Here is a 141,846-nt window from a genome sequence, read left to right as displayed (position 1 = left end):
CACATTGTTGGTTTAATTTTGTTTTCCATCTATGCTTTCCTGCCGATGTTGGAAATTGTCTTCTTGATAATTCAAAGAATGTGGGCATTTTTATATAGAAAATGTGCCATACTGTTTTGTTATTATATATTTTCCTTTCATAGTTTTTTTCCCCCTCATTATTTAGATGGAACATTTTAAAGATGTCGAAATCGCAAAGGTGAGGATGGAAGAAAAATCGACTTTTAATAAAGAATTTGAAAAGCTGAAGCAGGAACTGGAAAAAACATATGAAATGAAAGCAAGGGCTTTAATGGAGCGTGAGAAGAATGCCATAGAACGATTACAAAAGCAACAAGAGGTAAGTTTTCTTGTTATAGTTTACTCTGTGTACATATGTACCCACACAGAGAGTTTCACATGTTCCCTTCTCTTGCTGCCATAGATCAAACCCTTTTCTATTGTCTGCAATATGTCTTATCCTGTCCTCAGCATTTGGGCGTATTTTTCTCCTGTAAACATTGTTTAAGTGACTGCTATTCATCTTCTTAAACAGTTTTCTGTGACTGATTGTCACTTTACACATTTTGAGCCTGTGACGCTCCTCTTCCGCCCGTCAGTGATCTAAGCTCAGCATATTGATTGGCTGACGCTGTGGCCAGTGCACATTGGCAGTAATTGTGCTTCAGATACAACTGATCCAGTTTCCACCAATTGATTTTGAGTGTCATGCGCTGTTCTCTTTAAAGCATAGAGTTTACCGGCAGAACGATGCTGAGAAATCCCCACAGCCCCCAGTGGAACATTTTAACTTCTTATTCATTTACACAGTGCGACTGATCAAGCGCCGTTCATCTGTGCACCTAGGAAACCGCCATTTTTAGATAGACAGTTACTGTACGGTAACTAGTCACCAAAGCCCAACTGTCATTTCGACAATGCTTTAGTCAAAGGATGCAAATAAACACAATCTGATATTTTCCACAGATAAATTAAAATAATCTCAGTTTAGAGATTTTCTAAATCAGACATTTTGCTTTGATTTACTGAAAAATACAGTCAACAATTATAATGTGATTAATATATTATTTTGCATGTATGATGTTATTTTATTATAAATGCCATATTGTTTTGACACATAAAAGTTACATTTTTGAGAACTTAAGAACTCGGTAAACAATATAGTTTTTTACAATGTGTTCTCCCCCCCCCCCCTTTTATCTTCAGATTGAGGAAAAGAACATCTACACTCAGAGACAATCCGTGCTGAAAGAAATTGAAACACTTCGTAACAGAGAAACTGAGTTGAGGATGAGAACGGAGGCGTTTGAAAAGTGAGAGCTTGCACACTCGTGCTACGACGGCGATGCTCCGTGGTTGAGGCCACTGTTCATTACTAATGTGTTTGCACCATGCTAGAACCTGTCAAATCCATGAGGACAAGGTCAAGACGACAGAGGAGCTGCTGAGAAGGAGAGAAGTGTCTGTGAGGACGATGGAGGACACTCACGACCAAAAGCTCCAAAATGAACTTTCCAGGTATTTTTATGTCAGAAAACAAGTATTTTCTTCATCCGGCTATTTTCTTTCTTCTCATCATTTTCAACAAAAAAAGACATTGTTCATTTTATATATAAGTAATTTAGTTTTTCACTCCCTTTGCCTCTTAAGTCTCTAATGTTTATCTTTTAAAGGATATTCTTGCGTGGCCAGAGGATGTCAGTGTTGTGTAAAAATCACCATGGGTAAATCAAGATCTTCAATACTAAAATCAATATAGATAGTAAATTTCAAATAAAAATTAGGGGGAAAAAACAAAAACATCTTGACAAATATTTGAACCATTTTATGAAAATTCCTGCATTCCAATACCAGAGTATGATGTGATCTACACCAAAGTCACAAGTCAAAGGAAGTTTGACCAGGGTTAATTTACCTTTGGCATCAGGGATTATTGTATTTGTTCTACAAAGACACAAAATATTCTACTTGTGGTTCAGCTCTTTGTCTATATTTGTATCTTAGATGTAGATCAGATCACATTTTCTGACCTGTTAATGCACAAAACTAGGAAAACTCCAAAGAGGTGAAATACTTTCACCTGCCACTTGACGATTAAGAGATAAGGTCAATGTCTTTTTAATTAAAATTAGTATTATTTGTTGCCCATGAAAACTCGTGTTGATCTTTATCACATTTAGAATATGGAAAGCGACTTTCACTTGATCAAACTGCTTTTACTCATCTTTAGTTGACAACAGTCATAAATTAAAAACCTTGAGGAAGTAGTTCTTCAATTTTCATTTGTTGAAATGCGTCCGTATGTTTTCTAAAATCAGATACCAGCTTGAACTGAAGGAAGACTTCATCAAGAGAACAGAGAAACTTACAGAAAGTGAGGCCCGAAACAAAGGTGAGCGTTCTAATCTAATGAAAGTTGAATCTTTTGTTTGCTGTTGCCGTGTTTTTAATTGCTCACTCTCGACATTATATCAGTGGAAACTGCACGCATCCAAAAGGAGGCGGCTGAAATCGATGCTAAACTGGAAGACCACAGCAGAGTTTCTTCCGAGCTGAAGCGGCTGCAGGTGAACATCACAGCCTCACTCAACTAGCGTTGATCACATGATCAGTCATTATTGACAACTTCTTTTGCTGTGACTGATTATTTTTTCATTTTGTTTTTAAAATTGTCTTTTTTTTTTTTTTTTCCTGTTTTTTTTTTCCAGGCTGAGCTGGACACAGCACAGCAGCAGATTTCTCTGCTGACTCAGCAGAAGGAGCTGTTAAAGGAGCGACTGGAGACGATGAGCGACTACTCTAACCTGAAAGTCGAGCGAGCGGAGCTGCAGGGGCAGCTGCAGCTGCTGAGGAAACAGCTGGAGGAAGCCCAGGAGGAGAACCGGTTTTTCCGTGCAGGTGAAGAGTGGCCGCAGTTCTGGAGTACCTCCCAGGAGGATTGGCCAGATGTGTTTTCACTTACTTTGCAGTTGATGCAGCGAAACAAACTCAGGATTTGTTTGTTCCACTCTGTGATCATGGGGAGCCGTTTATGACGTGGCTTTGAAATGAGCTGCTTGAGTTTTTTACTTGTAAACAGTCGGCTTAGTGCAGAATCAGTGTGTCAGAATATTTGTAGATTTCTTTCTGGTTTTTTTCATAGCGGAGATGAATCCAGTTCCTGTGATTTATTCAGAGTGCATCAGTCTGGGCTCTTTGTGAGCCGTTTGAGGTGCAGTGTACTGTGAAGCTTTCAAGCCTGTCTGTCCTGCTCCCTCTGGCTGAGCGGAGGCTTTTTGAATGCATCTTGTCTGCCAACGTGGGGCCTCTGTGCTGTGTTTGGGACTTTGTGGAGAACCAGTGAGGGAACAGGAATGAGAAATGGAGCGGGCAGAGACACGGGGCTCCTTTTGCACATGGCCAACACAATTTCAGGACCTTTACTGAAGGATGCAGTAATTTGTCCATTTGAGGAGGAGCGGTGAGCCAATCTGTCTTACTTATCACAAGACAGAAGCATGATAATAATCTCCATATGCTATAATCTTATGTTTGCCAGATGCTCACAGTAAAAACACTCATAACTCCTCCTTAAGTTAGAATTACCTCTGTATGCTGGCGTGGAAGTTGTCCAGCAAAAAGGGTGCTGATTGGAAGCACAAGCTGTATCTTAAGTTTTATTTTTTAACTCTCATAATCCCTCTCTTAGATTTGACCAAGCCGTCCAAAGAACAACTGGCCTTGCAGATGGAGGTCCGGAGGCTGCAGAGCGCTCGCAAACTGGAGGAGGAAGAGTTTGACAACCAGAAACAGGTGCTGCAGGCGCAGCTCCAGAGTGAGGTCAGCCACATCACTGCCCCTTACCGACTGTGGGAAACTATGTGATCCGGATTTTTGTTGTTAGTTTTTTTTCTTAATACAGTTTTACCTTGGGACTTTGTGTAGCATTCTCTTGGTTTCCCGCCAAACACACATTACTTATTTCATGCAAACTGTACACATCGGGGCCAGATATGAAATCCTCTTCTTGTTTTGAGCAGGTGGAGCGGAGTGCTCAGCTCAGAGCTCAGCTGATGGAGTGTGAAGAGAAGTCACAATGGATGACGAACCATGTTGAGGACATTAAAATGCAGCTCCAACAAACTCAGAAAGGTGCGACGAAACACGCATGTTCATTATGTGTTAGTGTGGCTCGTAGCTTTGTGTTACATCGGTTTTCTATTTCACGCCTTGTAATTCATTCTACTTTTCGTCAACGGGCTTTCTTTCTTTCATAAGTCAAGAAAACATTTTTTGATGTTCAAATATAATCTTTGTTTTTGATCAATATAATCAAAAATGTTTGTAAATGCAAGAAGAAAAGAAAGAAAGAAAGTTCCATTCGAAAAGTAGCAGTTGGTTTGTACGTATCAGCATGGAGATCTACCTCAGAATAGTTTGTTCAGTTCATCTTTGTTAGATCTTTTTTGGTGGTTGGTTTTTCTGTATTAGTGCTCAACGTCCCTCTTTGTGTGCCTTTCCCTCTTTCCTTTGTTTTGCATGATTCATGCATTGATGGCAGCTCTTGAAAACGAAGTGCTGTGCTACCCCAAGCCATTTCTTGTTGACCGCTCAGCACTGGAGCTCAGCGCCGACAAGCTGGTTCCTCCCGACGTCTATGTGGACCGAACTCTGCTGAGCGCCGGGGTGGGTCATGTTGATGTTTGTCAAGCAGGTGTGCGCTTCCAAGGACGCAAGTCACCCCGGACCGACTCTCCGGACTCCAGCATGAAGCTGGTCGCTGAAGCCAAGACGCGGCTAGAAGAGCTGCAAAAGGAGGCCGAGATCTTAGAGGAGGCCTATAGGAACTACCAGCAGAGGGCAGTGCACTCTACCATCTCACACCTGCTTCCCCAAAGGCCTCTTTCCTCGCAACAAGCACGTGTCTCACATTGCCCTGACTCTTTTCTGTGGAATCAAGACCCTCACCAGTTCTACCCCCATGCAACTGACCAGCCAAAGATCTCACATAGACCACTTTCACCTCGCACTATCCGATCTCCCTCCCTGGCTCCCCGCGGCACCAGGAACACCTTGCCACCTGGACAGACAAGAGTCACCTCCTCAGAAGAAAATCACCAGCTAGAAGGAACAGTGTTCAGAGAACATGGCCTCCACCCAGTCACTGCTCCGTTGTTTCTAAGAGAAGAACCTCCAGAACATGGACCCTCCACACTGCTCTCTTCTTCTCAGAATATATTTCACAAAGAGACTTTAGAAGGTACTTCCATACATTTTTTTGGCTCTATTTCTTTATTACTGCATAAAACAAATACGTCACAAATAAATGTTGATACAGTTTCTTTTCCTAAATATAACTGTGAACTTTTCATATATTTTTGATTTGGATATAAATACACTCAAATTTCAACCATTATATTAAGCGCCATAATTTTAGCTCACGTCATACAAATTAAAAACACAATATCTAAATATATTATAAGATCTCAGGATGAGACGTTTATCAAATTGTTTTAAACCACAATTATTTTGAAAGATGCTTGAAAGTTTTACTTTATAGGTTATATGTGTAGAAATAACTGACAGTTACTAACTTTTCAATGCTATTAACCTGTACATGTATTACCGCTTGCATGTTCACCATGTGGCTCTTTCTAATCAGAGGTTTTTCCTCCATTCAGAAGCAGTTCTGTCTCCGGTTACATTCCCCCGGTTGTCACCTATCAGACAGCTCGCTCCTGCCCCCCGCTGTGAGGTGCTGACCTCGGGTGACCTCTCGCCCGAGCTCAGTCCACCTCGCAGTCCTCAGCTTAGGAGCACAGCACGAGACCAGTCCAGGTACCATCTGGCACGCCCTTGGCAAGGACAGTGTGATGTGTGTATACATTTTGCACTAAGGTGAATATTAATGCCCTCGCATTTCCCTCCTCGAAACTTTCAGTCCGCCGGAGCTGCAGGCTTCCTTCTCCAGCTCAGAGTCTTCACCACAGCCTGAAAAGATCAGCCTGGGAGATCTCACAGGGCTTTTGTCAGGTACAACCTATATTTGCTTCTTTTTTTTTTGTCTGCGTCTATCTGGAAAACACCAGCATATCCCAATATAAGACTATTCTGTCACTATTTGTATTGTACTGCACTGACACAAAAGCCCCATTTAACTTCCTCTACAGTCGGTTTGATCGCTTCATTGCTTTTGACGCTGCGCTGCTCTGGACCAGAGTTGTGATCAAAGGGGAACCTTTAATCTGTTGGCACGAAAAAGTACTTTTACAGTTCTGTTTCATGCTGTTTGACTGCCTGTAAGAAATGAGCACAGATGGCGAGTCCGCTGGGTTGTTGTTTTGGAAGCAACAACTTCCATGACAATTAGTGTGCTGAGATTTCTCCCCCATTTTTTATTCCTGACTCTGAAAAGCTTTCACTGTTTTTCATGTGATGAACATTCTTATGTTTTGGTTTCACTTCATGTATTGATGCGACACATTTCAAACACAATTGCAGGTTACTTCTTACCTTACTGTTACTATTAATTTGAGCTCATTTCCAGTGACCAAGCGAAAGTGCGTCTTGAATGATCTGGATTTTGGAGCGGCTGTTTTTTAATGAGTGTGTGACTAGCCTCCAAAGTGTCCTTTCAGCAGCTCTGCACAATGGTGAAGATGAAGGACGGCTGATTATGTATTCTGTGTCGGTCCTCTGGCCCTGTTGCATTATGGTGGAGCATAAAAGATCTCTTTGTGCATGTCTCCCTCCAGAGCCCGGCCACATTCCAGAGCTTCTCCTGGACACTGCTGTCCCTCTCTCTGAGGAGGCCCCTGGCGGACCCGCTGCCCCCCACCCACAGGACCTCCCAGAAGACCCGGTACATTTGCAGGGCCAAACGGGTGAGCCGTTAGCCCTCCTATTAATGACCCATAATCCCGGCTGACCCAAAGTTGGAGGAATGACCGCTTCATTCATTTTGTCGTCATTTTTAACAGGCAGATTTCCTCATATTTGGCTTGAATTGGATCGTCTCTGGACTAAGTGTCTAATTCGTATCAATCTACACGTTTTCTAGAAGTCCCACAGATCTCAGATGAACCTGTTAGGGCAGAAGAGGTCGAGATTGATGAGCGAAGATGGGAAAAAGAGCGAAAAGAAAGAGAAGAACGGAGACAAAGGGAGCAAGAAGAAGCCAGAGACCGAGAACTGCAAGAACTTGAACGACTGGAGAAAGAGACGGTGAATACAATTTCACTCCATATTCCAATTAAAGTCTTTCCTCTGAGTTTTTATTTTTATATCAAGTGAGAAAAAAGCAGCCCATAAGTAAACTGGTAATCCTATCCCGCCAGCTTTTGCAAGAGGTGGAGCAACCAGCAGGGGAGGAAGAGGAAGAAACACTGGTTGAGAAAAGAGGCGATGAAGAGCAAACGAAAGAGACGGTGATCGAAAAGGAGGAATCAAAAAGTGAAAATCCACTTGAAAAATACATGAAGATGGTCCTGGAAGCAAGAGAGAAGCAGCATGTGCAGGTGAGTTGCACTCCTGAGGCTCCTGTCAAAGGTTTTTCTTTTTCTTTCTTTTTTTTTTTAATCAAACCCATTGCAGAAGCCCCTCTTCAATGTCTTATTTTATTTTTCTGTTTTGCTTCAGAACCCAGTGAGAGAAGGTGCCGAACACACGAGCCCCGAGGCCAGGAGTTCGTCTGAGGGGAAAGACGACAGGTAGCCAGACATTGTTGACTACAACAGACACAAGAATGATGAATAGTTTTCTGATAATGCTATTCTGTGATTCTAATGAGGTTTAAAACATCTATAACCTTCTCCCATTTTATTGCTTTTTAATGTTTCTCAACTCCTGGTCACTTAAATGTGATTTATCCTGGAATTCAAATGTTTTGTGTGTGTGTGTGTGTGTGTGTGTGTGTCCCCCTCTGTGCACTAATCAGTTAATCTGGTTTAATTTTCCCAGCATTGCAGCATATTCACAGAAGGATGAAGATGAAGATGATTTCTGGTGACGAGACTGTTCCTGAGCACAATCGTAAACTGAACCCAATGTCTTTTTTTGTGTGTGTGAGTTTTTGTTTTTTGGGTTTTTTTTGACAGACAAATAAATCTTTCATGGACAATCAGAAAGGATGCTCGATTCATACAAAAACACAACAAACAGAAGTTGTTTTTATTTTTTAATTCACTTTTAATTTTCTTGAAACCAGTCAACAGGCCAGTTGAGTCGTGACATTAAAAGGTGCCTAATCAGACAGGATGCTTGTTGATTGATTGTTGTCCTCCTGGTGATTGACAGCCCTTATTTTCCTTTTACTTTTTGGTTCGTTCAACAGGAAACAACACATGTGGATGGAACGGGATGTACATTTGCTTTATATACATTAGCCAGTCTCACAAAGAACACTGGAGTGTTTATACTGTTTAATATGCAGGACACCAAGCCACAGTGGCAATTATACTTTGGCTAAACTTACCATTCATGTCTTTACCGTTTTTTTTTTTTTTTTTTTTTCCCAAATGACTGGTGCTTTAACTTACTTGAGAGGTGAATTAAAATCGAGTTATAAGGAAGCCCTTGACATTCATAGAAAATACAGGTATGCTATCGGGCAAAAAAATAATACTCATATACTTCTCAATTTAATGAAAGAACCTAAAAATATCTAAAACAAAAAAAAACTAAAAAGCTATATGAAATGGGTTAATTTGTATTCGGTTAGAATAAAAAGGAAACAGGCAAACACTGCCTACTACTCACGTCAGTATACATGACCGGACATTACACGTCACTGCAGAAACAGCTTCTTTTTTTTTTTTCATGCAACAAAGAAACATCAAGTTATCCCTGTAACTTAACTAATACAAATAAAAGATTACATGAGTAATTATGTCATTTATGACAATTGCACATCAAAAACAGATGCATTTATAGAAAATTAAGAAAGAATTAAGACTTTTTTTTTCCTCGAAAAAAAGAAAGACTACCAAAAAAACAAAAACAAATCTGGACTGTTCACACTTCAAGTTATCTGGCTCTTTTCAATTAGTGATGATGCACATGGGAGTGTAATTGTGCATGTTTCATAGGGTTTTTAAAACAGTTTTAACTGTATACATTTGCCTATATGAATACACAGGAGAGATTTAAGATGTTGAATACACCAGGTAACATTAACTTATTGGCAGCATCCACATTAATTAAGCAAGTCATTGTTATGGCATTACCCTGAACAAGTGATTTCTCTAATACTGTGAAATATGAGCGCTCCCCAAGTATACGTTTGTTACAATTAAAACAGGATTCTAAGACTGTGCTTTAAAATAAAAGGGAGAAACGTCTGTTAAATTGTCCGTAGGCTCTGGTGCACACCTGAGGTAGTGTTAATGTAGGCCATTAATGTTCTGAATGTCTTGGGTACCTGGGCGAGGGAAATGGAAACTCTAAACCTAACCAACAACACTCGGTGTATCATGAACTTTTGATGTAGATGATCCTCGCTTTATAGAAAAAAACTCATGTTGTGGAAAACAACATCTGGAGCCCATTTACTGTTTGACCTCTTTCTTTATTTGTAAAAATCAAAAGTAGAACCTCTTGGTAATGTGAGCACACTGTGACACACCAGCTCAGGTCGGATGTAAGGCCTTACATGTTGTGTGAAACTCTGCATTTGCATTCTAGATTATAAAAAGACAGCAGAAACAAAATGTTCCTCCCGAGTTGAGGACTGGCCACAGAAGGACAGGCCGAGCGAGACTACCAAACAAACTCTCATTGTTATGCGTTGTATACAAATAGTGCAATGTCTTGAGCTTTACCAGCAAACGCTGGCTTATTAAAAAAAGGCTACAGAGAATCGACAGCTACATGAACATCAGGCCTCAACTGTGGTTTTCTACATGAAATGAGACATAAACGTCAGCAATACTGAAACTTTAAAAGCAGTCCTGAAAAACACCTGAAGTTAGTGCAGAAAGCAACACTGATGCATTAGTTTGTTAGGAGCCTGGTTAGTGCTGCACAGTGTCGGGGGCAGTCGGCAGGTTATGTTAGTGTCGCCTTGGTCCGAAAAAGGGCCACAGTGACTGGCCTCGGTGTCTGCGTGTGTCTGTTTGAGTGTGTTGCGAGTGTTTATGATCCTTATGTGTAGGAATTGAGGCATTCCTTTGAGCGTGAAGAGATGTCCTGCAGCTCCCGCTCTTCCTTCATTTTGATGTCTTGGTAGGCATGCATTTGACTGGCATCCTTAAGGTAGGCCCAATTTGCTGAGAGAATCATGAGGAAGTGGATCTGGAAGAGAAGGGTGAGGTGGATGGCCGGTGAGCATGTCAAAGAAGCAAAGCAAGCTACAGGAGTCAAAGCTACCCTACGTACGTCACGGACACAGATTAACGTAAAGTTAAGATATGAAAACAACCGAACACACAATGTGACAGAAGACTTCATTAAAAAAAAAAAAAAGACATAACTTTAGGTTATTGTAACATCTCTGTTACAATCATGACAAAACTTCAAGTTACTACCGTTCTATGTTGAATACTACAGAAATGGCACTTTAAAGCCAAGACAAGAAGTTGAGTGAGGCAGGCAAGCCAGGGGTTGTGCATGCAAGCTGTGAAAGGTGAAGGTTAGTGCAAAGCACACAATTCAGCTTTTTTCTTTTTTTTTAACTTTGACCCTGCTCCGTACCTTCTTACCCAGATTGCTGCAAGGTTTATAAGAAATAGACCAGGGGGGGGATACTTTTGTAAACAAAGATTGTTTATTTTATATAGAAAGTAAAAGCTACAGTTGAAAAACATAGGAGAAATTAAATATATGAAATATGAAGTATAAGTAACTATAAACAAAGAATCCGAAAATTGTAAGCATGCAGGCTCAGTGTTAAGGTAAAAACGAATGGCTCTTTAATGGCACTTGTGAAAGAATAAAGAGGAAATGTATGAAATAAACTGTCAACTTTAAAGCCGAGGCTATACCAGCGTCAGCGCTCATTGGAAAAAAAACAACATTTACTCTGTCTTTCTCAGTTTCAAAACAATGCATGAAATTAAAGTGAGGTTTACGACCTCATGCAGAAGTGTAACCCTGGAACTGGCCTAACTCTCCATTTGTCCTATGCTATGTATGTGCAGTTACTTTGAAATCTACAATACTCAAATGGTCGCCACAATATTCATCAGCATGATACAGTGGATAAAAGGTTTTTAGTCCAGTTTAGAATCTAAATTGCGACCAAAATAATAATACTGAAGGTTTTCTATCTTTTGTAGGTTGGCACAAGACTTCTAAGGCTAAACGGTTAAAACAAAAAGGACAAGGCACAAGTCCTCGCACAAATTCATCCTCGTCAAGACGGCTAATCTTACAATCAAATATGATAATCCTGAGAACACCTTCAATACTTGTCATCAGACGTCCACAGGAACTAACTGTCGAGCTTCTTGCTGTACAGCCACATGAGCTCGGCGCAGTGTACGTCCTGCTCAGACCTCACAGCCAATTCAGATAGCTTTTTAGAAAAGTATGTTACAACCTGCTCATGTGCCTCAGGAGTTTGTGCACAAATTTGCATCTGAGCTCTGACGCTCGTAAGCTTCTGCAAAGTTAACTACTGCATGCAAATTGCTGTGTCTTTATGTCTCTTAATTGAAATTACTGCCGTCGATGCCTTCGTGCAGGCCACGTCAAGCTCGTAACAAATATAAATAAGACTATAGTGGATTTCTAGATGTGCGCATCTCTAAAAATCTGATGGTGACAAATTTCTAAGTAAGTGCCAAGGAAAGCAGAACAAACCCGTCAACTAAAGGCCACCCCACCACTCTGAAGACAACTCCGATTAGGTGTCCTCTGACAAGCAAACCCCTCCACCCCCCACCCCGGATACCACATGCTAGAAGAAGCATAGAATCAGCTATTTACAGGTCGTGTGATTACTAGTGAAGAGATGTTGATTTTTCTACATTTTTTTTTTTTAGTTTATTTTGTTGTCAATGGTAACTGTCTCTACTCAGCACAGCTTTAGAAGGTACGCTGTGCTTTCAACAGTTTAAAACTTAGTGCAGCAATCTTCTCGACTCTTAAACTTCAAAACAGCAAAGTTATAAGTGGTAGCCATCATGTAGATCAGCTGGTGGAAGAGAACAGAGAAGGTGGTAAGAGCACATGCCGGTGACATCCTCGTCACGAATGTTCTGACAAGTTGATAAATTCAATTGACCAATCGGATTTCAGTAATAAAATAGTAACACGGTAAGAACCAGCGGTCATTATTACTGCCTATGAAATCTCTCCAGAAGATTTTAGGGTTTAAAAGACAAAGTTACCTTTTTAAAAAAATGCAGTGACGATACAAAAAAAATAAAAAGTGCGCCTCAGTGCATAGGCTGATCCATCATGAAATAACAACAGCGCCAATTGCATTTAAGCAGACGGTGAACAGCAAATGAATAGAGCTGAGCAGACGTCTGTATGTAAATTAACCTCGGTGTGGTTACATAAAACTCATGACAATGAGAAGACGAGTGCCCCACGCATGATCCGCTCATACAAAACCATGCAAAGATGGACTACGGATGGCTAGAGGGAGAGACTGAGGGGAAGCTTACCAGAGCGATCACAGTGGCTCCCGCCCCAGCACACGCCACGATGTACAGGTGATAAGACAGGTAGAACTGAAAAGAGCCAACAAACGCTGATCATTTTTCCAATATCGCAGGTCTGTGTGCCTTGGCCGTGATGGACAAGTGCTGTATGAATGTGTGTGGACAGAGGACACCGTCTCACCTCACTGGTGTTGCAGATGTCACCTAGCGTAGATCCGCAGGCCTTTCCTGGTGTGGCGTTCCAGGGAATGATTCCTGTAAGTATTAGATTGAAGGTTTTCAACTGTTTTTTTCCATTGTACGAATCAGGATGAGAATTATAAATGAACACTTCAGTGTACTGACACAATACAAAGAGCAAAATGATAACGACCTTTAAGAAAAGGCAGCAGCCGATGAAAAGAGAGCTGTATGATGTCACTTTTGGCTGCAAAGGACTATATTTTCTGTGTAAATAATGCTGACAGATTCATCACTGTTACTATAAGATGGGATTGGAGATTTCAAGTAGAAAAACAAGGTTATGAAAATAGGAGCTATTCACAAGTGGGGGAGGTTCAATGAAAAGGTTTTTTCAAGATCCATTGTGGGAAATGTAGGATTTCATGCACTGTTCTTTGTGATCAGATAATTTGGCATCTAATCGGCTAAAGGAAAGATAAAGAACCTCTGAATGAACTTTGAGAACGATATTTAGCTCTACTTCATAGAAAAAAAAGAAATGTATATTGAATTCTACATTTGTTTCCCCCCACATTGCCTTTCATGTGTGAATTATTTGTTAAATTTAGTTTTTGGAGACAGTCAAAACTACTTTGATAAGAAAATCTGAAATGTTGCGCAAGATGACAATGAGTATGTTCACATAGACTTTAGTGTTGCGTGTTCTTATCTTGTGTACAAACAAAGCACTCATATCTGAGATACAATGAAATCTGGGAGGGGGGTTACATCAAAACTTTCTCCACAAGCATATGCCTTTGCTGCCGTCATTATTTGTGTTTTCTGGCACAGCTATTCACAGGTAACTACCACCTGTCAAAAAATTTAATGCTTTTAACCAAGATAAACGCTTGTGTGGGTTAATAAACTCTCAATACAATGTTTACACGCAGGCCCATCCTCCAGTGTCCTCCCGCAGTGCAAAGGCATGCGCGTTAGATTAATTAGTAAGTCTAAATTGATTGTCTGTCTCTCCGTGTGCCTTCCAGCCGGTTCAACTCCCCTGCAACCCTAAGCCGAGTGTATATAGAAAATGGATGTTTAAATGAACAACAACAACAATGGGATACTGAAGTCAAGCTAAAAACACTCATCGCATTATTTTAGGAAGTAATGAAAACCAACAACCCTCTCGTTCAGAAGATTGTTGGCCCCTATGGCTCTATTTGTATTTGTTAAATCTGAGCTGAGCACTTCTTACCATACTGGCGAACATCCACGCAGATGGAATCGAGGTCAGTGATGTTGGCCGTGGGAGACTTCATGGCAGCACAGGTGGACCACATGTTGTAGAAGAGGAAGACGGGCACAGCGGAGAATCCAAACACGCCGAGCCAGGCCACGCCCAGGATGTATGTGAGGAACACAAACTGACACAAAGACGAGACGTGAGTGTCCACAGATAATCATGATGCCGAGTGAGCTGTAATGGAACTAAAAAATTTGTCATCCTCTAGTTCTTGACAGACTTATTTACTAAAATGAACACCATCATCTTGTATAATTTAATCACGTGCCACAGAACATTTTTCAGTCAGTGTGGTTATGTCGACATACCATTCCACTGATGCAGCGTCCACAGATTGTGGTCTTGAACTCGCTGTGCAGTTCCTTGACTGCACTGGTGGTGTAGAAGCCCTCGGCGAGCAGAATGATCCCATACAGGAAGAAAAACGACGCGATGCCATAGATGACATACTGCATCAGCTGTATTCTGTTAAAGAGCGATGCCATGCACAGGTTAAGTTGCGCCGGTAAAGCTGGAACAGGTTATAAATAACAAGGCAGAAGATCAGATACCGACGTGTGTTTTGCTGCCAGAGCAACACCTGCGGAGATGCACTAAAAATGTCAAGACGTCAGTTAGAGTGAGAGCAAGACGTATCACTGTCTGGTGTGGGAAAAGAGTATTTATTTATTTTTTCCTATGTAATCTCTGAAACACGACTAACATCAGTGGTAATCATAAACAGATGCTTGTGCTGAGATCAAATCAAAGCTTCTTGACATGAAGAAAAAAAGAAAGAAAAAAAAACTAAGGCCAAATGTGGAGACAACAGGTGATGCATGTCTCTGGAAATTCTCCACCTACAGACAGATTGTCTCAGTGGACATCTTAAATTAAACAGTGCGCTCCAACATAAAACACATGTGCGGCCCTGCCTCGTATCATTGCCCTTTTATTGTCTAGACTAATGGATGCATCGTTTTAAAACACGGCCCATATTAGGACTGATACAGTGAACATGGGAGACATAGCCAGCTAAAAATAGGCGACATAAAGTCAACCACATTAAAGGAGTTGTTTAGTCTGATGGTTAGGTGAGGACACGTTTTCCGGTAAGCACATTGTGTGACATTAAAGGGGCAAAGTTTTTAATTAATTACTATGTTTAGCAGGATGTTTTACATGTGAGCTTTATGCTTTTCAGACTCCTGGGAAACACAAGGGGCTGCCTTGTATTGTAAACATGGTGAAGGAGGTCACTTACACATCAGTCAGCATGGCATGATCAGTGGTGACCTTGGAGAAGTGGGTTTCCAGGATGGTGACTGTGCCGGTCAGAGCCACGTGTCCACATCCACAGAATAGGGCGACGCCAGAGAAGCAGAGGATCGTAGCCACCAGCGACGCGTAGGGCACGCCGCCTAAACACTTGATGCAGCACTCAAAGCAACCTGTGCAACAAAGAGACAGAGATTGGATTAAAGATTAGACGAGACAATTTAGTGTATCCACAAAGACTAACCCAGATAGCTACATGTTGGGCAAGAGGCAGGGGACACCCTGGCCACCGCACCAGTCTGCCACAGCCATGTTCCAACTGATTACAGCTTAACTTATCAAAAGTATAATGTCGTCTTATGCGACCAGCGGAAACAATGCAGACACATCTACGCAAAACGGCTCTCTGAAGATTTGTCTGCGGCTGGGCTCGACAGCGGGTGCTACCTTTCAAAATGTAGCACTATAAAACAGCACCGCAAGCTGTGTGCCACTGAGGTTTTTCCCAATCTACATGGCCTTCATGTTTCATTTGACAATTCATCACCACACTTAAAAGGGCACTAATGGCCATCTAGCAGGTCAGAGCAGTGGGTGTCTGCTGCCAAGCTGCAATGGAAATCAATGGCGGCTAACCAGGAGGGAAATGAAGTGACCCAGATGGGTCTGTCTCGTTCAGCGTGTCCTCGTCCCTTGTGAAAAAGAGCCAGTCGCCACAATGTGCTGTCTGTGGACACATGCAATGAGCCGATGTGCTTCGAATCAGAACCACGTGTGTCTGAGAGGATGCCGCAGAATCACAGGACAACCAGGTCAATGTCTGTTTTGCTGCTTTAAATGCCACACATACGTCTGATGCCACACTTAAGCTCAGTAACAGTAGTTAAAGCTGATGTAATCAATATTTTTGAAATCAACGACAGATTAAGAGGCCCCTCAGCTTCACAGGAGATTTTATCCTCTTTAGCCTGATTCTTCTGGAATTCTTGCTCTCAGAGTCGCTGCTTTGTTCAACTCTCACGATCATCATTGAAAGCCTTCTAAAAATCAGTATCCAACTACTTGAAGCAAAAGTAACTCTTTTTGCTTGCCATCGATTAGGAACAAAACCAAAAGATAAACACAGCAAACAACTGTGCAGCTGACAAGCAACATTCCAATCGCAATTGTGTCGAGGAAAAACAGAGAAACTGTGAGTAATGGACACTTATGCAGACTACAAAGGACAGATACAGCTTCACATCAATGTTCACTTATTTCTGTGTATCTGATGTTAATCTAAGAAAGGCCTAAACCCTCATCTGTCTGGTCTGCGATAAATTACTAATGGAGATTTGTTTGATTTTCCAAAATAGCTTGAAACATTCACACGGGTCCACAGTTTTCTCTCACGAGTCACAAATATGCTTCCTGCATTTTGAACATGTTCAAAGACTTCGTACAAGTTTTTAGAGAAAATAGCTGCTTGGTCATTGTGGGTGTCTCAAACCAGCCTCAACTTGAGGAATGAGTCCTCGGCAAGTCAGTCTTCTCTTCATCTACGTTGGAGTCCCCATCCAGCAGTTTCTGCACTTCGTCCAGGATTTTACTTGACCCCTGATAACAAAGTGATTGCTGGACTGTGGAGATATCCCGTAGTTATCTGGTCACAGATTCTCAATTGTCTCGCATAGCATTTGCGCAACTGTTGCACGACGAATGTGCTTCTGTTGTCGGACAGTCGCAAATGCAAAAAAAAAAAAATATTGAAATTTTATCGGGCAAATGACAAGCAAAGGGTTAATTGTTCATTTTTCCTGGAGGTTGCGACATTCGTGCTGCATCCGTGCAACTTGTGATAAGTACCAAGTTAGTGTGATTCCACATGAAAAATATTGACGATATTTCCTCAAGTACTATCAATAGTGATTGCATGTTGCTCAGCAGCCGAATTACTGTAGGTTTTTAAGATATCCTGATTTTAAGTGGATTTCAACCAAAGTATGCAAGAGTAACAGAAAGTGAATACAACCAAAGTTTCAGTATAAACCTGATAGCTTTTGACTAACAGCAGAGATTATATTAGTTCAACATAAGTTTGTATATTTCTTGCAGAAACGAAGGCAAAATCCAGTTACTCTTGTGAGATCACAAAGTTCATCTGTGTTTGTGCTCTTTGCCACAACAAAGGAAATTAAAACAGCTACGTAGCTGCTGGGCCAATATTGTTGGAGTGGGATGCTTCATCCTGACTGTTTGTGTAGTACCGGGAGATAAAGACCATTTCTGCCTCACAGTGTATGAATAGGCGTTACCATGGCAGCATGTTAACCACAACTCACTGACTGTGCCCACAGCAGAGTCGCTAACTTCTACCGCAGCCCACATTTCTCTGAAGAACATGTCGGGGAGGGAGGATGGGTTGCTGGGAGTCAGATCATACAGCTCCACAGGATATTGAGCCCAGCTGCAAAGTAAATACAGTCCACTGAAAAATAAGAGCCGTTCATGCTTGAGATGGGACAGTCAGGGTAGCTTCGATCCATTGAGCGATTTTAGCACAAACTTTGGCGCAGTTCACACACTTTCTTGGCAAAAAAGTTCATTCCCCAGAAAGGGCAAAAACGTTTCCACAGCCAACACAGTCACACAGTTCTTCTGAAATCATTTGATCCACTTTGGGAAAAAAAATGCAACTGCGTCATCTGTGTCGTTTGAAGCTCTGCCTTGAAATGTGTCAATAAAATTAGGCATTTAAAAGCTGAACAGAAATGAATATGGGGCCACACAGTGGTGAAGTGTTTAGCACTCGCGCTTCACAATGAGCTTATACAACGTTTGATGTTCTCGCTGTCTGTGTGGAGGATTTCTTTGGTTTCCTCTCACCGACCAGAGACCTATGTAATACGTGCAAAATGCCTGCAGCTGAAAAATAATGTGTGTGATTGTGCGTCTGTGTATTTTTCTTAGTGTAAAGAACTGACAGCATGTTTGTACAATGTTTTTTGCCAAGTCTCACATTGGATTGCCTTCATCCTTCAATGGATGGATGGATGGATGGATGGATGGATGGATGGGATAGAATAGAATAGAATAGAATAGAATAGAATGGAATAGGGCTCCCGGCTGGCTCAGTTGGTAGAGCATGAGACACAATCTCAAGGTAGTGGGTTCGTGTCCCACGCCGGGTGCCACCTTCCTATGGGCTCACCACCAGCAGGAAAGGTTCTTAATCGGTGCAATGTGATCTGGGTGACAGTGCTCAGACTGCGACCCAGAAACGGATAACTGGGAGAAAATGAATGGATGGATGGATAGAGAATAGAATAGATTTATTATCAATGTATGTTTGACACACAGCACAATTAAAGTGCAACTTGTTGTGCTACAATAGAAACATGTACCCACACACGATTTGGTCCATCCATCCATCCAGGTAGTTAGAACATACTTAAGTATAGAGTTGAATATGTGAATTTAAAGGGCATCATTTCTTTGCTGGTTCGTTGCACTTAAAGAGAGAAATTGTACATTTAATTTGACAGTTTGGTCAATAAACCATCTGCTTGATGAGTCTTTCCAGAAGTGAAGTGCTTCTGAAGTATCTAATCTAAGAGACTGAAATCCAGACCGAGAACACTGATCTCTCTCTCTCTCTCTCTCTCTCTCTCTCTCTCTCTCTCTCTCTCTCTCTCTCTCTCTCTCCTCTCTCTCTCTCTCTCTCTCTCTCTCTCTCTCTCTCTCTCTCTCTCTCTCTCTCTCTCTCTCTCTCTCTCTCTCTCTCTCTCTCTCTCTCTCTCTCTCTCTCTCTCTCTCTCTCTCTCTCTCTCTCTCTCTCTCTCTCTCCTCTCTCTCTCTCTCTCTCTCTCTCTCTCTCTCTCTCTTCTCTCTCTCTCTCTCTCTCTCTCTCTCTCTCTAAGTAGAAACCCTGAGTGATTTAGTGGTTGTTATGCTTAATAAACACAATAAATCCATGCTGCTATTTTCACAGCTGGAACAGTCATGTTGTCAGGTTACTATTACGCTGTTCGGATTTAACCCCAGCACTGGCAGCAGAACAGACCCACTAACATGGTTCAGCTATTAGCAACATGAGGAATACGACTCTGTTCACAAAGGACCTCTGTCAAATGTTCAGCTCTTCTATTAAACACCAGGAAGAAGGTAACGGTATCTACGCCCAGCACCACTCTCTGAGAAGTCCTGGATAGTGTATTATTGATATTGGAGTCAGGTCCAAAATAATAAAAACCAGTTCAGCAGATTGATTCAAAGCAAATTTGAGATTTTTAAGTGGCTCTAAATCCTTATCATCAGCCTGCTTCAAAAGTGCCATTTGCCACACTAGATTTGTTTGAAGGAACAAATCTGCAAAATTGACTGCAAAATTGATTTAAATCATTAGGAGCACAGACAATATTTACATTTTCATAACCCTTTCACTGGCTGTATTCTTCGCCATTTGGATTTAAAGCAATGATGTTGCTCCTGGTCTCAATGGGTTCAGTGAATCATTTGAAGCAAAAATTCCTACCATGTCTGGAGACCATCGTCAAGCATCACAAATACCTAAAATAAGGCTTTCTCTAGAAGCAGCTAACTTTGAGGTAACAAATGAACTTGTTTTGTATTGTTCATTTAGTCATTAAAAAATTAAAAATAAAAACTTTGTGGGTCAATAGGGAAACTACTGGGATGTTTCTTAACAGGACACATTGTTTTCTGCCCCAACAACAACAAGACTTCACTTTGACAGATACAAATTTTTTTTAGAAAATCTGATTTTCTAAAAGTTTTAAGAATAAAGGGCTTTTCCCCACAGATTATATTATTATTTGCTCCAAGGGAGTGGTTATTGTTGGACTCTGCACTTTGGGTTTTTACAACCAGTTTTCTGAGAGTACTGTGTGGTACTTCATAATATACAGGATATTGCGGCACATGCTTTAGGTCAAGCCATCCTCCTCCACAAAGGATAACAGTGGGAGCTGGTGACTCTGTAAACAACAAGCTTGTAGTAGGTGAATCCTTCTGGCTTTCAACTCAGTAGAGCAGCATAAATGAAAATCACATTGGATCCTTTTCCTGTGATGACTTTCACATGCTCCCTGCCGGTCCCAGACTAATAGTCTTGGTTAGCCCTCCAACCACTTCAAGACACTCCATCCGCCATGTTTTTCAGGACTTGCTTGAATAAAAAAGGAACAACAGAGTGAGAAGAGAAAAAACCAGACAAGTTAGTGACTGTTTGTAACGACAATGTATGACCTTGGCCAGTGGCTAGATTTGTCGCATCAGGATCACGAGAAGTGGTTGAAAAAAGGCTCCCATGTGAGAAAAAGTGTGTGACATTGTGTTATGTTAGAGAGAGGGAGAGAGAGAGAGAGAGAGAGAGAGAGAGAGCGAGAGAGAGAAACGCGCGAGAGAGAGAGAGTCTAAGCAGCCCTTATACAAAGGGCTAGTGTGTGAAGCCCGAGACTGTCCATCACACTGGACTCTCAGGGGCCATTCAGAACAGCAGTGAACCACGGCCCCGCTCTTCCGGCCCACAGGCTGGAAGCCCAGGACAAGCCCACCACTGAGCTCCATCCTGTGTGCCCCTCCAGCACTGCACACAGCTTGGTCACAATGGGCCAGAACAGCCTCTTCACACTCCAGGAGGATCCTGTTTGTCAAAGCGTCTGAAATCCGTCAGCGTGTGAATGAGATGGTTCATTAAGACCAACGTGAGGAGCAGACAAGCTGGCAAACAAGCCAGAGACGCCATGAAAATGAGAGTGAAATAGAAAGCAGCCAAAATCGGCAACCACACCTAAGTTGACCAAGTGTCACTTTGGTTTGACTATTTTTAGCTTTATTTCAGCGCCTTTCTCAGTAACTGACAGAGAGTACGGGCAGGAAATTAAGGAAGACATGAAGTAGGCATCAATGCAAGGAGTGGAGAGGGGAGAGTGCAATCTGATAAAGTTGTCGTCTTTGAATAACACCTCCATCTTTAGACAGACAGAAGTACATGGTCAATAATTTACATTTGCACTACTTTGCATACTCCATAACATCTACCAAAAATCTAAATTGCACCACTGTCATATTGAACAGTAGTTATTCTACTGTAGAGATAGAAATAGTCATAACAAGATCCTAGTCTGCTCACATCTAGTCATAGACAACTATGCAAATGTGCATTATTTATAATATTAACAAATAACTGTTGTTTAATTATTGCTTAAACAGTTGGTTGGAGGCAATCTGCATTGACTTGGTTTGTTAATGTCATATGTGCAATCATAAAAGTGTTGAATCTAATCTAATTACTAATTTGCTGCAGCTTTACTCTTCGTGTGTATGTCCTCTACTGCTGATGTAACAGTTTTAGAAGGGGGACAAATATATGCATGTAATATATTTGCCAAATATTTATAATGTAGTATGCGAAAAAACTACTGAAAACCAGAACAGAACATTTTGTAATGTTCTGCTGCCATACCTGCCAAAGTCAGCAAGTTAACCCGTTAGCCCAAATCTGTTTCGTCTTGCATTACATGTTTCCAGATTCAGTTCCAATATACCAGTTGGTGTACTGAGCCTGAGGTAAGAGGCAGCCAGGAAAACTACCCAGTGTGTCGTCTACCCTATTTGATAGAGTACTTTTTAATTTGTTTTAACTGCATTTGTTATATTTGTAATATCAGTATTTTATTTATCTATTTTATGTAAATGTGTAAGCTGTGCACTTTTACATTTTACTTATTCTTTTCATACAGCACTTTGGTCCACTGTGGTGTTTTAATATATGATAATATAATATATGCTCGATACATATCGATAAAATTTCCCCAATAGTTGACAGTTTTCACACCGTTTCAAGTTTTTCTTGATGAACAGACTTTTGGAAGAACTTCAGACTCAAGCCTCAATGTGCTCATGAGGGCATCTTTCCCTCAATCTGGGCTCTTCCACTGCAACTACCAACAACAAAGTTACCAAAACTCAGAAAGCCAGTGGATGGACATAAAACAAAAAATATCGTGTGATTTTTTTCCGCTATAATTTACAATAAGAATAAGAAAGTTTTAGTTGCTATATGGGAGGTAATGTCATGATGAACGTTCTCTAAGTATATATGTAAAACCATGAATAATTTACAATATCAATACAGCTCACATCTTCTGTGCAGTGTACAGGAAACATCAGGGGCTCAGAGGGAAACGGGCCGTCTCTATACAGGCTCCTCCTGCTGTGCACCACCGGTTTGTTGACCTCAAGAGTCATAGCTGACCTCTGCAGCTGGTCATCTTCATCACCACTGTCCATCTCTCAACACCATCCCTGGTATAAACACTGCCTGTCACTAACATGGCTGAAATCTTCAAACAGCTGCTGTGCTCAGTGAGAAGTGAAGAAGAATGTCTAGATTATCTTTAAAAGGACGTATAGAGAAAGATTAACATGTGATTAGATAAGCAGCTGATCTTCTGAAAAGGGCCTGTAAAGCCACCGACATAAACAATCACGTGCAACGCAAACCATACAAATCCCACTTAATGATATGAGCATGAAAACGTCTGTATGTGCCATACAAACAAACTCCAACAAACACTCCGACGCACACGATTTGTGGTAAAGACATTGCAACTCTTCCATTTCCTTGCTGAGTCCTCAACAACAAGCGGACTTCCATCTCCATTTAAAACACACCGTCCAGTTCCTCTCTCAGGTCTGCACTCATTGCTAACAGATGTGTCTGTTTACAGCTCACGCTCAGTATTGTTGTTTTCTGCGCCATCAGGGCAAGCTGCCAGAACAGCATTTATGAGAAAGAGCCTAATTTTCCACACTCTCCTCTAAGAGGAGTCATACTTAAGAATGCCATAATGGCTTTAATGGCAGTTCTCGAGGGATGGAGGAGATCTGAGCCGGCAAATCCGTCAAAAGTGGTCTCACTGTTTACTTATCTAACAAACAGCGTATAACTGTGTCAGCTAATAGCTGCTGACTGCAGCTCACCCGCAGCTGCGTATGAAGTTAGATGAGCTGAGGGAGTCATGGATGTGTTCAATGACAATAAATGGCTATTATTTCTGTAATGCTCACAATGCTTTATATATATCTGGGGACTAGAGAATTAAAGAGACATTTTTGACTTGTGTGGTATTAGCCACACGATGGAAATAACATGTCAAATGTAGTTAAAGGCCAGTATCATAAACAGTGGAAGCTTTACGGGTTCAATTCTGAATTGAAGCTGTGATCATTGTTATTTTCAACGTTTTCCAACTTTCATTTGTTTAATTTCTACAATAGTCTCCTCGTAAAAAGAAAAGAGAAGTCAAATAAAAGTAGGCCATGGCAATGATCAACAATAAAAAGCCCTGGGAGAGGTTGGTTGGTCGGTTGGTGGTGTAATAGGAGCGGCAGTTGAGAAATTGGCTTTTACAATAAACAAACAAAATGTCTATTTTAATATGTGCAGTATTTTCTAGATACTTTACTTTGTCCTTCTGAGCTATTGTGAAGAAGCTCCGAATCAATTTAAACCACAACTTTTTCTTTACACATTAAGTTAGCTCCAGGATTTCTGTCTTTCATAAGTGTAATGATACTATAATTATTCCCTATGGAACTGGACCACTGCAATTCTCCAATATCAGGATGTACCAACAACTCTCTGAAAGTCCTCCGGTTGGCCTAAAATGAAACAGAGAACGTGCAGAAGAGATTATGATTCTCCATTTTTTTTTTTTTGTTTCATGATTTGTTTTAATTTAAGTTTTATTTTTTGTAGAAAAACTTAAGCCAACTGAGCCATTCAAATGGATCAATTCTCTCCTGATTCTTGGGATTGGTGATTCTGGGGTTCAATAGGAAGCATAGATGCTTTATTAATGAGAATTATAGCTTCTCAGAATGTAAGGATCTGCCAACTACTTGTTGGTTTGATCAGAATCTGATATTATTGAGCAACTTGGGATAAGAGGGAGTCACTTTGCATAGAAATATATCTGAACTTGTCTGTACAATCTTGCTTGTGCAATCAATCCATGAGCGGGTTAATCCCCCTTTCTCTCTGTGTATGCCCTCCTAATGGCCGTCTGTTTGTGACACTGACTCATTTATCTTTGTCCTTGTCATCCCCTTCGTCCACTTCATTAATTTTCAGTCCCCTGTGAAAGAAAAACTGAAATGCACCCTGGGGTTTGATAGATAGTTAGTTGCATCTGCGATCGTTCTTAGAGGTGACACTGACATGATGATGGCCAGCGGCGACACGGCGTCCCTCCTGTCTACCGAAAGCATCACACAGGCTTGAGCTGCTAAGATCGTAAAACAAGCATAAACTCTTAAACAACAGACAGAACCTAGCTGGAGCAGTGACAAATATGTTGCAGAGGTAGCGATGTTTGATTTGTATACAAACACTGTGCGTATGATGCTCTTCTGATATTAAAAATTCCAAACTGACCAGAATCTGCCCAACTATTGCACTGAATGAAACCAAGCAGGCTGGAGAAGGTTAAAGCCCCAGTAAACACAGCACAGAAAAGAACTGAACTGGCTCTTTGTAAGTGCTCATTGGTACCTCTTTTGTCCTGCCTCTGGTCTTGGTTTTCTTCTGATTGAGTTTCCATGGCTGGCTTTCTTCTGTCCAGCAAAAATGCTTTCTTTCAGCAAATTCTCTCTTCCTTTCTCCCCGTTGATCTCCTCTCTCTTGCTCACTCTCCTTCCCGCACGTCTCGACACTCCACTCGTCTCTTGCTCTCGCCTCAGCGACCATTCATTTAATCCCAACCTGCCTCACAAAGTCACCGCTCGGCTGTAAATCACAGCCCCTTTCCAAGGCAGAGGTATTTTGTCAGTCAGGATTTTTGCCCTGACCAGAAAGTTAATTTATTTGGTCTGCAGGGACTATTTTGGGATTGAGTTTTCAGGTGGTCAAGTCGAACTCTCCTTTCAATGACATACAAAATCTTTGACCTGCTCAGCCACCCCCGTCTCAGAAACTCGAGTAGTGCCATGAATAGCAATCCTGGGGAAAGCTGTCTGTGGTGAGAACAGGAACGTTGGATTGTGGGTGAAAACCGCTCTGTGCTCCGTGCACTGCAGCAAAACGCCTGCAGGCACACAATCACCTTTGTCTACTTCCCATCTGACCACTGGCCAAATGGGGGGGGGGTGGGGGGTGTTGTGGGGTGGTGGTGGCGGTGGTGGTGTTGTGAGGGTGAACCCTTCATCTCTTGATTTGCACCATATGCCCTCTTACTCCTGCAGCATACATTAACAACCTCTGACCGCGGTCTCCTCTCCATCTGGTGGTTTGTATGTCCCAAGGAGGGCACGTGAAAGAACGTCAGATCTACATTTCCTTGAACAGGAAGTAAAGTGTCCTCTGGCCTTTTGCAGAAAATACAGGAAACAGCATGTAAAACAAAAATAGGATAAACAGAGAGTGTAGAGAATAAACCAAATCAGTGATAGCTTTGAGCCAAAAGATGCTGATACAACAAAAAACTATTTGTGCAACATAAAGCCACAGGGAAAGATGGATGAGCAGAGATGAGCAGAGAAACAGACAGTAAAAGGGAGATGGGGAAGAAGATTTTGGCCATGTTTGTTTGGCAACAGCGGGCTGGGGAGCCCCAGGGGCATGCTAATGAGAGAAAAGGCCTTTCAGCAGAGGAGATGGGAGGGGGGGGGGGGGGGGGTTGCTGAAGTAGAGTTGGAGTGAGGTCTTCTCACGGATACCAGACCTCGGAGAGAAGGGGGGATCAGCAGGGAGGGGAGCCTCAGGGGTCAGGGAAGTGAACTTAGCGGGGATCCCACAACAACAAATGCCGCACTAATCTTCAAGCCAGTTTACACTCAGCCCTGTAACATCCAGGAGAAACCAACAACTTCTCTGAACTTTGTATTTGTGTGCTGATTCATTTATCTGCTCTTATGATTCTCATGTGAAATGCACTCGGAGCGCAAGAAAAGCATCACATGAAGGAGATTATGCACAGGACTGAAACATTTCACCTTAAAATCACCCAAGGCATCTCATGTTAATTAAGGCACTGAAGTCAAACCCAATACAGTGATTCATCGGCAAACCTTGAAAAAAAACAACTGAATTGTCAACAAAATGTTTTTTGCACTCGTGTGAAGACAAATTCAAAACATGTGATCAGGTTCGATCAAAATGTGTTTTTGTTTCATTTTAAAAACTACAGATGTACTCTCTGATGGTTGTTTAATCAAGATGGAGCTGGTATGAAAATATTATTATTGCTTTCCTCATCCTGTTCTCGATGCAAATAAACACAGAAGTCTCAAATATATTACCCCCAAGCACATGTCCATTAAATACTTCAATTGGAAACTTTCTGGGAAAAGCGATTAATTATATGGATGAAAAACTGCCGCAACAATTTTCAGAAACTCAACACAAATGGTGTTTATTGGTAAATAGTTTGCAGAATTGTGGTCAAAACGAAAAATGCTTGTTGGCTCATATGGTGTTCTTCCATTAGCGACGCTAAAACCAGCTCAAACTAGCTCATTTACACAAACAGAACATCAAAACATATTATGAGGCCAATATATACCAATATAAAACGGTGTATATAATTTAAAATATAAATATATTTCAAAAGAATTATCAAGGCATGTATTGGATAAACTATGTGCATTTAAAGTTCAGATGATACGGGGAGATAACTATTTTTCATAATAATTTGGTCTGCTTTTATACTTATGATCATTCAGTAAGTCTCGGTTCTCATTTGTCCGGGAGGGAGGAATGTAGACATTAAAAACTATGATGCTGATAAACTTCTGGAAACTGTAGGGAGGGACCAGGAGGTATAATGACGATGGGGGAGAGAGAATTACATAAACTTTGTTCCTACAGTTAGGAATGAAATCATCTCTTAACTATGCTGTTTAAGTAAATGTTAATCAATGGAGCATTAATAGCAGTTTAAGTGCAACTAATTACGTAGTGAATGAAGCACACCAAATGAATATAGAACAGGAGACGTGATTGGACTGAGATTTACTGAAGTCCTGACAGGCCGAGTGGGTGTGGGAATAAACATGTGAATGTCGGACACAACGCCCGAGTGCTGCATGCTCGGATTCAATGTTGAGACAGCGCCACTCCCCTACTCCACGACACAAACTGAATGATGATGAAGCTCACACAAATGAGGGAGGTTTCATTGTGGGTCAACCTTTCAAGCTGTGAAACTGGGGGCCCTCAATGCCCCTCAGTGCTCAGTCACCCGTGAAGACCTGGACCCTGCCTGGCTCAGACTGAAGAGGCAGTTCTCAGAGAACAGATCTGTGCCCATGCAGGCCCAAGCACCACTTACACCCACAGCGAACAGCCTCAGAAAGCAGCCTCACACCAGAACGTAGAGAGGCGAGGCAAGGCAAGCAAAATGGGCCACATGAGCTAGTTGTTAAGGTCTGCATCTGTTCATGGGGCGGAAAGTGGCCAAAACCAGAAATCAAACCCGATTGGTTAAACATCCCAGAAAACTTTGTGGCACACAAGAGGAAAACTCCAATATTCTGTTTTGGAGCTTGAGTTTCTTGTAAACATTGCTTGGACAATTGGCAGAGAGCGTCATGGCGGTTTCCTTCTAATGCATTCCAGTGACATTACTGACCTAGTTTCAAAATGCCAACTACCACCCATATACGTCAGTCTGATCATTCATGTTTGGGATGAATCCAGGTTATTGATTGGTTTACAGGAGCACCACACAACAAACCCATTATTCAGATCTATTTCTTTGCTGACCTATTTTTCTCTGTAGGGCTTTTAAAGAGCAAATGCTTTACAAATTGTTTTGGAACTTTGCATAACCGAATTAGCATATTATCTGTTGGAAAATGCAACTATCAACATTACATGAAGTAATATGCCCCTAACCCACCACAGAGGTATGACTGCTGCTGCTATATAATGAATAAACAACCCAATTCCATCTAAATTCAACTCAAAGCTGCATTATAATGAAAAGCCATGCATCTTTCTATGGAAAAAATGAACATTATTGGAAGAAATGTGTAGAGTGAGAGGGGAAACCACAGTGTACTGACTTATAATGAGCCTTCCTTTTGGCCCTGTCAAAGAGCTCTAAACTAAGAAAAATGTCTTTACTTTCTCTGACGTCTTTGTGTACAGAGCAGAGTAAAACAAATACACCCAGAAGAGGTTAAAAGGCATTTAATTACTTTATAGTGTCAGGCGAGAGTGTTTTATTTTCATTGCAGTCTGTAAAGATAGCAGCTCCAAAGATAACACAGAGCTGCAGCAAACAATGGCTTCTTTCCCAATTCAACCTCTGACCATTTGACCAATCCCAGAGTCTTTGAGTCAAAAAAAAGGTGGATTAGGTTGAATTGTCTGACCACCACTTTTGGATGTGTGGAAATTAAATATACCCTGGCCTAAAATTATCCTTCTAAATACTGAGTGGGAGCTTAAAAGGACGTGTAGCAATGTTTAAAAATGATCCCAGTCCCAGATGTTACTAAACGTGAGCTTTGATTCTCTGTGACAGACGTTAACCTATAAAAACGGTAACAGCAGAAATTGATTCCTCCATTTATTCGTGGTGCAAACTGTCATCACATTGACCAACACATTCCTCATCTAACGAAGAAATTCCTCCTACCACAGGAGATGAAGAGGCAACACAAATACACATCATGTTTGCAGCATGGTAACAAAAACCCCTCTTCTCCTATTAGATTTCAGCCTCCTTTAACAGAGGCAGACCATATTTTGTGGTGTTTCTGCATCTGATCAGGTTCCAGGTTTATTTTACTCTGGTCTTAGTACCAGTATTAAACCAAACAATATCTAAAGTATCTGATTCAGCACTTCTCTGATTGTATGTTTGTGTTACTATCGTGTTCATTCTGGAAACGGAGCAACAGTCACTCGGAGATGCCCGACAGCCATGTTTTTCCTCTGAAAATGACTGCACGGGCCTGACTATCTGGCACTTCCACAGCCACTGTGGTTTTGGCCCGATAGTGTTGGAGGCACAGAGAGAGGCACAGATGCTTTGTATTATCCAGGATTTCAAACTTACACAACCTTGGACACTGACCCTTTGACTTGGCCGGACAGAAAACCAACGTCATATTTCGAGCTGAAGGCACGACCTCAAGAATTGTACAGTTTCAGTAAAATGAGTGCAAGGAAACAGGAACAAAAAGATAGAAATTCAGAGAAAGAGGGGGGTATGTGTTTACAGCAGTTGAACTTCATGACGCCACGTGCTGGCCACAAACTTATAGTCCAAATAAAAGTAAAGGTCTTTTCATAATGGCTTGTTATTCTTTCAGTGTGTTATGAATATTTTAATGACACGTCTGGTCAAGAACAGACTTTGCCATATCTGTGGTCTGCCACAGTTTGATTACAAAGCCAATCAACCCAGCAAGACGAACTGTAAGGAAACACTTCTCTATTATCCACTTACACTAATGCTACATATCCTCTTGTCTGTTCAATCAATACTCTCACAATACAGCCTGACGCTGTACAAAGTAATGACTATATCCAACCTTTGCTGAAATATTTCTTTCCAAAAAATTACAGGTTCTAATTGTACATTTCTTCAGTTGATGGGACGGCAGCACTATTAAAGCATTTGTAGTGTTATGGCTAAACTACATCCCTCTTCAGAGGGCTTGAGAAAAAATAGAAAAGAAGCAGTTACATGAAACACTGACAAGCAGAGTGGAAAACACATTAGTAAAAAACAAAATGGTGTTCATCGTGACACCGACTTTTGCAGATTAGCACTGTGGAAGTTCAAATCATCAACACAAGGGACATTTAGAATGAAAAGTGAGGAAAGTGGCTGATGATGGGCCTGTCTGTGTTAGCCTTGTCGGGAAATAGCAATCTGTACAAGTGGGAACCTGCATTTCACTCAATGTCCGTCACATACATAATGATTTCAAACTGGAGCCACCCACCAGACACTTTTACACCCTGCTTCTCCTGACGCCTTTTTAAATGTACGATGGTCCATTAAACTGGACTCAGATTATAAATAAGTCCCACAGGACCTTACTTAGAGGTGTTAATCCCTTAAATACAATACCTATCACTCTAAGCGTTTTTATATTTAGCCTCTCATGAGCACAGTTGAGATGCCTTTACGGTTACTTGAGTGGCTTGACAACAATTTTAGCAGTGTAAAAATTTAGTGGGTTGATACAATGAACTTGTCAACACGATTCATATCAACTGATAGAGCAGGCACCTGCAGCTTCCTGAGAATAATATACAACCTGACACTCATGCATCTTTAATGAGCGTCACATAGACCCGTGAACAAAGTGATGGCAGTGATCACATCATCTAAAACAGCATGTGGGACGACACAGAAGTAGTGTGAAAATAACAGCTTTTCCATTTTTATGCATCGCACACCATATGTCCATCTCGTGTGGATCTCAGACAGCTCAAACTTTCTCACACTCCAGCTGCTCACATGTCAAACAACACTGCAGCCGAAGACTTTCATTTCCCTACTTGTTGCGCAGTGCAAGCATGTGAACACACACACAATGGAGACATAATGAAGCACTGAGACACGAAGACAGCACACGAGATTCTCCAGCTAATCTCGGGGCTGCTTCCCATGAAAAGTCCCCACCCTCCCCTGTGTCTCCCCCAGCTGTTGGCATATCTCTCCCTGCGTCACTCCCGCCAATCCCATTGTCCTCTGCCTCATGCTGCCAACCTCTCACCCTTGACCTGAGACTTTACCTCCTTTCAAACCCGCCATTGCTGTGTGTTCCCCCAATCCCTCATTAGGAGGGGCCTCCTCCTTTCAGCCAGTCAGACCCTCTCCGTCAGGATTCAACGTCAGCACTATGACAACGGAGCGATCGCTTTAATTCCATTGTTGCACGAACACTCCTCCCGTGTCTCAAAGCCGAGCATCCCGGGGCTGGATCCTGGAAGGATGTGAGAGTTGATCATAGCCTGAACCTGACACTTCCACCCACGTGGACATGCTCTTTCCCCTCTGACTCACAATGGGGCTAAGTGCTACAAAACAAGTGGGAAACAAAGTACACCGCGGGAAAAAGATGGAAGCTCATCGCTCGTGATTGGCATCTAGCCTGGTTGACCTCTATGAGTTGGGTCAGTCCATTACTTTACTGCTTTTAGCACTGATATGTAGCTCTCCAACTAAACACACTGTAATATCCTGTCCATCACACTAGACATGTCCACAGTGCCAAGTGGGACCCATTTATGGCCCCTTCTGATGTGAAGCAGTCCCTCCATCATTATGAGTGTCTAAACATTGACGCGGCCATGGATGGATTCTGCGCACGCTCCACGCTTCAAATGTTGCAAAAATATGCCTGCTTTACTAATCCATCACGAATCACTCTGTTCTTCCTTTTCTTACTATTCTGTGCTTACAAGGCAAGAGCACTTTGGCCACTGGAATGAATTTGAAAATCATGTGCACGATTTTAGGGGTTTGGCAAAACTGAATTTCTTACAGTTTTTCATCAGATATGGAAGCTTCTGTGCACCAGCTGGAATCCAGACAAGGCTTCTCGGACACCATGTATCACATTGAAATGACTTTGAATACAATGGAAAAAGTGTCGGCATCAGATATATTCACATCCTCCGACATGATCCAATTTGGAGAATGATGTGTTGGGAAATAAATGGTAGAATGTGAAGAAGGAAAAAAAAGCTTCAACTAAATAAACCTGCTCAGCATTATTTATTTTATTTAATTAAATACTGACTTTTTATTATTGGGAAATTTTAAGGCAATGCTTTTGTGATATGTTGTAGAACCTCAATCAAAATATCAGTACTTAACCTTGAATTCTGAATTTTTTTGGGTCAAACTTTAAATGTTTTACTTGTGACAACAAACATAAAGTCAGTCCAGGGGACGTGAGGGTAACGTTCCATATCATGTAGCAACTTCTGATTAAAAAGACAAACTTTGCACAGATCACATCCTTCACACATTTTTTCTCATACAGATTCCGGAGTATTAAGTCTCAGGAAGCTTGCTCGGTGCATTCTGAATGCTTTCCTCCTTCATCACATTACTTCTCTATTTTCAGCTGCAGCCACTGAATTGTTGCAGCATTGTTTTCCCATACGGTGGAGGCCAGAAGCCAAAATGACTTACAAGACCTCTCAGTGGTGCGGCTCTAACATTCATACTGCTAACTGAGCTCTCCTCGGGTCTGCGTGTGGTTGTGAGGTCAAGCTGTTTTTCAGACAGAAACATCTGGGATTTCCTCTCCCCTGAAGCTGCAGTGAGCTGGTATTTTTCTCTTTCCCCTCTTGTAGTAAACCTGCAGTGAGTGACACAAACACTTCAAAAGGCCATGAAATGTGCAAATGGAAAACACATTGCTGAACCATTCAGTTGTGAACTCCACAGTGAATATATCGATCCCGATTCCCCCCCCCCCCACAAATCCAGCATTCAGCTCTTTAGTTAAATTGAAATTCATCCTTCTCAAACCCCCAAACAGTCTGTGCCGGTGAAACTAACAGCCTCCCCAAAAATTCTCCCCGAGCTATTGAGTTTCCTGCAGCTGTCGCTTTCTAAAAGCTCGGCAATTGCAGATTTTCATCTGCTTGGCAAAAGTGCCTCTTCCTGCCTATCAAGCTTTTCTCTTGAGGATAATAAGCAGACAATGCAAAAACTCTCACTTGGAAAGGTTTTTTTTTTTTGGGTTTTTTTTTTTGCTCGGTCAGGAAAATGATTCCTGGCAGCAGGGAATGACTCCACTAACTTGCATGTGGCTCCACGTCACGACAACATGAGCAGAGAGAGGAGTCATGTGCCTTCATGCGTCTTAGATGAGCAACACAACAAGCTTTGATTTAAAGGCTTCACAAGATTGCTTTTTTTTTTCGTGACAGTATCGTCACAAAAACTTTAAACATCCTAAATAGGATTTTACACATGATTCTGAATGCAGACGAAAATAGTCAGTGATAAGGGGTTACAAGGGTATTCATTTAAATTCCTGTTTAATTCACTTGAGCAAAGCGTTTGGCTGCTTCCCAGTGGTCCCAGGCAGTCTGGCAGAGCTCTTCATATGGGGAACATTTCTCATTGGTGCGCCGGGGTACCCCAGATGCCTTTGTCTTACGGTTGTTTAGCAGCTGCGTAAAAGCGCTGAGGACAAAGACCTATCTGTGGAGGGTTGAATACACTCAGTGGGCACGAAGCCAACTGCTCAATCCTATAGGCTCCCACAGCTGAAAGGCAGACGAATTCATTCCGCTCTCACTTCTGACAGATGATCTTACAGGAAAATTAGCTGGAGCCCCTTTTTTTATTTTTCCTCATTTCACCTAAGTAGTTTTACGTCTGACCTGCTGTCACATCCAGCTCCTAAATAACTGCATATAATTTTATCTTTTTGTTTTCTAACCTGGAATTAATACTTACACTGGTGTCTTTTTTATATATCAGGAGAAATATGTTCGAAAACCCCTCACCTCTGATAATAAAGCTAAGAAGAAATATAAAATGGGACCATCTGTGAAAACTCCCATGTGACTCCAACAGGAAATACTTGTGTGCATCTTTTTTTTTCCACCTCGTGTGTCTAAACTTTTCAGACTCAAAAAGATTGGAGGAACTTTAAGGGAAGGAAGGGAAAGCCAGTACTATTCAGTTGAGACACCTGTTGATCAGCCGATTGATAGAAATACAGCTTATTTGTTCTTAGGATTGGCTGTGTTGTGAAAGGACCTGGAATCAAGTTGAAACCATAGTTTAGAGAACTTGGCAACCCTGCAGGAATCCTTATGGCTGGGATCCTCCGAACAAACTTGTGTGCTATGTCATCGGCCTGCAGTCTAAAAGCAAATAGTTTGTCGCCGCTCCAAATGGCCGGGTCTTGATTGTGGAGTGAAAAGAAATACATCATGGCTTGACAAGTGTTTGGTTTGATGTCAAAACGCACTTTAAATCCTAATTCAGACCAAAAATAGCTCTGTGTTTACAGGATACCAGAAACTGCACTCAATGTTTCAGTACTGATGGGGGAAAAGTTCCTTTGAGTTTTTTCAGAATGTTTATTTATTTATTTATTTTTATTTTACATGTGCACTATCAGTGGTCAATCACTCAACATATCCTCAAGGGTGTGTTTAGTTATACACTTCAAATGAGATGATCTAATCTCTAATCAGCCAATCAGCCAATCAGCATCCAGCGATGCCTCAACACTTCCCAAGACAACATTGAAGTGTTTTAGAGCACTAAAAATGTAGTACAAAGTGATGCTCCAGAGGTTTTTCCATCTCATAGAAACACTCACCAGAATGCTAAAGGTCTTCTATGGTAAAGTTGCCAGGACAGCAAGCTGGTAAATGTCCCACAATTCAGTGTTCAGTGATCAAAATGAGATAACTGGTATAAGCACTCAATAATAATCATATGAAGGAATATTTTTAGCATTATAATTACAAAAATGTGATTAATCTTGATCTGAATGTGACTATACTGCATGGCTTTCAATGTAAAAGTGGGGTACATATTTAAATGTGGATATGTTTGAAATCTTTAGTGCACACGTTGACAACGGTGCAAAAACGATTGCAATATCTTCAAGAAATAGATGATGGCTCGGCATGAAAGTGACTTCAGAGTAAAATTTTCAAAACTATTTTCACAAATTCAATATGTGACGAATCTGACGTCTCTCCTCTCACTAGTTAACTCTGAGTCACAAAGTGGTGGGACTGCTGGTTTCTGTGTTAGAGGCATAATTTTGCGTACAACAATTACACTGATCATTCAGCTTTCAGCACAGTTTGTATTGTATTTGCTCACCCAGGACCGACATAGAAAACCTGGAATCAGGTCATTGGGGTGAAACAGTATTGACTATTACATCAATGTCCCTCGCTCATGTGATGAGAGAAAACTATCAAAGCATGCAGTGTTGGTTTTTTTTTTGTTTCATCCTTTCTGTTGCTGTGGGGAAACCATGGTGATCCAATGTGATGTGGTGTGGTTTACTGTAGATAGCATAAAATACTGTATTTGCCAAATGCCTGTTGGATCAACATGTAAATATCAATCAGCTCCAGTGTCTGCTTTCCCCAACTGACTATAGCCCATAGGGCTTCTAGAACAGTCATCTGACTGTGAACAAAACAATGATAGATTGCTGTCCCTCTAGTAATAATCATGCCATGCAAGCTGTAAACATGAAAGCGAAAAAGAAACTTTTAGTATGTGTGCATTTTCTAATTTCAGTTTTTTAGTGCTTTAGATTGTATTTTCATAGTTTATCCAACATTGGGCTTTAGCTGCTTGTACGTATCTAAATGCATGACGACATACAAAGAGTGAACATGCATCTCTCCACACAAGAAAGATCTTGCATACAGACATGTACACGCATAACTGCATGCATTATTTCTATTTGAGGGTGAATAGGCTTTTAGTAAAAGTAATACTCAAACAAGAATCCCCACTCATGGACTTCTATTCCTATCATTTCATGTCACAATACTCAATAGCCGTCTTTGTAGCCACAGGATTTATGAGCTCAACAAATTAACATGACCGCTCTGGCAGACCTGCATATGAGACAATTTGCAAAGGCGGAAAAGTGCAATTAAGATTTTAAAAAAGAGTAGAGAGCCAGAGAGAAATAGAGCTGGGACGACCAGGAGATGAATAAAGTCTTGACTGAACTGAAGGGGTTTCTTTTTAGAGCTGCACAGTCGCACAAGGGATTCTATGGGCCTCGTCTGCTGTAGAGTTACTAAAGATGCTCGGTCATATGCAACGCCAAATGGAAAGGAGCCCAGAAATCATGTAACGATGACAGCAACTTCCTCATTATGGAGGATTCACTATAATTAATCTTTGTAGACCCAAGAAGAAAAGCGATTTAGGAATTATTGATGGCGACATCAAAATGTGGGATAGGTCGTAAAGGATTTCAGACTCAGGGAGTCTTCTCTTGGAGCTAACAAGGCTTTGATTTACACAAACAAAAGTTTTGTTTCCAGTACCCACAGTGACTCATTCCTGCAGCCCCATGCTCTTCACTCATGTCTTGTGAGGAGAAGCATTGACCCAACAGTTTACGTCAGAGCAGGAGAACCATGAGTCAACGAAAAAAAGAGGGGGGGGGGGGGTTATCAGCATTTCTGTTCTGGCTCTATCGTTGATGACAAGTTGTTGATTCCAACAGTTCAAAAAACACTTCTCCTGGCACGGCATTAGCGAGACCCGGGTCTTTTCCTCCCCTCAGCCTCAGGATGCAGGGTCACAGCACCTAGAGTTCACGCTGCAGCCTGTGACAGTGATCAGTGCTGACGTGTAATTGGACACTTTCCAGACATCCTTCTCCAGATGCACAATAGTAAAGCGCAGCAGACACATGTCAAAGACACATCCCCGGTGTGTTATCGCTCATCAAAACATGGACCTGAGCTCACTGTATCGCAAATGTTTGCTTTATTCACACACAAGTCAGCACGAGCTGAGCCAGAGAATGACAGCAATGCGTTTGATTAAGAGCTTATTCAGAACTGTGCAGTTTTCTATGCTTACGTTTCTTGACTTACCCATAAACTGTGATGTAACACTGGATTCTGGATCCAACACTGATAGCCTTTTCCACAAGGCCACGGTGAATGAAAAACACTTCAATGAGAAGGTTCCTCAAGGAAAAACAGTTCTTAAATGTAGACAATCAAGGCCTGGATGCACATCCTACATTCTCTGCATTGGAATGGTTGGCTCACCTGCTAGATTAAACACTTAATAAAAACATTTTCTCGAGGAGAACAAAAATGAAAAATGACAGTTTGTTTCCCAACACGAAGATTTTCTCATAATGCTGTATTCACTGCCAAACGTTCATGGAAATATGCTCTTTGCTCATATTTTTGTGTAAATATGTAAAAAAAACTAACAAAGATTTCCGTAATTTCTCTGTTCTTGTGAATACAAGAAAGAAAAACCACCTCTTTACAAACAGCACTTTCTCTTCAGACGTTTGGCTCTGGTGAATTATGGGACCTCAGCTATACAGGCTGGTTAGCTATCAAGCCGGCTGTGCCAACTATGCGGTGGCCTTGGGGGTAGTTGTTTCAGAACACCGAGAACTTAACAAGACATTTGTGGAAAATGACTTGTCTCTGTCTGAATTGAGAATTCACGAGAGTGAAGCCAAGTACCCTCCCACAGCCTTCACACAGGCCGATGCGCTGCGAAATCATGTGGGGCAAGGACAGAGAAGTGAAAAACACTCGGTCCCTCAGCGAGGTGAAGGTCACCGTGAAATCAAACCAGACATAAGTTACACAAACTCTGAGTGACATCTTCCTTCAGAGCTTCACACACAATAAGCCTCAAGATGTTTTGTTCTTTTTGGGCTGATGCACACACAATATGATTTGCTTTTAAAGATACTGCACATGCAAACACAAAAGTCCTCACAGTACAGCACAAAGTAGTTTGTTTGTTTTTTCTGATAAGAGACTTTTACAACAGCAAACAAGTCGATAAATCATTCTCCTCTTGTACACAACAGACTCTTCCATTTTTTTTTTTTTTCTAAAAACAGCCAGAGAGAATATGTGAATATAAAATGGGAGCTTTAGGAAGTGGACAAAGCACAAGGGCTGATTGCCATGCCGAGTTATATCCTCTATGAGACAGAGAATAAGGGTCTGTGGGGAATTAGTTCACAGGGCATCCGCTATGAAACTTGCAATTCAGTGAACTTCTCTCTCTACATTAAGAGCCGCTGAAGTCACACAAAGAAGCGGCTCCAAATTAGGAGCACAAAGATGCTTCTGTGAGAGCTTCAGAGCGAATTAATGAGCATTGATACACATTCTCACACAGTGTTCTTCCCCGGCCTCAGCTGCACCGTGACAAACAACACAAGCTATTAAACGCTGCCCGAACCCAATTTGGTTGCTCAAAATCGAAGAATTACAGTTATTAACATGACTAATGTCGTTTCACTGTCTGATATCTCACCATGTAAGTGATTGTAATAATAATGGCGTGTTAAAAGTGAGTGGATCTGGTGCAGAGTTTATCAGTTTTTAGGGTTTTTTTCCAAGTCATGAGAGAAGTTCCTAAACATCCACAACACCACCAACTCCTTCTTGCCAGGAATCCACCACCCCCAGGTAGGAAGCACAGATGGCCAACACTTGGGACTGATTTAGAGATGGGACAGTCTCAGCTCAGCACTTCAGACTTTGCAATTACATGACACATGCAGCATGCCTCAGCCATGAAGCATCTGGCAAAAGCAATATGTTGCTCCCAGCGCCTCATTCGACGCATGCAAAGCAGTTTCACTTAAAAAAATAAAATAAAATACAATCAATACAATGAAGCCCTGAAACAACAAGAATAATCAATCAGCTCTGATCAGTAAAGCCCATTGCAAGTTTATAAAATGGGGGGGTAGTAAATGTGAAAATGTTTCAAATGAAATGTCTGAAAGTTGTAGGAGAGGCTGAAGGCAGCATGTTGATCCGGGTTTAACACCTCCGCAGAGCCGCGCAGAGTTGACTGCAGGATCCCTGATAGACTTAATCTCACTAATCGCTTTCCTCAACTTGCTTCAGCAGGCTGCTCTAATGCCGATTCTCATGAAACCGGGTCAGGCGCACAGCCTGGATCCGTCGAGGACAGTACAACCAGTAAAATAAAAGTTAATTTCTTTGTATTAAATCAATAGGCGCGCCCCGAAAGTTGGAGCCAAGCAGGACTGTGTTGTTGTTCCACACGCACACAAAAGCAACAATCGTGCGCCTCTTCCGGCTAAAAACTCATAATGTTGCTTGGGAAACTCACCCATTTTTTCCCCCTCAAAAGAGTGTTAAGTTGTCGCTGTCAGCTGGAAGTTGAGCCCCTGCTCCTCTTGATGCTGCGTCCTGGGATGCGCACTGTCCGCCTCGCTGCTGCAGCTCTGCGCGAGGCGCTGCGTGCGTCCGGAGAGCCTGAGTGACGTCACCACAGGGGGATTACTAACCCACCCCACCACCTCCATCTCCCCGGTCCTCATCAACAAGTCGCGCCGGGTGCAGGGGCGTTTCAAGAACGTCCCAGGCAAGAGGAACCTATATGGAAACTTAACGTCGCCCCTGTCAGCAGACATTGATTTGTGCACGTGACTGTCTTTCATCAGTCCAAGTCCCGCGAGCCCCTCTTGGTACAGGTTTGACCACAAATAGGTTTTTATCATCACCTTTTAAACCAAAAAGCTCCTCAGTCAAAGGAAGCGTAAAGAGGAGATGTCTTACTGTGCATTTAAATAACTTTTGCACTGTAAATTATAATAACTTTATTTCTAAAGCACATTCCATACCGACAATGCAGCTCAAAGTGTTTCACAATTTAAAAAAGAGGGATAAAAAAAATACATTGTAGAAATAGGGGAAACGGAATAGAAAAACATACAGAGGAAAATAGTTCACAATACAAGATCATGAGTTTAAAATAAATCAATAAAAATATGTCATTTGAGCAGGTAGCGTTGTGGTCAGGAAAAGTATGGGACAACATGACAGAACTACTGAATGAAGACGATCTCTCTCTAAAATTCTCCCTGCTTGTTCTTTCCAACTTTTTCCCCTCCATTATATTCATTATTTTTTATTTGCTTGTTTCGTTTGTTTGCTTGTTTCCGTGCTTGCCCTCATGGATCGGTGGGCTTCATGTTTCAACATGGTTCACAGAATCCACATCAGGCAGCAAGCAGCGAGAAGGAACCCCATGAGGCAGATTCCCAACTCACGGTCTCAGATGGTTTCAGGTTGCATCATTGAGATCGATGATTTAGATTAAAAGTCTCTTGGAGCCCTCCTTCTACCCACAACACTTTGACAAGTAGGGGGGGGGGTCCTGACAATGATGCAGACAGCCTCTAACACGAGGCTTTCCATCGTATTGTCATTGATGTGGACCAATTGCTCCCTGTTGTTGCTGTTTTCCAGCTCCAGGATATTGCGTACCTTGCCTAAACTGTTTCAAAGCCACTCACTGGGTCATTATCTGCAGGCCTCAATGCGATCTATGGAACAAAGTCCTCCATGAAGAAAGCACAAGATATGCGTCATATTGACGTGCAAGTTGATTAAATAAACTGACTTCAGTCACGATTATCACCTTCAACATAAGTAGAGGCTTTCTGTGCTTGGCTCTTTGACAAAACACGTCAACAACAGGGCCGATAAAGCAACATGAAAGGTCAGAGGCCAACAAGAACCGCACACTCAGCAATAATCGTATAGTCCAACGAATCTGCTCCCTCAAAAGTGTTTTAAAAGTCCCTAAAAGGCTCTGAAACACACAATCTCCTCGGGAAGACAAATTAACTTCTGCACAACAAATATCTATATACGTCTGCCGAATAGGCCGTATTCATCCGGTTTATAATGTCTTCTATCACTTATCTTGTCACTGAGAGTGGGCAGAAAGGACGAGATTAAGAACGGGTACATTAAAAAGGACATCTCGTGTTGAACTGTTTGGTGGGAGTGTGAGAGATAAGAGGCTGACATGGTTTATAGAAGAGACGATCGCTATGCAAGGAAAAGGGTGCTGAGGATGGAGCCGCCAGGCAAGTGGAGAGGCTAATGGAAGGAAACGATCTGCTGTTGAAAGCTCTGAAATGGAAACAAAAAAAAAAAAAGTGTGCCATAGGTGAAATATAAGGACTGTTTTTTTTCCAACCTATAACATTTTCACTTGTTCCTTTGTAAGTTGTTGCAGTTTGTGCAAAACGCCTTTTAATGATGAAGAATATTTACCTACAAGCAAATGAAATGTTTATTTTTCTTCTCAATTAGAGAATGAAAACTTTATATACTTTAATAAAAAAATGCTCTCTGCAATTACATCACAAAAGAAATGAACAGGAAAAATGTTTGGGCAGATTTTTATTGTGGAATCATTGGAAATGTGTCTAAAATAATAAAAGAGATCAGTCCCAATGACACAAACTCCATTCCATTAAACTTTTCACCTCCTCTACTGGAAAAAGTAAGAGTTAATTCATGTGCAAATTTGAAAATAATTGGATCACTATGATGTGATTAAAGTCATCACCATGTTATTGATCTGTGAACGTGGATAAATGGCACGAGAGGCCTTGAATCAAAGCTTTCCAATCGCTATCAATCGAGTCGTCTGGTGTCCAGTATCCAAGGAGGACTGAGTACCCTTTAATCCAATCAAGTCTTTTTCCTGGGACCCAAGTGGGCAAATCTCAATGGTTTGTTCCAGGGCGTCTTCTGAACATGGCAAACAAATAAGTCACTGAAAGGCAAATATTAAATTGGTCAACATCAGACCTCAATGTCACTCGTCCCTCGCCTCAATTATCCTTTTTGTATGTGCACTGTAAAGATCATTTTATCATCATTATTATTTAGACTTTTGTTGTTGTTTTTTTTTCCTGTCATGAGGTTATTTTTTCTTTTTAAACATTTGTGTTCCCTTTAAATGGTAATATTCTTGAATGGAGGTTCAGACCCACAAATATTCTGCACGCACATTCAGGGTTAATAAGACAACCACAATATAGAATATTTTTACTTTCAATATATCATTGTTGCTATTAGGACCTGGCACAGTGATGCCATTTTCTACAGGTACTCCAGATTCCTCCTGCTGTGTGAAGACATGCAGCCTCCGTTTCAGGTTCCTGTGTGTTAACCACCGTCCTGTACAGACACAGGACGTATCTTGTCTATTTGCCTCATATTAAGGGTGAAATGGTCAAGTCCTGTGACTTTATGTAAAGTAACGTGAAAAGGAAGAAGAAATGACTTCTTCCTTTATCTGCAGTGTGCTGTCATGGTTTAGAGGCCGCGCATTTATCTGATAAAACATGTGCTTTTCAGAATGTCGTTTTTCTTTATCAAAAAGGCATTCTTCCATCAATGAAGCGCAACAGTGGCTCTGTGTTTGCTTTCGTCCTGTGCTGTGTGCATGAGCCGCATGTCACTGTGTGAGGATGAATAGAGGATCTGCATGGGAACGTTCCAGCACTGCGCTGGTTGTTACAGCCGGCGCAGCAGCTGGCAGACAGCCGGCATCAAGTGTTATTAGGGTGGACTATTGAACAACAAAACACGTCACACAAAAGTGTTTCATTATAGAATACACACAGCCATCACTTACAGTCAGAGACTTACAACCAGGACGCCATAACTCGCTGGAAAACCAGATTCAGCTATGAGCTTTAATTCAGACGTCTTTTGTTTGGTTTGAATTGTGATTCAGATTTTCTATAACGAACAAACAAACAAACAAACAAGCAAACAAAGATTTGTTCTATAAGTACCTTGTATAATTACTACTTTTAATTATCTCCACTAATTAGAATGTCATAACAGTGTGCACCTAGTTGTACTACTTTGACAAATGATCTGAGCTGTCAGCGCTGTGCAGCTCTGATTCAATGAAAGTCTTATGATCAGATGCATGTTTAGCTGCACGAACAAGTTACATCAGAAAGTTGGAAGTGAAACCACGAGGCACAAACTTTATTGTAGTCTGCTTGAGTCAACAATTATGATCATCAAATAATAATTGTATTACAATTATAATGATAATTCATTTATTTATTTCTATTTATTGATTCATTTTCAGCTGCAAGTAATCCACTGCAGCATCACATGGGGGGGTGGGGGGTGGGGGGTGGGGGTGGAATAATGCAGAAATTAGTGTAACATCTGTTCTTAAGATATACTACTACTACTACTACTACTACTACTACTACTAATAATAATAATAATAATAATAATAATAATAATAATAATAATCATAATAAAAACACATCAAACATATATAGCACTTTTTTATACACTCAAAGACGCTTAGCATAAAAATTTAATAATAAATAACAATGAAAATGAAGAGTTTACGGACAAGCAAGTCTGAACAGGTGGGTTTTGAGGAGTGTTTTAAAGTTCTGTAATGAGTAGTTGCATAACGTGGTACTTTATAAAGTGATTTTCCACTTCTCTCAACTACTGGGTTTGTTTGTGAGATAGGACTTCAGTTCATCATTCCAGATAAACATTGTCAGCAGCAGTAATTCTGAAGTTAAGAAACATCTTTCTGCACTGCAATTTTTTTTCTACATTGGTTAAAGGCTCAATAAAATCATTTGAACTACATGTTGGCCAAGGACTGAAAATGAGATTGAATTTTGTTTGTTGTTCCACACTGAAACAGGTCACCCAGCAAACTTGTTTGAATCCACATGCCCACAGACTCTTTGAATATTTTTGCATATAGATCATATAACACCCCAGTGTGTTTTTGTTGTTTGTCTATTCGGGCATGATGCGATATTACAGTTGAAAACCAAGCATCTCTTGAAACAATTTTCACTGTACTAATCTATGTTTTGTTCCAAATTAAAAGTGAGCACACTGTTGATTGCAGGCAGTAAAGGCAAACTGAGGCATTCCTGCAGCGTCTAATTGCAAATAAAGGAAAGCTGCTACCAAACACAACAACCACCATGGTTACCAACCATAGAGAAAATGGCAGACACTGCCAATGGCCTCAAAATTAGAAACATTTTTAAGTGCGGCGAGGGCGAGGTTGGCAACAGACCAAGTCTTACATGGCTTGGTTAGACATTTCTGGCCAGCAAGGCGTTTCCTAATGTGTCCGATTTTTTGGGCTGCAAAACAGAACTCCAATGACAAAAGTCCCCTGCTCACAGTGGCCATGACAGAAAAGGACTTCCTCTTTCGTGAAAGCGCCAATCTTGGGAAATAGAAAAGTCCAGTGCTAAATGTTTGCTTTTCAGTCTTTCCAAATACCTTTCCTAGAGTAAACTGTTAAGAAAGAGGGTTACAAACATCCAGTTCCAGCACATATAAGGAAAAAGCACAAGTCGGTCAGTTAAACAAAAAAAGAAAGAAAAAAAAAAAATCTTGTTCCACCTCAGATACTTTGTGGCCTAATCTGCGGCCTCCCATTATATCTGCACATGGCAGACTGTTTTCCCAGAAACCTCATGATTTGGCACACAGAATTTTACAGTTCCATGGCTCCACATACAGATAATATTCTTTAAGCATATCCAGTTCCTAAAGGAAAAATACATACAAGACTGTGTTGCCAAGTCTGAGATTAAGTTTCAGGTGGCTAACATCAGTATTGAAACACCAATGCGGGAGAAACTGACACTCTGGTATACGGTGACTTTATTCCACAGGTTTAATAGTAATCGAGTAAATGCACCACAGACAGTTGTTTGCTGATGCAGAGAGAAAATAAATAGTGTGTGTTTCCTGCTTACAGAACTCAGTCAGATACTGTGTTGAGAGTGTGGCGGTCAATGAATGATGAAGACTGAAGTCACTGAACATCATAACGGTGAAGTTTGTCCAATCGCAACTGAAAACAACAAAAAAAAAGTACGATTCTCTGATGTTGCGTTTTGCAAAGTTTCTCAATGTGTGTTAATGATGTGCACATAGTTGTGCTATTCTTGTGTTGCTCACGCACATCTGTCTCATATTCATGATTAGGCTGAAATTACGTCAGTCATCTGGAAAAAGACGGGTCATATTGTGGATGTTAATACACGATGACAATAAGAGGCGGCATGAAAACAGCTGAGATGAATCACCAACATGCAGACAGCTCCGAATAAGGTGAGCCAACATTCATTTAAACTCACTGAGACTTCTGAGGCAGTGGCTCCCAACCTTTGTCTTGAGGTAACTTTTACGTTTGTTGAAATAAATGATGAATGAGGTCAATAATTCTGACTCATCGACAATTAAAGCATAAAAGGAATGATATGCCTTAAAACAGAGAAGGCTTTGCGGCCCTCCGTGAGTCTCGGACGCTCTCTTGAGGGAGTCACTGATCGAAGGTATTGTTGAACGAGTCTACAAAGTAAACTGAGTTAGTTCTGGGTCAAGGACGGGCTTCTCCTCCTTTGAACAGGACTTTTGAAAAAAAAACAACAACCACCAAGACAAATGATTAAGCGTTGGATCAGTGAGCAGGACCGAGAGAAGCAGCAGTCCAACAAAATCCAGGGAAACCTCCGTTATTGCATCCCGGCTACTAATTCTATTATAGCTATCGATTATTAACTTGTTGTTGCCAAATGTTTATTTTCTACATTTGAGGTGTCGCTTCACGTCGTGTCATTTAGACGAGGCTCTGAGGGTTTTTGAAGTTTGCAGGTTTGAATCCACAAATTGTCAAATCCCGTTTCCCTAAAGGATGACTCTGAGCCCTTGAGCAAGGCTCCTAAACCCTAAATGCTCTCTCTGATTTATTGCAGAGGACAAATTGAACTGTACTGCTACGCCTCATACGATAATTAAAGGATTTTGTTTTTCTTCATGTGTATCAGTGTGAAACACAGGAACACCCTAATCTTGGGTAACGTCTTATCAATTCCTGTAATTTCCTCACACTTAACTTCATTCAAAATGAAACTTAAGAACAAAACTGTCGAAGCTGCTGAAACACTTGGTTCTTTGTTGTCTCGGAGACAGTGTTTCAGCTCATTGCGCCAACTAAAACAGCCGGCAAGGAAATCACTTCAGGACTCGCTTTGTGAAAGCTCGGACCTCTCTATAATTATGGCGATGAAACTGTGTATGTTGAAAAATCAATACTAATAGTTGACAATCATGTCAAGAATATGGCCTGAGATTTGCGAGGACTGAGAAGAGATGAGTGAGAACTACAAAGTATCTGTATATATAAATCAGAGCTGTTTCCCGAGACTTTCCTGACTTCACAGAAGAAATATAGGGTAGAGTGAGGAGTCAACATCTGGTTTAGTATTTGAGAAGAAGTGGAAAATAATGCTTCGTTGCCATCTGAGGGAAACTGCAGAGGAAGTATGTTGTTTACTTCAGCTCACAAAAAGGCCATCAAAAGAGTTTAATGTATTCAGCTTGCCCATAAAACTAAACCCTGCTTACAAGTTGCAAACATATGTCAATTACAGACAAAAGCATGCTGAGGTTGTTGATGAATCACGTCGTTGTTTTTAAAAAAAAATTTAAACTAATTCGGCAAACTCGACTGGATTTATCGGATCACATCTCTGGCAGAGTTCAACCTAATAAATGTTTTGGACAGGTATGTCAGCCTCTGCAAACACGAAGCATCGCTGATGAGTCAGGACAGACAGTGGAAACCAAGTGCCTGGTGTCTGACTCAAGCAGGTCGAGGGGAATGGTGAACATGTAAGCAGCTCTGAGCTCATGTAATTCATTGCCCCTTGAGGCCCCGGGACAGGCGGGAGGGTATAGTCACAAAACAGCCCCACTCTGAGCTGGGAGCTGCGGGGGAAGTGAGATCCAGGCTAGTTATCTCCTCAAAGCCCTCGTGTGAGAAGAGAGAGCTTATAAAACAAAGCTTTGTTAACATTGGATTGCAGCAGATAGACAGAGTCAAGCTTGGGCAGTGGGAAAGCAGATTCTCTACAGATTGTGTTGCATCTGCTCCTCTTGACTTTTGCTGGATTTCACAGTGGAGGATGATGGGGAGTGGCCAGGTTTTTTAACAACACTCAAGACTTAAGTTTGGGAATGGAAAAAGAGAAAGCAAACTATGTCCACCCTCGTGACTGTGCTGACAATTGGGTCACAGTGTCTCTGTTACGCTCCACAGTACACAGGATGCACCATGAAGAAGCCATCAGCGGTGTTTCTGGATGTTCACATATAAATCACTTCAGTCCAGCTTATCTACACCAGCGGATGAGACAAGTTTAACAGAAAAAAAAAAAAAATGCAAACGGAAACTTCACATGACTAAGCTACTCTCACAAAAAAATACTGGCCCAATACAAATGTAAATTATTGCTAAATTCTTCCTCTACTCCGCCCATCTTTTGCTGGCTGGCAGTAATGACCTTTGGCCCGGACAGCAATATGAGTAAATATTTCATTCCAGCAGCTCAAAGTTGAGCGGAATCTAATTCTTTGATGAATGTGGTGAATGAATTATTACTTGTTGGAAAACAACATCTTGAATTTATTGTTATGGGAGCTAATGGCAACATGGACAAGTCAATAATATGCTGCCATCTAGTGGACTCTTTTAGGTACAAAAATGAGTATGCTGTTTTATCAAATATAAGAAAGAATAAAACATGGTTTGAAAAAACGAAAACGTTCTCACACTACAGTCTCCTACTTGGACATGGAGATCGACTCTTGCCTCACATTATGAAAAACCCTGGTTTGAATCTGCTTTGGGGGAGGGGATGTCTGGAGTAACTTTTCCTTATGTATGTGTGGTTTCCTGCAATATTGAACAAAAACTCAAATAAAACATGTGTTTGAGGTTAATTGGAGACTCCAAAGTTGCCTTCAGGTGTGAATGTCAGTGTCTGTGATCATCTGTCTCTCTGTGTTTGTCCTGCGATGGACTGGTCACAGAAATGACAAAGGCAATACATCGTATTGGCGTTTGTATTTGGAAAAGTAGTGAGAACCTTCTTCAGCGTACATGGCTTCTCCCATATGCCTCAAGAAAGGCTGACTGCCCTGAGCTGGAGAAGAGTGGGTTGGAAGAAGGGTGAATAGTGCACACATGCTTATATATTGCAGTATGTAGTTTTTGTGCTTATACATGTAATTATCACATCATTCATAAAGAAAACAGAAGTAAAATGATTTAGATAGGTCTGATATATGAAATTAAATTAAATGTAATAAAGTCCATAAAGACAGAATCAATGTTCTTTATTGCATGACAGGTGCAAAACAATGATCACACATATTTTGTCAAAATGTAGTTATTGTTGCAAATCTTGCAAAGTGAAAAAAAAAAAACCCAACAAAACACGCACATTGGTTGTTTTTTTTTAATTTCTTGATATTTGTAAACTCTCGTTCACTTCTAAGTGATTGTTTCCAGTCAGAAAATGAGTTAACAGGACTGAACATGTCAAATTTGTAGTTCAACCAAAACATTTAGTCCTGTTCCATTCCTGATGCCTCATATCAACAACAGCATGTGGGAATGAGACAGCATCTAATGACACTTATTGGTAAATGAAGAGACGATTCCAATTAACAAATGACATTCCAATGATTTTTTTTCTCTTTGTCCATCACGAAATGTTGAAAGCCCGATTCCTACAGAGGACTCCTGTTATGTTACTTGACAGATTAAGCAGTGCGCTCGGGAGTACCTGAGGGAAATTATCAACTCATTGGATAACAGGCGACTTATGTCACTTGAATGGTATCACCTCCAAGCAGCTGCTCTCCTGTTGCCTCTACCGAGTGTGGTTTGAACGCACAGAGCTCTGTGTTTGCAGGCAAGTGTGCCCTTTACATCTTATTCCTGTTTGAATATATATATATGTTTTTATATACTGTATATATTTTTTCTTTCCTACAAATATATCTAAATAAAAAGTTACATTTCAGCTAAAAAAAATAAAATAAAATTAAAGCGCAGCGGACATCTTAAAATATAAAGTAAAAGAAAATCTGACAAAATATATGACTATACAAATATATTATAGGGAGCAAGTCAAGTGTGGATGAACAAATATGCAACAATGTGTTATACATTTCTGGAAACATTCAATATTATCTGAAATATTTGAAAAGACATGGAAACTTGATTAAACAAACTAATAAATGAAAGAATCCAAATACAAAAATAGTTTGTACAATATTCAGATACCTGGAACAGCGAATCGGCTGATGAATTAGTTGGAGTCAGATCTGCTGCCAAAAAAAAGTTTAATGTTTTACTCATTCATTCATTTTGTTTCCATTTCTATTGCTGCTGTGCACTTTTTTTTTTTGCATGTATGTAATGTGAAGCAGTGAGCGTATTCATCAGATTTTGTTTTTAAAAAGGAACAAATCAGGCAGATTCTATGTACAGGCGCATTTGAGCAGTACAGTATCACCTGATCTGTGTAACTGCAAACCTTCAATAATTGTTCTGAAGTTATTTGTAATGTCTGAAATGATTACATTCCTCTAAGGCAACTGTAAAAACGATAAGTAGCACCTTTTAGGTTTCATATTAATGCATCGATTCACCCGATTAGTCTCCATCATATGTCTACTCTAAACATAATGTCTCTACCATTCAGAAATAAACTCACCGTCTTCTATTTCATTTTTTCTCATGGATGGCGACCTCCAAATGTTTGTGTTTTCTTACTCCAGCAAAAAGGATTCTTACAGAAGCCATTAGTATTCTATCTCTCATATTAGAGGCACTGTGAGCTCCTTGTGTGATTACATCTTTGTAAAATGGATTTTATCTTTGAGCTCTCGCTCTCTGATGGGATCCCAGCTCTTGTTATTTACTTGGAAAGAGCAAATGAGGTGAAAGATACAGTGGGAGCTGCCAGTGTTCTCCACATTTGTGTCTGACAAACCCATTAAATTATAAAGCAAATCGTCCTCTTCTTCTTCTTCTTCACTGTCACAGGAAATCGATTTGTTGGTATGTGCCTTTACGTGATTTACATGTTCTGCAATATGCTGTTTATGTTGATGGTGCTGTTCATGCATTCTTGTTGCAAGCTCCTTAGCATCATGTGGAATTGGGCTGTTATGTGTTGAACATAATGGTAGATTGTGTTTTGATGGCCTGGTAGTGGCTGCGATTCATTACCATTTCCAATTACTGTACCAATAGCTCACTGGAGCTTGTGAGCGCTATACGATTTCAGTGTTTCACATATTGGCACATTTCAGCCTGAATTTCTTTGCTGTGGATATTAAATAATGATCAGAACGCTTGGAAAATTGTCCCTGTGTACCTCTCACACCTACCTGGACCTGTGTATCATTAAACATAATATCATGACTCATAGCATATGAAAGGAAACGTGGCTGTCTGCTACTGGCAGAGGCCAGTGGAGTGTCATTATTTCCCCCAGAAGACGCTGTTTCATTAGAAAACAGACCCATCAGACTGCCGGTGGGGAACGAGTTCATCACTGAGCCTCACTCACATTGATCCACATCCAATACCCCGACGGAATGAGAAATGTACATTTCTAAAATGTGTCAGCACGGCTCAGACAAAGTGTTAAGGAAGTAATAACATAGTTCATCAATTTACTTTCATTTCACTACCTAATTTTACCTACTATTATATATGTTTATGTTGTGGAAATTCACCATCTGCTCCACCAGTGGTCACTTAAAACTCCCTCCTGTTGTTGAAACTGTGTGTGTTCTCGTAGCTTTGTGGAGGAAAAAAACTCTGTTTTTAGGTCAGCGCTCTTGTACTTTCTGTGCAGCCCTTTCAGGACCACAAAAGCAACTGAGGGGAGAGATGTGCTGCTGTCAGGCAAAGCAACTCTCACGACACCATCAGAGTGTGTGTGTGTGTGTGTGTGTGTGTGTGTGTGTGTGTGTGTGTGTGTGTGTGTGTGTGTGTGTGTGTGTGTGTGTGTGTGTGTGTGTGTGTGTGTGTGTGTGTGTGTGTGTGTGTGTGTGTGTGTGTGTGTGTGTGTGTGTGTGTGATCCCTACAGCTGAGTCTCAGCACATCACCTGGAAAGACTTGGGCCGCATAGTTTGCCTCCTCGTCAAAAATGCAAACACTGAATATTCATTTCTTACACTTAAAAATAGAATTTTGTGTCTGATGATACCTGAAATCTGTCTTTGCTGGCTCTACAAAGAATGGCTCGCAAAGTTTGAACTGAATCGGGATCACTCTAAAGAGGCAGGGCGAGCCGCCCATCCACAGGGAGAACATGGGAACCCAATACTGAAGGCGCCCAGACAGGACGCAGACGGAGTCATCTCAGTGCCACAATAGAGTGCGGACCAATGAACAACCTTGCAAAAACAAATCCTGAAGCTCCTATATATACAATACTTTTCAGAAAGCAGGTCGGGCAATTACCTCTGGAACAGAAGAAGTTTATTTGTTGGATCATCAATTTGCATTAAAACGATCAAAAAGTGTGAGAACATTTTTTAAGTAGTGGCGCTAAAGATTAACTAAGATTCTGTTTCTCATTATTTGTAATGTTATTTGAATTAAAAAAAACAACCCACAAAGATATTTATATTCTAAAACATGTCTGACCTTCTGTTTTCTCCAGCTTCTTAGGACTATTGACTGATGCCAGGTTAAGCCGGACCTGATTGTTTCTCTCCAGGTTGATGAGACGAGATGCATCAGATCAATATATCAATTTGCCCACGGTGAATCTAATTGGGAATTGTTGCTTATTTGCAGCAGCGCTGAGACACAGAAGCAAACCCACCGGCTGTGGCTGGTTGACTGGTGAGGCGGGCAGAGCCAGAGGAAGCTTTTGGTGAAACCAGATAAGAGTGGTTTGTTATCGTCGTCATAATGAGAAATCAAACAGATTCCTCTGCTTATGTGGATCCCCCCCTCAAATATATGGGCTGTGTTTAATTGTGTTCGCCAGCTGAAACCCTCTCAGCTTCTAGAGGTTTCATTCGTCATCAGAGAAATACAGCTGCTCCAATCCGCTTATCAATGTGTGTCTCGGTGACGTTTCCATGGAAACTGTGTTTACTGCCCCACAGTGTTCTAAAAATGGTTCCAAAGTGATAACGGTGCCAGAGAAGTGAAAGCAGTGCAAAGATGTGATGAACGATGACAATGATTGACACTGTGAATTTCAATTTGTACATGCAAAGCCTTGCATATTCTCAACACTGGTTTACTGTAACCCCCTTTGTCAGGAACGAGACATTAATCTCTATTTTTGAAACCTCCAGCTACATAAAAATGCAGCAGCTTGGCTTCTCACTCATTCTAACTTACTGTGCAACATAATAGTGTTTCCTCACTGGCACACACTTTACAATTGATTTCTGGATTGTTCTGATCATTTTCAAAGCAATCCGGGGTTTAACTCTCTCACATACCTTTCTGAATTAGCAACCCCTCCATGAGGCTGTAGGTACCGGATCCTCAGGTGGGAAAGTTTAAGACTGAAAGCCGAAGGTGACATCAGAGCCTCTCAGCTTAGGAATGAACCTAAAACACCAGTTAAGATACACTTCAAAAGACTTAATAATTTAATTTAATTTAATTTAATTTAATTTAATTTAATTTAACTTAACTTAATTTAATTTAATTTAATTTAATTTAATTTAATTTAATTTAATTTAATTTAATTTAATTTAATTTAATTTAATTTAACCGCTATCATACAGTTTTTCTTATCCTTTTAATTTGACCATTATTTCTTTCTTTTGCCCTTTATGTTTTTGCTTGTCTGACTGTGGTTGCAATTCTTTGGTCAAAGCACTTGCTACCATGTTCTATAAATAAAGATGTTGATATCATAGTTACTGTTTATACACTGTTCAAAGATGCTGATGGTCCAAAATAACTTTACATTCAAAGAATATAAACTCGCCAACTTTCCCTGATTTTCCGATCATTAAATATCTGTGAAAAAAGTAGTTTAAAAATATCCCTCCTCTGTCTGTCTCTCCCTTCATCCCTCTTTCCTGCTTCTTCTCATGAACCTAATGTGCAGCTTTGTTGAGGTGCTATATCTAAACTAAGAAACACAACTCACAAATACAAATGAGGAAAGCCTATTGAAGTTGACCTTGCAGCAGTCACTTCTCAGTGTGAAGCCCAAATAGTGGAATTAAAAAAGGCTAACTGATGTCATTATTTCTCTTTCTTCTTTAAATAATGTGGCTTATTGTTGGCACACAGCCCAAACCTAGAGATATTGCCCTTTTATGCGAAATGATTAGTTTTCAGTGAGTCTGATTATCTGTCAGTTTCCAAATTGTGACTGCACGCTCCTCATTAAACTGCTGAAAAACAGCATTATTTCTGCGGTGGTTTGAAGCCGGTCTATGCCAGTGGCTCATTATTTAAACAAGCCATCAGACCGTCATAAACTGGCACAGAGCGCCATAAACCAGAAAAAGTCAATGATGCTGTTTTTTAATGATTTTCATCGAAAATAATTATTCTAAATAATATATATATACGATAATTTCACACATTGTCACATTTCTTTTAATGGAGGTGAAAGTCATGAAGGAAACAGGTGCAACAGTGTTATGACACCGAGCTTGGTCTAGTTTAAAGTAGCAGTAGTGAAGTTGATATCATATAAAGTTCTGATGTGATTATTATTCAGGCTTCATATTGTAATGGAACTTTTTGGACAAGATTTCCCAATTTCGGTTTGTTTTCTCTTATCTCACGTTATCCTGACTGCAGGTATCTCTTTTGCTTCAATAAATAAATCTCAGTAGCTGGGATTCGATTTTTTCCTCGGGAACAATCTTTTTCGACTGAAAAATGTTTAATTGGCCACAATCTGAAAGTGAATTCATGTTTTTAATTTTCATTCTTGAGCCATCTATGTTTAATAATGGCCCTAATTTCAGGTGATTCGTGGTTGTTGGGGTATGAAGTCCAGACAGCTGAACTTTCATCCGAATTTTGACTTAACGATGGTGGAACCTGCTTCAAATACATGTAAAAGACATGGAAGCTGTCAGGTATGTGCTCCGGCTGTTTCACTTGACTGGATAAACCGACCGCTCCTCACTCTGTCCATCACTCAACTGGAGTCTGGCTGATACTCCAAACCAAGACCTGAACCATTTCACTTTTTTTTCTATTGAGTAAAAAGCTTCTAAAATGAAAATTGTTTGAGGAGATTTATGCCAGTCGCTCTTGTCTGACTTGGTTTCGACACAGAACCAAGCCAATGTACATCGTCTGCTTATTTTTGCTGATTTTAATGCAATAAACTACATAAATTGGAGTCAGATTATCTTTATTGCGTCACTCATAAACTGCCATCCTGGAGCTCTTAACAAGGAATCACTGATAAATGGAAGGATAAATTATTATTAAATTTTTTAAATATATATACATCCTGCATTTTAATGCTCCAAAACTCACAATCATGTTGATGGTTCAATACAACACACACACATAGCATTGGAATGAACTTCGGTTTCAGTGTTTTATCCAAGGACACTTTGACACACGGACGAGGGAAGGTGAGGATCAAACCACCAACCTTGGGATTAGAAGACGACCCTCTCCACCAGCTGAGCCACAGCTGCCTCAAAAAAAACCAAAAAAACTCCATTCCAAAATAGATCAGACATTTTGGTCATATATTGCTTGCTGATTCTAAGATTTTTTTTAACAGTTGTTATATTATAATTATAATATTTTCTCAATATGTGGAAGTGGGACCACAGCAGTTTTAACACTTTGCTCTGGACATTAACTACTGACAGCAGCTATAGGTTTTATATTTTACCTTACAAAAGTTGGATATGATGGTGATAATAAATGAATGGTGCAATGACATCAATGCAAAGATGTTTTCATTACCGTGCTTCGCCATTGTTATGTTAGAACAGTTCTTTCCCTGAATGTGTTGTACAGACATAAATCCCTGCAGATTTGTATGGCGTGTTAACAATTTAAATACTTGAAAAAGATATATTGTCCTTTGGAGAGGCAGCTGCAGCATTAGCATTACTTTTAAGAGCGCGGTTGAGCTTCTCGTGTATTTTTAATTTGCAATTCAGTATTCAAGCCTATGGCTACAATATGAATACTAATGTCATCGAAAGAAGTGAATGCAATTAATTAAATCCATGTTAAATTCTAAATTGACACGGCGAAATGCATTCCTTTTATTTCTTCATACATTTCTTTTCAGTCATGACAACTGCTTTTGCGAAATAATGGAAAATCGATAAAAGGCGAAAGAAAACAAACTATTTGGGCTATACTTGTGGAAGTTTGTAGGGTTTATCAGTAATCTGTGGATATCCCAAAGCTTTGTGGCAGTTTGATGAGGGACGGAGGTATTCAGTTGGAGAGAAGACGTGGCAGAGGATCCAGTCCAGAAGACCCTGATGTTGGATAGTAAGGAGCAACATTTCTATGGGCTGTCGGAGGTTCTCACCTCTGAAGCGCACCCAGCAACTCATCTCGCAAGCTGAGAAAACCTTTTCAGGTATGTAGTGTTTTGGTTTTAAAGCACCACCGGGACAGAAAACTTTAAAGAAAAAACAAAAAAGAAAAAAATCCCTTTATCAATATAACACTGCTCACTTCAAGAGCACTGAATTCAGTTTGAGTGTGACAGTTCCTCATCTTTAATGGGCTCTTCCATGTGACGGGCTGTGTGCTGATCACTTTTATGAAGAAATGTTTTTGCAAGCACATCATGTCTTCATGATCCTTCAACGGTATACCTGCACATATTCCAACATGCAACATCAGGTATTCCTTGTTTATTATGTTGAATTTGACAGTTTTCTTTACCATGGTTTTTCAAGGTGGTAATGTGACGGCAAAAATGTCACAGCATTCATTAAAATTCAATGTAGCACTCTGCATTTAAGAGATTAGTTTTCTCATAAATATAAGAGAAAGAAGGGGGAAAAAAATCCAGGGGAAAGACAGTGCTGCTGCTCTGACAGTGTCCCTCTCGCAGAGTAATTGGTCCCATAACATACATCTAAGCTCCGCTGAAAGGAAAAGCTGATGGAAACCAGTTAAGCAATTGAAACTGCATTCAATCTTCAATCTATTCTTGCATCACTTTGACAGCTGCACAGCCCCAGTGACAACGCTCAGCGAGACAAGCCTGCGAGCTAGAAATAGACGAATTGTGAGCCAGTGTCAACACGGAGCAGACATCGGCCAGGAGAGAGAGAACGAAAAAAACAGTATCTTTGCGAGTGTGCTGTTTAGGGTTTGGGTGAGTGCACACAAGCCGGAGCTCAGGGGAGACATCCTGACATGCCGATCTGAGAGAAGACATGATGGACTCACTGTTGCCGGAAGAGTAATTGCCTAACAAACAGAAAACATTTGTTAGTGTTCAATATGATGTACGCATCCTGTTAAAGTGTTGTAGGTTTTCTTTTAGAGGCTATGTGAATGTGTAGGGGGGGGGGGGGGGGGGGGGGGGGGGGGGGCAGCAGAGGATGTATGGAGGTCTAGACCGGGGATCAGTGGGTTTTCAGTGCCCAGTGATGGAGAAAGGCTCTGTGGCTGTCAGTGTGCTCCTGCTGATGAAGGAGAGCGGTGATTGACAGATCAGTCTTACAGAAGACCACAGCAGTTCTCCTCACTTTGCCTGAGGGAGAACGCAACCTATGAGGAGCATCATCCTCGTGTACATTCATCCTATTCCTTTACCCCCTGCCTCACCTACCCATGTGGATCCTATGCTACATTTTCAAAGCGTATGTCTTAAACACAGTGCGGCTGCCAGTATGTGTGCTGTGTGATTTATAGAAGTTTATCATTCTCTCGTGTGCCACATACTGGGAGCCTCAAAATAGCTTCATTTTGCCATGACAGAGAGCTTATGATAATTGTGTTGGCAGTTTTTGCACTAGAGGATTCTCAAATCCTTCCTTCTCTTCAAGAATCCTCTCATTAAATCCTTTGCATTTCTCCTCTGGCATGTTACGTTGCCTCATCAAAATAGCTCCCAATACAGGTTACTTCTCTGTATCCCCGCTAGGCCTGAGATGAGCTCCATGAGTTGAATTATAGGGCGAAAAAGTCATTAAGTAGGATAAAGATACAAAGAATCGATGGGGCAATGGATACTCTGCAGCTCTCAATTGTCTCCAGTCCAGTGCACATGAACATTGGGGTGATAAAGCCTGCTTGTTGTTTCCAGGTGAGATCTCCAGCTAGTCCACAACTCCTGGGCGAGTGGGGGCGATCATTGACAACCACCACCCCAGAATGTGTGTGTGTGTGTGTGTGTGTGTGTGTGTGTGTGTGTGTGTGTGTGTGTGTGTGTGTGTGTGTGTGTGTGTGTGTGTGTGTGTGTGTGTGTGTGTGTGTGTGTGTGTGTGCCATTTTCTGCTTCAGCGATGCTATATCTTTACAAATAATTCTGTGTACACAACTGGATTTTAAAAAAATATACATGAAATTACAGTATAATAGCAGAATGATTAAGACAGAAATATCAGTTTAATTGACTTCAAAATATGAAAATTGTGCTGCAAATGCTTTTGGACAACACAACAAACAAGATCATTGAAAGGGTTAGGGTTAGATTTATTTATTTATGTGTGTGGGCAGCTTCAAAAGATAGTATGTTTGTTCATCTTAAGACAGTTAAATAACTGTGTGGATAAATGAGACAGGCATATTTTCTAAAAAATACTCTCTCTCTCTCTCTCTCTCTCTCTCTGTCTCTCCTTCATGACACAGAGATTTGACTTGTTCTCCTTTAATTACGTGACCGACCCGACCCAAAGTCTTTCCTTATAGAAACTAATGGCCAATTGAAGCTCTGAATGCTTGTCTTCACACAGACATGCCAACTGCAGCTGTCTCGGGGATGAGAAATAAATGACCTCAGTGCAAAGAGGATTTTGCTCTTACTAGTACGAAAGGCATTCCTTAAAGAAAGACACTATTTTATTGTTCATGATGCAGTGACACTTGTCATCTGCATAGATGTAGAAGATATGTTGCTTACAAAGTACCTGCAATGCAATGACAAATGTATTTGTTAACTATAAACATTACATGAACACACTATACATGTGCAATTTGCTGAATAATTTACATGGACATTTAGTATTTATGGTGGAGAACACAATGTAGTGCAGTGCATGCACACCACCTCTGATGACACAAAACTGTTAAATCCCTAAACCGGAGCAAGCCATACAATCGCAAGCATGAGATACAATGTGACACTTCTAATTTGGAGTGCAGCTTTAACGGAGGAGGGGAGCAGGGCGAGACCACCTCAGGCTGAGACGGGCCAAGATGATCTGTTAACTGGTCAGTAACCAAGTGTCAGAATAAAGTGCAACATGGCCCCAAGCATGTCACAGCGCTCGAGCATGTGATGTGCTGAGAGTAGTCTTACAATGCATTGCCTGTAGTTGGCTTCATGTGAATGAATTTTCGTTCTTTTTTTTTTTTCTCACTAAGTTTCGCTGCTCCCTCCACAGCACATGTCTGTGTGTTCATGTGCAATGAGTCATTCATGCCTGTGGTCCACGAAGCTTTACAGCCCACTCATATCCTGAGCTGCCAGGGTCCTATCTTGTCTGTATCAATACCCAGAGCTAGGATGTATTTATAATGAGCAATGATACTATATTAGACAGGAGGTCTTCTACACCTCAGTCCCTCCTCCCCAGGGCTTTGGCCACACTGTAGTATGTCTTGGTCTCAGCCTGTGTCTGTCAGTCAGCTCTTTTCGGTCTCGCTCTGGGAGGCCAACCTTTCAGCATCTCCAACGATGTGCCTCGGAAATCTGTTTCCAGGGCAACCGGGGTACCAAATACTCTCCCATGCAGCGGCTTCTCACTGGTGCGTCCTTTGTTTACACTTTTCATATCTGTGAAGATGTAGGTTGTTCGAAACAGAGCAAAAATAGCACATTGCTTAGAAATACTGCCAGGGATTGTTTCAGATGAACCCAGTCAATCTTGATACAGACTGTGAGTGTAAAATTCATGTAATTCTTTTTTGAGAGAGGAGCTACAAAGAAAAGAAAATCCTCAACTGAACTGCTTTTTTTTGGGGGGGGGGGGTCCTCCCATGGACTGCTGGAGACTTAATCGATATAGTTTCATTCATAGTTCAACCCATAGAGTTGTGTGGCTTTACAAATGCATTACTTTGTGTATTGGAAAAAACGCTTTATTAAAACTTGTATAGGTAATTCATATGACACAGCATATTGGTGTTGACAATTAAATGTATTTCCAAATGAAAGCGGACTGTGTGAGAGGTGGTAAACGTCGTTTCCCCCTCTGTGATTTCTGCCTGTTCTCAAGGTATAAATAATCATTCTAAAAGAAGCCCTTGCAAATGAAGGCTTCATTTTTTTTATTTGCTGTCTTTGTTCATATATACTTTTGCACAATACATCCTCACTCTACTAACGTCATTTTTCTTTGTACTTATACGCCTCTGGAAAATACCCAAATTCCTAAAGCCGGTTAATCCTGGTGCGCAGCAGTGCGCATTGGGAGTTTCCCCGCCACGCTGATTCTATGAGACAAACTGTCATTCAAAACTGACAAATATCGTCATGAAACACACACCGAGGACAGTTTTTGAATCCCCTCGCAGTGATTACCTCCCTTGTTTACTGGACTTATTGAAAACCCACACACGTCCACCACTTTTTAAGTCTTGCGCTTGCGCGTAACGGAGCCGGGAGCTGTCCAAGTGCTGAAACGAGACAAGGCGTTTTCTCTCCCATTCCTTGACGGCCCCCCACCTGAGAAAGACTCTACTTCATAAGTCACAACACAGGCCAACGGGTTGCTCTCTACACAGCGAGCTTTCACATTGATCAGTCGGCGCCAGAGCAGAGTGTCCAGCCGACGCGTCTTGGAGTTTCATCCTCTCGACGTCTGTTCGCCGAACTGATGTTTCTTCACACCTTCGCTGCGCGATATCGGCTTCTGGGAGTGAGAGTTTCATGAAACTAAACTATGATCCGTGGCTACGTTGAGGAATGTCTCCTGTATTTTTGTGTGACAAAAGAACACCCAAACGCCCACGACTTGGTCAGGAAGAAAGCGGCACTCCTATTTGGATTATGTTTTTGACTAATGTAAACATATGGGTGAAATAGAAACGTGAGCACATGGGGAAACCACCAGGAATGAATCGCTCATTTATCAAGGTTTTGGCAGCTTTATTCACGTACTTCACGGAGACAAACAACTTCAGGTGAGGCAGTATATTTTCTAAGCATTTCTAAAGTTTTCAAAATGGAAGTATATTTTTGGTGAAAAAAATGTGCCACTGTTTTCTGCACTGTTAGTAGTTAAATGACATGTGATCTAATTATAACTTAGCAAAGTTCGTGGCCATTTCTTCATTTATGTTTAACATATCAACTTTCTATGAGTACTGCTTGGCTGCCGAAATGTGTGGATACATTTAATTCTTACCACGAAGACTTTATGGAGACATTTTACGCGCGCTATGGTGTTTCTTTAACGCTGCGATATAGAAACAATATTCTTATGCTGCCAATAAAATAGACAGCGGCATATTGTGACATTGTGTAAGCAGCCCTGCTTTATAAAGTGGATTGTCGCTTTTGTCCACGACGTCCAAATCACATCCGATACGTGTGTGCGCATTGACGCGTTTCCCCTGTGCGTGTCCATCACTCGCTGGAAGCTGCGAGGCGGCAGATAAGCTGTAACTCCTGCTTCTGAGCGCTGACTCCTGTCTGATCAAGTGCTGATTTTTTCTCTCTTCCCATCACCATGTGTGCGCTCCAGAGCTGTGGATGCCAAGGAGCATGATTCCAGATCCTCCTCCAACCTGTCTCCCTCAGATTTTCTGGACTCATTAATGGGTCGTACCTCCGGGTATGATGCACGAATTAGACCCAATTTCAAAGGTTTGTTTATCATTTCTTATCTCATTGAAATCCGTGCACATATCACTTCCAGCCCAAAAGTAGTGTAGATAGACATAAGACTGTCACAGCAACACAAAGTTTGATATTTCAGTTATGAAGAGATCCACTGACTCACATCTGTTGCCAAGATACTGTGGAGCTGGCCTTTTGGTAATAACAGTAAATCACCTTGCTTAACAATAATAAGGCTGTCCTGCTGGAAATGAATCATGAAGTAACTCCTCTTCACCATCCACACAGCATGCTTGTTTTCACTTTGAGCAATTGTGCCTGATAGAGACCTCATCTCCGTTAAATAATGCTTTAAAAATAAGGGGTGGAAAGAGGGGGCGCTTGGAAATATTACAAACAGATTGGTTCTTGTGGCAGACAGGGATGCCACCATGACAGGCCAAATGATGGATGGTGCCCCTGTGGCATGGCTGCAGGCTACTGCCTTCCTCTGTTGTTGTTGCTGTGATGCTGAGGACAGACACAGCATCTGTCACTGGAATGGAGCTGCGTGAGAAGAGGCTGGCCCGCTGGGGCTCAGGCCCACTCCAGGCTCCACTCAGGTGGGCTGGGATTTGATGGGGTTGGGGGCATCCAGTCGTCCAAGCAGCCAAGACAGCACAGCACAGGGACTGATCAGCAGGACTCAGAAACACATGGCTGAGATATTTCCTCCCCTTTTGGGTGAAAGAAAACATGTCAATAAGCTTGCTGAGATGGACTTTAAGATGAGAGACGGGTGGCCTGTTTAACACGCGCTGGCAATTTCAAAGGAAAATATATGCTGTTTATAGCCAATAAAAACGGGATTATCAAAGCCATGAAGGCTAATTTGATTGATGCTGGTTAAATATGACTTTTTTATTTTAAGATAAAAATGTAAAGGCTCCAGATATCAAAATTACACACACATACCCTCACAATGCACAGCTAGAAAACAAACACTTCTGCATGAACCTACTGTGACGTAAACAGATGATTTTTGGTTGTGAACCTGCCAGATGTACTTTGAAGTGAATTGAACTGTATTTCTGAAGGATGACCTAGATTTCCTTGCTGAGTTTGTGGGGAGGTACTGCCTTTTTCTTTTCCACTTCTGCCTCCGCTGTTAAATGTGTAGCTCCCAGACGACAAACTGAGGCAAATATTAATACCTGGTGTCATGAAATATTGATGGGGAAAACATAAGGGAAAGGCCCTGCGAAGTGCTTATTACTTAACATATCAGATAGCAACAAGAAAAACATGTGCTGCTACCCATCATATCTCACAGTCATTTCAGTTCAGACCACTCCGTTAAGTGTAAAATGCCATTTGAGCATACTGGGGACTTTCTATTCAAATTGTTTGAGATAAATTGTTTAACAGTGATACACAGTCCAATATATTGTAGAGCTAAATCATTTTTTACTCTCGAAAACATCTCAGAGTTTATGTTTTAATGAATTATGTATGATACATGCGTTATAGAAAACTGTTTCCAGGCAGCTTTAAAATGCTGGAAAGATTATTCAATGGCTCAATTTGTTTGTTTCTTAATGATTACCTCAAAGACCTGAGGACGTTTAATTTAATATCACAGAGAATTTGAGCAAGCATTCACATTTCAGAGGTTGGTACCTGTGATGTAATGACCACTCTGCAGAATAGCCATCATTTAACCTTCCGGAGATTTCTGCTGTTTAAGGAAATTGATTCTGCTGCTCACCAGCGGTCGTCTCTCAATCGGGAAGGTTGCAGGTTCGATCCCCATCTCTGCCTGCCTACATGCTGAAGTGTCCTTGGGCAAGACACTGAACACAGAACTGCCTGTGTGTATGCAGTGTGGGAGTGAGTGGTTGGTGGTAGTCGGAATGGCCGATGGTGCAGATTGGCAGTCTCGCTTCCGTCAGTCTGCCCCAGTGGCAACATACGTAGTTTTCCACCATCCAGCATGGGGTGAATGAATATTGTAATGTAAAGTGTCTTTAAGTGTCAAGACGAGCACTATAAGAAACCTGTGCATTATTATTATTATTATTATTATTATTATTATTATTATTATTATTATTATTATTGCAGCTCCAGATTGCTGCCAGTGTGTGTGTGTGTGTGTGTGTGTGTGTGTGTGTGTGTGTGTGTGTGTGTGTGTGTGTGTGTGTGTGTTTTACTTCTATGTGCTTTTTCATGTGTGCCACTTAAATTAATGAAGGCGAAAATACACCATATCACCATCATCAGAACACAAGATGTCGCTACCCAATGAAACCAACAAGATGTTATCACCAGTTATTGTTTTCATTCATTTATTTATTTGATTTTAATCACACTATTACAACATTTGGAGAAATCTACCAATCATTATTTGGGTCTCCAAATGTGTGTCCTCTTATGTTCTATGTGATCTTATTTTTTCCAGTTCACTAAAGCATGTAACATTGTCACCATTCCTCCCATGAAAAATGCTGCTTCTTGTATAATGCATGTTTATATACAAAGAGAAACAGCAGACCCAATATTTCCTGATTAAACACGTCCCGCACTTCAAACGGCTGCTGTCCTTGATGATACCTATGGTGTACGGCTTCCTCCTTTCATATCATTGTCATTGCATTTCACAGGTCCCCCTGTAAATGTTACATGCAATATTTTTATCAACAGTTTCGGCTCTGTCACAGAGACAACTATGGTGAGTTCTTCTGGTATTTCGGTTGATTTCTGCCATGTACAATGTGTCAATGTGTTATCTATCCCCTCAACCTGCAGGTCCACCAGTTAATGTTACCTGCAACATATTTATCAACAGCTTTGGTTCTATAGCAGAAACTACAATGGTGAGTTGAGTGTTGTGCTTGGACATGTTTTAAAGCCCTGACCTCTCCTCCGGAGTTAAAAGTGACTCATCCAGCCTTTTTCCCCCCCAGATTTTTCCCTTCGCTTGCTTTTTATTTTTGTGCCTTGTTTGCATTTACCTCCATAAGAATATTTTCTTTTCCATCACGGAGTTTATTGGCGGGCTATCCAGTTATCTATCCCTTGATGCCCTTCTCACATGTGTTAACTCAGGTTTAATAATACAACCAGTCCCACCTTTGAAGTTGCTTTAGCAGCAGGCAGTAATCAATAGTGGGGAGCTGGCGCTTTCAAACAAGCTTATGTTTAATATGTGGAGACATCCATCTGTGAAGAAGTAAAAATATCAAACCTGCAAGGCTGCATTGAAACTAATCAGGATCAAAGATTTCATAATGAGCGATAATAACTACTTAGATTCTGAATGGAAAATGTGATTTGTGCAGGAAATGGAATGTGTAAGAATGCCAGGGAATTACACAGTCTCAGACAGGCATGCAAAGATTTGGAACCGCCAATATGCTGATGAAATGTCAAACAACATAAGGGCGTCTCATCATCATGACATATCAATTACTCTGAGCAACTGAGCTTTGTGACACTCAGTGTACCACTAACTGCACTGTCAGAGTTTCCCTCATCAGGCACTACATCTTTTAAATGCTTCATTTAGCTCGCATGACGGCTCTTACATAATTCTGATCAACAAGAAACATTATTATAAGGTCAGTGTTTTGCAACAGAGGCTTGCAAGAATATCTAATCATCAGAAAGGTAGTGTGAACATGTGTTTGATTCTCAAGATTGAATTGCCACCTCGATGGTGATAATGATGCTCGATGATGTAAATTTTGCCTAGTGTGCAATTAGTATCATTTCATGGATCATCCATTTGTTTATTTCTCATGTAGTGTAAATGATTATACAGCCCTTATTTGCTAAACGTTTTGCATCATTACAGATAAAAACTCAGGTATAATCTTTAAGTGAAAATACTCATACTACTAAATGTTAAATGCCTTTAACATGTTCAGCTATGGACAACATTACTTAAATGTGGCAGTTAACCAAACTATGAACTACCTTTTATTGTGTTACTGTCACAATTTGAGGAAGATTATTATTTTGTATCTATGTAACTACATAAATCCGTCATGTAAAAGTAACATGTATTTGTTTGTTTTTTGCTGTAGTATAGTGTATCGTATCGTGATGTAGATATGCTTGAGTGTAAATACATCAATGGTTCCTTCTTGTAGGGATTCTGATGCAAAATCCTTTATTACCTAAAAACAACAAGGATTTTATTAACATTGATATCTGTATTTGTTGCTGCATCACTATCTTGTGTTCCACCACAAAAATCACTGCATTATAAAATATGCATCACCACTCATCGTCTCTGCAGGACTACAGAGTGAACATCTTCCTACGGCAAAAGTGGAACGACCCTCGGCTGGCATACAGCAAATACCCCGACTCCTCGCTCGACCTGGACCCCTCCATGCTGGACTCCATATGGAAACCCGATCTCTTCTTCGCCAACGAAAAGGGAGCCAACTTCCACGATGTCACCACGGACAACAAGTTGCTGCGGATCTTCAAGGACGGGACGGTCCTCTACAGCATCAGGTGAACGACTGGACATGTCATAGATGGACGTTGCATATGCAAATATGTCAATATAATTAGATAGAGATGAATGCAAAATAAACAGAGAAAGACGGAGTCACTAAGTAAGCTCAAACAAACTGTTTTTGAATTGTATGTGGAAACCAAAGTACAGAACATGCAAACTCCACACAGAACGGCCCAAAAGTTCAAACTGAAAATCGGTTCCCTCTCACTTGAAATTTAACCAGTAATCCATCATGCAGCGGAGGTTGAAACCAAATGAACTAGTTGCTATTCATTTAATCTGTCAACAGAAAATTCATTGGGTATGTTTTGAAAGTCAATTAACCAACAAAGCTGAATATGTTAACTCAGACATGCAACGGCAGCCCACAGGCTGAATGCAACCCCATACACATACTGCATTTTATTTTTAGAAATGGTGATGAGGGGAATAAAGTCATTTGAACACAAGACAGGATATGAAATGTGAAATATTTTAATGTGAAAATATCAAATTCTTACTAATATATGTAATTTACAGGGCTGTTAGTTCTTCGCCTTGAAATTAGCAGCAATAATTCTCATGTAACCTTGTGGTGGAAATGCTGAAAAATGTAGCCCTTGACATGTCCGTCCCTGCGCAAAGTGACCTTCTCTTGGTAATTCGTCATGACCGCTGATCTCCAGACCAGGTGATTGATTGCGAAAATAAATGCGAGATTAGTGCGTGTTGAATAATTATTGTGAGCTGCAGCTAAAGTTAACTTCAGTCGATGTTGTGGTGGTGCGGCTGAGGTGGGAAGCTGCTGTGCTGAGCGAAAGATGATACTGCAGAGAATCAAAAGCTCTGATGCACAGTTTGCCCGAGGACATGCTCACTTATTGCTTTTCTTACATTTCCTCTGAAACATCAAAGACTGTCAATCTAAAGCATACACATTTAAATTGATTTTTATCTCATTATGATCACTCCTTTGAAATGGTAAAATTTACTGAACGTCTGTACATCCCTGTGTGCAATGTAGATTTTTAATAAGGAGACACAGACTGCGAGAGGGCAGGCTTATCTCAGGGGGCATTGTTGAGAATCAAAAGCAAATGCAGAACCAAAAGCAAAGCGAGGAGAAAAAAAAAAAAAAAGAGAAAAGTGCCATGCGAGTCTATGAATACTTTCAGCTCCTTAAAAACAATGCAGGAGTCTTTGAAACATGAACATCTGCTTAACATACAGGTACAAGATGTGAAAATATGACTTCAGTCACAAACAGTATTCAATTTTCACAGCGATGATGGGATATGAAGCGGATCAATTTTGAGTCCATTTAGAGAGCAGCTCCGAGCTGAGCGGTGCTCAGGTGTGGAGGGAGAGTGGGTCAACGGGAGAGATGGAAGGTGGTTAGTGGTTTTCTCCATTCATGGGGGAAAAAAAAAAAAAAGGGAACGACAGAGTGGGCAGACCAAGGACCAGAGCGCATCGCAGAGACAATAAGTTACAGTAATGAAAGTGTGATAGGAACCTGCTGGAGGGAATCTTACATGGTATGTTCGAGGTTATCACACAGGAGCAGGGGGAAAAAAATTAAATAAAAAATCCAGCCGTAATTTTATTTTACAAGCTTCAACTTGTGTGTCACGCCAAAGTGTGATAGATACATTTCTCTGTGAATATCATATGAGATTGAGCTCACTGCATTTGACTGATTGACTCTGTCTCTCCTTTCAGGTTGACTCTCATTCTGTCATGTCCAATGGATCTGAAGAACTTTCCCATGGACGTCCAAACCTGCACAATGCAACTGGAAAGTTGTACGTATTGACCTTATCAGATCTCTTTCTTACTTTCTTTCACAGGGGAGACTGCCTAAACCATTTTTACCCCTCTGTTTACAGTCGGTTACACCATGAATGACTTGGTGTTCGAGTGGATGGAGACAGGCGCGGTGCAGGTTTCCGACGGACTCACCTTGCCTCAGTTCATCATGAGGGAGGAGAAGGAGCTGGGATACTGCACCAAACACTACAACACTGGTCAGATGAGCACATCCACGCTGGTTATGTCTCATACGCCCATTCCCATAGAAATGGACTCATTTATGGTTTCTTAACAGGTAAATTCACCTGCATCGAGGTTAAATTCCACCTGGAGCGCCAGATGGGCTACTACCTGATCCAGATGTACATCCCCTCTCTCCTCATTGTCATCCTCTCCTGGGTGTCGTTCTGGATCAACATGGACGCTGCTCCTGCTCGAGTGGCGCTGGGGATCACCACTGTACTTACCATGACCACCCAAAGCTCAGGATCCAGAGCTTCACTTCCAAAGGTAAAACCCGACTGTTTCTTTTAGCCCCATAATGTCATGTCCCATATAGCACACAGCCTAAAAGCCCATTGTTCACAGCGAACCTTTACGGCACAGCTGGATGCATCTGGAACAAAGTGTCACTTGTTTCCTCAGAAGTTTGGTTTTGAAGGAGAAATCTTTGTCAGACTATTAAAGTATCAGAGCCTTGATGATGAGTGGCCATTCAAATAGAAATGTGCTTTGTAGTGAGAATCTAAAAACAAAGCAGATTCATAATTGGTCTGAATATAATCCTGTTCTGACTGGGACTCTTGGCTTCATACTAAATTTGTGGCTGTAGAATTATGGAGAAATGTGCAGTGAATAAGAGTGTCTGCCACCTTCGAACAAGAAAACACCAGCTTTCAAGATCTAAATATCACAGAGTGAATTTTTGATGGCACTGAGAAGATGATTGTTACACGTGTGACATGCTGATGAATCTTGTCTGTGACCGGATGGTTGAACTGTGGACGTCTCGGGCATTACCACGATGATTACTATATGGGTACAAACCTGTTTTTCTCTGCCTCACGTTTTTGTTTGGTTGTTTCATATAGATATATTATGAACAGGGATGCCCAACTGAGGGTTTATTCCTGCAGATCAGGATGACCCGAAACAGATTTATTATTGTATTAGTATCATTATCCTCCAAATGCAACTGCTGTTTGTAATTCAATCGCTCTGGGTTCACACTGTTTCAGTGTGGGCAGGGGTCACAATAACACTGACATCTGCAGCCTGAGCCCAGATATATCGCTCATATTAATACTGTGAGCGAAGCTGCATTAGCATCAAAGGCTGTGAAGGTGAATTTGTGAAAAATATCCAGGCTGAAAGCTGCAGATTTGTAATCATATTTTTCTTTACAACTTTCAACTTGTTGAGGTTTTGTTAAAAGATATTTGATCAAATGTTGATTTTTCTTTTTTAATGACATACTCATACCTGTTAGCACTAAAACATTTGGAATGTTGCTATGAGTTTGACACACGTGGTCTAGGCATTATATGTACGATAAGAATGAATGTAAAATCTTGTCAGTGTCCAAAAGTTTGGAATATAAACGTTAGAAGAATGAGTATCTGTTCTCACATATATGTGAATGCCACTTATCACTTAACATAAAACTTTAGCTAGAAAAGATAAACTTCCTTGAAAAGCTGTCATGTCTTTCCTCGAGTGCACAATGTATACATTACAATTTTTTGTTTGCTCGAGCACAAAAGACATATTTGCATTTTATCAACCTGTACATTTCTCTTAATCTCATGAGACAAAATAGACTTTAAAACGGCGTGTGTAAATGAGGTATTTGCATAATTTCTTTGTAAGGATTTGTTCGCATGCATCCTTGGTCTACTTAAAAGTCTCTAATATATGCAGCTATAAGGATGCCAAGTCCCAGATGAGCAACCATTTAGGGTTGCCTCATAATGTAAAACTCAAGCAGCAGCGTTATAAAGACAAACTTACTACTCAGAAATAAGCAAAAAAAACTTCCTCCAAACGGATAAAGACAAAGCTGAAAAATCTGCACGGTGTACTGCTTGAAGTTCATCTGCTGTGTTATAGTTACTATAATACATCAGAGGATTAAAACAAAAACAGCCTTAAGCTAACAATAAATGTATAACTGCACAGACCCTTTGACGAGGTCTCTACGGCATATAATACTTGTCGGAATAGGGAAGCTGCAATCGTCTAAAGTATGAGTAATCTGCGGGACTGGTGGTCCGTCGGAGTGTATTTACAATCAGGGGAAATTGGCATGCACACATTGTGAAGGGCGCCGCGAGAGCCTTGATGATTAATCAATAATCACCAGCCTTCACATGCAGCGAAAGCCTCGGCCACGTCAAGAGCCTCACACATGAAAGACACGTATACTGATAAATATTTAAAGGGAAGGCTTTCAGAGCCACGTAAACAATATCTCAGTGTGCCTTATAAACCCTCAATAAGCTGTCTTGTTTTCTCCAGATGGTAATCAGCTGTCATGAGGAGATGAGGTGATGCTGATGAGCAGTAAAAATAAATAAGCAAAGAGGCGGCTCATGGCTGGTGCTAAAAGTACAAACTAATACAAGAAGTGTCCTACTGTTGGTGATTAAGGCACTGATTATTTCCTGCTGTCTATTTCAATATAGCCACTATACAATACATCATATTTCTGTCAGTTCTCACACTCTGCTATCAATCAGTTAGACTTACAAGTCACTGTTACTTGACATAATGACAAAAAAAGCAAGGAGGAAAACAAAAACAAACAAACCAAAAAATAGCTGTAGGTCAACAGGTTGATTGTCCAGTGATAATGGAAAAAGCAATATTGAAAGTCAAGGAACAAATTCATGCTGTTTTTGAATTGTTGGCTTACAATGTGACCTTGAAGAAATTGACAAAAGAAAATGTGTTTTCTCCCCCAGGTCTCTTACGTGAAAGCCATTGATATCTGGATGGCTGTGTGTCTGCTCTTTGTGTTTGCTGCACTGCTAGAATATGCCGGGGTTAATTTTGTCTCCAGGCAACAGAAAGAGTTCCTCCGCCTGAGGCGAAGACAAAGGAGGAATCACAAGGTAAGCTCTCAAAGTCTTTGCATGAAGGCTGCTTGGGTGTCAAACTTTACTGCTTCAACAGCAGAGCAGGACGGGTCGGTCAGTGTCACCACTTCAGCTCAGAATGTGAAAACTTCACAAAATAATTGGCGACATTTTCTGCCCAAGTTTCCACCTGTTCAGGATTTGGATAAGACGTTGTTTAGGATTGTTGACAACGTGTGTCAGAGTTGTGATTTCCTAAAGAAAAAGTATCAGTGTCTGTTAGCTGCAGGGTGTTTCATTTGTGACAAAAAAGTTGTTTCCAACAGAGAGGGAGCATAGTTACTCTTTCCTTCCTACTCATTTTCAACAAAGAAATTAATATGGCAGCTGAAATGTGCAAAAATGAATATTTGAAGAAAAAACATTGAAATAAATCTAATTGGAACATAATAAAATAAACAATAAAACCATAGATGAACCAGGTGTGACCGTCGCAGGCTGTATATCAATACTTGAATCAGCTAATACTAACTGCTATCAGCCATAAACAACATCTTTTAATCTTTAATGCACTGGGAAAACCAGCGTTTGACAGAAAATTAAGATTTGGCCCAAGGATGTGATTTTGAAGGACATAAAATGTTAATGTTTTCTCCGATCTGCTGGTGAAGAAGCATCGATCACTTCAAGGGGGAGATGGATTTTATGATAAACAAATCAACTCCAACCAATCTTCATCAAAGAAATAGTGACGTGAGACATCCATGAATACCTTATGCACAGGACGCAAATTCTAGTGAGTTTGACGAGAGCCAAATTGTGACGGCTGAACAACTGTGTCAGAGCTTCTCCAAGCTCTTGTGGGGTGCTTCCGGTCTGCAGTGATCAGCTTAAAAAAAAAAGAAAAGAAAAACTCTTCCAAGGAAAGGAAAAGGCAGGGAACCAGCAAATAAAACAACATATTCTGTGAGTTTACTGGGACATCCATCAGCTATAACTTGCTGAGGTGGTTGTGGACAGACACTGAGCTGTGTGATCATTATTGTTGCCTGAAGCAGTCGTGGTGTTCCATCATAGCGCATTAGGTTATCATGGCAATTTGTTTGGATTGATTGAATAATGTGTGTAATATATTGTGATTGATGTTCATTTAAGCTACATACACACAAGCCAGTGGCCATTAGCAGTTTGTGTCGCTTTATTCTGAAAGGATCAAATTAATCCATATGTGCTTGTGTTTTTTTTTTTTTTTTTTAGGACGATGATATGCATGAAGGCCGCTTTAATTTTGCTGGCTACAATATGAGTCAATGTCTGCCAACAAAGGATGGCTCAGCTGTAAAGAATGCTGCTCCAGCTCCAAACCCTCAGCCCACAGTCCCCAAGGACACGGACACAATGAAGAAAAAGTTTGTGGACAGAGCAAAGAGGATAGACACAATCTCCAGAGCTGCCTTCCCCCTGGCTTTCCTCATCTTCAACGTCTTCTACTGGGTCACCTACAAGATCATCCGGCACGAGGATATCCACAAAAAGTAAAGACTTCTACCTTCGACATATGACACAATATTTTTCCATTTCTCGGATTGAGAAATGCCCGGAAAGCACACAGAAATGTGATGGGAAAACTGTGCATTGAGAGGCACCGCGGCTGCGAACGTGGGTGTTTTTTCAGGGATATTGTACAGTGTTGATACAGTGACGCTCATGTTCTGATGATGTGAACAGCTCTGGAGACACGGATGCTTTGTTTGTTTTTGTACTGCTGCATAGCATTCTCTGATGGATCTAGAGCATGGGGTTTTCAAAGAGTGGGAGGATGAATCCCTCCATATTGCGCCCCCCCCATAACCCTGACAGCACAGGCTGAGTGGCAGCCATGCTGAAAGTTTTGGTTAAATGCCGGGCTTCTGATCAGAGGTCCAGAGGCAACTCTATCTGGTAAGTCCTTAAATATAGTCTGCAACTGTCTTGCCTGTTACAGTTAATTTATCTGTATTTCTCTTATAATAAATTCAGGTTATTCCTAAAATTATAAAGACATTAGACTTTTTTTTATTGATAGTGAAACCTTTTTTCCGCTGTTGCCCCCCCCCCCCCCCCCCCCCTCATCCAGGGAAGACCCGCCCTACCCTTTGAAACCCTCTAATCTAGAGTGAATCACTGTCAACTCAAGACGTAATTACATGCTGGAGAAGATGGACCAAAATCTTTGTGAATCAATTTTTTTCCTGCCTTGGCGTTTGTAACAATGTAACATTCCACTGATTCGTATCTTAGAGTAACTTGGTGGCACCTACAAAGACCTTTTGTGATTGCAAAACTTCCTATCAAGGATTCTCGGGACTGTTTTATAGTGCACTGTGGTCATGGCACCTCCTCTGTCTTTATACCACATCCAGAGGAAACCTCCAAACTACACAGGTTGCGTACACACCGAAGCGTCTCTCAAACATGGAGTAGCGGCGCACACGTCTCAGGCACGAGTGAGAACAGAGTAGATGAGAATCGGAAATTGGATCCTGCATTTTGATGAAATCCCTGAGGCCTTAGATATCAAAGATTTAGAGAGGTGAAGTGTCGCGCTTGTCCATTCTTTCTTTTCCAAGCATCTCCTCTTGTGATCTGCCACAGCCAAATGCATCCTCTGATCCTTTCTAGCTGTGGCCACACAATCAAAGTTTCTTCTCTATGATAAATTCTAAATAGTATTCATGGACTTTTTATGTCAAATAAAAATATTGTACTTTTTTTTTTTTTATATATATATATAGGTATTCTAAATTTAGCTTTCATGCTGAGGTAATTTATGGAATAAACTGGTTCATGCAAGTATGATGGCTAAATCTGAGCAGGTGTATGTGTAAGCCCACAGACTGTGAACATGCACTACATTATTCAGTGCTCTCAAAAGCCCAAAATCCACACAAACTCATTCATATTCAAGGTAAATACTCCAGGTATCTTAGGAATGATCTTAGACTTGGAGGCTGTTTTTGTAGATTTAGTCTGATGAAATATTTATTGTACAGGGGATTCTCTTATGTTTATAAAGTACTATCTTTCTGTAAACGTTTTCAACCTCTGCCGTGGACTGTTTCCCGTCACTCGATGTGTTTGTTGCTGGATGGTGACATTTGCTTGTAGTTAGACTCAACAGTGAGGGACAGTTCTTCATAACATCCATGGCACTGAGCACTGGATGGCTCTTGCACTCCCAATATACTGTGGTGAAGAACTCTTTTCTTGAATGCTATTTATGGGGAAAAAAAAAAAGAAATGTTATTTACTGGCCTGTACATCAATAAAATTGACTGTGCGCATATTTACTCTATTTCTATCTGTCATCTCTTATAAAGTAGTGACTAATGTCTGTATTGTTTAATAATGTAAACATCTGTTTTGCTTTCTTCTCATGTAATAAAAAAAAAAAAAAGAAAAAAGATAAGACGACATTTTTCAAGAAAATGATGAAAGAAGGAACAAAGGCATTAAAATGCTTTTTGCAAGCGGCTGCAGATCAGATCGACAAACGCAGTCTCTTCTCCTCCCGGAGCCGATAAGTCAGGGTGGTGACATGTGCCACGGATCACTTGGTGGCCTGGGGTGACACAGATATGATGTGACAGTGGGTTTCCATTAATGCATGATAATGGACTTCACACTGTAGTACATTGATTCCATCAGTTGGCGCTTGCCTACCAGCTGAGTAAAAAAAAAAAAAATTGATTCAAAGTCACAGGAGGACAATTGTATAAGAAACATAAACAGACCAATAAACAGGTTTCCACCTGTTGTTGCTGCATGTGAGCTCAATCAAATACTCAGAGAAACATAAATATATCAGCAGTAAAAAGACGGTGACCACAACAGCTTTCAATACACATGATGATATCCTATTACTGCATTATCTGACAATAATGCCTGTTATTGCCATAGTGTGAGTAATGCAAGGATCCGTCAGCTGTTATTTGTTCAGATATGAATATATGGACTGTGGCAGGTTTACCGAGGAGGTTACATTAATTACCCCCACTGCTTTTTTTTTTTTAATGTGCAAAACAAAAAGGATTATAAACTAATCAGTCATACTAATCCTCGCATGGAAAACACCATCCATTTCACTACCAGTGGCCAACAGTAATATCACTGTTTAAAATATGCAAGAATGCAATAGCCTCCATGCAATCAACGGCGACGTAATGATTTACGAAAAGAAAAATTATTTGCAGCTTATAATTCACTTTAGGAGGAAAATAACTTTCCATCATACATGAGGTTTATTGAGGCTGGATTGCGAGGTCTGAGAGAGGCGAGAAATGAGGGTTGCCATAGCAACTGCACAGCGAGTTGATAGGGCCAGTATGAGAGAAAAGCAGGAAACTAATGAAGTTAAGAACACTTGGTTTTGCCTATGTTGTCCTTTATGCGTGAGCATAAATGCTGCATCAAACTAAAGCAAAAATGCCTCCGATTTTATGGTAATAAAGATGCCAGCAGCATATTCTGTGAGTGAGAGTGTAAGGGTTTTATTATACCATGAAAACAGTCAGACTACAGCAAAGGCAAAGTGTGTGAAAAAAGAAACACTATATTATTGACATCTAGAAGGATCAAAGAGACTATTTCAAAAATTATCTACATTTTGATTCAAAAAAAGAAAGGACTTTTTTTTGTGGTCTTTTTTCATTGTAGACCCTGCATGTTGAAGAATTGTTGTTCATTCCATGTGTACATCTTGATGTGTACACCATAGGACCTAAAAAGCCACATTATCTTGTTATTCACATCTGTCTGATACCCCTGACTGCATTTGCACTTACTGAAGAAATGCTGTAAAAGTAGAGCGTCCAGCCAGCCATCTATTCATTTATCACCTCTTCTATTGCGAAACTAAGATTCACAAGGTGCTGATCCCAGCTGACTGTGGATGAAGGCAGGATACACTCTGGACAGGTCGGCAGATCCTCACAACATCAAATCTAAAGGTTGCAAATACATGAGGATTGTTACTCTTTTGAGCCGGAGCGTTGTCTCACATGGGAGCTGTCTGTATACAGACTCGTGGACGCTGCTGAACGTGGGCTGTGCTCCACACTTTATGTTGCAGATAAAATCAATGTCCACCCACTGGGTTTGGTTGACCCAGTAAGATTCAGAGTCTAACAAAGAGGAATTCCTGGTGAAATCTGGATCGATACCCGCCGACTGCAGTGGTGCCCCATGCGTTCTTCACAACCGGGATACTATCAACTGCACATGAATGTGTTTGGAATATAAAAAGAAAATCCATTCAAGCAAAAACCAACCAAACGGGGGGATTTGTATCGAGCTTCCAAAGACATATAATGCAGAGTCTCAATGTGTGACTTAAAATGTTTGATTGATTAAAAGAGGCTGCACAGTGATGTAGTTGTATGCACATTTGCCTCATGGTGAGTTAGCAAATGGCGACTCTAAAATGTGCGCGCGGGTGTCCTGTGATGGACTGGACACTTTCATACATTTTGCCGATAGTCAGCCCCACGGCATGAAAAGCAGGTTGCACCCGAGATGGGTGAGTCTTCCTATTTACAATTGTCAACAATATTTCAGGTAAAGCTAAATTAATTTAACCGTTCACATTATAACTTGTATTTTTAACTAACAAGAAATAAAAAGGTTCCCGACAATTACTGCAAAAATCGTAAATTTTTTAACAGCTTATGGTTTTCTGCCGGTAGTGCACAGGTTAGGTCTTTACCTTGAGTGCCGGAGGGGCTTGGGTTTGAATCCCGGTTGCAGCGGGAAAGATATCTAGCATACAAATCATCTAACTCTATGGTGCCAGTTACATTGACTTGCTGTGGGGACCCCAGTAATAAAATGGAGTAGCTCAATAAATGCTTCTTGAAATTTTTGTGAAAGAAAAATAGCAGATGGTTTCATTATTAATTTACCACTAAGTCGCAGCAGTAATTAAATACGGCGTATTTTTAGTTTTTCTACGTCTGAGATGTTTCCAAAGAGCAGAAACATTACGAGACATTATTCATTTCCATCTCAAGGTGAGGGTAAGAAACCCTGCAGTGTTCTTTCACCACTCAAAATGAATACAACTTAACAGGCAATAATGGGATGACAAACCATATATTTTATTTGGATAGCAGCTGGAACTCTGAGGGAACACAAATACAATCGAATTTTGCTTTCCATGTGTGATCCATTCCCTCCTGGCCATTTGCTGGTGTTATTTACTGTAGAGGATTCAGAATTCTTCTTCATGGCTCGAAGTGACAGAGGTGTTTGTGTCACAGCCAAAAGGGCTGCGGGTGTTTTCTCTATGTGAGGGATTAAAGGAGCAAAAGAAAGTGCTCATGTGTGTGATCAGCTTGCATAGTCGCTGAAGCCGAGTTAGCTCCATACCGGAGCTCTTATTTATACTGTGACACGACAAAAATAGATTTCCTCTGTAAAATTGCATGAGTAACACAGTAGGAATCACTCAGAAAAAAACATGTGCGAAATTATTTTCTGGTCTCGAAATAAGCGCTGTGGCAGTGAGTTCAGGAAAAATAGAGCATGTACTGAAGTAGATGTATTAAAAAAAAAAAGGACAATTTATTCCTCTTTAACTGAGAAGTACGAACAGATGGAGTAAACCCCCCCTCCCACAAAAAACTAAATGTGGCTCCCACTGAGGGGAAAAACACTTCAGTTGTCGTCCCTTTTAGCCATCACTACTGGTCAAGCCGACACAGACCTTATGAATCCCGCAAAGCTGCGGTCGTTTCAAGTATGATCTGATGCTTATTTGGCTGAATGGCATTATAACCGCAGCACCGACGAGCTCGGTGGCATCACGGCGGACTGCAAGCATCAAAGTTCTTCTCTTTACATAATTTTACAGCAAAGTAACTGAACCATGGGCGAAAAGTGGCACTAAAAGCTTTCAGTTAACGACATCCACACACCGTGGAGACGAGGCTTTGCACTACACTCCTCTTCTGTCTTCATACACAGCACAGACTCTCTCTCACTCCAGGATGAAAGTGATCTCTGTCTCACTGAATGTCATGCAGCAGTGGCGACAGCACACATAAAAGGGCGTTTTTGAAACACACAGGGTCTAAAGAGACACGGACAGAAGAATAGGCTGAGCTGGAGCAGCATGACAACAGTATCAGATTAAGGCTGTGAAACCCAGGAGGTGATCCAATGGAAATAGGTTAAGGCTCCACACAGCAACAGACACTGAGGAGATAGAAACTCCCGAAAGGCTGTCTGGGTGAGCAGACGAGCAGTTTTAACTTTAAACATGAGCAAACCAGCAGTACGAGTAGATTCTCATGAATATTGACAAGTGGGAATATTTTCTATTTGTTTTACCTCATTTATCCTCAGGCCACATACAGTAGTAATAGTTCATGTCTGCAGAATATTAACCGAGCGGAGTCCTCTGGTTGTCTAAAAGAGCTGCCAAATCCACGTCCAGCTGGGCTTCGGACATACTTTGAATCAGACTACGATACCTCCCGACATCCACCAGAGGGCTCAACCTGCTCTTGCTCCTCTCCGTGTGCTGCTGCCACGCCTCTCTGCACCTCTGGAGCCCCTCAGCGGTGCCGGTCTCGGGGGTTTCCTCGTGCCTCTTTGTTTCCGCTCCATCTTCTTCGCAGAGTGCCGATGCCACGCCCTCCTTGAGTGACACCAACTCTTTTTCCAGGGCTAAAGCAAACATGCGGGCTGTGCCGTGACCTCCGACGCCGCTCACGGGCCGGACGGTGCAGGACGCCGGGAGACGTGCCAACAGCGAGTCCAAGAACCGGAGCATCTGTAACTTGCTGCAAAGCAACAATAGAGCCAGTGGCAGTTATTACATCAAATATGGTGCAATAAATTCAACAAAGATTGAAGCGCTTTGAAGTCTTTTTTTTAAATTTATTTATCATTTTACCATTTGTCAGTCAATTCACAGCCGCCTACCTGTTCAGAGTTTATTTGCAGGATTTGTAATTTTAAGAGCTCTGCTTGCCAGAGAATTCTAATCTCTTTGATATTCAGAGGAATATCTGGCTGACATACATCTTAAGTCAACTTCAAAGCCTTGTCAACTTTGAATCTTTTAATTAAAATTGAGTGGGGCCAACCTCTCCTTAAACCACCTTCCTTTTTTTCTGTTCACAGAAAACTGAATAACTCCCTGGTGGTCATGTCTTAACTCACGCACCGAGCACGAGTAGTTCAACTAAAACTCTTTATTCAGGGTTTCTTTCTAACTCTACATAACTGTCAAAACAGCAGCGTTTCAGCTCAAGCAATGAAATAATGAAAATAACCGGTCGCAAAGTCTAAATGTATTGATTGATTCCACTGTGGAGTTTTTCAGAGTAGTGCAAAGAGCATTTTTGAGGTTTTTTTTGTTCTTTTTAGTATTTTTTACAGCTGAAAGTTTGCAGTACTCAAAATTCCAAGTTACAACTATGTTAGTAATATCAGTCAGTAAATGATAATTACCTGGAATGGATGGACAATTCTCCCTGGAACGGGGTGATCTGATGCCAGTGGAGCACCATGACAGCAGATGGTCCAGAAGAATTAGAGAGTAGATACTGAGGGCTCACTTCAATCTTCTTACAACCTGCTCTTTTCAGAATCCAGCCATTTATGTCACCTAAGCTGTTTTCAGGGGAGTTTATGTGGAAGACCCAGCGATCCAGCACTGCCAACAGACTCAACAGGTCTTCTCTAACCTCGTCTGGGTGGAAAGACAAGACGATAATGATGAACACGCGTGTGTCAGGATCACGATCTCGAGGCACAGACATTTGTGTTTTTACCTGTTTTGAGCTCGGGAGTTTTCAGCAGCAGAGTTTGAAAATCACTACGAATGTCGAGATCAAGTTGACCACAAAACACGACAGCTGGCGTTGAGTTGCTCGCAAGGGCCAAAGCGTCTTTCCTCTGGGTGTAATGGAGCATGACACTGCACTTGACACAGGCAGAGTTCAACAGAGGTGTCAGCTCGGTCGCCGCGGTCACAGCCAGTCGGCATGTGTTGAGATCATTGGGTCTGCTGGCAGCGTGATGCCTGCTTCTTTTGGCCTCGGGCTCTGGGAACGTGAACGCCGAGGAGGAGGAGGAGGGGGAGGAGGGAGAGGAGGGGAGGTGGGCCACGGGGAGGTGGAACACTTGGCTCTGGGTCTGGATGACGGCGGGTGCAGAGTTCTGGCCCTTCTCTGTCAGGATGGATAAACTCACGCTGGTCACTAGTCTGCAACCGGAAAAATTCATTAATTGCACGTTACATACAATCGTGGATGTAGGCGATAAAGCTACAGGTCGAACACAAAAACAACTACATGTGGCTGCTTGTGAAGTGATTAACAGCAATATTTCCAGGTGGTGAGATTACATCAGGCACACTGTTTGAAAGAGCAGTGCCGGGGCTCCTGAGGATTTTCCTGCCAGGTGTGGTTTTCTTGCACAAGCTTTCAGATGGGGGGGAAAAAAAAAAGAACTGGTGAATGGAGGAATCTGATAGCATCTTGTTCCCTCAGAATAGAGAGTTATTAAAAACGTGTTGCCATGGTGACCTCCTAGTCATACAGCATCTGCCTTGAAGTCGGGGGCAAATCAAGAGGAGAAAAAAAAAAAAAAAGAGAGCGAGCGCTGCTTGTTCAAGGACATCAGGTGTGAAGTTTCTTTCCTTCGGTGTCTAATTAGTTTAAAGACCCCATTAAATGATGTCTGAGTGCTACTGTATTTCTGCATGCTCCCATATTTATGCCTCAAAGTATTCTTTAGACGCAACATGAGAAAAGAGGACATGGGGTATTTGACTTCTGACAATTTACTCATCATGAAATTTGCGTTTTGACAAACCATTTAGCTCTGATCAGGAGGTAACGACGTGGACCCAGAACTGGACAGCAGCATGACTGCTCAGATTATTCAAATATCATATTCAAATCTCCCGTGTATTTATTATGCACACACAAATCCTCTCAACCTGATGAACTTATTAAGCCTCGCTTCAGGTAGAAAGGAAATCACTAAGTGTTTTCATAACGGCGTGATCAGTATGCTGTCGCCTCGGGCCATATTGCCAACATAATCTCCACACACGAAAAGTAAACACGGTCGAGTTGAATCAAATCTAAATTCTGCTTACTGGGAGCTGTCAGCATTTAGCGTCACTCCAACAACCAGTTGGTCCACAGTGAGGCGATGCCACAGCTTGTCAACGTGAGGTTTTGAAGACACTGCTGGTGTGTCTTGCATCTTGTCATCCGAGGCCTCAGTCTTTGACTCGTCATCACTTTCCCACAGAGCGAAGAGGCCTTCCTGGAGAGAAAGCGCAAAGACTGTAATCAGCAGCGACAAGTGTGTGACAGAACTGACAGCAATAGCAGCTTGTGTCAGACGTTTCAATTTGTGCAACAGCCATTTAGGCGCAGAGGACTTTTGCAGCGCCATTCGAAAACAATGAGCGACGCTGTGATGAAAGGTCGTCTGATCCCCGCCGCTTCAAAACACCTGAATGTGATCGACGCATCACCATCAAACTCTGCAGAAACCGTAACGTGCTAATAATTACAATCATGTGTGGTGGTGTAAAGAAGCCCCCAGGATGAGATTTAGAAAACCCTGATGGTGTAATAGCAGTATTAAAAATACAGTGGGATCTTTTTTTTTTTCATGAAATTTATTGAAATGTAGAAATGCTGTCTAAATGTGTGCCCCTTTATTGCACCGACTAGACACACTGACTACAAATTCAAAACTGAACCCATAGTTATCATCCCAATAAACCAACTCTCCGGCGGTATGATAATATTTTGCTTTGTTGGCTAATATAACAACCGCTGGCCAAAAGACAAAACCTGAACAATCGCTGTTCCAAATCCAATGTCCTCATTTCCTTTCTAATTCAATCCAAAATATTTGATTGTTATAAAGACGGAGTTTGTTGGCCGGATTGAGCCTCCCACAAGCGTTACCTGCTCATGCTGGGTCACGACAGTGTCTCTGTCTGAGACCATGTCGGTGAGCGTTTGGACCGCCTGCTGCAGAACTCGCTCCTTCACCCGCAGTTCTTCCTGCAGCTCTCGAAGAACGGTCATCCCACTCTAAATCACACACCATAGTTAAGTGACAATAGAACCTGGACACACAGTTAAGAGAATGGGATCGCGTTCATTTTCATGCATTTATATATCTGATACAAATACGTAAAGTATTTAATTAGCATCACATCACTGGACAATATAGATCAAACATGATTATCATTAAAAAAGGTTTTATTCTTCTTCTTGTTTTAAGTTTTAAATTCAAAATTTTGAACATTTCTACAAACGGTGGTGTAAGAGTTAGCACTCCAGCCTCATGGGAAGAATGTCCCCGGTTCAAGTCCGGGACTTCCTGTGTGGCGTTTACATGTTCTCCCTCTGCATGTTCAAAAAGGTGCATTTGAGATTAGTCAGTAAATCCCACTTTGCTGTGTAAAAGTCACCATTAGTCTCTCTGTGATGTAGTGGCATTTTGTCCAGGGTGTACCCTTCCTTTTGACCTGAATCAGCTGGGAATGTTTCCAGCACCATGCAACCCCCGACATGGAGGTTGCATGATGCCCCAAATAGCCTTAATTCAGTCCGATTGAAGTGTGAAGGCCACAGGCAGGAATGACTTCCCGGGGCTATGTTTACGCTTCGTAAGAATCTCATGATAAACAATGTACGTCCTTCTTCGAGACAGGATGCAAGTTACACGCTGTGCTCTTCTCCAAACCTTCTACCAGAGGCTCCAGCTCACCCCCAACAACATCGCTGGCTTTCCTCATCAACTTGTTGAGTGTTTGCATCTGCACCTCTTAGCCTCCTTCCGAAGCACAGAGAAAGTAAGCGACTTGGGCCTTTTGCTGTGACGCAAATGTGCGAACCACTATACCACTGTGCTGCCCACTGAGTTGTAAATACAATGAATTATTCACCCACTCCTCTAATGTACCATAAGAGCTCACCTGTAGTCGTGACTGTAAAGCCTGAAGAGTGAGGAGGTAGTTCTCTGGTGTGGGAGCGGGTGTTTTGTGAGCTTCAGCATCCTGGCCACGCTGAAACATGGATCATCAATAAGACATGCTGCTCTCGTTATAGACAGAAGCCAATGCAACAGTGAAGAACATAGTGTAGCTCGTGTCAAGTAAAAAATAGTCCTTACAGAAAATGCAATGCCGCAAAGGTCAGTGATGAGAAATTTTTCCAATGGCTGTCCACCTCCACTTTCATCTGGAAAAAAGAGCAACATCTGATCTGTTCCACATCCCAGGAAGTCGTCCACGTGGAAGGAGCTCACTCCGGACCAGCAGGAGGCAATCTGGGAAAGTATTTAGAAAAGATCAAGCTTGTTTAGACCTACAGGCGGAGCTAAAGAAATAGAATATGACGAGAAAGTAAGTTATTTTTAGACTCAATATATAAAGTAAGAAAGTCTTAAAAACTTTTAAAAAAAAATTAAGATGGTTATAGGCTTCACTTAATAAAATAAGAATCAGCTCTTATAAAAATGTATCACAATTTAAGAAATTGTAATGTTGCTTTTCAAGGTTTCACAGTTCTAAAGAATAAAACAAAGTGTTTTTTTGTGTAATACAATGAAAGTCTTACACAACTTTTACCTTTCTGATGTACACATTCAAAAACATTTTGATGTGCAGAAGTAACCGATCATGATTCTCCAGGTTTACATACCTGAAACGATTCCTTCCATACAGTGCACACATGGCCCTGGCGGAAAGATATGGCATACAGGCAGCCATTTCTTCCCGTGTGAACGACCTGGATATTTTCAGGTTGCTCATACGGCAGTTCACATGTGTCTTTCACCGCTGCGTTTTCAAAATAGACAAGCTGCTGATTAGAAGTTGCTGCAACCGCTGCACATTCCAGCACACTGTCCACACTGTCCGCAGAGAGCACTAGGATGCACTGTGCGATGCTCATGTAGGGATGAGGTACAACCACACTGCCATCAAAGACTTGTCCATCCTCAATCATATAGCCAAGGCTTTGGCTTGTGGTCTGCTGTTCTGAGCACTGATCGGAGGACTTTTGCACCCCAAGAATAAATATCTGTGCTTTGTGAAGAGGTAGTTCTGCAATGAGGGTGTGGGACAGCTGAAGGGGGATCTGTCTCACTCCTCCTGTCTGCAGAGAAATATAAAACACACTGTCCTCGTGGCTCCACAACACCGTGGGTCCCTGCAGGATGGACACCGGCTCTCTTATTTCATAATGTAGTTTAAAGTCAAGGCATGGCTGAAATTGGTTTGAGCTGTTCACGGTGAAGAGGCTGTACTGGAAGTTGCCCCTTTTCGAGCATGTCTTGTTGACTAAAACACAGGGCGCTGTGACTCTGCTCCGGCAGTCAGCTGCGAAGTCACATTTCACAACATGAGCCGGTGTTTTCCTGCTGATGACAGCTGCTCCTTCACATGCCTCCACCAACGCGTTGTGTTCCCGGTCGTACGAAAAGCTGCGGAATACCAATTCGCTTGTCTCTCCGTCATCTATCGCTGGAGTCCCTTTGCAGTGAAATGAGATTATCTTCCCACTGAAGGAGAGCCAGTGGGGATTTCTATACAGATCTTCCATTATGTAACAGAAAAGCTTCGGGTTCTTACCAGAACCGATTCCTTCTTAGTGGCGGCTTGAGTTATTGTCGCGCGGGGAACGGTCACTTTCATGACATACGTGTTGTCAATGTAGATATACAGAACAGTAGCGAATACATTAAACTAGGAGAGAGGAAGCGTGGCGAAAGTTTCATACTTGAAGCAGCGCGCGCCAACTGAAGCCGAACGCTTCCGGTTATTCCAGGACAGGTGCATTGTGGGTCAGAGTGTGTAAACAAACCTGAGTTTGCATTAAACAAAAACAGCGCGTGTCCTGTTTTTGAAAACACCAGCTGTTTTATTAAGTAGCGTGTGCGGTGACATTTAGAGCAGTGTGACTTCTCCCCTACTTGTTTGGTGAAAACAAAACAGCCCGGCAGAGGGGAGTGGCCACGGCAGGAGCCAAAATGGCGGTGACAGGACGCCGGTTTCTCACTTCGCACTGATTCATCCAGACATTAGTTAGCTAGCTGACTGCAACACGGAACTGACTCAGAGCTGAATATGGCTGAACTTGATCCACAAGAAGCAGAGCAGGTATCGTTAACGGTCGTGTTTTCGCGCTCTCGCCTGACAGTTCTGTTCATTGTTCCCTTAAAGACTTGAACAAACTCTTCCCCTGACAGGACCTGGAGAGGAAAATCGAGGAGACCCGGCAGAGATTCAAAAATGAGTTGCTTCAAGGTAATGTGGTCAGTTTGGAAAAGCTGGCATTAAACTTTACTCACCGGTTCAGCCGTCTGCTTTTGAGTAGATTATTCAAATTAATTCAAATATTCCAGGTCAGGTGTCCTCTAGCTGTTGCTGTTACTTTGCACCAGGTTGGTAACATGTTGACCTAAATGCTCAGAGCCTGGATAAGCTCCAACAGATGAGCAGCTAACATTAGCGTTGTACTGTTGTAGTTTAAATCAACAAACTACAGACCCACCTATCACCTCCTTTTGTCTTTTATTTGAGTTCAAACCCAAGAAAAACGACACATCGGTGTATCTCTGAGTGTGTTGTGGAAAATGATTGAAAGTGAAGTCTGGTTGTCTTGTGCCTTTTTGATTCTTCATGTTGTGTTTGCAGATTCCTCAGGTAAATATGACTCCAGGGACGTGGAAAGGCTTCAAACAGACAATGCTCTGGTGGAGGGATACCTGACCTGGAGGCTCTACGTGGTTGATGATGCCTTGAAAATGATTGACGAAAGTCTACAGTGGAGAAAAGACTTTAGTGTGAATGGTAAGACTAAATGTAATGGCCTTGCTCAAGTGTTAAAACATTTGACAGCCACTCTTTCCTTCAGTGCAGTGTATGTATTAATCCTGAAAAGTATTTGGTCGCTTGTGCTACAGAAAACATTTATGCAGTACTGCGTAATTATTGGAGTTCAATGTCCAGTCCTGTCTAAAAGCATTGGCATTGCCATATTTAGATGTTGACATGGCTGCAGCGCTCATCAGTCGTGATCTTTGTGCTTCTTTGGGAAGAATCCAAACAAAGTGCCTTTGTGTGTTAAACGCCCAAATTTCCATACATCGGCGCACAGAACAATCCCCTCTGTTTCTTTAGAGGGATTTCACAGAGCCGCTATTTATCTGCCCTTATTGCAGCAAATGTAAATTTTTCGAGGAGTTGTTTTTCTGAAATGTAGTTTATTTGCGTGGGTAGTTCAATCAGTAGGGTGTAAGATCTTGCCTGTGTGCTATTGGTTCTTTATTTCATTTACGGAAAATGTTTAGTGACAGTTGGGTGTGCTATTTTCTGTCAACTAGAGTAATTTCAGGAAGACCCACTTTGGGGAAACAGGATTTCCCTCCAGTTCACTGCTATAAAGTGAACGAAGTGACTTCCTCTGAAAAGTCAGATGATACTTGCCATGTCGTCTAGTTTGTTTCTATTTACCCCCGCAGGGAACTAAACGTTCTAATGCAGGGATCAGCAACCTCCTTGAAATTGAGTTCCACTTCAAGTAATATTAAAAGTTACTTCTTGCAAGCTTTCAGGGAGAGTTTAAAGTTTCGAGTCGTGTTGTTGTTTTTCACTGAACATTCACACGATCCCTGCAGGCCTCCAGGTGCCTTTGGCCCACTGAAAACTCACAATGCAGGGAAACCTGATTTGTCCTCAGTATGTTGTGTTAAGCTGCGTGTATGTGTGCACTGTTTGGAATAAAAGAGGAGGAGCTCCACTTACCAGTGTCCTGCATGACTTGACGTGTGTTTCAGATCTTAATGAGAGCGTCATTCCCAGATGGATGTTTGAGTCCGGGGCGGTCTACCTCCACGGCTACGACAAAGAGGGCAACAAGATCTGTATGTAAACGTGTTCTCCATGATTCTTTTAACACTTAACACAACAACACTTGAATGGAATAAAAAGACAAGACCATTTCTTTTCTTTTCTTTTTTCGTGTTTAGTCTGGTTTAAGGTCAAACTACACGTGAAGGATACAAAAACCACCATGGACAAGAAAAAATATGTCGCCTTCTGGCTGGAGCGGTACGCCAAGAAAGAACCGGGGATGCCGCTCACTGTCGTGTTTGATATGGCCGAGTCTGGCCTCAGCAATATAGTAAGTACCAAGAGGTGCTATTTCAGGAGGTTTTATCACCGTGTCAATAAACTCTTGTTTAGATGTTGTTCTGTGCTACAAGTTCACATCCTCACTGCTTCTTGTGCTCAAAACACAGGTCTCCAAATCTAAAGTTACAATGTTTGTACTTTAATGCCGAAAAAAGGATTCACTCGTGAGTCATAATTTAAAATCTTTTTTTTTTATTTATTTTTTTTAAAGGCCACCTGTTTACTGTGGCTGTCTCTTGAGTGCTGTTGAGCGTCTTCATATTTCTGTCTGTTTGAGCCGTGCACTTGCACAGACTGATGCTCTTCAATGGGTTTTAACACTTTGGAGATTAAAGTAACCTTTAAATCCTGATGGTCACTTGGAGTGGGCTGTCTAATCCGCGGCCTCGCCGTGTGCCTCGCCGGCGGTAGTTCCTTGATGGAGACGTCTCCCGTCTGCAAGCGCGCGCGTCATCGTCTCTGTTGGAGAAACGGTTCAATTAAAGCCAAATAAAGCAAGGCAAGAAATAGCTGGGCAAAAATAAACGGCTTTGCAATCCAAATAAAAAATAAGTATACCAGGTTGGAACGCCGCCGTATTGAGTCATGGTGGGTGGCAGGATGAGCCGGAGAAGAGGAGCCAGTATGATCTCATTAAGGCTTGAGGGTGAGTCTCCTGCATAGCAATGAAGCTTCTGTCCAATTATGGAGCCTCGCCGGGACATGGGGGCCGTGTCCGTTGACATATTGGCTGTTTGATCATTTTGATTAACCGAACAGTAAGGTGGACGATTATCAGTCGCCTTAAAATGACTTTTTTTTTGTATGATCACGCAACATGCTGATGTGTTTGGATTGGAACGCTTTCAAATCACGAACTTTGTTTTTTTTTTTTTTTTTTGGACGGTTTAACAAAATGATTCTGAGAAAATATGACATTAAAACAAATGAGATAATTACTTGCTTTGTAAAATGGTGACAGAATGCAGCACACCATATTTGCAAAATAACATCCTCCAGACTTTTACTCAAATTATTTGAGAGGGACTGAGTGGCAAATCATTCGGAGGAGCTTGTAATGAATTTTTATTTCAAGATAAGTAGGTCACTTCCAATCCGGAGGCAGTAAAGTAGAGAACAAGCATTCTCCCCAGTGAAAATTATTTGGTCAAGCATATTTTACACAAAGCTTTTGTGTGATTCCGCTTTGTAATTTTTTCTTTTTTTTTTTTTTTTCTCTCTCACTTTCAGGACATGGACTTTGTGAAGTATGTGATAAATTGCTTTAAAGTATATTACCCAAAGTTTTTATGTGAGTAACAAACATGAAAGTAAAATCAGTATTTATTCACATTTGCATTATGTTACGCCCATTTATTTATCTGAGCTCTACAGCGACATTAAAGCAAAAATGTTGCACTTATTTTTTTTTGTTTCAGCCAAAATGATTATCGTGGAAATGCCTTGGATCATGAACGGTGAGACTTGAGCTGCCTCCTTCTAACAGTACCAAACAAAGTTTTGTTTGTTGTCGAATTGTTTATTTATATATCAATGGGTTGACATTTTGAAGTGTGAAATCTTGTCATTGCAGCTGCATGGAAGATTGTGAAGACGTGGTTGGGCCCAGAAGCCATCAGCAAGCTCCGGTTTGCATCCAGAAGTGAGGTGCAGACCTACATCGGCCCCGAGTACCTCCCGCCTCACATGGGTGGAATGGTACGTTACGTCCACCGTGTCTTTAAGAAAAGAGTTCATATGATGCATTGATGGGGTTTTTTGGTTTTTTTTTTTTCTCCTGCAGTTACAAAAGCTGTGATTGCAATTGGAAAGAAGGGTTTATTTTATTATGCTATTGTGTTGTAAGCTGTAATTATATTGAATATGTTATCGGGAATCCCGTTCTGTTGATTGTGCTACATTGATTGCATTATGATTATTAATTCAATAAAAACAAATTTTGTATAAAGAAATATGGCACAATAGGTTCAGACTTCAATCTGTCAAGGCTTTACAAATAGAAATACAGTACAGGAATTTAACTCGATCACTCTGTCATTTTTTCTTTTTGTCTACCGCATACCACGTTGCTACTTTACCAAATATAACTTTATGTGATGCTGCATGTAGCTGTAAGACCCATGCTCTGACATCTGTTTGCACGCCAGGATCCCTTCAAGTACAGCTACCCGCCTCTGCCCGACGATGAGTTCCAAACGCCAATCTGTGACAACGGTCCGATCGTCAGTGAGGACGATACCGAGAGTAAAGAGTGTGAACTGGAGAGCAGAGAAACTCTGGAGTCCAGCTTCAACTCCGAGATTGTGACAAAGACGAAGAAGGTACTTTCCTTTTAGGTTTATAATATACATATATATATGTCATTATTGTTGAAGGGAAAAGATGAGATATGTCGAGAAACATTGCTGCTCCTTTTGTATTGCGGAGTCCCCTTATTGACGGGACACAAGGTAAGTTTGATTTTTAGTAAAAAATATTCCTGCTACTCTTGTAATGTATATTTCCTTCATTGTTTTCATTTTCAGCATTGCAGTTGCGTCTCGTCCTCGTTCACTAGAATTTGCTCCTTATCAGATCAAACGGAACACCGGCTCTTTGTCTTTGCTCTCACGTTCTTCAAGTTGCGCCTGACGTTGCAGCGTGTAATCGGGCTGTTTTGTGGGAACTAATGTTCTGATTTAGACAACATTAAGCTCTTGCTCATTGTCTCTGTGAAGGTGACTCCTGATGTATTTGGCTGCAGTTAAATCCGACAAACAAAAGCCTTTGCTTCACAAACGGCGCGCCGCCTCCCCCTCCCAAATCCTCAAACGGCCCACAGAGGTTTATCACGTCAGTTACTTAAGAGCTTCCAGTGCCGTTGCTGGATTCCTGCTCTCCAGCAGCGTCGCTGAGACGCCCCACAGGCTGATTGTACTCCGGTGTCAACATATTGCGCCCTGGTTAATGCTGGGACTCAAATTTGCTATAGATTTTACTCGCCCTCCGCTGGACTATCCGGTCTTTACCCCATGATCTAGTTATTCTTTTCCAGCTGGCAGTGGTAACGGAGGGGAAGGTATTAAGGGGGTTAATTTCAGGGTATTTTCGGGATCAAAAAAAAAAAAAATGCCTGTTGAAGAAAAGTCCTACATTCGTGGTCGTTAATTCTCTTTGCTATGTATTGTTGTGGCTGATATTTCTTCAGACTTGAGGTTAACCTACATTTGGTTTGCTGCACTAGGATCTCACTTTTCTGCAGTTGTGGTGTTTTGTTTTTTTCCCTGTTTTCTTTTCCCCGGCTTTCCGCCTATAGGAAACGCACAGTATCTACCTGAGGGACCGAGCTCTGCTATGTCACCCAAAGCTACTCCCATGAGCTTTCTAAGCCTCATCAAACAAACAGTGCTCCTATTGTTAATAAATACCACATTGGATATGCACAACAGATTTAGATTTCAAAAGAGAATATATGCAAATCAGTCGTTGCCTCAACATTAATCTACAGGCACAAGTTAGACTCCGTTAATGCTCTTACTGTAAAGCATGAACTCACTCCACACTCATTCTGGTATATTTTTGGAAACAAGTAACACGAGCCTGCTCTGTGTAACCCCGGAGAAATGGTGCACGGCTCGTTTTTTGTTTTTTTTTTGGTTTTTTTTTAGCGCATTATTGGCTTAATTTGATTTCACAAACTTATTCCTGGCGCTGCAGTCCTGTGAGGTGACTACGTATCAAAACCCTCGCGTCAGCCCTGTGGGAAACGGAGGAGATATTTTTCAGGCCAGCTTGACAAATGAAAGTTGTGACGTCTCTCTGGGGTGAATATTCACGACCGCAAAAATGTCACTGTGCATAACGCAGGGATGTATGTGGGTAAACAACATATTCATGTTGGGACAACAGCGTTTCATCGCTTTCGGTCGAAACTGAAGGGGCGAACTCAAATGATGATTAAAATTGACATTATTGGATATTTATGTAGCTTCTCATGCTGGCTTAAAGTCACATGACTCATGTTACCTAATGGATGAGACCACGTTAACGTCCTCACAAAGCCAGAGTTTAGTCTGGAAGCTCTTCGCTGTTGCATGATGGTGGAATGAAAAGTGAGGTTAAATACTGAAATTTAGATGAAAGCAGGCCCGTAATGAGAGGTTAATAACTCCTTCTGAAGGCTTTAATAACGGGTTAATTAGTAGTCTCTCCTTTTCCTCAAAAGTAGGGGAGCTTCCATCAGGACTCTGTGTTCGATGTGATTTCGTTGCCGGTGTGTAAAACGTGCTTGAGGACTTGAGTGTTTTTCCACAGCGCTTATGCCGAGCTTTCTATTTCTGATGCAGCTTGTCTAAATAAATAAAGAGAACGTTTCCCCTCCCCGACCCCACCCCAATCATCCCCGCCATCATCACGGCCCTCCCCCAACCCCCCATCTGAATTCTTCTGGGTTCCAGGAAGCGCTGCACTGATAACTTGATGGCTTCGGGAAGTTAATTGCCTTTCTTTCTCTCTTGAAACAAGGGCTGGTGGTAAGGCAGTGTAAGGTCACGGCCACACACGCACACAGGCGGAGCTCTGGAAGATTTCTCCTGCAGTGCTGGGAAGGCAGGTGTACGTCGCGTGACTCTAAATTGTTGCGGGTACACCTGCCTCGCAGTCGACTTGGTCACCACAATTGGACATGCTCACGATCTGTCCCTGGACTTTGACGTTTCCATTTGACCCCCTGTAGAAACACCCACCAAACTTCTGACCCTGTTATCGGGGGGGATGGAGGCTGAGAAACGGCTCGCTTATCATTCACACAAAGTCGTGCGAATGATGAACCGAGCACCCGGCACTCATTTCACAGTTTAATTATCTCCGAGAGAAAGACTAACAGTCACTTGTGTCCATTACCGATTTCACATTATTTGCATCTTCTAACCTCATTTTATGAACTACTTAGATAATTACTGTAATATTGCAGTAGACCATGTTATTAATCCGTAGCACTGACTACTAAACCGCGCCTGCCTTTGAGGCGACTTTTCAACAAAAGCCATCTGTGCTTTCTCCTCCAACACTATCATTTACTAAGTATTTGACTTGAGAGTTAATGAGTCAGACGATTGTGATTTGTGCCTTAATTTGTACTGTAAGAAAAGAATTGCAGCTCATTTTGAACATTTCTAGTCAACAATTTGTGTCTTTCAATGTTTATATCTTACACTACGTGTAGAAATCACAACTCTGTAATTTTAGATTCCTGTTTTAATGGTCTCTCATTTCTTTGCTAATTGTTTTATTTTTATAGTGTTTTTGTGTTTAGTTTTCTTTTGAATGATATATTCTGGTGCTTGATTGTTCCTTGGTGATCTATACAAACCTCTTGTATTAACTGCAGAAGCATTGCTGCTGATACCCTTAACACGGTACTGTAGGTTAAATCCTAACATCTGCACAGATCAATGTACAATTTCAAAATGTCCGTTTTAATTCAAAATTGCCAGTGTTTTCCAATTTTTTTGCTCCCATGATTACCCAATTGTGTTGCGATTGCTTCTTTTAAAATGATGAATAAATAGACATTTCATCAGCGCCTCATTATCTCTTGATGTCTTCTTTGTGGCAGTTTCATGACCGTCAGCCATTACATCCAAATTACACCTTTTGTTCCTTATCACAGCGAATGACACACGTCCCCACTGAGTCATACATGTTTCTATCACGTGTCGTTTCCGCTGACCATGGCCCCAACCCACAATCCCCCTCTTCTTACTCTATCCCACCCCACCCCCCCCCACCTGATGTGCTCACAGTCCTGTCTTATTTTACCCCCCCCCCCCCCCCCCCCCCCCATTTGAAAGCACCCATCTCCTCAGCTGCCTCACACTATTTATAATTCAATATATGTCATCTGATGGATGGTCTTGTGATTGGTCTCGAGATCATCAAGGACAAAGTTCGAGCGTTTTGAGATCAATGTTCATGTGTGAGTAATACCACAGCATTCGTCCCAGCTGAACTGCTTTAGCCCCAAATTAGTTTTTTACTCTTTGAGGGGGGGGGTTTGTGTCTGTGTCAAAAGTCATGAGCTTGCTTTTTTTTGTTGGTTCTGCATTTTCACAAACGCTGTGTAACCGCAAGAGTCAAAGGTCACGAGTCATGGGAACGGTCCCTTTTGGTAAAATAGCTTTTTCTTTTTTCCAAAGGAAGACGGCCTTTTCATGATGTAACCTTTCACCATTATTTCACAAGAGCAGCGGTCATTCCTGATGACTCGGGGCTTTCATTAACTGATAGCTTTCTCTGTATGAAGGGCAAAGGTTAAACTTCCATATTCAGAAGAGGAACCAGATAAGGGTCATGTGATTACACTATCGGCACTGCGGGGAGTCTTTCTAATTAAGTGCTCTTTGTTGTTGCAGGTGAATTTCCTGGATGACAGTTTCAGGGCAGAGGACAACGATAAAGGCGACTCGAATGTACGGACCAGAGGCGCGAGGAAGCCTCTGACCACTTTCAAAGGCCCTCTACTAGATGTCAGGTGGGTTTGAGCAGCCGCAATGAAAGGTCTCGCCATGAATGGATTGCCGTGACATGTTTTGTCCATAATCAGAAAGTGTTGGTCACTTTAGCTCCATGACACGTTCACCAACGGACCCCAGAGGAGGAAAAGGCTGTAATATATTCAGCTGAATCTGAAGAAGTGTCACCACTTGAACACCTCCCATGTCTCCTCTGATGCAACAAAGAACATAAATATCCAAAAGAAAACCAACAAATCTAACTATAGATATATTCTTGTAAGGTCTTGAAGCGTAAACTACAGCCAAGAACTCTTTATCAGACTGGAAGGAAACACAGGAAGTAAGATGAAATCTAAATGCACAGCAGATTCGGTTTTATCTCGCTGACCAGAGGGGAAAGTCCTGGACGCTCATGTTGACATGTGTGCCTGTTTCCATGGCGACCGGACTATTTGCATAAATGCCTAAATTGGTGCCTCAGCAGATGGATATTACCATTTGGAGATAATGGTGGCCTTGCATGTATGGGCTCCCGAAATTCAAATGGCACCAGAATACACTTCTGCCTTTGAACAGTTAGTTTTAATTGTTCATTTCCTCACGGGATAAAATCCAAAATGTATAATTTTGAGCGTCATTTAAATGTATTTTCTCAAACGAGTCCCCCTGAAAGCAAAGGGAGACCCTCTTTTCAGGCTGTTTCTACCTGCTGGCTCAGCCTTTCGCCTCATTTTCCTCAAACCGAGCTGTATTTACAAACAGAAGACGCGAGAGATGGTCTCCCGCGGTTGCTCTTCTGCGCCTTTTACCTCCGTGGCATTAATCTGCAGACAGACTGACTCCTTTGTCCCTCTACTACAACTGGTTTGTGCTTTGTGGACTTATACCCAGAGAGGTCAGCCGGTCACCAAAGCACTGCTGGTTTGATGCCCGGCCGCCACGAGTATATGAGGAGTTTATCTACTAATCCATCATCTGCTCTCAACATTTCTGCCGATTCCCCTTTGGCGAGACTCTCACAAGCTTGTTCAGCAGATTCACTCTCTACCCTTTTGAAATGGCTTGACATTAAACTCCCACTTTATTAGGGACGGCTCCTGAAGGAGGGGAAAAAATGCCGATTAATAGAAGACCACTAGTGAATCCAAGCTTTTGTACACAATTAGTGTTGCGGACTATTATCATACATGCGTTAACCGGGACCTCGGTGTATGTTGGTGTATTCCACCTGCAAAAATAATTAAAATTGCCTGATACATATTGACAAAAAATGTAGTTTTCCCGTATTGACTGGACGCCTGCAGTCATTATTGATGTGTTTGTACCCTTTTATATGCCAATTGATCCCACCACACGTGGACAAGAATTAAGGATGCCTCCAATCAATTGTTCGTTGCGCAGAAAAGAGTTGGAGTAGTTAATTATTTATAACGGTGCCACACTAATTAGTGAGGAATACCGTCCAGTGATCAATTGCCTATAAACGAGAGGGGCACCCTTCACTTGTTGTTCATGTTGTCATGGATCTCGTTATTTTAATTGAACCGTCACTGAGCTGAAAATGAATTATTGACTTCAAAATGTAGCCACCACACAATGATCAGGTTGGTTCTCCGAGGAAATACACAGCAGAGTGTTTACACAATCATATACTTTCATTTTTGTGAATGTCAGTTGAGTTGTGTGTTGTTTTTCTTCTTTTTGTTACAGAGCGTTGTCTTTGATGTGAGATTTTTGGCAGCTCTGGGCTATGAATTACAGTGATAAACAGATTCAAATGAGCCTTAAATGCAATTATATTTCAGTGCTGCGTTCGCCTCAATTCGAGGCTGGGGGCTTTTGGAGGCGAGCGAGGGTCTTTGATCTTGTGTTTGCCAGAGGTTCCCACAGCCAGGAGACTCGCTCTGAGCTCCGGCTAATGGCTGACGCTACAGCTGGTTTACTGTGAAACACAACGCAGCAGCACATGAAAAGGGAAAGAGACAAATCTTTGTGCTCAATATGAAACAGAAACCCAAAGCCGCGTCAGTGGGGCAACTTCACACATGCAGAGCAGATATTAAAGGCTGTACTTGTGCCTTCTTGGCAGGGTTTGAATCTCATAAGTGTTCACTGTGTGCCGAGGTCAAAATCATCACAGTCGCTACTGTTTGTAGCCAAGTTAGGGTTGTAGTGCTTCATTGTAGTGCTTCATGGCTGGGTTTTTAAGCCAGCTTTACTTTGGTTTTCTCGGTTTTGCAGCCGCGACCTCGGTGCTGCTGCAAGCTTTGGGGTTTTTTTTGCATTTGGAATAATCTCCCTGATTCAGCAAGAACATCCTTTTTTTTTTTTTTTTTTCCATTCTGTCAAAATGTAACTTGCTGTCTTTCCACTTACATGGGGAGCTTGTTCACATGCCGCTAGTTACTTTGACTACAGGTGGTGTTTTCAAAATGCAGCCCTATCTTTTTACCAGTTTGGCCCAATTATGGCCAATTTTGGTATTTTTTGGACTCCGGAGCTAAACAGAGTTTGACTCTCCTGATCCACAGCGTCACCAGCAGCTTTTCCTTTGCAGATAATTACATAGATAGTCAAAGCTACTTTGGGTTTTCTTTTCACCAAACATATGGTTAACTTGTACTGAACGAGTCATCTGGCTTGGATTAAGCAGCAGTGCATTGTGGGCATAATTCATAGCATTTGATAGTCAACAAACTGATCAAAGCTGCACAGTAAACATTTAACTATAACCTCAAATTTCATCTACCGGGGATCTAATTGATGGGTTTCCTCGAGAAAGAACTACAGTGAAGTCAAACGTACCCCAGTTTCCCCGAGTTGGTTCGAGATCCTTAAAAATTCCACTTGGAGCACCCGGCTGGCCTATCGGTCTCTGCTGCTCCCACCCCAAGGGGGTCCCAGGCACCGTGAAGACACCACAGTGGGACAGACCACAGTTAGGACTTGGGCACAAGTTTATTTACTTTGTCTCACTCCACTGCCACAGATCGGACTACCAGCTCCTGCTGTTTCCTGTTAATCACTCGTATTGAATGTGAAGAAACAGAAGAAAACTCTTCTGCAGAAATAGATGCAAAACAATAGAAAACTCAGAAACACGGTGTGTCAGCATTTTGAACGGGACGAGTGACTTGTGTCTGGAGAATGACGCCACACAGATGGTAAATATAGCGGCGCCGTTTGGATTGATAACAAGTGGAAACTTTTGTCTCTGATTGCCAATTTTTCTAAAGTCTGAAGGTCAGGATTTTGGCCGCAGACGGCGTCTTAATGACTTGGGCTTTCCTCTCCTCCTCCTTCCCTCCTTCCCTTTCTCCAGCCCTGCGGAGGAGCTCAGCTTCGGCTCTGGAGAGACGGAGAAGAAATGCCTCATTATCCTGTGCAATGTGACCAAAAACCAGGTGGCCTACAAGGTGAGCCTGCAGCTTTCAGGAGTGTGGCTGAGCCGCTGCTCGGGTCACAGTAGAATCTCCATGTCGGACACGTTATCCCAGTCCAATGTCGGAACGTATTGCTGCCGCCCCGTCCTCAGGTTCGGACCACAGCACCTGAGAAGTACCGGGTGAAGCCCAGCAGCAGCAGCTGTGAACCGGGAGCCTCGGTGGAGATCGTGGTGTCCCTGCACGGAAGTACGTACGCCACTTACTGTCGAGCCCCTTGCGCTGCGCTCGACAGCCGCCGCTCGCAAACGCTGAACCTCGGAATAATCAAGTGGCGTCAGTCTATTACCATCGCAAAGTGCAGGCGGCCCGCTTTTTTTTTTTTTTTCCCCCCCGACATGCATATTTCAAGAGTGATAAAAGAATCGTCTCCCTAAAACAAACCATCAGACAACTGACAGTTGAAACGCTTTGTGGCCTTCAAGCGCTGAGATGTCAGCTGTAGGTTGTGATGCGCTCAGCACAGCTCAGACGAATCGGCGCAGCCTATTTTAGAGCTCCTTCTTTCTTTCTTTTTTCCTCCTCCCAGCTTTTATGCTGTGATGTTTTTTTTTCTTTACTCTCTTATCCCGTCATGTCTTAACGCCAGATTCTTTGAACATGCCCCATCGCATTGTTCTTCTGATTGATGTCAACCGCAGATAGCTTTATGGTTTGGTGGGTGATCGTCCTGCAGGTTATCAGGCCTCCCCACAGGACCGCTTCCTGGTGATGGCGGCCGAGATGGACAACGCTGGATCACAAGATCTCGCTCAGTTCTGGAAGGAAGTACCAAAAGCCAAGATTATGGAGCACAGGTGTGTTTATTATTGCTCCTTTACGAAGCACTAAACTAAAAAGGACGACGCATGGGAGGACACTGAAAGTGTTTTTGACAAACCGTTGAGGTGAAAGGAACCCAAGTTTGAGAGCGGTGGCCAACCAGTGCCAAATCCCTGATATTGAGCTCATCGGCATGCAGACAGGTGTATAATGCCAATAATCCAATCAATGTGCTCCAATTACAGGAACCTTCAGCAGACAGTGAAAAGCCTCTTTAAAATAAATTTTCTAATGAAAAGTCAAGGTGCCACAGATGAGCCGTCAGGAACAGACTGTTCAGACACTTGTACCAGGCTTTAGAGAAGAGTGTGAGGAGAGCCGATAGCTCAATTTATGAACAAATGCAATGCTGATGTCAATACCGGGGAAGTGGGGGGGGGGGGGGGGGTGTGAAGGTCCTCATTTGCATCCTTTATCCACCTCAAATTTGCCCCATCTCATTCCCTGTTGTACTGGTGGACAATTCTTAATTTAATTTAAGCCACTTATTAAAATCTTTGTTTTATGAAGATAAACTGACCAATCATTTCCTCAATATTTTTTTTTTTATTGCACATTTGAACAACAAGGCAACTCAAAGTACTTTACAGAATAGGAGGAGGAGAATAAGAGTCCAAGACACAGTGCAGCTTAATTCACATTATTTATCTGCTGGAAAAGCAGTAGGAAATGAACTATATTTGGCCTTGCCTTGGAGCCATTCTGCAGTTTTCTGGGAATACGCGACACATAAATGCAGCTTCTGCACGTTTGGTTCCGACGCTGGACGTAAAGATTCGGGTTCATAATGCACCAGATGTTAAAGAATGTTCTGCACAGCCGAGCCTAAACCACGCCGAGCTTTGACTCGTAGTGTTTTGAAGTCGGTTCCCTGACCGGCGGGTCAACATATCATGAAGTTGTTCGCTTGTGTTGCTCGGCCTGTTTGCAGGACTCCGGTGTGTCTCCCCCCCCCTCATGTGCTCTGCTCTTTCCGGCAGGTTGCGTTGTAACGTTCTGGAGAGTGGCAAAGCGCTGGCGGGTCCTCTGCGGGACAGTTTTGTGGAGACGGGAACCAGCGGGCAGGAGGAACTCAACACAGCGGTGAGCCGGAGTGCAGCTTTATACTACCTGTTCCCTTTTTTCTTTTTAACACTATAATGCTTCATTCACATACTGGACACCGTAACTTATTTTCTTATTTATTTTTAATATCGCATGGGTCGTGGGTAATTCTATAGCGTTGTTATAAAACTCCGGCTCAATAATTAAGTTCAGCTTGTATGTTCTACTCATAATAAAGTTCAACATGATATTTTATATTAACATGTGCCCAGCTAAATGGTGTGAACCCGTATATTTTAGACAAGATATACTTTTGCGTTTGTAAAGTGGAGGAAATCAGGCTTGCAGTTTCCTGCTTCCCGATTCATGAGAGGCAAAGATATCAAACTCATTACTGAAGAATTCAGAAGTTTCAGTCCCGCCCATCTCTTGTGTTTATCACAACACGGCGCCTGCCAGAGCGGTCTCCATAACGTTCGGCACGCGAGGATCGACCAGTTTCACCGAACCGGTTTTTTTTGTCTCCGCAGCTCATGCGAGTGATGGCCTGCAACTCTCGGCTGGAGCAGAAGGTGAACGCGTGCGTGTGGATGCAGAAGGTCCTGGTGGGCTTGGTGTTCGTCCTCATGGTGCTGAACCTGCAGTGTCTCTACCTGCTGGGCACGGCCGGGCGGCCGTCCTGACACCCGCCCGTCTCCACTGGACACTGAACACACAGGCTGGTCCCGCAGAGGGCGAGACGGCCCTGCGCCGTTCCTCCTCCACCTTCCGACAGACTCTTCTCATGGAGAGGACCAGCGGTGCAACACTGTGGAGTTCGTACAAGAAAGAAAGATTCTCCTGCAACTCGAGAGTCAATTTAACAAAGATGTTAATAGTGGAACATCAAATCTTTTTTTTTTTTTTTTCTTTTTTGACTGATCCAGATAAAAAAAAAAAGTGTATTTATTGCATCAGACACAATGTGTAGGAAAGATTAGTTATTTTTTTGAACATAATGTATAATTTTTATATGACAAATCTATACAGTATGAAATAAACACATTTTGCCACCGGCTGTTTTGAACATTGCAATGCTTGGAATTCAACTTGAAACCAAGAAATACATCAGAGGCATAAGAACAAGCTTATACAAACAAAAAAGTAATGAGAATAGAATAAAGAATGAAATAATTCTTGTTCTAAAACAAGATTTCTTTTGTTTCACGACATGAATATTCAACAAATAAGCCTGTGATCATCTTAAAGTGGATGTTTCGCCAGTCAGAAAGGTAAGAATTTTAAAAGTCAGGATATGGAAACGGGTGTTTTATCGTTTTCTCGTCGCTGTACTTTGAAAGAGCTGTCGTCAGTCGGTGGTTGTTTTAGTAGAGCTGTCAATAAGGCATGACGGTAATCGGGTCAAGGAGGGATAAAAGAGGAAGAAAATAAACCTCCAAAATAAAACTGCTTTTACAAACTCGCCTCCCTTGTCAGATTTAGAAACCTCCTCCAGTTAAAGACGCTGTTTTGCATAAATATTCGCCCTCCTTAAACCCTCATTAGCACCAAGATGTCTAATTGAAAACGTTACAGCACACGACCTCTCTCAAGTTCTCCTCGCCGAGACCACGGGGGAGCCACAGGAGCTCCCGGTCGCCACCGTTTGCCTCAATTTGTTTTTAATTACCCCAACGCCCAGTCGAACTTAAAACACCAAAGCAATTAATGGCAAGGACACGGCACAGCCCACTTGTAGCTTAGCGGAAAAGCTCCGGTATCTAAAACGAGATCCTGCCCCCGAGCAATCGGGATGCGCGCGGCTGCGCGGGGACGGATCCCAGTCTGGGTATTAGATGTGCAGTTCTGGCAGTAACATTAGCAGTTTGTTCTCAGTAGGTGGTGGCGGCTCACATCCGAGGGATCATTAGAATGATTCCCGCAATAATGAATGAACTAATCCCGCTCTGATTACAAACACGGAGGCGTCTTTGTGCGACGCGCACTGTTTTCTCCCCGGAGAGTGCCTCGAGTGGAGCGTCTCCATTTCGGATCGGTGCGGTTCGTGCGGGCTTCATCGCCGCCGGGAAGAAATAGTTTGCGAGGATTAGGTGCATGAACTGGAAGCGACAACCGACTGCCGGTCGGGTTGAATCCATCCATCTTATGTATCGCTTCATCGGGGTCGCCGGGGTCACACCGGCCGAGCGCACGCTGTCGCCATGCGGCACGTCGCCGGACACGCAACGGAGAGACAGAAACGCTCTGGATTCACGCCATCGGGCAATTTGCGATCGCCAGTTAGTGTGGAACTCGCGTTTTTGTGGCGTGGGAGAAAAACCAACACGCCGGGAGAACATGCAAACTCCCACACAGGAAGGCCGAGCATTGGTCCCGGAGCCATCGGGCAAAAGTGGCCCTTCACCACGCTGCAGCTTCAAGATAATAAATAACCTTGAGTGCTTGTTTGTTTTTAACTGAGAGAGAAAACCAGGTGCTAATTACATTCAACTTGTCCTGATTATAGAAATGCTGATTAGTTGACTGCGACTCGAACCAGTGGACTTCTCGCTGTGAGGAAAGAGTAACTCATCAGTTGCATTGATTTTAAAATGGGGGAAAATGCATATTTATAGCTTGTGAAGTGAGCACACAATGAAACAACATAGGAATGATGAAAAGAAGAAACACCCAATGCGTCCATGAGCATATTTAAAATGGGTTTTGTGTTTGTTAACCAGTCCAACAGGAAAGCGATTTGGAGTAACGGGTTTGTTACTGCTGAGAACTGCTGAACTCAATGATCTTGTAGCACGCCTTCAACGGTGCTGGTTTCCCATTAAAGCGGCAGGTTGGGCCTCTTCATCCAACACCTGGTGTAAAAGCACTCAGTTAAAAGTTGTTTGTACGGAGACTTATTTTAAGCAAGCGTGTGCACCGGATGTCAAATGTGTTTTTCACTGAAAAATGCACTTGGCAGTATTTGGGTAGAAAAGTGCCGGAAAAAGTGTGGAGCGGGTGATAGGGGTTAATGGAGTGCATGCCTCTGGGGGCAAAAAGCAAAAAGCTTCGGTATCACACATAGATGGTTTGATTTTTAAGTGCACCTAAGTGCCACGCGGTACCTGAATAAACCCGGGAAATTCGTTCACACACGCTGCACCGAGCAAAGCGCGGGGACCGTCTGAGAAGCCACAACGTGGAGGAATATTGAAGCGATCACGTGGCGCCCCGGGGCTACACGGACAGAGTTGTTCCCCTTGATTGTCTGGGTTTCACTAATCACAGTATCACATGGACACTACGAGTCTGAAGCTCCTCCGCTGTATTGATTTTACATTAAATTCAGGTTAAATCGAAAGTGTGTGTGTGTGTGTGTGTGTGTGTGTGTGTGTGCGTGTGCACCCGGCCCCCCCTCGGGCGATCCTGTGTCTGAGAGGATGATGATTTAGTTTGGCCTGCAAACTGGGCAAGAGGGGATCAATAAAAAGTTAATGAGAGCTGGATTTAACTAGCAGTGTGTGAGTGACAGCTGCGGTTGAATGTCCACAGGTGAACTAGTATCTCACACACACACACACACACACACACATGCACAGGCCTTTTCAATCATCTCCCTAAACGACCTACTAAAATCAATGCTCACAACACGGTGGTGGTAAACATGACTCATTTACAAGAAAAGCAATAGCTGCATACCAAGAATCCAGATTCCAGTAATGCTTTCCCTCTCTCTGTCTCTCTCTCTCTCTCTCTCTCTCTCTCTCTCTCTCTCTCTCTCTCTCTCCCTCTCTCTCTGTGAACGCCACTGATTGGCTGGATTCATTGGAAAGCCCACACATCAGAGGCCAGCGAGGCCTTAAAGACATGAGCGAGAGGTCAACAAAGGTCGCAGGCTGCTCCGAGTCAACTTTACAAACAGTGTGAATAAAAACCACTGAGGGAATGAGAATAAGACGGAGCGGTCTGTTGTGCGCCGCATATACTCCTGCTCGAAGCTGTGTACAAACGATTACCATAGAAAAATCTTTGCAAATACTGGATTGAGGCGCTCCACGGAAGCAGTGGCCTAAATAAAATGCTCGTGGAGAGATGGAAGTCGCAAGCACGAAGGACGTGAATTGCCGCTCTCTCTCGCTCTCTCTCTCCGGGCAGAAGAGTCCCCATCTCCTCCTCCTTTTATTAACGTTAGTAAAAAAGTTCCACCAGGAGGAAAACGACAAGCTCCCGAACTCCTGATTCTTCACTTTAACTGCTGCCGAGCTCCAGTTTCCAGACGAGTTACAAGGCGAGGGAAGAAAGGGAACAATGAAACAGCATCCGGGTGGAATAATATGTAAGAGTCTAACTGGGCTAGAGCTCATTATATAACCAGACCTTACAATGGATATTTAAGTGTCACTTTCATCACGGATGTTTTTTCCATCTTTTTTTCTTTTCTTTTTTTTCTCCGTCATTGCTCTGTCTGTTTTTTTTCCGTTGTGCGTCCTCCTCCTGACGTCGTGATCCTTTTGAAGTGTGCACTCTAGACGCTGGCAAAACAGCTGACTTTCCTCAGATTATTCCGTGCATTATGACAACCCGTCTGGGGTGGAATCATAGGGCGATGACGCAGGAGTCTTTGTTTGTACGGCAAGTTATTAGCGTGGCAATTTTACACGTGTGTTTTCTCAGCCTCTACGCAGACCAGCAGCTTAAACCGTGGCTTATACAAAATGGGATTAATATTAACTCGGTGCATTTGAAATTCGACGGTTAAGTCAATAAAAGCAACATTTGGAATAGAGCGTGTATAATACTGGTTTACGTCTACATCTCAATATGTAATCTTTCCCATAATCTAATTCGAATGGCGGAACTTTCACATATTTCAGATTTAGAACAGACTGAAATATCAGTATATATATGAGTTTTTTGGGGTTTCTTGTCCTTTATCATCCATAAATCGTTCTAGGCCAAACACAGACACTCACATTCGCACCTACAGAATAAACAGTTAGCCTCAAATGGGAGAACATGCAATCTCCACGCAAACAACAAACCGGTTAATGAGGCACGAGTCTTAACCATCACTCACTGTGCGATCCAGTTTTTATTAAATGAAAGAGAAAAAAATATTGAAAAAAAAATATTTCATAAAATCAGATCTGCTCCTTTTGTTTGTGTGTTTGTGTGTTTGTTTGTTTTTTAATCCAGCTTGAGAAATGCAAGACATGTGGTATATTTGTTATAAATAACGACACGCGAATGCTTGTGTCACATAAATAACTAATGTCACCCTTTTTTTATTCCCTCTTGAATTACATATGTTATTGTTTGAGACTTCGTCATTGCGTCATTGTGTCTTCATCCAGGAGCCCAGATTGATGCCGAAGGTCTGAGCACAAAGGAGAAACAATTGATTGTCGTCACAACCTTGAGCCAGTGTGAAGTCTGGTCCTCGCAGGGTTGAACAAGTGCGCCCCCTGCTGAGCAATATCTGAAACGTTCCGTTGAACGGGGCTTTCAGGGCATAAGAGCTCCTCTGGGGTCCGATTGGAAGAGAAGATAGTGAATGAGCTCTGTGGGGAGGTGAAGGTCACGGATCCCACCCAGCCTCTGCTTGCCCACAGTCCTCCTGATGTGTATCCGGCACAGCTGCATTAGAGGAAACACTCCTGGGGACATTCAGGGGAGAAGCAGGAGTCATTCCAGAGAGATGTTTTGATTACCAGCCGGTGCCGACAGCAACATGCCAGTGAAAAAGATCCTGATAGCCGTCCTCGGCGAGGCTGCTGGCTTTGAATACCTCCTGCTTGTCTTAGCAGCTCCTCCGCTCCGCTGCCGGGAGGCGAGAGCTCCAGGGGCCTTTTCCCCTCCCAGTTCAGGAGGAAGCGGTCTGCCCCGTGGTCCAGCAGGACCGACAGCAGCTCGGGGCTGGACAGACGAGCAGCGATGTGCAGGGGGGGGTCGCCGCACACGCTCCTGTTCACACTGGCACCTGAAGGGGGAGGAGAGGTGGGGGGGGGGGGTCAAAGGTTCCTCCGTCCCCACTAATGCCCAGCCTCGCTGACAGAGCTGGCGAATCTTTTCTACACCACATCAATGAATAACAAGATAAACAGACATCAGTAAGGTCGGTATGGAGTTCAGACGTTTCATTACTGTTCACCAAACATGATGCCCTTCAAAACGCACTTGCATCTTTGTGTTGGAGTTTTTCTGTTTTTTTTTTTTTCTTTTCTTTTCAGGAGAAATTGTTTCCGTCGTTGAAGATGAAGTCATGGCGCACAGGATAAAGTCATTGTGTAAAATGTTATGTTGAAAACTAGCCGAGTCCGCAATGACTCGCTGTGACAATCCCTTTTTAATGCACTTATTTATATAGACAAGAATGGGGAATTAACTGACAGCTATTGTTTTCACAAACACCGGCAACACACGAGAGGCTAAAAACAAAAGGGACGACTTCAAACATGCAAGTTTGCTTCGAAGAAGGACGGGGAAATGTAAGGTGTAAAAGCACAGGATGAAATGTGTCATTGAATGTTTGAAAAATCCTTTTAAAAAGCGGAGAAATGCCCAAACAATTCAGATGTTCGATTTATTGATCAGTTTACTGCAATTAAAAGACAAATAAACATTCTGTAAAGAGATTGACATTTAGATGAACTCCTCTCTTATATGCAGTGTGTTCTAGTAAGGTACGCAGTATTCGGTGGTAAAATGTTAGATTCCCGCTGTAAATTCTAAACACACGTCTTTCGCTGAACACGGCATCATCGCGACGTCTAAGAAAAAGGTCTTGTCGTGTAAGTAAAAGTAAAGCCTCTGCTTCCTTTTAACGTAAAACACTGGTGAATAAGATGAGAGCAGTGACGTAGGATTTACCGAGTCGAAGCAGCGTCTTCGCCGCACCGAGGCGCCGACTGGAGCAGGCCACCTGGAGAGGGGATCCTAATACGTCGATATGCTGATCCACGTCCGCGCCGCACTCCACAAGAGGGTCAATGCACTCGGCGTGACCTGCCGGGGAGTTACCAGCACCGTCACAATGAGAGGTGGTGTACTTGAAAGAGTCCGCTCTCGCTCGTGTTTCACTTTGCAGACTAAAAAAAGATTTCTCTGGGAAGGTTTTAGGTTTTCGCACATTCTGCGTATTTTGTTTCAACCTGATCAGAGTAGATCATCTATGCGTGTGCAGAAGGAATGTGACCTCTGACCTTTGGCTGCGGCGCTGTGGATAGGAGAGCCAGACAGGCCGGTTCCCCAGGGGGTGGCGCCGTGCTGAAGAAGCAGCGACACGCAGGTCACATGACCCCAGGAACAGGCTTCTGTAAGGGCGGTCTGGCCATCAATGGTGGAACTGTTCACCTTACATTGGGGGGGGGGGGGGGGGGGGGAGACATGAATATATCTGTCGTTATATTTTCTGGGAATGTCTACAAGACTTAATCACAAGTGTTGAAATATAAATGCAAAATAAATGAAATGATCAGAAAACGTGCCAGAAGTGACCCATTGATAGTTTGTGTACCATCGGGTGTGCAGTGCCTGACACTGAATACACAAGTCTTCCTCAAGATTTGTGCTAAATAATGAGTTTTCGTGTCGCACAGAGCTGCTCGTTGGGTTAATTCCTTACTAAGATGTGCCCTCCGTCAGTTCCACTCTAACAATAATTGATCGCGCTGTTATAGACTTGAGTCTTCGAGCTTAACAGAAAACACATGATTTGACATCATCGTCCGAGCGGTCCGTTTCACACAAATAAAACAAAATCATAAGCGCCTGACTGACGTTTGCCCCGCTTTCCATCAAAAACTTGGCGCATGCAGCGTGGCCTCGCATGCATGCTCCATGCAGGGGCGTGAATTTATCCAGCGTGTTGACGTTCACACATGCACCCTGCGAGCAAAAAACAAAAAAGAAAGGAAAACACAAAACACATTTATCCACTGAAATACATCAGAATTGTTTTAACACGTTGGCGAAGAACATTCAATGTTAAGCTTGAAAAACCTGAATTAACCGCTTGTGTGTTGAAGTAATGTTTTCTATAATGACTCTGTATAATAAATAATGTAAATAAATAGATTCTACCTGTGCGAGGAGCTTTCTCAGAGCCAGGATCCTCCCATTGTAGGCTGCGTCATGAAGGGGAGACCAAACCGATTCCACATCTTCGAGCAAACACCAACAATAAACAGCTGCTCACCATCCAGCCTCCAGATATTACACGTGTTCATTACAATCACTTGCTCAAACTGTAAATCCCCAAAAAAAAGTGTCTGCAGCTGCAGGGAGAGCTGGGGCTGCCAGGCGTATACTCACCACCCATCAAAGGGTTTGAGGGAAAAACGACGGCTCCCCTTTGACATGCCGCGTCTTTCTGAGGCTCTTTGCGTCCAGCAGACATACTTCACAGTGTTGCTCCAAAACAAATAGTTTTTTGTTGGTGTTTCTTAAGGGGGGGGGGGGCGTGGGAGTGTACCTGATTGTTTTTCGTTCTGCAGATATTTCGGATAGATTATCTTTGCTTTTAGGCAAGCTGTGACAGACCTTCTTGGTGTCGTGATGTCACTTCCCCTGAAAACAAAGTATTTGCCCTGCAGGAAACAGGCTGGTTGAATGTTACAGTTGGTCCTCTGCCAATGAGGGAGGAGCACGAGGAGGCGAGAGGGCTTGTTGAGCAGGTCTGTAATTTGACTCGGTACATCCACGCCCATCCTGCGGGGCAGCGGCGAAGGTGTTTGTTGAGGTGGTGAATAGAAACAAGAGTCATTTGTTCATCTTACATGTGGGAAGTTGGAGCCGAACACGAATACACAATGTGTTCTGAGTTTAAGTGGGGTTTTTTTTTGTAATTCATTTGAAATCATACTTCAATCGTACCTCCTCTGCGATGTGAAAAGGTTTTTGTTCATTTGTCAAAACGTCTAAAAGTTTGGTATTAATAATATTTGTTCAAGACATAATAATAATCCATAAACTGAGGTTAGAATGTCACAAAAGCATCACTTCATGTTGCACAAAGCCGATCAGTTACAATGGACTGGAATACACCTGGAATAAAACAAAGACCTAAAATCCCCTAAAAAAAATCAAAGCACCTATTGTAATCACATAAAAAATAAGTTTAAATAAATGTTTCATTATGGATTTGTGCACACGAATGATGATTTTATCTTATAATGGGCGCAGTGGGTGCCAGTCAGTGTTCAAGTTATTCTAATAATCAAATAATCATAGATGCAGTCCTGCACATGCTCTTATACCTCTGTTACTAACTCATTTTAACCATAACTTGTTAAAATATATACTTTATGTCAATATATAGATGCACATGACAATTATACAATCATATATTTTGCAAAGTAGAGCGAAACTGATCAAAACCAGCCATATTTTAGTTCCAGACATTTACTCTAAATATGCCTTATTGAGTGTTTTTAATAGTTGCTTTCGGTTTCAGTAGCTTTCTGTGTACAGGGCATATGTTTAACAGTGTTTTCTGGTATTTCAAGATAAATGCATCAATCAGGTGCACACTAATTGGGAGCAGAAGATGTTTTTCCACAGCAAAAGAGCCAAACACTGGTGCTTATGTTATTCTAACAAATAAAGACTGATTAAGAATCTGCTCTGCTTCAGCGTCCAGTCCATAAGATCTCCTGAGAAAAGATAAATTGACCTCTGACCTCACTAAAGGGAGCCGCTATAGGAGCTAATTTCTTCACAACAGCACATCAATTGCCTATAGAGTATCTGTATTTTTTTATTTATTTTTCCTAGTAAATCTTGTGTGACTCTAAAAAAAAAAAAAAACAGTTGTGCCACGTGTTTCTGAACGCTGAGGTGATTAGTTTAGGTTGCTGGTGGTGATCCACTATAACTACAATACAATTGTAGGTTATAGGAGCAGCTAAGTCGTTTTTCACAACACATTCCCAAGTGTGGTGCAGCAGCAGCAATATCTCCCGCGTTTGGAGCTTCAATCACATTATATGAAGACCAGCAGAGGGCAGCCGCACAGAGCAGATGTTGAAAGCGAGTCGACACTCGGACTGTATTCCTCCGGGGAGCCGTTAATCCCTGGCAGCAGGCTACAAGCTTGCCATGCAATTGACTTTGTGCCTTGTCAAGGAAGGTGCATGTGGATTAGAATACCATTGTACAAACTGAATGAATGCCCTCTCTGTTGTTCTGAATAATGAGAGCCCTTGACGGGTTGTTCTCCCCAAAAATAAATCTCATCCAAATGTCCACCAGTGTTCTCAGATCTCAGGCCAAAGCGAGAAAGATCAAACAGCCGCCGTGACCTCTCCTGCACCGACACTGGGTCAGTGTCTGCGCCATGCATGCAGGACACAGATAAATGAGCCAGCAGAATGCGGGAAGAAGTTTTCTTTGGTCTCCTATAAATAAGAAATAAAAAAGTCTGCCTTTCATTATTGAATGAATAATTCAAGTAAAATAGTTGGGTTTGGAGTTGTGAGGAATATCTTAATGCAGCTCGTCTCTCATAAATACATTAAATTGATTGTCAATTGTGCATCTTTTGCACACTGAAGCCATTGTTATACAGACAGTGATACAATATGTTGATATTTCAAAGTGCACAGGCCTGGCAGTCCTGCATAAATATAGCATATGTACATGAACATGATTTGTATGAAATATTCCACATGATTTGGCTCTATAGATCCTCGTATCTCTCTCAGTATATGAACCAGCACAGATCCCGCATGGCGGCGTTCACTAATACGTGTGAAATAATCAAAGCTAATGGCAGAAAATGCAGTTAACTTTATCAAACATTGGGTTTTGTGGTACAAGAGGACAATCTTACAGACTTTAAACCAGTAAAAGGAAACCTATTTGTGAAGGACACACATGTTGTCTGTGGTAATGGTATATGTATGTAAATATTTGCATGGGAAATTGCCGTGAAACATCATTCGCAGATCTGCTGAGAGTCCTGTGTGTGTGTGTGTGTGTGTGTGTGTGTGTGTGTGTGTGTGTGTGTGTGTGTGTGTGTGTGTGTGTGTGTGTGTGTGTGTGTGTGTGTGTGTGTGGTGTGTGTGGGTGTGTGTGTGTGTGTGTGTGTGTGTGTGTGTGTGTGTGTGTGTGTGTGTGTGTGTGTGTGTGTGTGTGTGTGTGTGTGTGTGTGTGTGTGTGGCCCACATCACCTCCTGAAGAGTCACTTTAATGTTGAGGTCTTGTAGATTCCTTACAGACACTTTGAGGCTAACGGGATGAATGAGTGAACCTTCTGCCTTTAAGGAGCCTGCTTATTAGTTCAGCCACTGAGTAATGGAGGACCCCCCCCCCCCCACCCCCCACCCCACCTCCCAGCATCTGTCATGTGGTGTTTGTGGTATGACTCTGTCTGGAGTCCTTCTAACCAAAACTATGTGTCTGTATAAAACGTAATATGGTGCATAGAAGTGCTTCCATGTGGCTTTTACTCATTTGTAATTCAAAAGATATATTGTGTGTTCATGTTTTCTTGTTATATTTAGACTGTCGAGTTGATGTGTTGATGTTTTCATATCATGGTCAACTGACATACTTCATAATTAATCCAAATCATAACAACAAATCTGAATGTCTGAATCAGACAGTGCAGCAAAATAAAGAAATCAATAAACTGTGTACATAAAATTCCTTCTATCCCCTCCCAAATAAACCTACAGTCGCCTATTGAACTCAACTCACTGAATGTCAGACCTGAATCTTTCACACAACAGTTCTTTGTGGGTTTCTAGTATTGTGTGGCACACTTTAAGCTTACAACTAGAGGGGGATTAAATGGAAGCACATGATGATTCAACCCCGTGATTTCTGAGAGTTGGGTCATGGACTCAGTCATTTCCTCTCCCTTTCTTTTCCCTTTTCTTCGTTCTCCCCACACACCGGAGCCCGCTTCTCTCTGCCCCTCTCACTCCCCCTCTCTCCCTCCGTCCCTCTCTCTGCTCTTCCCCGATGGCATCCCCGCGCCTGGAGACCTTCTGCTGCCCGAACCGAGACGCAGCCACCGAGTTCGTCGTGTCCTTCCAGCCGGTCCTGTTCGGGGCTCTGAGCCTGGGCAGCGCCGCTTTGAGCTTCTTGTTTGCGACTCTCCAAATTCTGCCCAAGCGCAAAGGATACCGTAGACTGGGGCAGTATCCTCTGCCCAGGCCCGCGTCCTCCTCGCGGATACTGTTCATCATCACTATATGTGACATTCTGGGTTGTGCAGGTAAAACCAAAAAGTGCCGGAACTCACTTGGTATTTTTCATGTTTACTAAAAGAAAGAACGGTCTGCTTTATCCGCCTGTTGCTGCTTTCTGGTTCCAATTACGCACGCATTACGCACGCATACTTTAACCCTTTTGTGGCTGCCGAAGAGAAATTTGTTTGGTCTATTTTTGATCCTGATTTATAGAAGATCCTGCGCTTCATTTAAAGCCGAAGAGTGAATCGTGACCTATGGGTATGACTCATAGAAGTGACTCACAGGCGAAATGCAACGGAATTCTCAAACCGAGCGCTTCCACACAAAAAACGAGCACTGCAGGTTATTCTGCTGTGCAAAAAAAAAAAGTTAGGTGACATTTGAACTCCTCATCCAACTCCTGCTTCCAGTGAGAATGAAGACAGATGAAGTCATGCATTTCTCTCTGAGCTTTTCCTTCTCTTCTGCAATCTTAACAGCTCGAAGCTGAATGTCGTTTTTTGTTTTTTTTTAGTGCAGAACAGCGTGGAGTCTGCCTCACATAAACATTCCTGGAGAGCTCCCATTTGTTTTTTTCCACAGAGGAGCAGGGGAGCTTTATAAATAGGAAATGGAAACACCCTTATAAAAACACACCTGGGGGAGGCTCAGATTTCCATTATGTCATTTAAAAGACTCCATGACTGAATCTAATTAATACAAGTTGAACAAGGACATCGGGTGTGATTCTAAAATGTTAATTAAAAACAGACCATTTTCACAGCATTTTCTAAAGTTTGCTTATTCATGTCCAAATGTGGAAAATCACGTTTGGGCGTGTCATTGCTGGGGGCTGATGGGCGGGTCCACTATGTCAGAGACCAGAGATTGATTCATATATTTTCAAACTTTTACAAAATCACTATTTTGTGTGCTCATATAATCAAGCACAAATGCTTTCAGTCATCACAATTCAATATTCTTAAATTTAATAGGTTTCTGTTATTAGATATTATGTGCCAATCGTGTGGAAATAGAGTTTGTGGACTTCCTGTATTTGTATGCGTGTGTTTATTGCTTCTCTTTTTCTGTTCACTCTCGAAGTTGTGGAATCTGTTCCCCTCTGACAATTCTAAACTATGTGATGCTTCCCTCCTCCAGGTATCATGGTGAGATCATCCGTGTGGCTCGGCCTGCCAAACATTGTTGACAGCATCTCTGTGGCCAACAACACTGACGTCTGGCCAGAGGTCTTCTGCGTGGGCAGCGCGGTACGTATGGGTTTTGTCAAAGCGTCGCATTGTTCAACACTTCAGTTACACTTTGACGTGATACGGCCGCGTCTTTGCACAAGACTTGACGGATGACAGGAAGGAGAGTGCAGCCGTAAAAGAGAGAGTTTGTGCAAACAGATCTCATGCAGGACCTCGGAAAATCCAGATTTTATGGACAGAAGGGGTCATTTGCTTTAATTCAATACAATCCTGTCACAGCCGTCACAGTGTGTCTTCTGACAGGATTTCATCAACTGTGAGTCCCCTTGAGCTCCGACTTATTTCAAAAGCAATGAATTGAGTTCATCAAAATCTTGTTCCCTTGTTGATTTAACATAATTTCATTGCAGATCTTTTCAAACAAAAGATCGAGATGTAGTGCACCTTTATAAAATATTACATGTCAGTGAATGTATGGATTTCTTTTTTTTGCAGAGTTCAGATCCAGAATCTTTTAATACTCATGTTCTAGACATTATGAGGCGCCTTCAGCCTGGTTCCAATCCAGCCATCTTCTACATTACTTTATCCTTCTCAGAGTTATAAGAGCAAAGGAACCATTTAAATAAACCCGATGCATGCTTTTAATACATGTCTGCCACACATTTTTTAAAATTTGATCACATGTGTGTGTGTGTTTGTGTGTGTGTTACAGATGTGGATCCAGTTGTTTTTCAGCGCCTCGTTTTGGTGGACCTTCTGTTATGCTGTTGACGTCTTCCTGGTGGTTAAGACATCTGCAGGAATCAGGTTGTTCCATCATCACCTTCCTTCTGCAGTTCATTAACACCTCTACATCTCCCCCCGCTTCATCCTGAACCTTCATATCCAGCCAAACGAATAAGACATCTTTCCCTCACTTTTCTTTGCTGCGTTTTACTCCATTTTCCCCTGCTTCATCTAAATCCGCTTCGATTCTGTCATTCAAAATGACTTTCTTGTGTTGTTCTATGCGTGGCCGCCACAGCCCATGTAGCACATGTGGTCTGTGAGCGTTGGGAGAAAAGAAAAAAAAAAACCTCATCCTGAAGATGCAGAGCTGCGGCACGTGTTGTGATCTCTGTCTCATGACTTGTTTCTTTCCCTATCAGCACCATTGTCCTCTACCACATGATTACATGGGGTCTGGCAGTGCTGCTCTGTATTGAAGGAGTGGCCATGCTCTACTACCCCTCCATCTCTGAGTAAGACACTTTGAAATCTTTGCCCGTAAGAAAACTCAAACTTTGTTTTGTATGTAAGACCGAACTAACGACATGTATCACGTTGTTGTTTTTTAATCTGTTTGATACATTGACTCCTACGACACTCACTAAGTTTAACACAAACAGATGATACTTCATACAAGCAGTATCATCCCTCCCAGTATTCATATCAGTGAAAGAGGGAAAATGCTCCTTTGTTCTTATTTTTGGGTTTTCTAAAGCAGAGCTTGTGGTTTGCTCAAACTTCCTGATGAACTCTACACAGTCATAGTATCCTTTCTTTTCTTGCATATTTTTGCAGGTTTTCTCTTCAGATCATTTATAGCGTGAGAGCACAGGGGCTCCCGAGGAGGAATTTGAGAAAAGACCCAACAGTGATGTAAAAGAAATCCAATACTGACAGCTGTATTTCATATTTAGACTACAAATTCTTGCTTTTATGAGATAGGTTACAGTGAACATCAAGTCTCTTCAGTTATGTTGTTCCGTCTGCTTCTACGGTGCTGTTTATTCAAAACAATCTTAAGCAGCTTAAGTGGAGCAAAACAAGAACGGCATACTTTTAACATTGCCTGTGATCACAAAGTGTAACATTGACCGTCAACAGTTATTTGTCGGAGTGTTTTATTTATTTATTTTTTTTACTTTTGTCCCTTTTGACTTTTCCCACTGCCATTCGAAGTAAACACAATAATTTTGTTAAGCTCCACAAACTTGTGCTTTCCAGTGCCGATTGAATTATTTGTCACATTTTGTTTTGTGCAGCTGTGAGCAGGGCCTCCAGCACGCCATCCCTCACTATGTGACCACGTATGCCCCCATGCTGCTTGTCCTCATAGCGAACCCCGTCTTCTTCAGTCGGACCGTGTCTGCAGGTCGGTTCCTCATGCTCACGGTGAAGAAGTACATCGGTTTATGTGTGCGTGTGTGTGTGTGTGTGTGTGTGTGTGTGTGTGTGTGTGTGTGTGTGTGTGTGTGTGTGTGTGTGTGTGTGTGTGTGTGTGTGTGTGTGTGTGTGTGTGTGTGATAACAGAGAAAATAAACCCTCTCGTCTTTTCCAATCCAGTGACATCACTGCTGAAGGGACGACAGGGAATCTACACGGAGAACGAGAGACGGCTGGCCAACGAGATCAAAATACGCTTCTTTAAAATAATGTTGGTGTTCTTTATCTGGTATGTTACTATTCTTCATCTATGAGACGCATCAAATGTACTGCTCTGCATAAAGAGGGAAAACAGGAGGTGCTGTCAAAAGTCAATAATGATGCTCTCACATCACTTTTATTTGAATCTGTTTAAAACCCCAGAATGTATAAAACAATATAAGTTGTGGGTTTTATGGGTGGCTGATGGGCCACAATCATTTTTGCCAGAGAAAGCAAAGTATTGGAGTCTTTTCTGGTTTCCTGCACAAAGTTATTGCACCTGGTCAGGAAATAATGTCGCAAATGCCCCCATATAAAAGCAAATATCATTATTATACCGCGTTAACTTTAATAAGCTTACTTCCACAAAATGTTGTACGACGTTTTGTGGGTTGTTTATTTCCCTGACTAATTTGAATGAAGTTTGTACAAATTGCCTTTAATGTCTTTTTCCTCGTGTGTTTATGCAGCCAGTTTAAATTCATTTCCAAATTCTATTAAGAAATAACTTGGACTTGAGGGTTTGTTTGTGTTTAAGTCAGCCTTATTTTGGGACATGTTTATAAAATCATCCATGGTCATAAAAGAATATTGTGAAAAGTATGTGTTGAATTACCTCACGAGGATTAAGTAGGTTTGATAAATACACCTCGCAGGTCCACCAATAGACTGATTGTATTTCTTTCCCTGTGTGGCGTGTGCAGTGGCAGGAAGAAAATATGAGGGTCAGGGGAATGCCTTGTCCCAGCATGTTGTGTTTAAGATCTATTTCTTTTTAAAGAAATCCTTATGAAAAGATGTTGAGGGTAAAACTCCAATATATTGAATTACAACACAACTGTTGATCTGAATGAAGATAATAAACTTGAAAAAGAAATGATCATGGCAGTAGGCCACTATATAAAAAGATTAACCACATCTCAGGAATAAAACTAAAGAGTTGAGCAGCAGATAACAACAAAGTCTCATGATGGGAAAATCCTCAGAAAGTCTGATATTCAGGTTATTCAAGCAAAAAGCCCATCATCTGATTTCAGTTTTTATTAGTTTTATATCGAATAAAACTGGACAAGGGTTTGTGGATCATGCGATCTGCAGGATTTGACACAAGTCTGGCCAGACTGAATGGAGTGGGAAGACCCGCTGGTCCCTGTCCCGACGTCTGACTCTCTGGCATTAACTAAAATCTCCTGAGATTTATTAGTGAACGTGAAATTATTAAAACCAGCACAAGAAGAGCGCAAGAAACAAGTTCCTGCACGCAGTAAATTGCATTATCTTTAATAGGGAATAAATTTGTTTCACGCTTTAGTTGGATTCCCAACATCATCAATGAGAGCCTCCTCTTCTATCTGGAGATGCAGAGGGACATCAATGACGGCGGGTTGAGGGACATCAGGAACGCGGCGCTCATCACCTGGTTTATCATGGTGAGCTCCAAAACACTAACCTAAATCACTCCTGAACCCCCTCTCTTACCGCCAAGGCTCTGGGGAGGATTTACCTGTGTCTTCCTCGCTCAGGGCATCCTGAACCCCATGCAGGCGTTCCTCAACACTCTGGCCTTCCACGGCTGGACGGGCCTCGGCGTGGACTTCAGCCTGCATCGGAGGAGGGAGCTGGCCTGGGACTCCGTCTCTACGTCGGTGCCCAACGCGGGCAGCCACAACCCCGTAGTGGGGACGACTCTGCTCTACCAGAGTCACGTTCAGGGAGCCCAGAAAAACATGATGGGGAACGGACAGCCCCACTCCGACGCCATCAGTGTCCTCTCAGAAGGTAATTGGCCTCGGGGTGGCGAACACGGCTCGCCGGTGTACCAGGGCTGGTGAGCTTGATGAACTGTTATTTTCATATAAAATGTCTTTTCCTAACTTAGAAGCCTTTTTCTTTTTTTTTTTTTAAATTAAATTAAATTAAATTATCTACACGGTTTAATATCAAAAATCGCTGACCGGGACCAAATTCAAGCAGTGAATGATGTTAAGTAGCTTTTTTTTTCTTTTTCTTTTTTACATTGGTGCTGTAGCCGAGTCCTGCTGAGGTAAAGATGAAGAGTGTTGGAGCGTTATGTAACACACTGCAGAACTGTCTGTTTCTGTCTGTACTGAAGAGTGCAGGGAAGAGTGGGGAAGTGCACAGCATGGGAAGTTACAGATCTGCCCGCTTTTCCTCTGAACTGAGGAGGTGAAACGAACATCGCTGCTCTCGTTCTGTGTTTTGGTTTCCCACCGTCACTGAGCTGCTAAATAAGACAATCAACAGGCTGAATACGTCCGGATGTCTCTCCATAATGCGACTCTTCGTTCTGTAATATTATTGGGAATATTTATTCTCTCACGTCTGCGACACGTTTTCAAGATCTGCTTGTTTGTGCACAAATGTAGCTCCTGTACAAAAAGGACATTCATTGTTTTGTATCTTTGGTGTCTTGAATGTGAAAAGTATCTAGAAATAAAAGTAACTTTTTTTTTTAATGACTTTTTTTATTTGGTTTATCATTTATTTTGCAGAGCTCCTCACCCACTTTTTTTTGGTCCGAATCGTAGTGTTGGGGAAATAACAAAATAAGATTTTTTATGAGTTCTTATTTTCACACAATGCTGGTGCATGTTGGAAAAAAAAAAAAAATCTAGATATATAAAACAAAGGCTTAAACCTTGCCACTGCGCGACACACATATACGCCGTACATTTGTTCTACGTGTAAGATCCCAGCACAGATGTAGTTTGGTGAACTGAATTTGTCGTGTTCGGGCATCCTTAAGTAATCTAACCTTATTTTGTCTTGCTAGGTTCAGAGTCTAGTACAGTTGAAATCCACATTTCCAGCGAGCTGCGAGACTATGAGGATGTAGACGCTGACGGAGAATCCCTGGAGAACTCTGTGAGGCACTAGCCGGGGCCGTCGTCAGTCCACCTCTGTCGTCTTATGCAGCACGGCGCCATTTTTTTTCTTTCCCCTCCTTAGTCACTTTTTGTCATAGTTTGTCTCCTTATTGCCTCTATTATCTTGTTTAGGTTTGACCCGGTCACAGGGTCTCAGTAGCTGGCTTGACGGAGTCGGTTGGAGTCTTGATTTCAAGCTTTGTTTATCCCGACGGAGCATTTTTTTTAAAAAAAATCTGTCTGCAGTTCAGTGTGGCGCTCCGTTACAGACTCATCACCTGAGGAGGCCCCGGAGCGACTGCTCCTTTTTTATAATAGTCAGCCAACAGAGCAAACATGACATTTTCCAATTAACAATTCACGGTCTGACCTTTAAAAGTACTTGTCGAGCTTAAAGGAAAGATTTCTCCAGGCCTCGTCTTTCAATCGGTTGCACTGGATTTGTGAAATGCACTTTTGACATCAAGCTGAAAACAGAATGTAATAAGCTAGTGTAGTTTTTTTTCTTTTTCTTTTTTGAAACAGTTGTTTCACTTCCTACCATCTTTCTTGTATTTTTGCACACTTGTATTTTGTGTTATTAAACAAACAGAATTTCTGTTGAATCCTGCTCGTGAGATTTGTTTCTGCTGTAATCCCAATCCAGACGTTTTCACGGTCGCGATGTGACTGAACTCTGAAAATGCAAACGACGCACAGCCAAGCACCACCACGACGACGACTACACGCCGCGTGAAATCATGACACGAGCGTGTGTTTTCTGATATCAAAATAGAGTAATTTATTTTGAGACACTGAATGACTTCAACATTTCGTCTTGAAAACAGGTGAAAGCGCCCTCCAACTGGGCGCAAAAAGAGATAGATAGGTAGCTGTCACAGCACTTGTTCCATATTGAGCTCCGTAGCATGCCAAGAACGGCCACCAACCCACAGCCCAATTCTCAGTCTGACACAGACAATAATGGCTCTCAGCAAATTATTAAAAAAAAACTAAAAAAAAAAACAAAAAAAAAAAACCAGAACAAGATCAGGAAACAATGCAACACCCAACAGCATCCAATTGTAACGTTTAAAAAAAAAAAGAAGAAAAAAAAAAAAAAGACAGAAATTAACCATTGGACCTTCAACTTTCAGCTAAACCTGAACATTTGCTGAACTTCCGAACACAAAAAGTGCACTTTATGTTGCTGTGGTTGACTAAAGGTGAGAAGGGCCGGAGAACAAGGCGAATAGAAGTGGTGGCAGGTTGGTTGAAGTAGAAAGTATCATCCACTTTATCTCGTGACAGTCAAGCGTGCCGTTTCACTGTTGAAAGCCCAGCCCACAACGTCAGACACCCCTGGCGGCGACACGGAGCGCGACTTCTGCCACCTTCTGGTCAAAATGAGAGGGTCATTTTCCTGAAGAACGATCGCGGTGAAAGTGCCGAGCTGGGCTGATCCTTCTCCTCCTGCGCCTTCCGGCGTCCTGCTCCACGAACAGAATGAACTGGCAGAAGAGGCCAAAGCAGGAGAGGAGCGGGCGCCGACACCCAGAGCTGTAGACGAGAGGATTCCCTGAACGCGGGTAACCTGGCGCGCGCCTGCTTCCATGACTTCCAGTGATCAATAGAGAAAAGCAAGGTCTGCGAAACACATTTGTTTTGCTGCCATTTGTGACTTGTTTGAAAAAAAAAATAAAAAAACACACACACACACACAAAAAAAATAAAAAAAAATAACAGGTTGATGCAACAGAAATGATCAAAGTTCAAAAAGACTATCAACAGAAGCTGATGAGACATGCACTTCACTTAAAAAGTGGTCTTGTCAAGAATTAACAGGAAAGATGTGACAGCTCTAGCCACTTCAGAGCCCCTACAGGATGGCAATAAAGTGTACTGTATATAAACATATATACACAGTATATAAGTCTGTGTATTAATCTAATTTACATATCTTTACATTCTTTAAATTTACATCCAGAAAGGGAGAAAATTCTCTTTGTAAACCGCACTTTTCACATCTTGTCCACAAAATGACTTTTTTCTTTCTTTTTTTTGTTTGTTTGTTTGTTTGTTTGTTTGTTGTTTTTTTTAAATCTCGAGTGAATTGAGCAGGTCATTTTCGAGGGTTAGGACTGTTTTTCTTGGCAGGTTTTCCTTTTTGCTGACCTGATGTTAAAATGAGCTAAGAACTACCTCGTAGCGGCACATTCAGTTTGACTCTCAAAAGTCCATCTGTGGGAAAAAAAAAGAAAAAAAAAAAGGAAAAAGCAAGACGTACTCTTGACACAAACGATTCTCCACTGAGAAGTGCAGCACCCCGTTACTTTCATTGTGTTGTCAGACAGTTCACTTGGACATGAAGTAACATTTCCCCAGGAAATCTAAATCCACAACTCTTCCGTCACAATTCTTTTTTTTTTTTTTTTTTTTTGCCTCTCACACTCGACACGCCCGTATCTCGTTAACGCTCCTCTATTTCACTCAACTGGTCTCCGTGTTCTCGCCCCTCGCAGCCTGATAACAGCTGGACCAGCGGCCCCGCGGGCATCGCTGCACTTCCTCATTAGAAACCTTTGACAACTTGGATGCACCCGGGGGAGTTGTGTCCGGTCTCCATGACTCTGCGGCCGCCTTCCCGCCATGTCTCAAATAGGCGCGTCGTTAAAAACACACGTGGACAAACTGTAAGGTGCACTGAATTCTGCCGGTGTTCCAGCCGCTGCGGTCGTCTTGTGTCGCTTCCCCCGGGACGATTCTCTTCCAGTTCACCTCTGCAGCCCTTCTTGAGCGATGAGCGTGTGCGCTGATGTCAGAAGAAGGCAATTTCTACACATTCCAGGATTCATCAAAGTCTCAAGTCGGCTATTTTCGGAGATCAAGAACACACACCTGGACAGAGAAGAATGAGACGGGATTAATCATATCTCATCTAATCGAGCGACGGGGGGGGGCGCTACTTTACGTGGCGAGATCTTCAGGACACATCGCACATCTGGCTTACCGAGCCGTCCGACGCGCTGGCACCGACTTTGTCCCCGGTGCTGTTCCAGCACACCTCGAAAATGCCCCCAGTACCCCTGTAGCTGTGCACCAACGCTCCGGTCTGGAACAAAACAGAAACGCCGCCGACAAATGAATGTCAAACGCCACGGAATCGTCCTCCGCTCGTCGGGATTGATGATTCGGATCGCAGAGGTCTCACCGTGGTGTTCCAGATGTGGACACACTTGTCAAAGGAGCCGCTCGCTAGATGTTTGCCGTCGGGGCTGAAGGCCACGCTGTACACGGGTTCCTGGTGTTTGGTCAGTGTATGAATACAAACTCCTCGCTCGACGTCCCACAGTCGCACCGTCGAGTCAAATGACGCACTGGAAAAACACAAGAGGCACCGATTTCAGCTACATCTCGTCAGCAGCAACAGTCACAGGCTTTATCATCCCGCGTTTTAAGTGCGAATTATCTTCATTGGAATCGTGTCTTCTCGCTGACGAAACGCCGATAAAAAGGTCACGCTTTCACACGGCGGGGAAAAAAAACGTGTCGATTAAAGAAGTGGAAATCGTGACTGTAACACCAAAAAAGGTTCAATTAGCACTTCTTCTTTACTAAAATATAAATAGACGCAGAGCTAACTAATCATTGGCAGTGCAAATGTCAATTAAGTCTGTTTCTGTGTGAACTCTTCTTCCTCCGAGGGCTTTATACGAGACAGGAAAGAGAATTTCACTTTGAGAGGTAAATTCTGTCACACGTGTTTGTCAGTCCAGCGCTATTCTGCAGGGACATTGAATTCATGGTCTGGACCACACAGCGCTGGGAGTGTTCCTGCATGATTTATTTTGAAAGTCAAACAATATCGCCTTCTTAAACCGGCGTGCAGTCTCACGCGTACACGATCGGTCCTTAACACACAAACCTGGGATAATCCATGTGGGTGGCTGCTCTTTATGTGGAACTCATTTCTTACCTGGCGAGCATGATGTTGGAGTTGGGGTTATTTGTGCTGGGGCCTGTGGGGCTCCACTTGATAGTGTAGATTTCTTTGCTATGAGCCTGGAGGTCGTGGACACAGGACTCCTGCTTCATACTCCAAATCTGTGTGTGTGGGGGGGAGGAAAAAAGAAAGAAAACGAAACCAAAGTATGAATGAACCCAGTTCAGCCCAGGAGCCGGCTCTGATAATGAGGGCCCGTCTTACCTTCAAGGTCATGTCATCCGAGCAGGAGGCGAGCAGCATACCCGACGGATCCCACTTAATTGCATTAACTTCATTCTGTAAAAACACAATAGTCATTAGCGTCACTGTCGAGGGAGGAGGCCCTGACAAGGCAACGAGACGGCGAAGCTGCTCACTGTGTGGCCTTGGAAGGTCTTGAGGGGCCGGTCGCTGCCGAGGCGACATACGTGGATGCACATGTCTGTGCTGCAGGAGGCAAACGTGGTGTTGTTCTGCCAGTCCACATCCAGTGCTGGAGCTGTGGGGACACATTCCAATGCACAGATTCGCGCTCATTAAACCCACAAACGAACAGGGAGCCATGTTGAGCCATGTCGATATGTTGAGGGGAATTCTTTTTCTACCCGAGTGGAACGGGAACTGCTGCTTGGCTTCTCCTGTGTGCGCGTCCCAAATGATTGTCGTCTGGAAAATGAAATCGCATTTGTGATTTACAAACAAATTCTTATTTTAGAAAATATGGAAACAAAAAGGATATATGCAAAGTACAATATCTGGTTTGCATCTCAAAATATTAAAAGGGAAAAGGTTTCGTTTTTTTGTCTACGACTTCAAACAAAGAAACTTCGATCATTTATATTTAGTACTCAGAAATACTCTAAACGTTCTTTATAATTTTAGCTTCTAATTCACGACAATTAAAAGTGTAGCAATTAAAAAAAAAACAAAGTGCTGTAATTATTCCTATTGAGATGTAAAAAAGAACTTTTTGGTTTATATGTTACGAGTGTGGAAATAAAACTATTATTCAATGATAATCACATTTGTGACGGGTTTCCTGATGTAAAACTTCAAATCACAGTCTGGGCCTTAATTTGCCTTAATCTGAGAATTAAATATTTATTCACATTAATATATCTAATATTTTGGGATGGTTGGTTCTAATTTACAGGCACACAACTTCTACTTCGCAAAGATGGGGATGCTTACGACAAACATATTAAACAGCATGAATATCACTTGTGTAATGATGTGAATGTAGATAACTATACATATAAAAAAACTATAAATAAAAATAACGTTCTCTTTACAAATAAGATTTGTTGGGCAAAACCCTTTTCCAAATATGAGCCTTGTAAAATAAATATCTAAATGAATATATATTCGGATATGATACGATATGTTGAACTCTAGTCTCCATGTTTTTCGTATTGGATTGACCACTCTGAAGATCGACTGATAGCAGTGGAGTTTATATCGGAGTGTGTTCATGCCACGGAAACAATATGTCACAGAGTGAGCCTCTGGCTGGTGATCAAAGCAAACCCAAGAACGAGATAAAACATGAGGATTTTATTAGTAGAGGATATAGATCCGTGCTTCGGGGATCTCTGTGAAGTACCTTATCTACGCCAGCGCTGAGAATACAGTTCCCCTTCTTGTTCCACTTGAGTGCAAATATGGGCCCTTTGTGCTGCCCCAAGGTGCTCGCCAGATTTCCTGATGGACAACAGTCATATACTCTTAGGAAAAAAAAGCTGACACAGAGGCTGTATTTTTCACAATAACAGCGCCATAAACTCAATGACCAGGGAACCAACAACGTGTGACAATTGTTGGACATACCATCCTTTGTCCATATCCTGGCAAATCCATCGTATGAGCCTGTTGCCAGCAGAGTCCCGTCGCTCTGTTGGACGGAAAAGATAACCGCAGCATTACTTTACTGTCCGCCGCTGCTCGCTCTGCTCGCCGTGTGGTAAAAGGTAGAAGAGGAGAGTAACAGACGGATGATGTGAAACCTACATTCCAGTCTAGTGAGGTGACGTCTTTGTTGCTGGGGACATCCTGGCCACCTTCTCGGATGCAGTGGCGCAGCACCAGTTGGGTGGAGTTGGAGTTATTGTTCTCGTTGAGGTTCCAGATCCTGGCGGTGGAGTCCCCCGAGCTGAGCAGAATACCAAGGAGGCGGTGAGAGGGGGTCAAAAGATTGTTGGAATCTGAACTGTCGGCTTTGGTTCATACGGAGCCATATATCTTGGGATCACACGCCACAGTGCGCGTACAACACTGCGTGACTCATCTCGAAATGAATTAAGATCGGTTTCAGCGCAGACAGAAACTCACCCCGAGGCCAGCAGATCGCTGACAGGGTTCCAGGCACAGATGAACACCTCAGACTCGTGGCCTCGCAGCACTGTGGCTTTGCTGGCTGGTATCTCAACATCTACATCCATCTCCATGGCCTCACTGTGGTTATCTGAAAGAGGAGGAGGCAGGCGGTTCAGACACAAACGCACAACATGCAACACGCTGGACAAGTTTTACGCCGGCGTGGAGGCGGGAAACAGATTTGCTATTACTTTACTTTTCATCACATGACTCCAGAACGCAACGTGAATTTTGTGACGCATCAGATACGATCAGCACGCCCGCAGAAGGGTTTTAAAGAACTCGCACAGATGTTGGTTAAAAAAACATCTTGGAGAACTCAGCTGGGATCTGTGGACGCACTGTGGTTCAGATCCTTCCATCTGGAGGGAAAAACCATCATTTCCAGGACCTTTGTCCCGCTTTACGCTGGAGGTAGATTTTAATAACTCTGCAGCGGAACAAATTGGAGCTTTAGAGAAAATGAGTAGTCTTCCCGTTGGTATTATTTACGTGGATTGACTTGAATGAGCAAATGAAACAAAGCATAAACATGAATAGATAAACGTCATAGATTGTCTTGTTTGGAGTCCAGACGAGGCCTTTCTGTTTGAAGATTGCATGACCTCCCTATGCATGCGTACCCCAGGTTCCTCCCACAGACCAAAAACATGCATGTGAGGCTAATCGGTGACCTTAATGTGTGTTACTGCGTCTCTCTGATGTCCAGGGTGGACCCTGCTTTTCTTCATCGTTAGCAGTGATCGCCTTCTCAAACCTGAATAGCTTACTATATACTGATTGTGTTACAGCTTGAGAGAGCAGTTATTGTACACATCTATTTTGTTGTATACATATTTTTAGAATAATAATTCTATAAAGTTAATTTTGGATTGTAAATAAATGTGGTAAAAGAGACTGAATAAGACCACAAATATATTTAACATAACGGTGAGAGAGGTGAGGCAATATGGATGTCTTACTTCTTCCTTTTCTTTATGCAGACATTTTAAAAAGGGCAAATGCTTCTTACATGATCATGTACGATTATTCTATATCTCAGCCGTTAAAAAGCTTACAATCAAGTTTAGTTTAAAAAAAATGTGCTTAGAGTAATGGACCAAGCCTTGAGATGTAACACCAACTCTCTAACCTTCATCACATTCAGCTCTTTTGTCGTCCACAGGATTTGGATTCAATTCCTCAGGGACATGAACACCTACTCCTCTTGTCTGGAGCTCCACCCGATCTACACCTCTCCAGTTTCACTCCAAACAAGAACAACAACTACTACTGTTATCTCATCCTGCTGAAAAACCAATAAGGCAGTTTTTTGTTTCCCTGCCTGAGACGGCAACATTTTTTTGACTTGTTATCAAGGGTAGAAAAAGCTGGTTGGCGTGTCATGGCAGCACAGCGCCATAAACGTAGTTCAGAAGAGCGGCTTGTTGTCCGCCGTGACTTTGGACTGCGGCGTGTGCAGATCTGAAAACAACAGCCGCGCGGTTAGGAAAGAGTGAAAAGTTTCGACTTACTCATGTTGTGAGTACCGTTCTCCTCCCCGTTGACCGTGGCCTCTCCGTTCTTTGGTGCATTGGGCTGGTGTCCAGAGGTCGAAGGACCTAGCGTACAGGCAGCCTGTTGTTGGGCGAGCTTATCACGGAAAGCCTGCTGCCGCGTCTGCACCACGTCTGGCATCACCGCGTCGATGAGCGACAGCGACTCAATCGGCCGTCCATCGAAGACTGTGCCATCCTGTCGGGAGGAGCGGGTGGGATTTTTCATTAGTACCTCTTCAATTACATTCCCAGACAATGGTCAATCATAGAGGCGGGGAGTGGTTTCCCTAATTATATTTCACAATCAGGCCTCGGCGTTTCCTCCAGTGTGAGGATGTCTACAATGTGAAAAGCATTTACAGTTGCTCAGATGTGGTGACTCGGAGATCAAAGTCTGTCTTTGTATCATTAGGCAATGGAAGACATCTGGGGGAGTCGGTAACAGCATGTCCCTGGCCCCTCACCTCATTAATGCTGATTTCTGCCTCCACATATTGAAGCCCTTTCTGCAGGATGGAGATGAGGGCTGCAGGGGGCACTAGCGTTCCATTGATGTTGGACTGGCTGATGTGGCTTTCGATGCCAAAGGTGAATGCTGAGTGGGAGAAACCTGAAAACAAAACATCATTCACATTCATTAGGAGTGCCGGGCGTAAGATGTGCACAAACACAACTCAAAATATTCAAAAAGGAAAAGTCTCGTCCGATCCAAACAAAGCCAACAGTAATTGAACAGAACAACCAAATGGCATAACAAGTATGACATTTGAGAGCATTATAACGTATGCCAATGTCAATGTTGACCCCCTCAGAGCTGCGAGGAGCTTGAACTCTGCCAGATGGATTCAGACAGTCTCAATAAACAGTCATAAAACACAGCAGCTAACATGTCAATCACCAACTCCAAATCCAGAGGACCCAGAAGAATGAACAGTAATAAGTAATAATCTTTGTGGCCACAATGTGCTCACATTCCAGTGGCGAAAGGCTTGGATTATATTATTTGGTGTTAAGTGTGATTGGTTTATGCATGGTAATCAAACAAAGATATCAAAAAATAAACCATTGCAGTTTTAAGTGGAAAACAAAACAGAACATTATGTAACATGCGAGGCCAAGTACATTCATTTAAATTCACAATAAAGAGCAATGCGGTGTTTAGAAAACACTTGAGAGACAAACCTGATTCTTGGAGGTATCTGTACACCAAGAAGTTGACCTCGTCACTGGTAATACTCATCTTAGCCCAATGAAAGGGAGGAGGAGGACTGTTGGAAGGTTGAGCTCACTCCTGAAAAATAATCAAAAACAAGAGCACACATTAACATTCAGGCTTGCGGTCTCGGCACGCGTCTTTCTTCTTAACCATATGGTATTCAACAAACATGATCTCCCTCATATTCAGAATAAAAATAGAAACCAATTCTGCACACAGAAGCAGTCTGACCGATGTTTGCCCAGTGATGCGGTCATGTGAAGACACACAAACACGCAGGCAGGGCAGCCCTGGATTTCAGCCTCAGTTAGTTCTCGCTCACTGCTGCATGATTCCCTGCTTTTCTAATGTCGATGGCGAGGATACTTAACCTTTGAAACATGTTTAATGGTGAATTTGAGTATTTACAGGCTCAGTTCTCAGTCCTAATGGGATTGTCTATATTCATTTGGCTTCCACTGTGATCTGAATGGTGTCTTTGCTTTGGTGACCCGGCCAGCTCGAGATGGAGGGAGCCCTGATGAAGCAGTAAGGATATTAAACGCTAGCTTGCTGCCCATGTAATAAATTACAAAAGGGAGCAGGAGGCTAATTAGTCACAACAGCCAACCTCATCTTCTCCTCTGAGGTATTTCTTTAAGAAACAGGTGTTTCAGCCCTGCTTTGTTACCATTTCATACAGAAATAAGAAGCCAATTACATTTTTTGTCCACTGAATACGATAGAAATAGTGCCGACTTGATCGTGTCCCAATGGCTCACACATATGTTTTGTCCGTCTTACGTAAATGGTGCTGGAAGAACATACACCCACGAGCCTAATGAAAATAAGCACAAACGTACAGTGCATAATGGGAAGCAATGATAGAGCCACACCGACAGCGGAGTGCAATACTGAAACCGAGGAATGAGTCAAGACAAGACGTATATTATCATTTCCTGCTCTCCCACTGAGAGGTGCGGGGACGGGAATTTTGCTGAGAACACAAAGAGAAATAAAGGGGCGGCGTCAGGTATGAAGCCTGCGTGGCGATCCAACTTTCATTCCAAACACTGTCCAGACCCACTCAAGAATCCCTTCGGTATCGTAGCAACAAGAGAGATCGAGCAAAATAGACAGAGGATGGTGTTGTCCCAATTACAAGTGGGCATAGAGCCAGAGGGGTTGAACATGTTACTCAACATGAATTATTCACAGTTTCACCTTGGTATATTCTTTCAGATGGAGTCCACCTCTATTGTACTGCCGCGTATATGTCGAGGGCTGGACGTGCAACCATGAAATGATGTTTCTTTATGTTTATGGACAAAATAATGTTACTGCTCAGGTGGAGCGAGAGCGGCATCACCATAAACAACAGAACAGTCACTGGAATAACATCGACCATAAAACATGGTTTTGTAATTTTGCTTATCAGTTGCATAAGCGCCCGAATCTGACTCAAAGATGAAAGCCCCTTCAAAGACAAAACAACACTAAGCCGGTCTACTTTTGCCACTGTACCCTCATCTGACCACGGCGAACATGTTTCTCTTTAGCTCATTAGCCTACATGTGGGATTAGGAAGGTCTCGCCACATCAAAGCGTGGCCGCCACTGCGCCCAGGGCTGCAACAGCTACATACCAAACAACTGGAAACGTAATTAACAGACAGCCTGGAGGGGCTCGGGTCCCGTCAGCACGGGGCAGAAACAGTAATCCCTCTATCAGATGGGCCCATGATGCCACCATCCATTACACAACTCCCTGGGCATTCAGGTCTCCACTGACCAAACAATGGGCCTTACAGGAAAACACACAATATGCTGACCTCAGCAATGGGTTTAAGGTTTCGCTACTCAAGTTATCATCAAAGTACAGCCTCTAAATGGAAAAGAAAAAAAAAAATCACATAAACTCATTATTTTAGGTCTAATTATCTACTTTTAACCAAGTATACTTGGACATCTGAAAAAAAAAAAAAAATTGGCAACATAGCAGAGCTCTGCCTGCAATTGTTGCATCTAAATGACGAGTTTACATGTCACTATGGGGCCAAGTGATTCAGTTGGAAGCCAATGAAATCATCATGGCCATACCACAGGCGAGCTCCAAGGACAACACAGTAACTAATTCACATTGCTTGGGTTGCTATAGCAATATGAATCATGCCACGTTGTGAAGTCTTAAGTAGAAATCCACAACCTACACGCTCCAGCCACGTATGCCGCAATTTAGAAAGACCATTCATCTTCTCTGCATTCAGCCAAACAAGGCACCAGCTGGAAATGAGTTGAATACAAATAATAAGTGCCTTGGAGGAGTGAGAAGCCAATGTACGTGCACGCACAGAATGATTTGAATGTCATTCATTGAACAAGGTCAACAAGGTGTTAACCGTTAACACACTGAAGTTGTACAGTACTGGAGAAAAATGATCAATTCATCACTGAAAATCAATCTTTTTGATTATAATCAACAATATAGTATCATGTGACAGTGTTCCAATGATTTAGTCAGTTGGGCAATATTTTCTGATTATAAGATAAATCTAACTGCAGCATTAGTTTGGGAAGACTGCGATGGATTAATGACAAGCATTCAATGTTACGGCATCATCAAAACAGCTGAATCTACTTTGAATACGAGTAAAACCTCCCTTGTCAAAAGATTTGTTTTTCCCCAACAGTTTGCAAAATGGAATAACTGTGACTGTAGCTGCGTCAAATCAGTTTTTGTGTGCTGGCACAACTGGTGTCACAGAATCACAAAGCCACAAACATGCCACACCAGCTGAAAGGCCATTAGAGCATTTTGGGTGCAGTTGGAAACCAAGCAACATGATGTCCATGAGGAAAGGCATCGATAATCATCACTGGCATACCCCAAAAGTACAGTCGCACGGCCACATTTGACGCTCTTTTTATGTGACAATGAAAACAAGTGAAAACACAAAAATTTTGTTCTAGTTCTAGTTTGTTTTTGGAGGCCGCTTACATCAGCGGTCATTGCCACAGAAAACACAGCGTTTTGAAAATGGCTCATTAGGTGGAAAATTTCTGAAAATGCTCAAGATCTGCCCCGAGTCGACGGTGCGAGAGCTACTGTGCATGTGCACCATGGCCGTGGTAAATAGTTCATCTGCTCATGCATGAGTTGATGGACAATAACAAACATGGCAGCCTCTGGAGTGGCATGACTTCCAATCCATATTCTAGTTTTATAATCGATATGGGGTAGCTTTATAGTTGAGATTCCACACCAACCGCATCTAATTTGTCATCTGTCCATACGAATGTCGGGTACTCTCCACTGTTAATGTTTAAAGCACATTGTTCTCTTTCATTACAAACACAACAAACAGCGCCAACCCTTGGCCTGGCAGGCTAATCACATCTTTTTCCGGGCTTCTGCTGTTTCCGTGTAAACGCTGGTTTTTTGGGGTTTTTTTTTTTTCAAAACGTTGCTGTGAAAACGTGAAACGTCTTTAAAGCGAAAACGCAAAAACAATATTTTTTCACTTGAAACGTTGCGTGAACAGGGGCTGAATCTCGGTATCGCTGCAGAGATTTGCATGCTGCCGAGCTCCACAAAACAGAGTCTTTCTGTGACGTTCTGCACCACATGTTTAACAGTTCAATTTGTTTTCAATTCAGGTCTGCATGAAATTTGCACAGAATACAAATATATTTGTTTGCTGCTGAAGGATCACAGCAAATAAACACATCTCTCCAACAGCCCTTTCACAGCTGTCAACGAGCAGATTAAATAAACGCGCCGTCAATCACAATCAGTCATATAATAGAATCAAAAAGAGAACTGCAGTTTTCTGTGTGATAAAACATCACCATGATGCCCTTCTATTCGAAGAAACAAAACCTAAAGAATATACCAACGCACTACCTATTTTGTATTTCTCCATATGTTGTGAACTTACTGTTTTGGTAGCTTCCAATACTTCAGATTCATGGTGTCTTGGACTCATCACAACGGAGTCATAATGTTACACTACATATTCAGTGCATGCATGACCAAATGACAAAAACATTTCTCAAGCCAACCAGTTCACATTGATATCGGTAATAATGTTTCCCACGGGCTAACTGCAGAGAACAATGATAAAACCAGGAGCCAACAGACAAAACACACCTCATGGGTCATTGATGAGAACCCCTGCTGGGGACATCAGCATCATTAGGGTTAACTCCAGGATGTTTACTGCACTCTTGTGACAATTACTTAACTGCACCAGCAAGCTTGCATGAGCTCCACTCCAATCTGCACCTGAATACATAATGGCCCATGGCCAAAGTCTAACCCAAATAATAAAATATCTTCCAGCTGTAGTCCCAAATGTGTTTAGACTGTTTTTAGTCCTGCATGCAAACTGCGTCTCACAAACACAATTAAATTTTAATCAATACGGTCAATGTGAGCTCTGAAACAACTCCAACCAAAAGTATACACGTTTGTAAAAGACTTGTGTTGAACAACAAGAAGTCACGTCACCATTGGTCAATGGATTTCACCATTTCTTCACTTCTTTCATACAAATAACCTTCAATGAAGGGTGTTTTATACCACCGACATACAACATATTATTCAGTCGGTAGTCTCACAACCAAACTTAAGATTTACTTGCACATGAAAATAAATGAAGCATACAAGATAAACCATGTTTCTAAACTTGGATCACAAACATACATCTGATGAGGGAACAGGTCCAATGCATACTTCGTCATTTGTAAAATATTTAGATAAAGCGACGACATGAGTTGATGAAGGAGTTGTGAAGATAAGATTTACTAACCTTTAGAAATCAAGCTAAATATGTTGAAGCATTTACACAGGACCACTAATCTAGTCTGCTTTCCGACACAAAAGAAGAAAAAAGCAATAGCTGGACAATTTTTTGTTAATGGCATACACTATTGTAATGAGTTGGTATATTATCATTTAGGTGCAAAGATAGTACCTAGGGTGAAAGATACATAAAATGAAGCATTATTAAATCTTGTTAAAAAGGTGTTAACAACATGGCACCATTGAGGCCTGTCCACACGAGAACACCGTTTCACGTAAAGGCGTCGTTTCTGGCCGATCATCCACACGGCGTGGCGTTTTAGGAGCCCGAAAACACGGGTTCCAGAGGGGAAATTCTAAAACGCCGACTCAGCCTTGAGGTGTGGATGGGCAAAGACGCACAGTTGGGTTAGGGTTAGGGTTATGATGTCCTCGCCCCCCTCTCCTCCCCCGCCATGACCCTCTCCGTGATGCACAGGCGTCACTTAATAACCACAACGATGGCGGACTACATGCAAAAAGATCATTTTGGCCCATGTGGACAGAGCCTTAGTCTGTAAACAGAAGAACAATTGATTGGAACAGCAAAAACAACAAGCCCTAAACAGTTAACAGTGCGTGTTCCAAACTTACTTATTTAATCATTTTGTGTATTTTGACTGAATGTTTCCAGAGATGAAAGTAAAGCACTTTCAGGCACAGAGGCTGTACAAGAGAGTTAGATCTCTACCACACACAGCATGTGGTAGGAAATCTCACAACCAATCCAAAGGATTTTTTTTTTTAATACACATGAAGGTCCTTCATTTGTATAGTACATTTCACATATCAAATTACAAAGAGCTTAATATCAATGAAAAAATATCATAATAAACTAACGTCGAGCAACAAGGAATCATAAATATCATTCTAATGAAAGCGACAGGGCGTGTGTGTTGTTGAAACCTATTGTATACACGCTTGTTTGGTTGTGAAATATTTAGTTCAAGCTAGGACAATCTGTGGGAGGAGAACTAGTTCAGGTATCTGCTGGTTTGTGGTATTGGAGCTAAATATAAAAGAAAAACAGGACCCAACAGCACAGCACTAATTTACCATATACAAATACACCCCAAAAAAAAATAAAGCATGTGACTGGAATAGAAAGAAGAAAAAAAAAAAAAAACAGAGGCAAACTGAATGTGTTGGATTCATAGGCTTCTGCTTAAAGCAACCGTGCCACTGTGAATTGATGCATAACAGACGACGGGGAACTGTTATATGAAATAATTGTGAAAATAAAGACAAAACGCTCTGTGAACGTACACACTCAAGTACAAACAAAAAATAATAACAGATCCAGTAATTTCCTTCACATGCAGGTTTGAGAAGAACAGAAGCTGAAAGCCTGCATACCACGAAGCCCATTTTCTCCTGAACGGTCACCTTCTGACAGATGTGCAAACAAGACCTGGAAACAGCAGCCATTTTCTCTTGAACTGCTCTGCTGAGTAAAACCCGCCTTTGAAGCTTCTGGTTGGGCTGCAGTCTTGGTGGGGGGAGGGGAGTGTGAGAGAAAAAGAGGGAGCCTGAGTGTGGGGGAAGGGAAACCGGAGTGGGGGGATGGTGGATGGGGAGCGGGGTGATAAATAATGATCCCCACACAGGTAATCACAACAACCATTTGTGTATTGTCCTTTGCCTCTCTTAGTGAGTCATTTAGCGACAGCCGATGTAGGTCAGCGAGAGGTGGGGGATGGTAGCCGCCGGTCTCCAGGGGAAACACCTCTCCCACGCCTCCTATGGGTGGTAACACTGTTAATGCTTACCAGCGGTGGTGGCTAGCCGTGTGCCAAGAAAGGCAACGGTGTGCAGGTTTTTCATTCCAAACGGAAGACTCCACCCTCTGATTAATACGCCTTTCTTAGACGAGAATAACTGACACGTGAAATCACCTGCTGAGGTAATCGGTCGGAATGAGAATCCGCAGACTGACGCCTCTCTGTGGCACATGACGGGCCACCGCTGGAATCAGTAGGCCTAGCCTACTGTGTCTTTCATTAGTTTACAATAGAAAAGGTCGTCGGGGCAGAGGATTACCGAGCACATTTATTGTTACTGCAGCTCCTGCGAACACACCTTGATCCCACGACGGTTACAGACTCCAATGGGCCAGATCTGTCACAGGCTGATAGATTGCAGCAAAACAGACAATAAGTGTGCATGCTCTTTTCTCACCCAGATACCGAACGAAGGGTGGTGACAGATGCCCGCGATCGCTGAGGGATTCGTCACGATCGCTTCCCCATTGGGAGCGTCAGGAACTACAATCGTCCCTTATGCCGAACTCATTAACATCAAGCGAAAATGACAACTCCCACTTGCATATTGCCGCCACTTTGTATTTTTCGTATAAACAGCATTGCAGCAGCGGTGTGAAATTCTTCAAAAAGGAGAGCACCGGGGCTTTTTTTCTTCTTCCCCCAAACCTCTTTTCATGTGGACATTACGGGCATAAAAAGGAACAAAACAATGCTAAAACAAAGAAAAAGGAAGACAGTCAGGGTCTGACTGTTGTAATTCTCTAACGTGGAAGAAAAAGGAGCTGAAATGATTGATCCTCCTGTATTCTTATATCCAAAATAATTTAATTCAAAGTCAAGACTGAAGTGACATGAAATTAAATATATGTAAATGAGTGTATCCATGCAAACATGCAGTAATTGTACAACTGGTGTTTAGAAAGAAGTGGGCGCACCGTCGTGTCCATTCATCGGTGTGTATGTGCGTAGCTCCCTGCCTACACAAATGTAGATTTTTGTCTCTTCTTTTTTTTTTCTGCCTCAGTCATATTTTTGGTGTCAACACATGCCAACCTTAATCGCAGATGTCGCAGTTTATAATACACTGGTTAGAGCTCGTGCTGGAATGGTTACATCGGTCATTCTGGCAGAGCCAGACGCCTCATTTAGTCATGCAACTATGACAAATTATTACATTAAACCTTTAACATGCTGGTCTTCATTAACAATAATCTGAGTGAAGTGGGAGATGAATAAAAGCCTTGCGAAGCTCCACGTAAAGACCCAGGAAGTGGGTTATTGCGAGTCAACACTGTTCATTTCATTTCGGTTCCACCAAATAACCTGGTTTCATATATGCATGCGAGCACACAGGGAACCCGCCGCTGTGGGGCATGCATGTGTATACGGCTGTGTGGGGGTGGGTGGCACATAAGTACTTTGTGTGGAGGAGACTGGAACACAGAAGGTTTTTTTAGATGCAAAGGGCAGCATACATATATACGAGCCACTTTCTGCATCTTTATGGCTTATGTAAAGCATACAGCAGGAGCCCACATTGAAAGACTTCTATATGTCAGATTTAGCATTTTTCTTTTAACAATAAATAACAAGCCTCTATTCACTGGGCGAACTTGCACTCGTGTGCTGGAATACTACAGGATAATGCATTCCTCCATTTTGGCTCATCGGGGACAATGAATACGCAGCAACACAATGAATTATATTCACTACAGTTTCTAAAAGGCAGGAGCTTCAAATCTAGGCCAGTGCATACTAACTTTATCTTGCTTGGCATGATAGAAAAAAGCCACAAGTCCCTATGTGCCGTGTTAGAATTTGAGAGTAAATGATCTGTGCATCTGATCAAAAACAACTGCTGAATAATGAAGGGAACGTTTGGCCTTCGTCTGGCTGTGTTGACATACTAAAATGGCTATTGTCTCCAGCACTGACAGGAACTGAAAGTATTCCATCGTGGCGGGACTGTACGCTCCAATCCATTTTAGCACGCTTTTTACAAAATAACAGTTCCACTACATGAAAAAAAAAAAGGAAGTATCGTGTCACTTTTTGTGTGAATATTGAGCAACTGATTCGTATGTTCAATAGTGGAACAAGGAATTAGGCGTTCTTGCCACTACAACAGTCAACAGAGAGACCTCAGCTAGGCAATTTCTTTTTTTTTCTTCATCGAGACGAGGATTGCACAAATAAGCTGTAAACACAGAGACAAACCAGTGTGGGCAATACAAGTGTTGCTATGGAGACCAGAAGATCTCGCTTCTCTGTCAACAGCTGCTCATGCCACCCTAAATACCCCCCGCTCTCCTTGAGCTTTCCTTCCATCTGACATCAGGGTCAAACAAAAAAGGCAGACAAGTGTGCTGAAATACTGATCTCCATTCTGAGCCTCCCCTCCGCTCTGTCTTTACACAATGCCACACTAATACGACACACCAAATATTTCCCTTCTTAGCGACCGTGTTTCCTTTACCTCGGTCACCAATTGACTGAATGAAAGTGTAGGATTAATTCTAATTTCCTCTCCCAAGTAGCGATACCTCCAAGTGTGTATATTCATTTCAAAAGACCGCCGATATTTGGATTTGTTTTGTTTCTTTCCAATAGCACCATCTTTCTGAGACCTCTTGCTGCCATTGTTAAGTAAAAAGGAGCAAAAATATAGGCCTCTTTACGGGCTAATATTTCACTTGGGAACCAAGAACGTTTTAATTAACACCAAGTAATTATATGCAACTGTGACTAAGTGTAGAACAGGTCTTTATAGTGGCAGGATTACACTCATGTAGAACCCCATTGTTCACCAACTGGCAGGGCAAGTCTGCGGTATGACGCCGACTGGTTTCAAACTACAAGGAGGAGAAAATTACAAACTGTGCTGCTGCAAACCCGAAACTTTCACTGTCATTTCACAGAAGGTCGATTTGTTTCCACGGCACTGTGCTCAAAGCCACCATTCACATTTTTCTGTAGCGGAAACCTGCGCTAGAAGCTGGAAGCATAACACGACGTACAGATAACCATTGAATGCAACAAGAACAGGCAGAAAAGAAAAAAAAGGAAAGAAAAACAAGCTCAAGTCGAGACTGACAGAAAATGTCAGTTTGGTAATATGCAGCGAGGCTTGAAGGTGTGAGGAGACATTTGCTATCCTGAGGAGAAAATTACAGATAAAAAGCCAGTTCTGTTCTGACTCAGTGAATTTAAATGACCAGCCTAAGTACATCATAATTTGATACAAAATCGTATTAAAGCAACACTGCTATATTTGTCCTATTCATTCATTTGAATAGTTGATGTTAAATAATGGCCCGTTTTGAAGATTCGTTTTAAAATAACATTTCTGGAGGAGAAAGCCACTGTAAGCAAATGTTTACATCTGGATTTGTGAGTCGAATTTAATGGCAACGTTACACCTTAAGGCACATTAAACCATGTTATGTAACTAAGATATAATAGCTGGCATATACTGTAGAAACACTTCACATTGTGTTCACACAGGTAATGGTGGCAGACCATATATATATATATATATATATATATATATATAAAGTGACAATATCATTCAGTCCACCAAAATTAACATCACACAAGTGTGCACACTGTTAGCAATGAGTCTTTTTGTGAGGATTAAGATGACAATCTGCAAAACTACATTTTCCATATATGCAAACGTTTGATAACACCATAAGACCCAGCCCTACTATAAACGAGATGGAGGAAACGTGGAAAAATCAGTTGATACTGACACATACAGGAAACATGGACTCGTGCCTATGCATTGCACACTACCGACCATATTGGCGTTACTTGGTTCTAAAATCCAAAATCTTAAATCTACAAGTGCAATGCTGTTGGTGAACAGTAGATATTTCTGTAGCTCGTTTTATGGAAAAGCCTAACAACCAAAAGATGGCCAATCAAATTACAGACGCTCGATGAAAAACGTTTGAAATTCCCCTAAATCTAAAACTTCAGCGTTTGGCTGAGATATACTACATCAGTAAAATGTATACGATCAAATCCTTGTTTATTTGGTGATTTTTCTGAGTTTGAGATCTCGGTCACACCTGCACCATCTAGTTTGCATCACAAACCTCAGCAATACCACTCCTATCCACAGATTTTTACAGTTCCGACGCAAAAATGGGCGAAAGTCATACTTCTACATAGTGGTCTCAGCATGCAAGGTTATAGAGGTATGCTTTATGAGCCCGTATTTATCTTCATTGCTCCACAAAACACCAGATAAGGTTACATGGCTGAACCAGGATGGGGTAAGAAGATTAGAACTGAGCGATAACACAATATAACCTTAAGTAAAGACGTTTCTCGCTCTGGCATGTGAGTGCTTGCACAACTTCCTGAACAGTCATCCACCAGCTGTAACAATGTCCCTATGCAACTTCGTCCACACAAACTACTTACAGTCGACAGACACACCTGAAGACTGTAAGACACGGAAATTGTAAGTTTTACTATGTTACTTGTTAGCGAGTGTGTTCAAATGGCCATTTTCTATTGAAAGTACTTCCACATATAAGAGAAATCAGACACAACTGAGTGAAACCCCAGATAAGTAATTGCTCAACACATCCTCTGAGGCGTGTGAATGTGGTCTGCTTCTTAAATTCAAATATACAAGAGCACAGAATCCGAGGACCACAGACACTAGTTCAATGATAAACAGCGCCGCCCTTACTCCAAAATATACCCAAATAAATAGCTGCAGCCTTCAGCTCGCCAGTACTTGTATGGGTGTTATTTCAGAGTAACCACTAGTCTGCCAGTTGGCTGGCAGCCCATGAACACTCCATGTCTCTTTTGGAGGGAGAGAATGGCTCACCTCCCCCCATGGCCTATCATAAATAAATACTGCTACAGAAATATTTGGACAGCCCGATACGGAGACCACGATGCAGCAACACAAAGCTGACAACGGGCTTTCTCAGGGACTTCCTTGCCCTACTTATTGAGCAGGGGAAACATTTCTGTTTTGAACACAATCAAACACAATGTGGTATGGATCCGCTTCGGTCTCTTCTGTGCATCAGCTCTCCACAGTAGTTAAGTTTAAAGTGGGTTATCAGAAATCAATTTAAAAGGCAGAAGGAAGAGCGATCACGTAAATCAGATATGATCCTTCGCATATTGTAAGCCGTCAGGTTGGGTTTTGTTTTTTTTCTTCTAAAGCTGAGACCACACAAGTGGTGAAAAAGACAATACATTTCATCTCGGACTCTGTCACGGAGGAAGAGGCAGACAAACAATAACCTGTGAGCTAACAACATTATCCAGCCAATGCCCTCCGAGGATACAGTACAAAAGGTAACTGCGTCCATCTACCAAAAACACCAGATCAATCAGAAGACAATAAACGCTTCGGTATTCCTAATCTAACCGCAAGCATTTAAATATCTTATCTAATATGGATCATCTTGCTGAGCGAGCAATGGGACGTTAAGCTGAACATATTTAGAAATCAATAAACGTAAAAGGTTAGGATGTCATAACTCAAACTGCTATTGTTCATTTAACTGGCCGCACTAAACCTGTTTTTCTAATGACAGCAATTAGAGTTCAGAGCAAGTCCTCATGTCAAGGGACAAAATCGCGAGAGGAGCCACAACACTTGACTTGTTAGTGGGATATGTGGAATATTAGTAAAGCAAGTGATCAATTGTGTTCCATTTCTTCACGTTGCGTCATAAAATCTCTCAAAACACGCGCGCGTGTTATTTTAGCTGCCATCTTCATTAACTATACATTAAACGTTAGTGTTATTACCAAAACATGGGGATTTTATAGAATAAAACTGTGCCGACATGTCCAGGATGAAACAACAGAGAGCCACTATTTATAAACAAACAGTTTAACCTAATTCATAATGGGGATTAGGTTACAGCTGCATGTTGACTTTCCAAAATGAAATGTAAGGAAAACCACGACTATTACAGATACCTCTTCGCTTACAATGCCAACAAGAAAACTGAAAGGTGCTTAAGGATTAGGTAACAGGCTATGCTATCAGATTTATTACAACAGTTTACATATCCATGATTGTCCCAGTTCATTTTGTCTTGATTTTTTATTTATTTATTTATTTTTTAAATGACTGCCTTGTTGCATAACCACAGCGCCATGATACATCCTCAGGCGAGGGCAATAAACAATAATCTAGAATTATTACCACAGCCCATGCACGCCCAGCGTATGAACCCATTGGTATTTTTGTGGTAATGACACTATTGAAGGTGGGATTGAGCCTGAAATCTACAACTGACAACAGGAAATGTTAAAAAAGAAAAAGAAAAAGAGGACACAACAGCCAAATAGTCTGTCTTTTCACCAGAGGGTCTCTTCAGTACATCCCCTGTGTAAAACAGACCTCTTCTGGAAGTCACTGACTCAACAATGACAGATACAGTGAGTAAACAACACACAATTACAACCACTAGGTAATAGGAAAGCCGGGGCCACCGATTTGGCATCAATCAATTGGGGCCACTGAAATAGAATAAGGTTTGACAGCAATTGGAATAGGAGGAGTATTTCAGCTCATCTGAATCCCCCTCATGCCTTGCTATAATAGAGATAATAAACACTTTGATTCTCTGAGGTCAAGCCAGACATCTTAATTCTGAGTCTGCATGCTGGATCCCAATATTGCGTTGAAGTACAGGAGGAACAGCCAAGGACTACTGGAAGGAAATAAGGCTACTGTACAAATCACACAAGCTTTCTGCCCCCCCCCCCCCCCTTATGATCTGATTTCATTGTGTGGATGCTTTATTTAATGAGCTTTACATTAAACATGGTCTCTGATGACTGTTTCAAATGCTTGAAGACAGTTAAAGGCTGAGACAAAGTCAGCAGTAAACACTGGAGTTCTACAGTAACATGAACTGTCCCTTGAAACTGGTGGCAGTGTCTAGTACAGTTGAATGTCTCTCCCCTCCCCCACACATGCGTCTCCTGGGTCTGCATGGCAATATAAATATGTATCATTGACTCAAACTCAGGCTTATTGTCTTCAATTCTCTCATGTGTGCTGAAGAAGAAGCAGCAGGGTATTTATTCCCCCCCTAGAATAAGGCAAACAAATACAAATTGTAAAAAATCACACCTTTTAAAGTTATTGCATGTGTTAAAGTAGCTCAGCTTCAGCGCGAGCCTTAAAACACACACACACACACGATAGCAGGAGTGGATGTTTAGGAAAAGAAAAAAGCAACAAGCTGAAATAAAACAAAAAGGAGATTAAAGGACGCGGGGCAGGGGAATCAGCACACGTGTGGAGTCAATGGGTGACTAAGCTACGTACCCGGCAACCTCCTAATCTAACGCCGTAATCTACACAGTAATCACCCGTTTCTACTAAATCGTTATCCTCTCTGTCCACATGAACGAAACAAACACACCCGGACCGACCCGGTGCGGTCCGACCCGGCCGCCCCCACACCGACCCTCCCCGGGCTTTTTTTTTTTACCTTTTGTTGTCAGAGTGAACTCGTGGTGTCCGCCGCCGCCACCTCTTCCTCTTCCACAAGGAGAAACCTCCAACTTCAGCAGGCTCGCAGCGACTTTCCTCCCATTTTGATTACCGTCATATTTCAAGTTCCGACCGCGGCTCTGTGACTCACTGTCGGCTAAATCCCCCCGCCGTGCTCGGGTGGATGGGGGGTGTAAGGGGAAGGGGAAGGGGGGGGGGAAGAGGACAAAAAAAAAAACGAAAAAGGAAGGGGGGAGAAAAAGTTGGAATAGGCCCGGGGTTTGTGGCGGTGGGGAGGCTGCAGGTTTTTACTCTGGAGGAGTTTTATCGTTCACTGAGAAGCTGCAACGTGAAGGAGACAGCGGCGAGGCGGGGAGAGAGAGAGAGAGAGGAAGAGAGAGGTAGAGAAAGACAAGGAGGGAGAGGGGGGGGGGGGGGGGTGCAAGGCTAACTGACCTTAAACCTGAATTCTGGAAACACCGCCTATAGATTAACTAATAAACCCTCAAACACCTCACATCGAATACAACTAACCATCTCAACTAACTAAACAAATCCACAGATCTACCTTGTATATTTTCACCCCTTTAAAAAAAAAAAAAAAATACACAAATATAAATGCTCAATAAAGCCAGTTAGTAAATTTAAAAAAAAAAAAAAAATGATAAATTGGTGGTAGAATGTGTAACCACGGGGATATTTGGGTGTGAAACACAGTGTGCTGAGACTACAGTTTAGCGTGTTGCCTCTCAGGCCGCTCCCCTCCCCCACAGCCCGACTCTTTTTCGCCTGCCTGGTCACACAGCGGTTGATTAATTCTCCTTTCGCCTTGCTCAGTCATTCAGATTTGGAAAGTAAATAACAAGTTGACATCAGTGTGACACATTCCTTTGGTTACCGTACACACAGTAGTAGCCGCGCGGGCGCATATTGCCTGCTGCAGCCACAAACTGCACCAGCACTGTGTTAGGCTTTCAGATGTGTTAGGGATTGCAGGGGTATCAAAAAAAACATCTGGTTCGAAATATTCTTTAAAAATAGAGTTTGGGATGTTGTTAAGGTTAAAGAGAATGTGCATTCTTATTTTTCTTTTTTCAAGGAGTCGTCACATTTTTTTAGTTGTTAGAACATATATTGGTGTTGGGCCTGAGTTGAAACTTTTTGGAGTTTGAAAGTGGAGGACTTTTTTTGTTTGGGCTCTTCATTCAAACCAGAATCGCCCACACGGGCCTGCATCCCAAAACAGGGGATTTTGAATGTGCTCCTGTATTGTCGTCAACGCAGGAGGCTAATATCATAAACCCACCACTGTTAATTTTAGCCCCGCCTGCCATAAACTTTGAACCCCATGTGCTTCACAAGTGACTCTTGTATTTCATTTTAAATCTCCAAGGTGCGTTGCTCTGCGGCATGGATGTTTGTAGACTCCTAACGTCCATACCAGTCAAAATCTAGCGTGTACTCTCCCGAGAGAAAGTTGCAGTATGAAAAAGAGTCTTTGAGAATATCAGGGGAGGAATCCTTTAAGGAAATAACAAGAAGACGTTAACATTTTTCATCTAGACTCACGCCACAAAATGTGAATTATTTCAAGATAAGATTGCATAACATTGAACATTGGAAACGTTAATGTTCCAGCAGGGCAACGGTCAAGAAATAAGCTACAAGTATCTTCATGGTCAACACTATTTACATTTACAGTTGGTCGCAGCTTCGACTGATTTACTTACTCAAGTTCAGCTGTATCAGTGAGCTGGAAATCACCTGGGCATTTACATATGTTGTTTTAGTCGGTTTGTGCGGTGGCCCAGAAGGGTCAACGCAACAGCAAAAGCCACTTTTTCTTCGAAGAACTCTATTAATAGATGAAAGACAAAAAAGAATCAGCA

The 141,846-nt window shown here is 42.1% G+C and overlaps 8 protein-coding genes across 15 annotated transcripts in view; 4 read left to right on the top strand and 4 right to left on the bottom strand.

Moving 5' to 3' along the window:
- The window catches only part of ofd1 (OFD1 centriole and centriolar satellite protein), a 9,616-nt gene extending 1,385 nt beyond the window's left edge, over positions 1-8,231 (top strand). For 3 of the 4 annotated variants that reach the window (XM_080479097.1, XM_080479099.1, XM_080479098.1), the window contains exons 8-23: positions 167-340; positions 1,207-1,313; positions 1,399-1,518; positions 2,319-2,392; positions 2,476-2,567; positions 2,709-2,898; positions 3,689-3,819; positions 4,020-4,131; positions 4,541-5,239; positions 5,661-5,817; positions 5,921-6,012; positions 6,735-6,863; positions 7,040-7,203; positions 7,317-7,496; positions 7,618-7,688; positions 7,939-8,231. In XM_080479097.1, coding sequence (XP_080335223.1) covers positions 167-340; positions 1,207-1,313; positions 1,399-1,518; positions 2,319-2,392; positions 2,476-2,567; positions 2,709-2,898; positions 3,689-3,819; positions 4,020-4,131; positions 4,541-5,239; positions 5,661-5,817; positions 5,921-6,012; positions 6,735-6,863; positions 7,040-7,203; positions 7,317-7,496; positions 7,618-7,688; positions 7,939-7,987 — 2,541 coding nt within the window. In that variant the 3' untranslated portion in view covers positions 7,988-8,231. The remainder of the gene's footprint in view (positions 1-166; positions 341-1,206; positions 1,314-1,398; positions 1,519-2,318; positions 2,393-2,475; positions 2,568-2,708; positions 2,899-3,688; positions 3,820-4,019; positions 4,132-4,540; positions 5,240-5,660; positions 5,818-5,920; positions 6,013-6,734; positions 6,864-7,039; positions 7,204-7,316; positions 7,497-7,617; positions 7,689-7,938) is intronic. The other variant, XM_080479100.1, reaches the window with a different exon arrangement.
- On the bottom strand, positions 8,077-39,415 carry gpm6bb (glycoprotein M6Bb). 2 transcript variants are annotated; one of them, XM_080479101.1, is made up of 7 exons: positions 39,174-39,415; positions 15,302-15,488; positions 14,367-14,523; positions 14,011-14,179; positions 12,769-12,842; positions 12,591-12,656; positions 8,077-10,269 (listed from the first exon to the last, which is right to left on the bottom strand). In XM_080479101.1, the coding sequence occupies exons 1-7, from the start codon at positions 39,175-39,177 to the stop codon at positions 10,120-10,122; spliced, it is 807 nt and encodes a 268-aa protein (XP_080335227.1). In that variant the 5' UTR covers positions 39,178-39,415; the 3' UTR covers positions 8,077-10,119. The 2 variants fall into 2 exon arrangements, with proteins under 2 accessions (XP_080335227.1, XP_080335228.1); XM_080479102.1 differs by lacking the exon at positions 8,077-10,269 and adding an exon at positions 10,720-12,112 and having other exon boundaries at positions 39,174-39,410.
- Positions 39,416-59,965: 20,550 nt separating this feature from the next.
- Positions 59,966-71,626, top strand: glra2 (glycine receptor, alpha 2; the record flags this gene model as incomplete). Of its 2 annotated transcripts, none has more annotated exons than XM_080478671.1 (9): positions 59,966-60,051; positions 60,615-60,736; positions 63,494-63,561; positions 64,989-65,212; positions 66,921-67,003; positions 67,088-67,225; positions 67,306-67,520; positions 69,974-70,123; positions 71,345-71,626. In XM_080478671.1, 9 exons carry the CDS (start codon positions 59,966-59,968, stop codon positions 71,624-71,626), a joined length of 1,368 nt encoding a protein of 455 aa, XP_080334797.1. The 2 variants fall into 2 exon arrangements, with proteins under 2 accessions (XP_080334797.1, XP_080334798.1); XM_080478672.1 differs by lacking the exon at positions 63,494-63,561 and adding an exon at positions 63,349-63,416.
- Positions 71,627-76,204: 4,578 nt separating this feature from the next.
- fancb (FA complementation group B) lies at positions 76,205-84,586 on the bottom strand. Of its 2 annotated transcripts, none has more exons than XM_080479040.1 (8): positions 84,467-84,586; positions 82,286-82,441; positions 82,089-82,178; positions 81,070-81,198; positions 80,241-80,413; positions 78,907-79,340; positions 78,584-78,824; positions 76,205-77,910 (listed from the first exon to the last, which is right to left on the bottom strand). In XM_080479040.1, the coding sequence occupies exons 2-8, from the start codon at positions 82,370-82,372 to the stop codon at positions 77,508-77,510; spliced, it is 1,557 nt and encodes a 518-aa protein (XP_080335166.1). In that variant the 5' UTR covers positions 82,373-82,441; positions 84,467-84,586; the 3' UTR covers positions 76,205-77,507. The 2 variants fall into 2 exon arrangements, with proteins under 2 accessions (XP_080335166.1, XP_080335165.1); XM_080479039.1 differs by lacking the exon at positions 84,467-84,586 and adding an exon at positions 82,816-83,928.
- On the top strand, positions 84,131-99,577 carry mospd2 (motile sperm domain containing 2). The gene is made up of 15 exons (XM_080479041.1): positions 84,131-84,275; positions 84,365-84,422; positions 84,813-84,968; positions 85,955-86,041; positions 86,147-86,301; positions 87,543-87,603; positions 87,731-87,769; positions 87,886-88,010; positions 88,460-88,633; positions 92,705-92,823; positions 96,129-96,222; positions 96,342-96,438; positions 96,926-97,046; positions 98,052-98,154; positions 98,646-99,577. Exons 1-15 carry the CDS (start codon positions 84,243-84,245, stop codon positions 98,796-98,798), a joined length of 1,575 nt encoding a protein of 524 aa, XP_080335167.1. The 5' UTR covers positions 84,131-84,242; the 3' UTR covers positions 98,799-99,577.
- Positions 99,578-103,167: 3,590 nt separating this feature from the next.
- LOC308118794 (ankyrin repeat and SOCS box protein 9-like) lies at positions 103,168-106,684 on the bottom strand. 2 transcript variants are annotated; one of them, XM_080478371.1, is made up of 7 exons: positions 106,408-106,684; positions 106,177-106,256; positions 105,874-105,981; positions 105,297-105,447; positions 104,965-105,099; positions 103,883-104,074; positions 103,168-103,751 (listed from the first exon to the last, which is right to left on the bottom strand). In XM_080478371.1, the coding sequence occupies exons 1-7, from the start codon at positions 106,490-106,492 to the stop codon at positions 103,600-103,602; spliced, it is 903 nt and encodes a 300-aa protein (XP_080334497.1). In that variant the 5' UTR covers positions 106,493-106,684; the 3' UTR covers positions 103,168-103,599. The 2 variants fall into 2 exon arrangements, with proteins under 2 accessions (XP_080334497.1, XP_080334498.1); XM_080478372.1 differs by lacking the exon at positions 105,874-105,981 and having other exon boundaries at positions 106,408-106,670.
- A 3,235-nt stretch (positions 106,685-109,919) lies between these two features.
- On the top strand, positions 109,920-117,397 carry gpr143 (G protein-coupled receptor 143). The gene is made up of 9 exons (XM_080477906.1): positions 109,920-110,317; positions 111,435-111,544; positions 112,203-112,297; positions 112,639-112,731; positions 113,518-113,627; positions 113,819-113,927; positions 115,212-115,329; positions 115,423-115,678; positions 116,694-117,397. The coding sequence occupies exons 1-9, from the start codon at positions 110,062-110,064 to the stop codon at positions 116,795-116,797; spliced, it is 1,251 nt and encodes a 416-aa protein (XP_080334032.1). The 5' UTR covers positions 109,920-110,061; the 3' UTR covers positions 116,798-117,397.
- A 1,785-nt stretch (positions 117,398-119,182) lies between these two features.
- Positions 119,183-140,301, bottom strand: tbl1x (transducin beta like 1 X-linked). Its single transcript, XM_080477905.1, has 15 exons — positions 139,956-140,301; positions 125,845-125,953; positions 125,127-125,272; positions 124,639-124,858; positions 123,080-123,212; positions 122,759-122,900; positions 122,579-122,642; positions 122,355-122,452; positions 121,357-121,417; positions 121,129-121,250; positions 120,974-121,048; positions 120,743-120,870; positions 119,978-120,143; positions 119,777-119,878; positions 119,183-119,664 (listed from the first exon to the last, which is right to left on the bottom strand). Exons 2-15 carry the CDS (start codon positions 125,900-125,902, stop codon positions 119,638-119,640), a joined length of 1,542 nt encoding a protein of 513 aa, XP_080334031.1. The 5' UTR covers positions 125,903-125,953; positions 139,956-140,301; the 3' UTR covers positions 119,183-119,637.
- Positions 140,302-141,846: the final 1,545 nt, after the last annotated feature.

The sequence above is a fragment of the Lipophrys pholis genome (assembly GCF_963383615.2).
Source record: "Lipophrys pholis genome assembly, chromosome: 13".
NCBI classification, from domain to species: domain Eukaryota; kingdom Metazoa; phylum Chordata; class Actinopteri; order Blenniiformes; family Blenniidae; genus Lipophrys; species Lipophrys pholis.
Note: the sequence above shows the minus strand (reverse complement) of the source record. Positions and strands in the feature narration are given on the sequence as shown.

What these genes read in the sequence shown, in the direction of transcription:
- gpm6bb (XM_080479101.1), bottom strand. An exon ending in CATGCCATGCTGACTGATGT is followed by an intron (nt 14,524 to 15,301) that starts GTAAGTGACCTC and finishes GCTCTTTAACAG; the next exon opens with AATACAGCTGATGCAGTATG. An exon ending in CGTGGATGTTCGCCAGTATG is followed by an intron (nt 12,843 to 14,010) that starts GTAAGAAGTGCT and finishes TAATACTTACAG; the next exon opens with GAATCATTCCCTGGAACGCC.
- LOC308118794 (XM_080478371.1), bottom strand. Translation starts at nt 106,492, where the DNA reads ATGTCTGCTGGACGCAAAGAGCCTCAGAAAGACGCGGCATGTCAAAGG. An exon ending in CCACAGCGCCGCAGCCAAAG is followed by an intron (nt 105,100 to 105,296) that starts GTCAGAGGTCAC and finishes ACTCCCCGGCAG; the next exon opens with GTCACGCCGAGTGCATTGAC. An exon ending in GCTGCTAAGACAAGCAGGAG is followed by an intron (nt 103,752 to 103,882) that starts GTATTCAAAGCC and finishes GAATGTCCCCAG; the next exon opens with GAGTGTTTCCTCTAATGCAG.
- mospd2 (XM_080479041.1), top strand. Translation starts at nt 84,243, where the DNA reads ATGGCTGAACTTGATCCACAAGAAGCAGAGCAG. An exon ending in ATCCACAAGAAGCAGAGCAG is followed by an intron (nt 84,276 to 84,364) that starts GTATCGTTAACG and finishes TTCCCCTGACAG; the next exon opens with GACCTGGAGAGGAAAATCGA. An exon ending in ATATTACCCAAAGTTTTTAT is followed by an intron (nt 87,604 to 87,730) that starts GTGAGTAACAAA and finishes TTTTTGTTTCAG; the next exon opens with CCAAAATGATTATCGTGGAA.
- fancb (XM_080479039.1), bottom strand. Translation starts at nt 83,718, where the DNA reads ATGGAAGATCTGTATAGAAATCCCCACTGGCTCTCCTTCAGTGGGAAG. An exon ending in TATGGAAGGAATCGTTTCAG is followed by an intron (nt 82,442 to 82,815) that starts GTATGTAAACCT and finishes ATACTTTCCCAG; the next exon opens with ATTGCCTCCTGCTGGTCCGG. An exon ending in AACTCCCGAGCTCAAAACAG is followed by an intron (nt 78,825 to 78,906) that starts GTAAAAACACAA and finishes CTTTCCACCCAG; the next exon opens with ACGAGGTTAGAGAAGACCTG.
- tbl1x (XM_080477905.1), bottom strand. Translation starts at nt 125,902, where the DNA reads ATGAGTATTACCAGTGACGAGGTCAACTTCTTGGTGTACAGATACCTC. An exon ending in TCACCTCACTAGACTGGAAT is followed by an intron (nt 122,643 to 122,758) that starts GTAGGTTTCACA and finishes TCCGTCCAACAG; the next exon opens with AGCGACGGGACTCTGCTGGC. An exon ending in GCAGTTCCCGTTCCACTCGG is followed by an intron (nt 121,251 to 121,356) that starts GTAGAAAAAGAA and finishes GTGTCCCCACAG; the next exon opens with CTCCAGCACTGGATGTGGAC.
- gpr143 (XM_080477906.1), top strand. Translation starts at nt 110,062, where the DNA reads ATGGCATCCCCGCGCCTGGAGACCTTCTGCTGCCCGAACCGAGACGCA. An exon ending in AAGACATCTGCAGGAATCAG is followed by an intron (nt 112,298 to 112,638) that starts GTTGTTCCATCA and finishes TTTCCCTATCAG; the next exon opens with CACCATTGTCCTCTACCACA. An exon ending in CAGTCGGACCGTGTCTGCAG is followed by an intron (nt 113,628 to 113,818) that starts GTCGGTTCCTCA and finishes TTTCCAATCCAG; the next exon opens with TGACATCACTGCTGAAGGGA.